Source organism: Ixodes scapularis, unplaced genomic scaffold, assembly GCF_016920785.2.
Source record: "Ixodes scapularis isolate PalLabHiFi unplaced genomic scaffold, ASM1692078v2 PGA_scaffold8__174_contigs__length_109621045, whole genome shotgun sequence".
Taxonomy (NCBI): Eukaryota; Metazoa; Arthropoda; class Arachnida; order Ixodida; family Ixodidae; genus Ixodes; species Ixodes scapularis.
In genome coordinates this window covers 88,464,302-88,608,480 of record NW_024609883.1, presented here as the reverse complement: position 1 = coordinate 88,608,480, position 144,179 = coordinate 88,464,302, and the positions used below count along the sequence as shown (strand labels likewise).

General features: G+C 44.8%; 3 protein-coding genes, 1 long non-coding RNA gene and 2 pseudogenes across 4 annotated transcripts; 3 read left to right on the top strand and 3 right to left on the bottom strand.

The window, feature by feature from the left end:
* Nucleotides 1-11,520: 11,520 nt before the first annotated feature.
* LOC8024615 (prolyl 4-hydroxylase subunit alpha-1-like) lies at nucleotides 11,521-27,358 on the bottom strand. Its single transcript, XM_029994167.4, has 6 exons — nucleotides 27,310-27,358; nucleotides 23,496-23,669; nucleotides 21,695-21,759; nucleotides 19,470-19,581; nucleotides 17,348-17,425; nucleotides 11,521-11,622 (listed from the first exon to the last, which is right to left on the bottom strand). Exons 2-6 carry the CDS (start codon nucleotides 23,658-23,660, stop codon nucleotides 11,521-11,523), a joined length of 522 nt encoding a protein of 173 aa, XP_029850027.2. The 5' UTR covers nucleotides 23,661-23,669; nucleotides 27,310-27,358.
* A 1,242-nt stretch (nucleotides 27,359-28,600) lies between these two features.
* LOC120846050 lies at nucleotides 28,601-39,470 on the bottom strand (annotated as a pseudogene).
* A 13,336-nt stretch (nucleotides 39,471-52,806) lies between these two features.
* LOC115331902 lies at nucleotides 52,807-83,266 on the bottom strand (annotated as a pseudogene).
* Nucleotides 83,267-118,338: 35,072 nt separating this feature from the next.
* On the top strand, nucleotides 118,339-120,340 carry LOC120836060 (prolyl 4-hydroxylase subunit alpha-2-like). Its single transcript, XM_042287050.1, has 3 exons — nucleotides 118,339-118,358; nucleotides 119,197-119,379; nucleotides 120,081-120,340. The coding sequence occupies exons 1-3, from the start codon at nucleotides 118,339-118,341 to the stop codon at nucleotides 120,265-120,267; spliced, it is 390 nt and encodes a 129-aa protein (XP_042142984.1). The 3' UTR covers nucleotides 120,268-120,340.
* An 892-nt stretch (nucleotides 120,341-121,232) lies between these two features.
* Nucleotides 121,233-131,769, top strand: LOC8036785 (prolyl 4-hydroxylase subunit alpha-2-like). The gene is made up of 5 exons (XM_040217656.1): nucleotides 121,233-121,657; nucleotides 122,299-122,459; nucleotides 123,715-123,748; nucleotides 124,955-125,100; nucleotides 131,701-131,769. Exons 1-5 carry the CDS (start codon nucleotides 121,444-121,446, stop codon nucleotides 131,767-131,769), a joined length of 624 nt encoding a protein of 207 aa, XP_040073590.1. The 5' UTR covers nucleotides 121,233-121,443.
* Nucleotides 131,770-140,137: 8,368 nt separating this feature from the next.
* Nucleotides 140,138-143,484, top strand: LOC120836061. The gene is made up of 3 exons (XR_005716960.1): nucleotides 140,138-140,216; nucleotides 142,731-142,790; nucleotides 143,415-143,484. It is a non-coding gene; the product is annotated as an uncharacterized LOC120836061 (long non-coding RNA).
* The last annotated feature ends 695 nt before the right edge of the window (nucleotides 143,485-144,179 follow it).

The following is a 144,179-nucleotide window of genomic DNA, read 5'->3' as shown; positions in this document are numbered from 1 at the left end:
GATGTGCCCCAGAGCAAGGAGCTCGCGCTTGTAGCCTTTCCTGCGGTACAACACAAGGTGAAACAGAGTATAGACCCTTTACAGGAGCTGTGCATGGGCGCCGCCATAACCGCCCTTCAGTTTCTGTTTTCGCTTATATTTTTCACTCTGCTCCATCATTACCCCAGGAGGACAGCTTACTGTCATTTTAGATACGACGGTGTCTTTTTCCCCAGCAGCTGCCTTTGTGGAGGCTCGCCAAAGCCCGCTTCAGTGGTTTGATATCTCGGTAAGACAATAGAAGGTCGGCAATGGCGTCCGTAATCTGGCGCGTGTGTAAAGCGTCTATAGGGCACGTAAAAAAAATCGGTATCTTTTTTTTTTTTTTTGCGGTAGGCAATGGGTTAATGAAATGTTTAATGGGCCATGTTGCAATTGCAGCTTTAAAGGGAGCCATCATTAAAGGCCAATTTAATTAAAAAAGTTCGCGAACAAACAACGAGCTTTGAGGGAAACTAACAAGGCGTTCGTTTTTGTTGTGTTTGCCCGTCCATTTTCGTTTCTTCCTCAAGCTTAATTATCTCTACCAACCCGCTCGTTCTGTCCTGAGATATTCATCGCTAAAATTTTGCCTTTCTTCACTCAATTAAAAAAACTGCGTGCAGAAAGCGCGAATGAGGTTGTGCTGATATTGATGCGTAGAAGAATGACGCAGGTTGTTTCTGTCCCCTCGTCACTAACTCGACAGCGTTTTTTCGGTGGACTCGCCGGCGCCACAGATCAAGACGACTAAGTTACTATTCTACGTATTATTTTCATAACGCTGTTTCTGAATCAAGCGCAGAAAGGCAAATTTTTACGATTAATTTTGCGAACCTCGTTGCCTTTTCGCGAATTGTCGAAATTGTATTTGCCTTTAATAATGACTCCTTTTAAAACTGCAATTGCACCATGGCAAATTAAGCCGTTAATAAACAAGTTAACTGACAGATCTTGGTTCATTATTAAACATTGCAACGATTATTATTCACCCATTCATTGTCCACCGAACCCTACAGATATAACGAAAGACGGCATCCACACATCTGCCACATTCTTTTTTTGTAAAATATGTAAAGTTCAGTAAAGAATAAAACAAAAACACCCTGAATGTCTGCGTGAACCAGATACGCCCCCTGTGGAACCATGGGTGTTTCCCTTCGAATACCCAGCTCAGGCGAGACTTACCTGGTTGTCAAAAAGCAGCTGTCGGTTAAATGTATTGTTGTGAGCGTGTAGGTTTCAGATGGTTTACCCTCAAGAGGATAATGCGCTGCATATTGTAACCATGTATGTGCTGCACATTGTAGCCATTATTTCAATGCCGTGCTGTAAACTATTACAACTTTTTCCTTGCCTGATCTACGTGTGCTCATGTTTTCTGCTCAAAATGATGTGAAATAATTTCTTGTTTTCTTTGAATCTTATAAAGCATTACTTGTTCAGCCCACATTGTCTCAGTTTTTGGACTTAAGTTAAATGTTAAAACGCGTGATAAAAATTGTCAGGGCTTATAAGCCACTTCTTACAAGTGAACGTCGGGTGATTCTCGGATGGTCGTGGCAGCCACGAAGAAACAGAAGATTCTCACCCCTTTGCGACCGTCGCTTGTGTGGTTCGTCGCATAAATGGACACAGGAATGAGTGACAAGTGAAGCGAGCTGATTAAGGTCAAGAAAAAGAAGACGGGCAGAAAAGAAGACAGAGAAGTTAACCTGGGGTATTAAAAACATACTAAAACAATCTCGAACTTTAGTATGTGCTGTTTCGTTCCGTTATAAGATAAGATACGAAAAAAAAAAAATACCGCTTCCGAGTTTTAGATATCCCTTTGAAATATCTAATGTTCGGCATTTGCGACCAAGGAAATGGGCATTTCATCTAAAATGCTCACCATCCGACAAACCGAAACCGCTTCTTTAACGTCGCAATTGTTTTTATGTAAAGGAAGGGTAATGTAGCTTGTACCGTCCAATACATTGAAGCATCATGTTGCTAACGATTGTGCCGCAGCGTAATTGATGCCGCGGTACGACCGCTGGCAGGTCGTAGCTGTATCAGAAATCCTACGTGCACTCCACCAAAATGGCACCAAAGATTCATATTTTCGCGCGTGCAGCCGCGCATGCGCACACCTTCCGGATAAACCCTTACAAAAATCTGTAGTTAAATTCTTTTGAATTTTTGTTGAAAATTTTCTGGAGTCCTATTGAATTTCTTTTTAAACTTTTTTGATGTTTTTTAGACTTTGTTTTGACAACTTATTTAACTCCTAGTTAAAATTGGCCACTTAAATTTTTTAGAATTCCTTCTTACATACATTCTTTTGAATTCCTTCTTACATAAATTTTGTTGAACTCCTTTTGACAAAACCGCAGATTAACGTTTAAAAAAAAACACTAAATGTTTTAATATATTTTTTAATTTCGTTAGGAAATGGTGTCTTCTTGATACATACACATCCCACAAATAAACAATGTAAACGAACACAAACACCATCAAGCACTCAACACCAGAAACACAGTCCTGTTGACAGCACCAGAGCCTTATATAGCCTACATATTGAAGGTAATCATTTGGCCGGTGACCACCTCAGCACCTACTAAGTTTTCAAGTCTCCGGTGTCCTTCTCGAAAGTCTGTCAAAGGAAGGACAGTGTTTCGAAGGCCGTGGACTCTATCTCTTACTAAAAAGCATTGGTACAACTAATAATAATTTCGTGTAGTCGCTAAAACAACATCCACAAAAACGGCTCACAGAACAAATGTTTATCGCTTCTCTGCATAGCACCACTCGGGACGAAGCCAGTCAAGGCGGTTGCTCCACTTTAAAATAGTTATTTTGCTCTTCTTTACTAGTTGAATAGGATCAATAATGCAACAATTGTCATTTACAAAGTGAGAACGGCAGGGCGTGTTTTTCGAACGCCTGCCCTCCAGCACGCGCCCCATGCCTTCCGTCGTGCTTTGACTGCGCAGTCGAGCTCGAGGGGCGCGAGACGTCGAAGAGTTGTCAAGGATAGAAGGCTCGCGCTCGAGGCAGGAGAACGGAAGCTCCTCCCTATGGTTCTCAACTTGTCAGAGACTATTGAGAAACTTAGTGACTTTTGACATTTAGTCAAGATGTATTTTGTTCAACAAAAAGTCAACAGAAAGTCTGTAGCTTTTCTTTTGACACTGGCTACGAAAGTCAACTGAATAATTTAAACACGAATTAAATAGAATGTCTGCAGTATTTCTGATAACACTTTCAACAGGAAGTCAACAGAAAAAAGATCCAACTTAGAGTTAATAGAAAGTCAATAGAAAATCATAAAAAAGTTTCAACAGAAAATCAACAAAGTTTTTGTTGACCATGTCAACAGGAAGTCAGTCGAAATAAAGTAATCAAAGTGAACAAGAAGTCAACACATTTTCAACAGAAAGTAAAAAGAAAAAAGAAAACATCCCTCAAAGCGGACTCCGCACACGTCCGCAGACCAAATAAAATAATAAAAAAATGTCTCTTTTTATAAAATATTATAAAGAAACAATTTCAAATGGTTTTCTTTTTATTTTTTAGAAATAACCTACAAAAAACGTTGTTATAACTTCTTTTTATTGTTTATAAATAAGTCTACAAAACAAGATCTATTGTTTTTCCTTTTGAATCTTTTTAGAAAATAATCTACAGAAAAACGTCTTTACAAGTTCTTTTTAATTTTTTTATAAATAAGTCTACAAAAAAAATCTATTGTTTTTCCTTTTGAATTTTTTTAGAAAATATTCTATAGAAAAACGTCTTTACAAGTTCTTTTTAATTTTTTTATAAACAAGTCTACAAAAAAAATTCAATATTTTTTCTTTTGAAAGTTTTTTGACAATAGTCAGAACAAAGTGCGTTTGTAAAGGAATTCAGTAGGATCGCGGAAAGTCAATAAGAAGTCTAAAAAAATTAAAAAGAATGTTGAGACCCGTTTTTGTAAGGGAAGCGCCGGACGCGACGCCTGTCGCGATCAATACCACGCGCTTCAGGCGAGCCCCTTCGGTCCCAACACTACCCAAGTATTCTAGTACACTGTAGCTTTACTGCGCCGTAGAGCCCCTCTACCCTAGGAAATGTGGCGCCATTCATTGTTGTGAAAATGCTCGTGCTGCGCGCCATTTCTGGGAAGAACATGGCATCTGAAATCTTGCTCAGCGCTGCTACACTCTAGCGCTGCGCTCTTCCGCCATGATCTTTCAAAGGGCTGCACGTTGCGCAGGCCTCGTGCATTGTTTTAAAACACAAAGGGGCTTTACTGCGCCGGCATTAGGCTAGAGTACGTGTTTAATGAGTAAAGCACCAATTGAATGCAAGTCGCAGCAAAACGCTGACACAGAAATCGTGTCCAATTTGTGCCCCGCTCCTAATCGAGGAAGGTGACGCAACGGATTCAGTGCAGAGGCTTTGTATGGGGTAAAAAACAAATTGGGTCGTATGTATATTTATACCGACGAACTTGGTCTACCTCAACGGGCGACGAGTCTCCCAGCTGTAGATGAGAAATTTAGCCAGTGCAGCACAACCACTAGCTTGGGGTTTTGAACGTCCACCACGCAATAGCGATACATGACCGCACGCCGGTACGATGCTTATCCACATCGAAACGGGCAGAGGCGGGGATTGAGCCCTGGGTTCTGCAGCGCGAGCTCTCGCTCCACGTGCTCCAAGCTGGTGTGCGCTAGCCCACTCGGCCACCGATACCCCCTTTGTGTGGGGTAAACACCGCGAGCTCTGTGGAAAACGAGCTGGAAAAAGCACCTCCTGTCGATCCCTTCACCAAAAGTAGCACTTTAAAAATTAGTGAATAAAGAGAAAAAATACTTTAATGAGCGCACCGCAGCAAACCAGTCACTTCGTGGTGGAAAGGCCTATACGTTGTGAAAAAAACGGCGATACGCCGACTGCGAAATGGCCACTTCCAACATCTTCAAGGTGCGTAAAAGAAACGTAAAAAAAAAAAAAACCAACTGTCTTTTGGCTAACATATGTCTTATAATATTGTCCCAAATGACAATTGATGAGGCGACGAATAACTGCAGGAAACTAAATGTTTAAAGCCGTGGTCACACTGTTTATACAACATACAAATTACAGAATTCGTACAGATTCGAGCGTGAGTCGCCGCGGGATGCGTGCTTCGAATGTCGCATGGCAATGAGTTAAAGGAGGAAACATGACATGCGGCATGCGAACCACGGATATTGCAGTGACTCGTGTTTACAGACTCTGTTTCTGTATGATGTATGAGAAGTATGACCCCGGCTTAACGGGGCGAACTTGTACTCCAAGCAAAATGGAAGAAGGATAGCGTCGCAGGCGTCGATGGTGGCGTATAAGAGCAGGACCGAGCGCTGGGGCGAGACTGACCCCGGCTCGCCATGCGGAGCTCGTTACCTGCACACCCGTGGGCCTCTGGAACAACCGGCGTAGAAGGTTGGACGCGTAGAACAATCGGACCTCGAACAAGCAACAGGGCTCTCAAATTTACCAGAACGCGATATTTACAGAAATAACAAAAAGGTGCGCCGGCTCTCAGGCATGCAATTTCGGCTCTTCGCCTGGGAGCCAAGAACGATAAGCACTCGGCCATGGGCGCGCTCGTTCAGAGACGCGCGTGGCATTATTGCCCCCGTTGAAAGCGCATCGCCTCGACAAAACACGAAACAAAACAAAAGAACGGTAAGCTAAAAAAGTGCTCTGGAACACGAAGAGTCCACAGTCCTATCGAGCGTAAAGTGGCATACATGTGTTAACGAGAAAATAGTCAAAGTACAGGCTAGCTGGTGGAAGTCAACCATTTCGTCGTTTACCCTGAGACTGGGGTTTTTTTTTTGAAGAGCAGAAGCAGAACCTGCCTGTTTTTTCTGTTACTTCTGCTCTTCAAAAAAAAAAACCCAGTCTCAGGGTAAACGACGAAATGGTTGGCATGTGTTGTAAGACGTGAACCACCTCGCGTAGTGCCCGGCGACGTGATGATGTTCCCATTTCGTCGGACGCCAGTTCGTAGTTGAGCTCCCCGAGGTGACGAAGTACCTTGTATGATCTGAAGTAGCGTTTCAAGTTTCTTGGTGAGGCCGTGGTGACAAGTGGGTGTCCACACCCACCCCCTGTCTCCGGGCTGGAAGTGAACGTCCCGACGACGAAGGTTGTAATGGCCAGGGTCGTCACGTTGCTGGTCTTGAATCCGGAGTTGATCGAGCTGGCGGACGTCTGCCCGTTGGGCGACCATCTGGGTGTCGTGGCACGCATCGTCAGCTGGCTCGTGGGGCAGCCTCGCATCAAGCATGGTTGTTATTTTTCGGCCATGCAACAGCCGGAAGGGCTTCACTCCGGTGGTCTCCTGAACCGCCGTGTCGGCAAACGTAACGTAGGGTAACACCTCGTTCCACGTCTTGTGCTCCACGCCGACGTACATGAAGTCCATGTCGGCAATGGTCTTGTTGAGTCGCTCCGTCAGCACGCTGGTCTGCGAGTGGTATGCCGTGTTGCGACGATGGCTGGTGGCTGAGAAGAAGAATTTCTCACGTCAGCTGCGCAATAAACAAGAACCCAAGATCTGTATATAAATCCTTATGAGCGCCGTTCCTAAGGACAATAAACCCGATGAAAAGCTTGGCGACTTCAACCGCCATTCTCGACTGTAGGGCTTTGGTGTCGGCGTATAGCTTAAGACGATTCGTGCCGACGATTATCCACAGGTTCCCTTCCGTCGATGGTGGGAAAGGTCCAAGCAAGTCCATCCCGATCTGCTGAAACGGGGAAGTTGGCGGCGTAATCGGTGGAAGAAGCCCCGAGTGCTTCGTGGGCGGTTTCTGGCGTCGTTGTCATTCGTGGTATCGTCGGGTACAGAGATGAACGGTCTTCGGAAGCTTGGGCAAGTAGTATTTTTTTACGAATTCTGGCAAGTGTCCTGCTGTACCTGAGGTGCCTCGCCGTAGGGTCGTCATTGCATTCTTGGATGATTTCTTCTAGAATGCTGGAAGGGGATAACCTACAGTCACGCTGTGTTGTCGCCAAAGTTTTCGTTTTCCCGAATGGGGAAAAGATACCTTAGGCAGGATTCGTAAAAAGCACGAGGGAACGTACTACCATGCAGATATTGTCTGAACGGCCATGCAGATATTGTCTGAACGGCTATACAGATATTGTCTGAACTTCATCGCCCAGACGACAGCAAGACAGTCTTTACCTGTCATTGAGTAGTTGCGTTCCGCCTTAGCCCCAGACTTGCGTATCCGATAACTCGCTTTCTGCCTTCCTGCCTTTGGACCAGTACGGCGCCAAGTCCGGTATTACTGGCGTCGGAGTGCATTTCTGTTTCTGCAAACTGTTCGAAATGCCCAAGGACAGGAGGGGTTTGAAGGAGTCGCTTCAGTTTGTCGAATGCCCGCGGTTTCTCTTCTGTCCATTCGAATTTTACTGCGTCCTTTGTGAGGTTTGTCAGGGATGAGAGAGCTTGGCAAAATCCCGGACAAAGCATCTACTAGGCACAAAGGCCCAGGAATCTTCTTACAGCCTTCTTTTCCCACGGCGGTGAAAATGTGGCTACGTCGCGAGTTTTCTCATGGTCCGGACGAACACCTCCGCTGCTCCCAACGTTCCCAAGAACTTCAATTCCTCGTAAGCAAATCGACGTTTTGTCGGCTTGAGGGTGAGTTCTGTGTTATTGATAGCTTCAAGCACGGCTCGGAGTCGTCTCAAGTGCTCGTCGAAGTTGCTGGCGAACACCACTAGATCGTCGAGGTAGACCAGGCAGCTCTGCCATTTCAGACCGGCGAGCACGATGTCCATTACACGCTGGAAGGTAGCTGGCACCGCGCATAGCCCGAAGGACATCACTTGAAACTTGTGCAGCCCATCCGGTGTGCCGAAGGCCGTCCTCTTGCCATCCCTTTCATTGACCTCGATCTGCCAGCATCCACTTTGTAGATCCAGCAACGAAAAATAGCAGGAGTGGCAAAGTCGGTCCAACGTGTCGTTGACGATAGGAGGCGGATAGACATCCTTCTCAATCGCAGCGTTCAATCGACGATAGTCCACGCAAAATCTGAGAGTACGCTGCTTTTCTTGAAGAGCAGTGTTTATATAGGTGCATTGACTGCTTGACGGCTGGATGATCACGTCATCGAGGATTTCTTTAACTTTTTCCTCAATAACCTTTCACAAATACTCTGCATGGTGAGGGGTGTATCGGGACCGCGTCGTCGTCGGTAACAATGCGGTTCTTCCCTACCTTCCCTTGTCGCAATATTGAGGAGGCCGCGAAGCACTCAGTGAATTAGCCGAGACGTTCAAGCAGTCGTCCTCGCTCTGGAGCAGGAAACTTCGGATCGATGATAACTTCCGTGGGCGGCATTCTCTGGGGCTGCGATGATGACGGGTCTTCGCACGATGCAGTGATCACGGCTGAGTCCTGGAGTTCCTCGATGTGGCCCAGAGCGGTACCCTTGGTAAGGTGTTGGGGCTGTTGTCGGAAGTTTGTAACCAAGACTGTGGCACGTCCGTCTAGAAGCGTTGTTACACCTTTTGCGACTTGGAATCCTCTTTCAAGAAGCAACTGGAGGCTTTCCTCGAGCAGAACTTCAACGCAGGAAGATTCACCGTACTTGGCGGGCATCGAAATATTCGACAGCGACGACAGGTTCACATAGTCGGCCAGTGTTCGGACAGCGGCTGCCTTTACCGTAGGTCCTTACGGGCATCAGGATAGGTTGTCGGAGTGTCAAACTGTTCTCTCCTAGGTCGATCACCGCACCATACTCGCACAAGAAGTCCATTCAAAGGGATACATCCCTCGCACTGTCCTGAAGAACGACGAACTTTACAGGACAGGATTCGCCGTGAATCGTGACGCGGGCGGTACACCTTCGAACGAATGAAATAAGGTGCCCTCCGGCAGTGCGTGTCTGCAGGCAATCCCACGGTGCTGTTACTTTCCGAAGGAGTCGAGAGATCTTTCCACTCAAAACGGAGTAGTCTGCTCCGGTGTCCACGAGGGCCGACGCGTCGCAGCCGTCGATAACAGCGTTGATGCTGTTGGGCACTTTCGCGGAAGCGTTGTTTCGACCAGTGGCGTCGCAAGAGTGGGAGCTCTCCGGCGTTCTTGGAGGCTATTTACGTCGTCGGCCCACGGCAAATCCACATACAGGGGTTGCCGCTCTTTGTTTTCCCGACGTGAGAGGGAGAACAGGCTCTCACAGTGGGATCTGCGTAGAGTCGACGACGAACGGAAACTGAGGCCGGGAGACGGTCCCTTAGATAGCGACCGGCGGAAATATTCGTCAATGTCCCGAGGTCGCACGGCTATAAAAATCGGAGACCAAGCTGGCGGTAGTAGCAGCAGTAATAGACACGCCCAGCTTCTCCACAGTGGAAGTATATTGGGTGACGGTCTGCCGCCCTCCGCACGTTGGTCTTTCGAGGCCTACCTTGCTTCTGGTGGGGCGGAGGAGCCTCTTGTTACCACCGAGTACTGTCAAGAAGACGGGAGTGGCGGGTTACGAACTACGACGGAGTAGCTTACGGCTGGTGGTTCCGGAGCGGCGTTGAGGGGAACCCACGGCTGAAGAGCTTGCTAAATCTCTTCCCTTACAACCTCAGCGATTGAGTGCGAAGCTGGGATTGCGGCAGCAGGTAAGAGTTTCTTGAACTCTCCCCGGACGACGTCGTGAATGATCTCGCGAATGTCCTGGCTCTTGCAGCTTGAAGGCGAGAGGGCAGCGACGCCGAGAAGTCGCTGGTAGTTGGAGGCCCGTGCTTGAAAAGCACGTTCGATGTTTGTGGCCTCAGTGTCGAATCCTTCGATAGTGGATAGTGGTTCGCACAATGCTTCTGAAGATGTTTTTCTTCATTCTCCGCATCAAGACCCGAAGCTTTTTTTCTTCTGAAGCGTTCGGGTCGGCGCGGTTCATCAAGCAGGAAACGTTTTCGACGAAACTTGTAACGCTCTCGTTCGGCCCTTGGGTTCTTGCTTGCAGAAGTTCGTCGGTTGGCTGTCGTCGCTGCTGGCTGGCGAAGGTGCGTCGAAGTTCGGCCTTGAAGTCTTCCCATGACGAAATCGACACTTCGTGTTTTTCGCACCAGGTGCGTGCCCTGCCTTCCAGAGCTAAGTAGACGTTCCGTGGGCTTTGCTCTACCACCTATCCGCTGAACCGGGCGACGCGCTCGCACTCGGTCAACTCTCCGACACATCTTCATAACGGTCGCCATGAAAAGTCGCCGGCGTCCATGGGAGGGGGGGGGGGGGGGGGCTGCACGTAGGCGATGGAAGTCGGTGGTGTTCCGTTTTGTTTCGCCGTAGTGCGTTACAAAGACTAATTCCGGGGGCAGGCCTTGGATATGGCGGCTAGTCAAGGTTTCAGGTTCGTCAGCGGGGATATGCTTTCCAGGACTCGAAAACGATCCAGCCCGACAGATGTTTTGAGGAGTGCGTTTCACGGGCATAGAACATGGTACCCTGCACCTCCACCAAAATATCATGAAGGACAATAGATGAGGCGACGAATAACTGAAGGAAACTAAATGTTTAATAAGGCGAACTCCTGCCACCCGCCCCCCCACCCCCCCCCCCCCCCCCCAAAAAAAAAAGAAAAAGTAGAAGAAGGATAGCGTCGCAGGCGTCGATGGCGGCGGAATAGCAGGACCTGGCGCAAAGGCGAGACTGAACCCGGCTCGCAATGCAGAGCTCGTTATGTACACGCGCGGCCTTCTGGAATATTCTGCGTAGAAGTTTCGACACGTAGAACATTCAAACCTCGAACAAGTAACAGGGCTCTCGAATTTACCAGAACGCGACATTTACAGAAATAGCAAAAAAGGTGCGTCGGCACTCAGGCATCGAAGCTCTGTCCTTCGCGTGGGAGTCAAGAACGATAGCCATTCGGCCATGGGCCCGCTTACTCGGGGACGCGCATGGCAATATACCCTTTCCAAAACCCTAACATGCAGCAATGGAGGTCACCATTGCTCTAGCATGAGACGTGTTATTAGATCCGGGCCCTCGCCAAACGCTGACGCAGCACTCGTTCTCAATACGGGCTAAGCCGAGCTCACGCCGAACACTGACGCAGCCTTGCCAAACGCATGCACAGGGTGCGTGTCCGAAGCAATGGTCGACTCGGATATATATTGCAGGAGCTATTACGTGGTGAGCACGTTCGTAAAGCGTCGATTAGTGTACCATGAATAGTCGGTGACGGGGTAATTAGAGTTCAGGGGAAGCTCCTTCCACATGTTTCCACTCCAGCAAAGTTAACGCTGAGGAGGGGGTAGCCCCCTCTCCAGCCTTCGATAAAATCTAGTGGAAAGAGGCGGGAGGAGCTTCCCTTTAATTCTTAATTTGCTACCGACTATAGCTCATACATTTATTTCACTGTACAGGGGATACGCTGTGCGCTACAGAACGATGTGTACATTGCAATACAAAACAATTAAAAAATGTGTTCATAAATTTGAAACTTGGGAATATTCTACGAGGATTCACGCGCCCAAGTTTCTGCGAAAAAAAGGAGGTTTACTTACGTAGATCATAAGCGTGGCCACTCTGTCTCCTGTTCCATACTGAAGGTAATAATCGGCCGACTGAAAAAGTGGCAAAGGTAAACATAATGTTCCTTTACCTTCATCCACGGTGAAGGTAAAGGTGTTGTATTTTGTGCTCTGCTTGAAGACGGCATAACTTTTTTTATCATAATGACGTCTTTAAAGACGACATTCACGTTTAAAGAGCAAGTGCAAATGCATCAGTCGTGCCTATAGAAACGTATAAGAAACCGTTATTTTACGTCGGAATCAGGAGCAGGGTGCAGGCAGTGCGTCTTCGGCTGGTGTGTTTAGCGTTCTATCTTGCACATACATCACATGTGGTCTTGAAGTAGCAACAAATGACGTCACAGAAGCCGGTCTGTCACGCTGACGAACGTCGAGATCCTGGCGGTTGACACTAGCTACTAGAAGTCAAGGCAAAAATATACGAGCGAACGCGAGTGTCGCTGTCGTCGCGGCGTCCCAAATCCTAGCTGCCGAAGTTACCATGGACTCTCAAAAACAGGTTTCTGTCACTGCACCACCTCATCTGTGGCACGGCTATTATCGCGGTCACCGACAGCATTATACTTCTGTGACGTCACCAACCGGAAATCGAGGGACCACTTTTTAGGACGTGGTAAACACACTAGTCGGAAATGCGCTCCAGGTATCAGGAGGCAGGTAAGCCCATTTATTTTAGACAAACGTATCAAGAACCTTTAACGAAGGACGTACACTAAAAAGGGACACACACACACACACACAACCTTCAGTTAAAAGGTGTTATGTGTCTGCCCTATTTCTAACGCCCAGGATGGGCTATTCACCATTTTTTGTTTGGTAACAAACTCAGTGGCGCTATTTATTGAATAGCCCCGCCACACTTCCGGTTCACGTACATTTCCTAATTTTTTACTCATTATTCTTCTATTATAAGAATGACTTTAGTCTTACAGTGCTATAAGTGGTCATTTCCGTACAATAGCACATATATTTGATTACACAAATACTGCGAAACCCACCGTCTAGTTCAGAGCTTGAAGTGGTAGGGCGCTATTTGCAAAGTGGCGCCACCACGTTCGAACTCTCGCGAGAAAGAGCGAGCACAAACTAGCAAATGCAGTGAAGCTTTTTAAATTAATTAACCGGCAACATTGTATTCGTATGTATGAATGCACGTGCGTGCAAAGAACATAAGTTAAAAGCCAAAAAACAAACATGATACGCAATCAATATAGATTGGCGTACAAGGTTGCGTAAGTTCTTTTTTTTTTTTTCATTAGGTTCTACTCACCTCAAACACGGTCAGCTTAAATCTGACTTTATATTTAGAACTAAAGTGATTACAAATAATGGTGTTGTTCTTTCATATTTGGTTTTCACTTAGAACTACCCGTTTCTCCGAGCTTCGAAGGGGGTGCAAAGTTGGGATGTCGATGTCACAAAAACCTGGTCACGGAAGTGACGTCACACAGATAACACCGGAGCGCCGCGAGCCGCCTGCCGACGAGAAAAGCGCAGTGCGCACGCCCGTCCATTCTTTTCTGCTGGCTGCTCGTTTGCTCACTTCAACACAACAAACTTTTGTCAATAAAGATAAAAAAAAAAAAAAGCAACGCGCTCCTGCAGCTGTGGTTTGACAATCTCCGCTCATAATAATCTTTATTTCGACTTCTTGAGCCCCGAGTGGGGAGGCAAAATGCAAACAAGCTTTAAGTGACTAAGCCTCACCGCTCTTGTACATAGCTCAGCAGTGCAGTTTCGCAGCAAACAATAAAGAGGGGAAAAAAGTAACGTAAACAGGCATATAAATGTTTTAGAGTAGCCGTGCTTAGGGAAACTTAACTTAATAATACAAATAATTGTGATATGACTGCAACAAATTACAGTCGGTACTTTTACATACAAGGATCTGAGACCTAAAAGACATAATTCATACACGATGATAGAAACCTGATACTGTGATTTGAAAAACGGAAACTCGTGAAGTAAAAAGAAATGCGAAATGACAACGTCTCAAATCATTATATTTCATAATATTCTTATACATGAATATATAAATTCACATTGGTATAGAATTAAGTCCACAATGAAAAAAAGAAGCGTCGGTGTCTTTTAGTTACAGTCGCTCGGCCGGGGCCGAGCACGCGAGCTCGCGCGCTCGGTATCACGGGCAGTTCTCGTGACTGTCCCGTGCGACTTGTCGAATCGTTAAAAACAATTGCACGCCATTCTGCATATACGCCTCAAAGACGGTGGCGCGGGGAGCTGCACATTTGCCTGTAGCAGACTCTGAGCCACAGGCACTCACCTCTTGTACGCCCGACATCGTCATGCGGCACGAGCCCATGGACATTTCTTCAGCCAAGTTTATGCAGCCTATTAAACCTATGCACCGACCAATCTTAATATGTGAGCACAAGCAATACGCCGTCTTCAGATCTTAAATAAAGTGTGTAACGCCTACTCCCCCGCAAAGCACTTGGGAGGGTCAATATTTGCAATTTCAATCAACCAATTAATCAATGAGTAAGATCTCCGTTTGAGAGGGGAACGAGAGGAAAAAATTGCATTTAGGAGCTTGATCATGTCCTTGCTTCCCCTTAATATTCGATGAAGGGTCAAAACAGTTACGTTTTCGAAGATATGCATAGAGGAATAAAGGTATAATTTAAACCAGAGGCCTGCTACAATGACAATACAAAGAGCCTTAGACCGAAGCAACAAATGACGTACATTATACTCGAAATGTTGACCAGTTAGCACATTAGCAAAAGTGGTACAAGGAACGATCGTACCCGGTCCCACAAAATACGAGCCAAGAGCAAAAAAAATTATACTCAAACGAGCTATGCATATATATATATATATATATATATATATATATATATATATATATAAACGAATATGTGCAGATGAATGAACCATACTTAATCCAATGAATCAAAGAGTCAAAGTTTTCAGGAACCCGCCGAAAAAAAATATATATTTATATTATTCACATATATTTTTCATTTGACCTTTTTTCTCCAAGACCTTTTGCCCGAGCATAATTTAAAAATTTTTGGGAGCGTGGATTACAGTTTAATGTCACCGTTATTGATCCGAACGCTGTGGTGACCGAGAATGACGCGTGCCATATCATGGGAGAGGGGACTCCAAAACAGAAAATCAAACTATATACGCTATCGGAGCTTTGTAAGGACCTTTTATATGAAATAAAGAGCCTATGGATGTAGACATTTCGTCTTCAATATATCAAGTTCTATTAAACACCAAGTTTCGTAAGATAATCATACGCGACATTACACAGAATTCATAGTTCCCTTTATTTTCAGTCCATAAAGCTTGCGAGTATTCGTTTTAATTGTTGTTCCCCACACCAAAATACAAGAATGAGAAATAGAGCAGAACAGGACATTCTGTAAAGTAACTTTACCGAGGCCAGAATTATGAAACTGCGTTTATGAAAAAACGCTAACAGAATTTGACAGCGTTATCGTTATGCGTTGTAAAGTCTCATTCCACAGCATTGTTCATTAAAGGGTACGCCAAGTACCTTCACATTTACCCCAATTTCAACATTTCACGACCCAAGAAAGAGTACCCGACTTTTTGCGCAGCACGGATTTTTTGTTCGGAAAATAGCGACCCTGGTTTTCGCGACATTTATTGCTAAGAAGTTTGTGATGACCAAATACCTAACCTCTCTCAAATTGATTTGCTCTTTCTATAATAAGGTCATTGTTAGTTCCTGAAAATATTAAGCTATAGTGTATCATATGCGTATATTATGTAGTGGGCGTTAATAACTAAACTAACTGGAACATTTATTTAAAAAAAAGAGGCTGAAAATAACGGGCCACAGAATACTTCCTTGCGTCACACCCTCCTTAATATGGCGCATGCTTGAGCGTTCCCCATCAATCTGGACGTATTCATGAGGATCTCGTAGGTAGCTTTCGATTTAATTTAAAGCAACAACCTGGACGCCAAGGTGGTTTTGTTTTGGTAGCAATATTTAATGATGGAGGCGACCGAATGTCTTCAAAAATCAGTAAAAATATCTAATACAGCAGTTTGTTTTCGATGTTGGTCATTATCGTTTTCCTTTGTTTTAGCAGCGCAAACTCCGTCCAGTTTGCGCTGCTATAACCGGAGTCCCAATTCATGAAGGGTAATAACTTCATGTTTGTCGTAAAATTACCATGATTTCGTATGTAAAATTTTTACAAGCTCTCTCGAGAACAGCGGTAAGACATACAGAGGCTCGCAGTTACCTAGATTATTCTTAACCCCGGACTTTAAGAGGACGAACACCGTAGCCAGCTGTACTATTTAGGGAACACTTCATTCTCAAGAGCCAACTTATTAATGTGTGTCAGACTGAAACTACAGAAAGAATGACCTCTTTTACCGGCTTGATCTGAATGCCGGACATGTCGTTACTTTTACTATTTCTAAAGCGTTCTAAGACCCATATTACTTGCGTGGTAGTTTGTAGGAAGCAGGGAAATACCGTCTAAAATAGCATGTACTTGTTTACACGCATCGGCACAGTGAGCGCCTTGAACTAAGTTGCCGCAATGGATATTAAACGTGTCAGATAACCCCGCGCCAGTTTTACACTCCCGAAGGAAAAATAAAACACGTGAGAAATAGGCGCGGGACGATAAGAAATAGGCAAGTAAAACAATTAATATAGTGACTGCAAAAAAAATGCAAGTGAGCATTGAACGTTTTTGGCAATCGAGAAGCCTGATGAAAGAGGACCGGGATAAGAAGCTCACCACGCCAACCAGTTTGGAAAGGGGTAGATGAGGGTGTTTGCTCACTTTTTGGGGGGTTCTTGGGAGTATCGGGCTTTGTGCGAGGGGCCCTTTCAGAGATATCGGTGAATTCAGAAATTAAAATTAAGCTTAGACAAAAAAAAAATAAGTATATATATTCTGGCACTGAGTTTGTTGAAACATTGTGCTTGGTGCCGCATACCAGACTGTTTTTTTTTCTTGTTTTTTTAGGCCTAAACATTTTCAGTTTCGTCATTCACCGAAATCCTTAAGCAGACTGCTGCGATTAAATCTTCTAAGTGCCTTGGGGGAAAGTAGACGCTTCACTTTAAGTCCGATAGCAAAAGTTGCTACACTCTAAGAAAAGGCCGCGCGTTTACTTAGCCGCAGAACACTAGAAGAGCCAATCTTTGTAATCTACGAAATCAGCTTCCCGAATGATGAGGCGGAACACCTGTTCAGACCTCAACATGTTGTGTGCGCTGCGGCATTACGCAATGCAAGCATGACGCTTTGCATTCTGTAATGCCACAGCGCAGACTTCATTTTGAGGTCGAAACGGATGTTCTTCCTCATCATGCGCTGAGCTGATTACCTAAATCGCAAAGATTGGCTCTTTGAGTGTTTTACGGGTAAGTAGACGCGCAGGTATTTTTTAGAGTGTACGACCCGAGCAAACCGATAAAGCAGCGCCAAGAGCGCATCCTCACGCCGTTTATCGCGTTTGCGCGTTTGGCATCACCGAGTAAACTAATCACTCACAGCGTATGCGCCGCGGCTCTGTGCTCCTTTTTCGTTTTCTTCTATGTGCGTGATTGGTTCTGCCGGTCATAGCCGACCTACAAAGACATCAAGCGCCGTGACGACGCAGCTTAGGCGACGTTTGATTGATTCCGCCGAATCGTGGTGCCGGTGCGATCTGACTTAAAATGAAATGAAGGATAGCAACTTAAGAGCCAGACGACGGAAAGGAGCTTGAGAATACTTACACTGTTGTAGGAGTGGAAGGAGTCTTGAAGGAAGTCGTGGTGCGGCAAGAACTGCCCTCCAGTTCCATAGTTGGCCAGCTGTCCATCGACACAAAGTATGTTCAGTTAGAAAACATCGGACAAAGTTATATCAGTTATTTTGGTAGAAAGGTTCGCTGATTGTGGCAGGCGTTACGGTGTGCACCCTCACCGACATGTACAAAGTTCAAGCTCAGCGTTTCTTAGAGATATCCGAAACTATAATCTTAAAATGCGCGCAAAATCAAGATCTCAGTGGAAATGAACTCTCGATAGCTTATTTCGATGCCCGTGGGTAAGCATCTTCGAGGGATGTGTGTACGAAGACTGCTGCGTTGGCGAGCATGCCCCTATTCGTAAAACGAGTAACGTTGTCGGGGTTACTTTTTCACGTGTTCCGCAGTTTTTAGTACAACAGAGTCAGTGACAGTTAACGCGACCAAAGGCAACCTTAAAACATATTTGCTCACAGCCGAACATTTATATTAGAAAAAAAAGTCAAATTGCCTAGGTAACTACTGTTGAGAAATCTACGTAAGACTGTTTCATTTTGATACTAATGTTCATCTATGTGTTCCGTAGCCTATACTCTGCAATGCCCCGTGGTCCTTGAAGGTACACGCAGTCGAACTTCACATTAAACGTAATCTCTTGTGTTCTCAGGGTATCTATCTTAACTCGTGAACGTTAACCCGAACCACTATTTTCTACGATAAGCATATGCATGCGTCACTCAATAAACACTGTGATTAATAGCCCGACAACAGCATAGGTTAGAGAACGCTCCGAAAATATGGACGGGACACCTTAAGGGTTCAGTAGTTAACGCCTTGCCTGACTATAATGTAGCAAATAAATTAATAACACCGAGGCTGCTATAGTCCAGTGCGATGCTTTTTTTTTTTTTTTGCTTTTAAATGTTGTTTTAATAATAGGCTAAATAACCGGTACGGTTGGAAGTACGAGTTTGTAGTCGTGATTATGGACGGTTCCAATTGTCACGACAGATTTTAGTCAAAAACATATATCTTTAGACGACAAGGCTTAGCACTCTGATGTCGGAGAGAAACTGATGCTAAAAGTTTCGTGCACAATCCTCCGTCACCGCTTTCTGTAGGCACATGAGCCATAGAGCGACGCAATCGGCAGTTACCCGACAACGAACGAAAGCACGAAAAACTACGGGGAACGCAATTTCGTCTGCTTCATTTTGCAGGGGTTGTGGCGACATCAGAACGCCCAGCTCCAATCGGCTCTGATTGGAAGTGTCGTGGGTAGACCTGAAAGCAAGCTGACTTGAGGTCTACTCACTATCCTTTAATCAGAGCTAGACCTTGTGACGTTACCACAATCCCAGCAAAATAAACAGACGAGCTTGCGCTTTGCTGAGTCACTGACACCTCAAGAAACGTGGGCGTTGCTTATGATGTTCACGCTCTTCGCTTCGTGATTGGTTCTTCGGCGTTCTTATGAAATAATGCTAGAATCCTGTCGGCTCTGAAGCGATAATGATATGCACGCAGGACTCGCCCTGCGCTGTGTTTTTGAACCGTCAGCGACTCTAGAGGACGTACGAATAGAGAAATGCTTACGCGTACCAAAATTTCAAGGTCAGGGAGGATTGGCAGCACCCGATTCCGTCAGGTGGTGAGAGCGGACACTTGAGAGAAATACAAACATCATGACGCTGCGCTTTTTGTTGTTGCTTGAACGGATCTATTGGCTCGTAACGCCGGCTGCGTTCTCACTCGTGGTTAATCTAACAATACACACGATGAGCGTCGAAGAAAAAAAACACTACTTGTAGAACAGAGGGAACATTGGCAAGATACTGCTAATGAATACGATAAAAAAAATTCATATAATCATAATTACCTTTTTTTATTTCAAACTTCTTGCGTATTTTCTATTTTCATTTTATAAATTTGTTTACTTTACTCTCTTTCACAATTTGCTGTTTCCCTTGGTCAGTTCAGCGTCAGTCAAAGCAAATCTTCGTGTGTGTTTTTTTGCGTGCTACAAATTCACCCCATTCCCAAATGCATCGCAATTCCTCAAACGCACATCCCTAGCAGCTCTCGCATAACGACTGAAGTTCTCTAACCTGGTACGCTTCCGCTTCTTCGTCGGTGTCCGAGGTACCCATGCCCAAGAGAGCCCGCAGATACGAATTCATTCTGACTGCGATAGGTGCCTCATCTTCGTTCAGCCAGGCACTGTAAAAAAGTATGTATGTGACAAATAAAAACGTTTTTTTAACACACGAAATGTTTACTGTGGCAATACTTCGTTTCCTTTCTTTTATTTTCAATGATAAAATTAGCTGGCTTATCAACGTGAAAATTAAGGCAAATGTGCGTGTCAAAGCGCCAACACGTAAAGCCTCACTCAATCTCCAGCTCCTACATCCTATAAAGACACACTGTTCGCTGCGGAAATGGCGACAGAATTGCCTACGTACACACGCCTCAAGCATCTTCGAAGCATGCATGTTCGCTTTACACATATGGATTCTTTGAATCTTTAGTCAGTATTCGTATGACATATAGGACGGGACCTTTGTATACGAGGAAGAAAGACGACTCTCCAGACTATCTTTTGTACGGTGTATTTGCAGCGTGACTCCAGCTTGGTAAATGACGGTTAATAACTAACGTGTGGCGAGCCTCGAGCTGTATATTATGCTTGGCTGCATTGACGTCAGATCATCAGCGGCAATTACAGTGACTTTGCTGACTGTTTTTTTTTTTTTTCTCGGTAAGAGCGAGTAAGAATGACCGCCAGCACTGAGCGCGGTGACGTGGCAAGCAAACCACGTATACGGCTTGGCAGCCAATGGAATGGCGGCATTTGTCGCTAAGACGAATGCCGTAGAGTGAATTTCGATGCAAGAAGCGGGAACACATTCTGACAGCTTAAGAACTACACCTTAAGAAAACCCTGTGGTTCTCAAGCAGTGAGATTACTATTTGGTTTGGCGATCACAAGTGCGCTGCAAAGCATAAACGCAGTATGCTACACAGACCATGGTGGACCTGTGTGTTGTGTGTGTTCGTATGTGTGTGTTTGTGTGTAATTGCATTAGCAAACTCTGAATCAGTGATAAACTAATCACTCTATTTAGGTTCTTCCATGGACCATCTATTTGATTAGCTGGTGTTTATTTCCGGTCACAACATTCCAGGAAGCAAAGCTTGGAGAGGTCAAATAATGTGTCACCTCGTTCATTTCATAAATATCTCAACGGTAGGATTTTTTATTTCCTTTTGGTAATGAGTATATACTACGCTTACAAAAAATTAGGAGCCACACTTTAGTCAGGTTATTTATGTTTCTTGAACCAATGGTCTTAAAGTTGATTAAAAAAACACTGTCATCAAACCCATCTGCTAATTTGATGTATATTGTAAAACGAAAAAGAAGAAACTTGACATATTTCGTAATACATTAATTAACAGTCCTTTTCTACCTAAAACCAATTAATAAAGTGTGAGCTAAACCCGACCTTAATGATACGAAGTTCATATGTTTTCTTTATTTAGAGAATCATGTTAGATCGATGTCTTTTTATTTCTAACCACACTTGGCAATGACGGACACGTCAAATAACGTACATTACTCGCTTAGTGTTTTAGTTTTTACATTACAGCATGCTCAATTAATTTCACACTACGCGACAATGTTCGCGCCAACAAGCAACCACCAGCTATCGTGTATTAACAAAAAAGCCGTTATAAAACAATGTACTTTGATAGCAAGCGTTGAGTCGCGTCAGCAAATTATAGGTGCCAACACTCGGTGCTGGTTTACAGCCCGTTTGGCTAAAAGAGAAAATAAATGCGCCCCTGTGGTATTTGAAAAGTAAGCGAGAGCTGTGGCGTACGACTGAACGTCGTAATTCAAATCAACATTCCGTTGGCTGCTCCGAATAAGTGGTTAGCTTGGAAGCACAGATAGGCATTACCACATCCGGCTGGAGGCGCAAAATCAGCATAACAAAAAATCGGTGAACTATAATATTCTACAAATTCCTTTGTGCCTTGATTGACTCGACAATTATAGGACAAAGACAAAGATGGTTTTATTATTACTTTTACTAGTTCAATATTCAGTATTCGACATTAAATGTTCAATATTTGTATATTTGAATATTCAATATTTAGTTCAATAATGTCATCATGCAATATAGCTCAACTCTCCGCATTACTTCAAGTAATTCTATAACTTGGCACAGAACAAAGATTGCCATTGTCTTCCTGAAACGAGTATGAAATAATCGCCGAAATATTAATCATTATGTTAAGAAAGCTTGGAACAATCTAATATTACGTTGAGCTGGTTCGTACTGGGGACGCCACCATTTCACCCCCGGTGTACGTTGTGGATCGTTCCAGCTGTTGTGGGAATGAGGAAAAGAAAAATAAGAGAACAAAGTAACATATATAAAAAACTGAAACATGATTGTTTGTGTGTACCTTGTAAGTTCTACAATAACTGTTTCATTTACTTAAGCACAAAATCGAAGTACGCTTTTGTTTAAAATTGTTTTATATTAAAATAAACGTATTTATGATACCTTTTTTATTTGCTACAGAACGCAGGGATCCTGGGTTGAATCTCTGCTTCTGTTCTTTTTAGTCTAGTTCGGCTTCGTGCCGGAGTGCGGTCGTGCATCACTACTGCGTGGTGCACCTTAAAGACCTTAGGTTAGTAGTCGTACTGTACTGGCACAATTTCTCACACAGATAAATTTAGCCAGTTCACTACGATTGCTTCTAGATTAAAAATCACATCTAGAAAAAAACGCCTCATCCGAAGAAAAGCATTCTTAAGTTTCCTTGCAAGTTTGTGTTTTTATTTTTTTCCTCACGTACTTGAACCCCTCCTAATGCCTAGCAGCTGTTTTGGGTGTACATGAAAACGCCAGACGCCCACTGGGGGTAACTAACTTCCTGCTTTATAAACAAACATACAAACAGTTTCCCATTTCATTTTTCTCCTTTCAATTCCAAATTTTCCTTTTGAACTAACTGCTTTCCCATATTTAAAAAAAAATGAACAAAGATTATTGCTTGACGACAAATAGTTTCTTTAGTCAGGGCAGAAAACAGTCTCACGCTTCACTCCCCCTCAGTGTCACCGTCACCAACTCATCCTATGAGTGCTGCTAGCACCGGAACTCTTCTACCCTCGCCGTAGACTCTCCCTCACATGGCGAAGGTACGGTGGGCTAGAATGGGACGTGTGGCGATCGCGCAGCCGAGAAAAGTTCTACAATTCGCAAGACTACATGGTGTACCGTAATATGTATGCGGAAAGCAGCGTCACATCACCCTCCAGGGCTAGAAGAGAAGGTGCCAATAAAAACGGGAGAATCGAGTGTTTCGTTCTAACCTGCGGCTAGCGCGATTGTCACACATTATTTTTCTTTGCCTCCCACAGTCAGGTTTTCCCAACGCTGACTGAAAAAAAAAAAAAAAACCACAAACAGAGCAAACCAACGTGGATGCTAATATCTGCTATAGAATTTAGCGATGTTACAAGACGGTACCTGGTGATCCTCAAGAATACTGTCGCACGTGGAAGATCAGAAAATTCTGGTTCCTCAACGCCAGCTTCCGATTCACAACATTTTGAACTTTTAACATTCATATCGTCTTTGGTTGGAAAGAAAGCGGTATGCCTTGTAGGTTTGCCGAGTAGACTTTACAGAACTTAGGACCATTAGACTAATCAGATCAGTAAAAAACTTGAAAAAAACAAAAACAAATGAGTTACTAGATGTATGCACAAGTAAGGTTAATCGGCAGTTTTTGATGACAATGTTACACGCTCTAGATGAGAAATTTCGCCGGTGCCGTACGACTGATAGCCTGGGATTCTTAAGGCGCTTTACGCTGTAATGATACGTGACCCCGCCACATTTCGATGCACATCCACATTGTAACAAAACGAATTGGGGATTGAACCTATAATTTATTGGTTCTATCAACCATCCGCTATATAAATGACTGCACAAAGAAGAGACACCAAACGTTAATTTCGCCGCTAACATATACAGAAGACTTTAGTACCTAGGAAGCAAAAAATGCTTTTTTTAAGAAGAAACATAAGGCAGGGTCTTTCTTACTCGTGGCTCAGCGAAGGCCATCAGTTCTTTTATGTCTTTGTCTTGAACAACGTCGTGCATAACGATGATGTAAGGCTTAAGATTCATTTCTTCGAGCTTGATTGGTTGTAGTGCAAAGAAGCCATCTTGTCCCTTGTAGTAGCGACACCTCAGCTGGCTTTCCATCTTCGGGCTCTGTTAATGTGATAGGCGACAATATTTGTATGAAGGGGGCGAGCATGCTATAAGACGTGCCAACTGAAAGACCCTGTTGATTGTAATGTTTGGAATGTAAGAAATGCAAAATATAGCTATATGCCGATGAATAATTTATATTTAGGGTTCCGGTGTTTTTGGAAAAAAACTTTGGTTGGGGCTATATAGCACATATCGATTAAAAGGTTAAAAGGCGCGAACTGAAACAGGACGAAAAAAGACGCACGTACGACGCGGACAAGCACCAACTTCCTACCGATCTAATGTAACACCAAGCATCGTCATCGTCAAACTGTCGATCATCATCACCTATAGGCACTCCAAAGCAACAAGAAAAGCATGTAACAAGATACCCTGAATGCGTGACTAAAGCGGTATATGTGATTCCTGTTGCGGCTAAGTTTACATCGGTCATACCGGCCTTAGTTTTAATGAAAGAGGGCGGGAAGCCAAGGTAGCCGTGTGCAATAATTCGGGTGAGTACCTTGCGGAGCACTACAAAGGACGTGGGTGTGAATCAACGTTAGAGCACATAAGATTTCTTAAGAGATGAAATGATAACATGGTAAAGAAAATAATCGAAGCTTTCTGTATCAAAAAAGCGGCTGACAAATGCGTTAGCATGCTATCCTTTTATCCGCTGAACAGAAATTTTTTGTTTCATGATGGCTGCGTGTGATGAGTGATAGGAATCTTTATCTTGTTGTTTGGGGGTGCCTACAGGTAATGGTGATCGACAGTTTGACGATGTTTGGTGTCGAATTAAATCAGTTGCAAGTTGATGCTTGTCCATGTTGTACGTGTGTCTTCTTTCATCCTGTTTCAGTTCGCGCCTTTTAAACGTTTAATCCTGTATGGGCTTGTTTTTCTTCGGATTCGAGGTGATTTCGAGGGATTTTTATACCCACCGATTTGGTGCTTTTCGGGGTTCATTTTAGTGCGGGATAAAAAAAAACTTTTTTTTTTTATGGCTCATAGTTAAGAGAAAGGACACAGGCGTGAGATTCCTATCTTTCGTGGAACATTCGTGATTGACCAGAATCTGTTCTAAACGTTCTAGTTCTGATAAGTAAAGGGAACGAGATAAGGGCTGGAGTTCCTGAAGGAAGATGCAGAGACGTCGGAAGTTCAGTCACAGGTGTATTCCGAGTTACCAAGAAATAAATCTGTGCCTATGATTTACTTTCTGTGAATAATGGCTCTTTCTTATTCAATGGCAGCTTCAATACGGGTTTTAACTTTTTTTTTTCTCGAAAACATGGAACCAAACTTAGAACCGATTATTCGGTAAATTTAGATCGATTAAATAATAAAATCTGTCTATTCTGGAGGCGTATGCGATATTTATAGTAACACGGAGCAGGAATTTCAATATACTTTGAAGAAGCCAAAAGACATATTCCAAAATCGAAACGATCATAGCACCGTAACGGCGCGCAAAGCACCTAGGAAACCCCTTGACCACAAATGTTTCGGTTTTGATTGTCCAACTTCACTTCATGACATCACGAACAGACTCAATACAGTGCTTGCATTCGCAAAAATGTAACTTTCGTTACACTTACAATACTGTATGCGTTGCCTACCGATGCGAATGGAATGCTGGGGCACGTTTGGGTCTGAGTTTTAGATTATTCAACGCAACCTTGTACAGAATTGTCTCAGGGGACATGGCTCAAGGCGCTTTGAGTGCCTGGCTGCGTCATGCATCCCTCTTATTTATTCTTGTTCCCGACGTGCCGAGGTTTGCGCACAGGTAAACACAGGACGAAGATGGCACATGAAAGAAGGATACTGGGCCGGTCATCATGTTCTATCGTCCTCGCAATCCCCTAGGCTTCTTAAGATATCCGTGAGAAGGGAGGGTCATGCTACACTCTAGAGTGGTGTCCGGGCCGCCAGACACTTATAGGGCTCCTCCCTTAGCTTCGCCAGGCCTTTCAGGCCGCCGTAGGTTCGCGTTTCAACCCGGGCCTCGCGAAGATGATTAGGTTCGATGGAAGCGAGCGCTGACTTTATTTTTATAAAGCGCTGAGGATGCGGTACTTCATCAACGGGGTGATCGATACCAAAACAATAACCACTGCACTCCATGACCAATCAGGTCTTATAATGCAACACTCAGTGTTACATGCAGGTATTTTCGGATGTAGTTTATTGATATGGGCGTCGCAAAGCTTAAACTTTAGCGGGACAGAATACCCATGCTTTAATTAGGGAATATGTTTTGTGTCACTGTTGTTTTTGGCATATAGTAAAATTGAATACGGGCCGATGTCTGACGGAAGTACAGGATAGGTCAGAAATAACTAAAACAGATTTTTTTACTGACATCATGTTTCCAAGTACTATTGTTGTCTTCATCATAATAACCGTAAAAAAATAGAAAACGCTCGTCTTCTGGTGGATTATTACTACTCGCACCCTTTATGTGGTCACTTAAGCTTGTTGCATCTGTATCTGAGATTCACATGTAAGAAGACGACCGAACGTACAGCCTGGTCTTCTTTCATCCTTAGCTACAATGCCATTTCTAAAGGTGAACGAATAGTTTTAAAAAATATGTGACTATAGAGGGCAGTCATTTTAAACATAACTTAGCATCCACTTTAACGGCGAACGTAATTTGCGACAGGTTGCAGGTGTGTTTGCAGGCCAGAGGTTTCTTAGTGTGGCTGGTTTAAATTGATCTATTGGAATTGCATGCGCTGTTGCTTCGATTTGCCTTTCGTGGCTGGGGCATTTTTCAAATAAAAACTATACTAATAAGGAAGTGCATTGGACTTTTAAGAGCGTGGGAAATTTGTTTGTATTGTGTAATGCGAGACAACCACGGCAGTTAATGTTTTATATTTCCGCTTCGCGATGGTGACTGGAACGGGTCTCCGACTGGCGCGAATACAGCGCGCTAAAAAAAATATCCCTCGATTTCCACCTGATGACGTCATGCTGTCGTCAGCCGCGGCCCTGGCGGTGTTGCTGCAGCGGTGTTGGATGCAGCCGACGTCTGTTCTGCTGCAGGTCGCTCTCCAGCTGGACAGTTCACGGAAGCTCTATCAGTCAGGGTTTGGGACGCCGCGATGGAAGGGACACTCGCATTCGGTCGTCCTTTTTGCCGAGTCTTCTAGTACCGACCGCCAGGGTCGCAGCGCCTGACGGAATGACCAACACCTCCTAGACAACAGAGCTTGCGCGTTACGTCACATGACGTCACGTCCGGGGGTCGGGCACGGGCGCTGATTGGAGGCGAGTGCCGCGTCAGCGCTCGCGTGGGGCTCGTTTCCTATCGTAGTCCCACGCGAACGCTGACGCGGCACTCGGATCCAATCAGCGCCCGTGCGGGATGCCCGAACGTGACGTCCTGGTACGTAACGCGCGGGCTTTAAAGCTGTCTGACACGGCTGCTTTTGACGTCAGTTGCTGACATTTTGGGGGCCATTTTTGATAAGACGATAAGGCGCTAAACAGGCTCGTTCCAGGCAGGGTAGCTTAACGACGATCATGAATTAGGTGCAAGGTGGAGGACAGCACGCGCATGCGCGGGAAATATTAAAATAAAGATACATTGCCTCTTGTATAGGTTTGTTTCAAAAGTAACCTAGTGGAAGAAGAACTTTACCCTCAGAAGTTCTCCGCGACACAGTCGCTTGTAGCTTTGGTCCTCCTGATCATCCGGCGTCACTTCCTGGGTGAGCTGTGCCTTGGACTCGGCGGACTGCTTTGCGCGATCTTGCTCGGGTACTTCGAGTGTCTGCGAAGGTTCTGCTCACGCCGGGAAACGCAGTAGAGAATAAATGAAACCGAAACTGCTTTAGAGCATGTCTAACCGCAAGTGTTGCGCAATGTCTTTCTTGATAAGGGCAGAAGCTGGGTGGGGGTGGGGGGCGGGGGAGGGGGAGGGGGGAGGAGATGAGTGGGCAGTCGAATAGCTAGCCACCGTTGTCTCCACTGCTCTCGTCGAACATTTTAGAATGCGGTACGGCGGAGTCCGGCGTTGGCGTTCGAACGCGCTCGACGAGGGCAGTGATGACAAAGGTTTGCTTGTACAATTTAATCATTCCAACTTAAGCTCAGCGTTCTGACGTCTCCACGCTCGCTCGTCTCCTGCTCCTCCTATTTTCTCTCTCTCTCTCTCTCTTTCGCTCTCTTTCATTTTTTTGCCCGCATTAGCTGTGTCCACACGTCGACCTGCCGCGGAACGCTTGATATGAGCAAAACAAATGAGCCAAGGATGCATTTGGGTGCCTGAAATAGCAGATAACATGCATTCTCTATCAAAGCGTACTCTAATGCTTTCTGAAGGAAACTTTGATTTAGCCTTAAGAAGCAAAGCTTGCCGAGGTTGAAGACAGTTGGCCTAGATGGCCGGTTGCCAAACACCCGCGGCTCGAGCTCCGTTAACCACACGACGCCACTGTCAGAAAAATTTAAGAAAATTTAAGCTGAAGAGTCAAGAGACGCTTCGAGAAGACGTCGCCAGCTGCAAAAGCTTAGAATATAACAAAAAAGAAAACGGTAAAAAAGGAGGACGTAGCGACGCTAGGAATCGCGTGCCTGGACGGCTGAGACGAGTAAGCGTCCGTTGCCTTCTTTATAAAACAAAGTTCCGAATAATGATGTTTCATCTATAGAACGCGATACATGTGTAAATATGTTTCTTGGTTATCGCGAACAAAACCTAGAAACGTAAGTAAGAATTCATAATATCTTCAGTGCCATCAAGTTTGGAAGAGCGACACCATTCGATATACTAATGAAGGCAATATCTTTCGGCATATGTGCTTGTTCTATTGAATTAGACTTGATTAACTTAACGCAAGAGATTTCGCTTTCTAAAAAAACGAGCTCCCTATAGCATTTGTTTTCCAAGTTTTTTTTTTAAAACCCATTGGTATGGAATGCTTCAATTTTTAATGCAAGCGAAACAGTAACGTGTTTTTGTAGAAGGGTTTAACTTGCAGAGGGTGTAATGGCAATACTAAATGTCAAAAACGAGTCAATAAAGAACTGGCTATCTCTTCGCCATTTTCTAACGACGTTTTAAAGGCATCGAGATTATACAGCCTTCCCGCGCCTCTTTTTACGTTAAAAGTACAAGGGTGACTCAAGGGCATATTGCGACGGTTTTGTGATTATAAAAAACCGCCACATTGTCACGTGACGTCATGATGTGACGCTACGGCATAATGTCGGTGACGTCAAGGTATCATGTAACGTCATCATATCACGTGACGGCATCATGTCACGTAACGGCATAATGTCAGTGACGTTAACAGGTCATGTGCCGTCATTATGTCACGTGAAATTATCGACTTATCGGACTCTTGAAACCGGGTGAATCATGAAGTCACGTGACGTAATAGTTACAGGGACTTCACAATGTCACATGACATTATGATGCCAGGGGTCCATCTCACGCCATACAGTACATAGCGACATGTCAGGGACGCGAAACCCCTCAGGCTGACCCCATAAACGCCTTGAAAGTAAAACCCGTTTTGTTCCTACAGTGGCGTCCAACTAATCTTGAACAACAAAGAAACATTCTCACCAGCTTCTCCCCTGGTACCCAGCAATTCATTGTACTGTGAGAGAGAGAATAAAAAGACAGAACACTAAAAACATCAGACCCAATCGGGTGTCAGCTCGACGATCGAAACTGTGTACACGTAGCAGAGCGCGTTGGATAGACTATATAGTTCACACAGAAAGAATAAAACACCGAAATGGACGAAGGACAGGCATTCCCGGTTCTTTCTGTGTGTTTGTCCTTCGTCCATTTCAGTGTTTTATTATTTTTGTTTGAACGGTGTAAACTCTTTTTAATGCCCTTCGAACTGTGACAGTTTAAAAGTTAAGTTGAAGCTCCTCATACCTCTTTCCACTTCAGCCGAGTGAACGCTGGTGAGGAGGCGAGCACCTCTCCAGCGTTTGCTCTGCTGAAGTGGAAAAAGGTGGGGGAAGTTTCCCTTGGGCTCTGAACCTGCCGCCGACTATAGCCGTGAGGCTAGGGATCTTGGCGATATCGGCGATATCCTTGGAGTTGAAAACAAAGGCTGATTCGCACATTTGCGTTTGGCGGTGTTCGAGTCTTTTGCGTTTCCTTGTAATCGATTAGCATACTGAAGGCTGATTCACACACACTTGCGACTGCTTTCGGCAGAGGACTGGTTAAAACATGTTGTGACTGCTTGCGACCGGTCGTAAGCGGTTACAATAGGCATAAGCAGCCGATCGCAAGCAGTCACAAGAGGCTTTAAAAATGGATATGGCGCAGTCCGTCGTAGTCAAAGGCAAGTGCGTGAACCAGCCTAGAGAGCCCTTATTACGCAAAGTGTCCAACCGCTTTATCGGGGTCGCATTTGCAATACGAGCTGCGAGGAAGGGACGAAAGCGTTCATCGTCTACAAACGCTTCCCCGTTTCCGGCCTGCTTTTCTCGTCGTCAAGCAAAAACGCAGCGCATGCGCACTTGCGACCGATTGTCCCCGTAAGTGATGACGTCACAACATGGCGCTCCTCTCCAAACAAACCGTTTTTATGACCGCTGTTATGAACCAATGCATGGGGGCTCGATGAGAGGTTAGAAATTGTCTGATAAAAAAGTAAATAATTTTTAGTAAGGATTGTGTCTTTTCAATATCCAACCATGGAAACTTTTTTCTATCGTGCCAGTAGAGAAGATAAACCATAAAGCAATGACAAAAGCCCGTATGTAAGTTTTACAACCGGTTTTGCCTTACCAGCAGACGACACGATGGCTCCGCGGCTTCAGTGTTTCTTTCTGAGAGAGTACGCGCCTGCATTGAATGAAGTTGGTAACGATCAACGAAACCTCTAGTCTCGGGGCCAACTTTATATCGGATTTCGAAAGCGAACAGTGCCCGTACACAGCTTTGATCGACGCTCGAGGTGCTCGAGCGCGTGAACGCCTAACCGTGGAGCTCGTTTCCGCAATATTCGAGAAGGGGAACACACTGAAGCCGAATCACGCATGACGACGACGTGCAGAGTATAAAGGTCCAACGGGAGGCCAGTACACGTTTCAGGTATTTCTGACAGCACAGTTCTTCAGTGCACGTTTGTGCAAGCAAACAAATTGTCCGTAAAATATATGGTATGTTGCCACGTGCATGACCGACAAGCAACTCTTTTTTATTTACCCCGCACTTCCACCAGAAAGTTCACGCATGGAAAATGCTGGAACAGCGTAAACTGAAAATAAGTTTTATCGGCGAATTTGTGCCAGAAACGAAAGAAGGAATGTGTCGAAACAGCAGCAGCGTACGTCGCGGGGTCGGCGTGACAGCCGGCTGAAACGAGTGTGAATGTGCCTTGTCGTCGGGAGAATCTGAGTGAGTCGGCATAGCTCGCACTCGACTCTTTATCTACTGGACTCGGCATCTCGTACATTCGAACTAGAATGTTTTAGACTAACTACGCAAAGACATTCTGCCCTTCTTGTGTTTCACGTTTGGAGTAAGAGTAAACACGAATCTTCTAGATGTGTGCATAGGAGTTCCTTCTCGATCACGCACGTGGCAATAAAACGTACCCGATGTTATTATTCAGCTCCTTCACTATTCGGTGTCTTACATAAAACTGAAGAATCAGTAGCATTTTTTCTCAGTGTGATGATTACAAGCAGGTACAAAACACACCCTCATATATTGCGAACCTGAAAAACGAAGTTTGGGGTCTCAAAGCGCTTATGTTAGCATCAAAACAATTTCTCTTTCATTACTACGCACGTCAACTGCAAAACCAAAAAGAGCCCGACGTTGTTTTTTATATCATGTTCTAAACATATGCTTTTTCTCGCTGTATTTCTAACAGATCGCCATGCATGTGATGATTTTTGTCACTGTATCGTATCGCACGTCAAAACAATCCGTTTTTATAAATCCGGTGAGTTTTTTTGTGTTTTTTTTACGCCAGCTATGTTCTAAATAATTACAAAACCCAAAACAAATCATTGTACAAACGATTTAAACTGTTGCACACGGCATACTCTAGTCATTCTGTGTGCGTTCGTCATGGGTTTGTCGTCTGTAGCAGGCATGTCGAGACGTATCGAGGTGCGGAAGATGTCGTCTCAAATATTTCAGAAACAGACGATTCTCGGCAAACTTCTATCGTGGTAAACGTAACATCTAGGCACCCGAAATCTATTAATTTTAGACGTTTAAATTTCACGTCCGATTTCTGACCGATCATTCTTTCGAAGCGAAATCCAGTTCCATGTACTCGTCCATATCAACGCACCTAGCAACGGTTTCTTTGCAGCGGTGACGTCACAATTACTGCTTCAATAGCCGCAGAAGGCGCCCGCCATTAAATTTCCAACGCTTCACATTGTTTGAGATGAACCCTCTCTTCGATCTAGGCTAAGTAAACCAGCTTCGAGGCACTGACGCCATCTATCAGACACACCTGGAACGCTTCTAACGCATGCGTCAATGGACCGAACGTTTTGCGGTATTTGAGAGCTCAAATTTACGCACCATATATGATATATTAAAAACAATCGCCGATAACATTTTCAGAACTATTTTTAGCCCACCGTGAAAGAATGACACGCAAAAAAAAAAAAAATGAAGCCATGTACACGGAAGTGCTGAAGAGAAACCCGATAGATGCCACTTCCTTCTCTCCCCGAACGTTTACGTCATCACTAGTGGATCCTCGCAGCCCCGCTAAACCTTGCGTCAGCATCGTCGACATTAGGGACTTTTTATAGATCGTTTCCGATGTCCCGCAACACTCTCTGCAATCCGCTACGAGATCCAAAATGCAGGCAAGGCTAGGGCAGCGAATGCACAGTAGAGTTGGGAGTCCATCTAACGGTGAAGTCATGCGCAGCCCTGGTATTTTAGGTTGTATCGTATTATCTTGGAATCTCTTAACAAAAAGAGCGTGGAACTGGGAACCTTTTTGACGACAGCTTCGTGATGTCTGTCCAGTTCTTGCTTGGGGATTGAAGGCGGTTCTTCGTCGGCCCCCTTGGCTACCGCCTGCTCGGCCCATTTCACTGCGAGGTCGTACATAGCCTGGCGCATAGCAGCCTGGCTGATGTTCAAGCAGTCCCGAGCTGTCGGTGTAGAAAGAGGGAAGGCGATAAGTAAGGCTCCTCAGTGATGGCGTCGGCTGGGGTTCAATGGCGCACCGAGAGAGAGAGGGATATAGAGAGAGAGGAGGATTAAATACTAAAGTGTATGCATAGCCTCCTCTTTACGGAGAAAGCCTGGCACGTCGCGAAAAAAAGTGGCCTCCGAAGGTAGGAGAGGAGGGCCGGGGAACAGGAGCGGAGGGAAGCTTGGGAAGCTTGTCTGCCAGCGCCACACAAGAGCGAGCGGACAAACGCAGAAACAGTCTTTTTTTTTTTCCTTCTTTCTTTTTACGGACTCGCGGAGAAGAGAAACTCGACGTCAACCCTTTCCCTTCGCCGTCCCTGCGCCGCAGCCGTTTCCCCCGGAGCACGAAAACGACGGTGACGAAAACACGAAAACAAACGTTGTTCGGGGAGCGGCCGCTCATGACCCAAGCGCTCGCGGACTACCTCTGCCCTTTCCGCTTTGCGCTACCATATTGGTCACCGCTTCGCGTGCTCTTCCTCTCCCTTTTTCCGCGGCCGCGCGCCCTATGGCTCCGCCGTCGATGTGCCAGGCTTTCTCCGTATAGAGGAGGCTATGGTGTATGTCATGGCCAAAGGCCAGACGGTAATGCAACATATGTGTAACAAGCACTGGCGCGATCCTTAAATACACTGCTAACAGTTCTGAAATTCTAGAGGCTTCAGCCATTGTTAATTTTTTTCACCTTATAAGCGGCGGTGAAGTAAGAGAAGAAACAAAAACTTCAATTCGACTTGATGTTTTAAAAAGAAAACATAATGGATAGTGTTAACATTTTTTTAAGGCAGATTTGGCACCTTTTATGATGTGTGTCAACTATTTGGAAATATTATGAAGACTAAGTCTCAAGTATAAATAGTGTTTCCAATCTGACTGGAAAGGCTCGAAAGGTTGTATCGATGAGCGACGGCGGCAACTAGAAAACCGGCAATCCGGTTGTCTGCTTGCCGCCGTCTCTCGTAGATGGTGACATTTCCCCAGAATTTTGTGTCATCATTTGTTTACTGGAAGACATAATACTGGAAAATCTAGCCCTTAGTGTCTCCGCGGTAAAAACATTCCTGTATCGTGACAAAACAATTCCAAATACGGCAATCCAAAAATGCGGGTGAGTAGAAATGCACAATAAATGCTTTACACATTTATGTGCAAAACAAACCAGAAGTTGAAATTTTCGTAGGTAAGAGTTCGGTCTATATATGACTAGTTTCGGCACTGGTACCTGCGCAAGGTGCGACACCGGCCAGTTGAGGAAGCCTTCTAGGCTAGGGTTGTGAACGCGCATCACACGGCCGGGATCGCAAGGCCGCACGGCGGTATGATGCTTATCTACATAGATACAATCGGGCAAGAACATGGATAAAAATCAGAAGGGGTAGATGGGGTCTGCAGCAGGGGAGTTTAATTTAAACATAGTAAGTACTCTTACTAAATGCAAACTAAACCCTAGAGTGAAATTCTAAAAAGTAAATTAATTAACAAACAAGGTGCCACAAAATATTTGTCTTATTTTTAAAACGTTATAGTAAACCATGTACGTTTTCTGTTGGGTTCAGATCAAAGTTTACATTGATTGAGCATTACCCAAGGATTGTCTTTGGCCTATTCGAAAAGCAGAGCAAATAGCTTATTTTCTGAAGGAAATTATTATTAAAACGACAGCTCGCTCAAACAGCTCCAGGCGCAGGATTTCAAAGCGTGCGCCTACGACTGTACCAAGTTCCAGAAAAGGGCTTTGTAGGGAACTATGCGTTAGTTCTACATGAACTCCCTTGCATACCACTGAGCGGAAGACGTCCAGGAATTGTTCGGTTGCGCGGAATTTCTATGTGAAGGTGCCCCTTGGTCAGTTCGTGTAGGTCCAGAGCATATGTGTCTTGAAGTGTAACAAGTGACGTCGCGAGCCCCTGGAAGTCCTCGTCCCATGGAAGCAGCCGTTGCTTGCGCATTTCTCGGATTTTAATCAAAGGATCTGGAAGTGATCGTGGAGACATGGGTATAGCTGTGCTGCCAAGCCTACAACGTTTATTTTACAATCGTGCAGCTACCACCATACAGTTTACCAGATCAAATTTACCAAATTAACTGCTCTCCTGAGCCAACAAAGATTACTACTACTATGACTTCTACTGTTGGTATATTTATTTGCATTTATAACGGAATAAAGGATATTACAAACCTGGGGGTACTTGGCACGGAACTCATCCTTATACTTTACTAGAGGCTGTCTGGGATGTTACACTTTACACACAAAAATGCGTTATCTAGTTTCCCTAATACTTCACGTAAGGTACAAGAGGCGAAAATATGGTTGTTAGGCAAAGAAGACGTGAATAAGCGAATGGTTCCAAAATTGAAGTAAGGGAAGTACGTATTCATCCTAGCTAGGTAGTTGTTTCCTGTAGAAACGTTTTCTGTAGACCAGTGGGTCCGTAAGACGGGTACGCGGACCCTTTGGGGTCCCCGAAGGCTTTGTGGGGGTCCGCGAAGCCCTGCCTTATGAGACAAGCCAGCAATCGATGTTGTATTTTCCAGATTCAGAAGAAACGTTTGAATTTTCGGGTGAGTTTTCTCGTGTGTATGTTATTGAGAAACGTCTACTTTACACAAACCCTTAGCTATATGAATTTATTAAATCAATATCATAATTAACCTATACCTTTCTTTTTCCCTCACCACGAACTCGCTGCTCCATCATATCCGCCGATCCACGAGGGTTCCGCGAAACATCAAGGGTTGAAGACCCCTGCTATAAACCTTTCCAAAAATCGCCTCCTTCGGGCTGCCATCTTTGTCTGCTGGGCTGTGCAACGCCTTCTGAGCGAGCGCTGTTGCTCTGCTGGGCGTTATATCGGACGCTGCGCATGCGTCCACATCTCAGTAACTCAGCATTTTTCGCTAGGGTGATAAGCGATGCAAAGATCTATAGCACGCGAAACTGCCTCGGAGATCAAAAGGTCTCTGTCATCTTTGTGCATGCAGGTTAAAACTTGATCGTATTTTGTATAGACGCTTTACAGCAGCTGTGCATGGGCGCCGCCATAACTGACCTTCAGTTTTTGTTCCCTCTTATTCCGTTCGCTTCACTTCATCATTACCACAGCAGGACAGGTTATTGCCCTTTTAGATGCTACTGTGTTGTTGTGCCCAGCATAGGCCCTTGTGAAGACCCGTCAACGCCCGCTTCAGTGGCTCGGCATCTCGGTAAGACAAGAGAAGGGCGGCTATGGCGGCTCAATCTGGCGCGTGTGTAAAGCGTCTATACGCCGATGCGAGAGGTAACTTAGATAACCCCAAAACCGTATTTGCTTTTCAGCCAGACATGCGTATGTTACATTTGGTACGTCTCTGGCTTTGCGCCAATTGCAGCACAGCGAGAAAGACTACTTTTGATTTAGTCTGCATATATTTGCGTAGAGAATTGATAAATACGAAGGCTTTATGGACTCAATATAGTGGACCTTTTAATAACACCTGTTGGTATGGACCTTTTAATAACACCTGTTGCGAAAATTTGAGTTTTCAGATGCAGTGCTATGGATTTACTCTTAGTAAAATTTAATGGCCTGTTACAGCGCCGTGATACTTTTAACCTATGCGAGCCCTTTAGGAGATATATTCACGCTTAAGCATAACTGTGTGTGCTGCTGTTGAGAACTTGCTTGGTGGTGTATATCTGTAGTCATTGACAATAGGAAAACTGCAGGGAGTAGCTTCGGTTGTTTTGTATTGTAGCGCGAGATTCCTAACTTTGACACCCCTTCGAAGTCTCGTGTACCTCAAGCCCACGCATCCAAAGCACGACGGAAGGCATAAAGCGCGTGCTGCAGAAAGCTCGCCGTTTGAAAGACACGTACTGCCTTTCTCATTCTGTCAATGGCTATAGTATGTAAATTTCTCATCATAATAGGTTTGTTTATAACTTGCGATATGCTACTTTGCTTGTGTTAGCCGTACTTCTACACTAATTAAAAATAAACTTTGTGTGGGGGGATCTCGCTGTCTGTGTATAGTTCAATGCGGTCTGCACCGTAACGAGCTGCAAGGTAAGCGACTGGTTAGAGTGTGTGGAACTTTCCTTTCTTCCACACTTGAGAGACTCAAGGCTCCCAAGGAGCAAGACAAGGAACAGAGTCAATGCACACGGGCAGCAAAGCAAGGCACGGAAAGACGTTAACCAAGGACCTCGGTCGTAACCAACATCTAGTCTTTTTCCTTTTCATCCGGTAGTCAGTGACAGCTTAAGAATCCGCTGGACGCTTCGCCTCCAGTACACGCTCCTTGCCTTCAGCCAGGATCACGGCTACGCGTGTAACAAGCTGCTATCAAAGGCAGAAAGTTCGCGCTCAAGGCGTAGCTTGTAAAACAAATTGGGGTGTGTGTACGTTTACACAGCCGAGGAGTTAGTCTGCCTCGACGGGCGATTTCTCTCCCAGCTGTAGATGAGACATTTAGCCAGTGTATTACAACCGCTAGCCTATGGTCTTGAACGAGCATCACGCAGTAGTGTTACACGAACGTACGCCAGTACGATGCTCATCCAGATCGAAACGGGCAGGGGTGGGGTCGAGGGGGAGCATAGGCTCCAAACCTGTCATGTGTTATATAATATGTTGTTTTTAACAAGTGACAAAACCTACCAAACTTTCGCATCCTTTTGATCTGAGCTTCGACGGTCTTCAGGCCAGCGGTCATCCTCTTGATCAACTGGAAGGCGTGCACTGGGTGCTTCAGGTAGTCGGAGAGGGCGGACGGTGACGTCAAGTCGTCGTACGGCTGTCTGTCCTGGACGAAACTGCAAAAAATAAAAAAAGCGAAATAGGAGCGCGTAAATACTTCGAAGTTCACCGTAAAACATGCCAAAGTAAAGCAAAAAAAAACATTTTAGAAGTATGTTTATGTTTTCATGAATGGCGGCCTAGCATCGGACGTTCAAGCTAACAAAAGAGCGTAAAAACGGGAAGAAAAGCGTAGCAAGAGTGAGAAAACAAAAACGTTCATCATTAGCTAGTCAAAAGTACGAACAAAAGAAGAACCAGTGTCGTAAACTTACTTAAAGGGGTGAATACAGTAATCCTAAGAACAAGGAGCAACTCAAACAGTATTCGCCTTAAGTAGCAGGTGGAAACAATGTATCGCCGAACGACTTACGATAACAGGTACGAGTGAAATGAAGTAATACTACAACAAAGATCGTCAGCTCTTCGGTATATTCCAAAACCGCCTTAAGTAGACAGCGTTTATAGATCATTTGTGAGGTGTGGCACCTAGAGGAGCATAGTAACGGACACAAACAAGGGAAGCATTTTGAGCATAAATAAAGCATTTATATATATCTCGAATTCTCTCTTCACCCCCTCACTCCAGCTACGTAGGACGGACGGACGGCCATCAGGAACACGCTAGGTACTGGCCCTCTCAGTTAAATGCACTAGACAAACGCAGGCATTATATGCAATACGTCGTACGGATGTAACATCTCCCTGTCCCCTTTTATCGCAATTCATAAAAAGTCAAATTTCCACTCCAATATCTTTTATGCCCTTCCCACTATCCTTCCCTCACCCGAACGACACAATCTGATCGCAGCAGGAAGGAGATAGTACCTACTTGAGTATGCTGTCTTGAACAACTCTGAGCCGTTCCACGTAGCTGAGGAGGTCGACTTTTACTTGTTTTTCCACGTGAATGAGACCGGAAAGCGTGGACACTGTCGTGTAAAAGTCGGTGTCTTTTTGGCCGCTCGAATGTGCAGCCAGACAGCAGAGCAGCACGGTCAAGCTCCAGAAGTGCCTGACGGTTGTTGGAAATAAGCAGTTGTGGTATTTGGTCAGTGTGCCGTCAGGGAACCGCTGGGTACCGTGATGGCACACACCCAACCTCTGGTCAAGGGTTGGCAGAAGTATAATCGCAAATAGCTTAAGAAATGCAGGGTGTGGCGCCCCGAGTCTCGGTCATCTTATTATTACTCAGTTCCAAATACCATTGTGGCATTCACCAATAAGGACATCGAAAAACAAATGACGACGCAAAATCCTTAACATATTAAGAAACACCCTGGTTTTCTTGAGCTACGAGTGAACATAGCAGAACAGCACGTTGGTAGTAACCGAGACACTTGAAAATTAGTCAAACGCTTTATCGTTCTAGCTATAGTCGGTAACAAGTCCAAGAAGGTAGGAGAAGCTCCTCCAACAAGCGTGATGCGCCCGTTTCAAATCCCTCCGCAGTCGAAAGAAGTGTTCACTGGAAACGTTACTTGTTCCGCTTTAATAGATTCCGATTTGTCTCCCATCTCATTTTTTTAAGAAAGCGACCTTTGTATTCATCGGAGGGGGAACCGAGCCCCTGAATGCAGCCTTTGTATCAATCGGAGGGGGAACCTAATCCTCGAAAGTCATATTTGTTTCCATCGGAGGGGGAAAACTCTAATATCCCTCTTGTGGCTTCCACAGGGCTAAGTCAAAGTCGAAAGATAAAGCAAATATGTACAAAAAGGCAAGACCCTACTCGCGCGTTGGCCGCGACGTCACGGAAACGAGGGGACGCTAGTGGATGCGGAGGTGGCTGAGGGATATATGACTCCCTTTCAGGGGTATTTGCCGCTACCTTCGTAATCTGTAACTTACCATCGCAGCTCCTTCCATCTTGAACCGGAGGTTGTGAGTACGTGTCAGATGTCGAATAGTTGAAACATTAGACTACAAGATAGCGGCCTTTTTCAAAAGTCGGGAGCCCGCTCGGGCCGTCACGATTCGCAAACGACAAACCTTTGATAGTACTTTCATTTACTCGTTTGTGTGCTTTTAAAAGGTTTTTAGAGTGAACTCCTTCGGCGAATCATCGAGCCAACGCACTCCAAGGAGTACTCCGAGAGTCGATATTGTGAGCTGAGTCACCTGATCTTTTGTCTCATCTGTGGGGAAGGCATTTTAGGTGACCGTAAAATAAGGGCATTAAATTTTATTAAGTATCTTGTTTAAGGCATCTAAGGGGAATAAAAAAGGTGAAAGAAATGCATGGGTGCATCAAAATTCAAGATACTATTTTGGACTAGCGACTAATATCCTACTCTTTTTTTAACTATACGATTCTAGTTTCAAAATTGCACAATTTTTTTTAGCTTTATTCTGGGCACGAAGAAACATATTAGTGGTTAATAGTTTCTACAGCGGGAGTTTAGTCTACCACAATAGGGCGACATTGGTACGTAATGTAGATGAGTAATTTAGCCAGTGCAGTGCAACTGCATGTTAGCCTGGGGTCTTTAACGTGCACCACGCAGTAGTGATACATCACCGCACGCCGGTCGTGTATCACTATTGCAATATATGCAAGCCATATAATCTACAAAAGTGTCTAGCGCTCACGAGCTCGCGAATCTTTCTCTTCTACATTTACTTATTTCAGTTGTTTGCAAGTATCTGACTGCGCACCTGCGGCCTACGGTGAATTCGAAACAATAGCTTTTTATTTCTTTAAATACAGGCGCCATAAGTCCACCTTTTTATGAGACTGCAAACGCTAAAGAATTCAGGCAATATGCTTCGTTTGCAAGAGCTGTCGAACGGAAAGACAGCACGAACGCTTGTTAGGAGGTTTGACTTTTTTTTTTTTATGTCCCTTCGCTTTTTCTTATTTTTTTTTTTATTTTTTTTTTGTTAACTGGCACTCTCTCTTTTGGGAGGCGATATTTTGGTTGTGGCAGAAGCAGTCCAAATGTTGATGTTAACTTGCTAGTCTTCTAGATTTCCTCTCTAGGCAGCGCAGGTTCCAGTGATTTATTTGTTCCTGGTACATGGGGAACGCTGATGCGCCAGTTAGGCCGGGACTGCGTACTTGCCTGTGGCCGCGGGTGCTAATGACTTTTCATATTGCGGGTAGCGCGGGGGGGGGGGGGGGGGGGGGTAAGACCACTTGTGTAACCGCCTTTCTTGAGGTCAGCTAAGGTGGTTTTATCTTCTGTTCCTTTTTCAGCCTCAGTCAAGCAAACAGTCCTTGACATCGCCAGGTATGTCCTGATTCCCGACGCCTTGGGACTAGTTGGATATGGTTTGGGTCAAACTAGAGGTATAGCGCCCAGTGTGCGTCGGTCTTCTGTATGCATAAAAAAGTTAGATCTACCTTTTGCCCTTTCCATTAGCACATCGAGAAAATATAAGGTGTTTTCTTTTTTGCGTTCCACAGCAAACTGAATGACCGGCAAGATGAAGTTGAGGAGCGTCAGATACTTGTCCATTTCATATCTTCTTTCAGAATACAGAAGTAGTCGTATACACTTCAAGAACACCTCGGGACCTACGGCGAACGACTGCAGAGTCGTTTGTTCAACGGGTTCCATGCAGAGGTTTGCCGTGGTGACGGAAACGGACACCATCATCACGGCACCACTTGTCGGTTTGAAAAATTCCCCCTTGAAGCTGAACTAGGTGCTACTGAGGCAAAACTCAAGGAGGCGGTAAAGTTCTTTTACGCTTAGGGTAGTCCTGTTCTTCAAACCGTTGTCTCTTTCGCGGGCGTTCCTTGAGGTGGCAACCGCCAGATGGACAGAAACACTTGCAAAAACCGAAATGTCGTCGAATGATATCATGCTCTCCTCGGCGCTCCCTTTTAAACTGCGAAACGTGCTCCGCGAAGTCGTTGGAGATGCGTACAGAGGTCGTCGTTTTCGCAACAAGAGGAAGACAGGGCGGTGAAGATAGTTATAAAGAGCTCGAAACGGTGAGGTCGTTAAGTCCTCAGCCATTCGCATGAATGTAGCTTGATACGTGCGAAAATATTCCTACCTCCATGATCATCTAACAATATATCTACCTAAATTAACAAAACATGTTACGCCGAATAAGCTTTCACCTGATTCCAGTACGGTAAATGTGCTAACTTCCATAATAGTCCGTGATTATATTTAAACAAAATACTTGTAATCTTTAGCCAACGAGAAAAAAGTGCTAAGTCAAATAAACACTGAAACAGCTAGGCGCCACACGTCGGTTAAACCTGCAGCCCAGAAGCCTTCTTGCTTATCTTAGTATAAAATGTTATTAAACAATTAGAAATAAATACGGTGCGGCTCATTTACTTACGTCATAGCGACTTCTTCAAATTATCGCACTCCCACGCGGAACTCCCAAACCGTCTCTTTAAACGGAACGTATGCGTCAGCTGCGCCGGCTTGCCTGGGTATACGCGAGCACAAACGAAAGTATTGTTTGGCGATTTCTCCGTCGAGGCCGAAGGTGGAGAAACAAAATGTGATATCTGCTACGTGGTTTCTGGGTACATTGACCTTTATTTACGTCACGCCCTTCTTATACGTCTTTTTTTTTTAAAGGTTTGCCTAGACATTAAACTTCTTCCACCTGCTCCATCGCGGTCACGTGACTTTTTGGCCGCGTCTGCAATGAGAAATATGAGGAGTTGAAAGCGTTGGCTGCCTCCAATCGTCTTCATCTTTTGCTCAGTATCTCTACCCGCTGTACATGGTGTAGGTGTGACAGCGCGTAACAACGAGTACTAAGAAAAGGAACAGAAAACACAGGACGAGCGCTAACTTCCACAAACAAGCCCTGCTCTCTTCTTTGTTACTGCCCGCTATCCTTCATGCCTTTAGACAAAGCACGCCTGCGGACATGCACCCAGCCTCTGTAGAGGAGGCGCCCGCCATCAAAGTGACCACGCTGCTCATGGTTCATGCTGCCCCCTCCCTCATGTTTGGGCTCTCTACTTTGTTGTTCCCTGCAGAATCCCAGGGTCGACTGAATCACCAGTGGAATTATACCCGCTTGACTCGCTGTTTGCACATGTAGAAAAAAAAAAGAATCTCCCGCATTTTTTTTTTAAACACCGGCAGCTGTGCGGTTCACAAACGCGACATGTCACAAAAACCAGAAAAAAGCAAAGCACTGGATTTTTCCATTGTTCGATAGATTTGAATAACATAAAAATCTTGCTTACGGGAGTTACAATGAGGCACACAGGAAGCTTATAAGCCGCAGCTGCTGCATTTGAAGCGTCAATGTGCAACTCTGGCTTGTTCGCTTAGGGCAGCTGTGCGCGGGGTACAAAGTTATTTAGCTTTTATTTAACTGTGAAAGCACTGAATATTGTTTGTTTGCACGTGTAAGATATAAAAAAAAATACTTTGCTTTGATGGGGCTTGCGCTCGTTACAATGTAACATGAGACCATGTCTGTCATGGTCATTGATGACTTGAATAAGAAACAAATGGTGTTTTTCATTAGTTTCGTACTTCGTGATTGGTTCTTCGACGTCTTTATCGGCTAACGGCCAAATATGATTGATGAGGGACGATAATGTGATGCATGCGGTGCTTGCCAATACCCGCGTTTCTTTAGCAGTCACTGACTATACTCCTCGCAAGTGGGCTCATTTTCGTGTTTTGCGCATGGAAAAGGAGGTGCGAAGGCGGGAGAGGAGGTTGATGACCATTCCGATTAAGCTCCGCCCTCGCACATGTCGGGAAGGAGGCTTGGGGTAAACAAACATCGGCGTTGGTATGGGCGGCCGTGCCGTAGCGGCGACAGTGAGTTTTTTGCTTATTGTCACGTTAAAACTTGACGAGTTCACAAGATCGAGCGGCTCTGTGCCCTTTACAATTCCTCTGTCATCTGCTCGAGGCATTTCGAAGTTTTAAAGATAAAGAAAGCAGCAAAAAGAAGGCGCTTGCGCAGCCTCGCGATTGAAAAACGCCGGTTGCGCCCGTCACTACGAGACCGCCGTCCGATTGTGCCAGTAAGTTGCCTTTTATCTTGTGCGTCCTTTACAAACACAAGGAATTTTGCCCTCAAAACGGTCCCTATAAATCTTGCGTCGCGGTCGATAGGCTATTACTTGAAAAGCATCTAAGAAGGTAGCGCGTTTTCGCAGTCCTCCGAACCCCACCTTGGAAGGTGATATTTAAGAGAAGATACTTCATTTCGACTCGAAACTACACGGAGGCTGTATAAATTATACTCCGTTTCATTTTAAACGCGATCGAATCTACACGGCGAGTTCTGAGCTTTGATCATAACTACCATGCATGTCCGTTCATGCAATGCAAGCGCTGGTCACATCCTCGAGTTTAATTTTCGCTTCTTTCGCGCTTATGTGAGACGCAGTATGGTCAAATGTATTTGGTATAGCAGTTGAAGTCCATGAATGTAATCATGGCACTAGAAATGCACAGCTCGAAACTTACCACAAAAACGTGATCTCTCTTTTTTTTTTTTTTTTCAGGAATAAAATTTGAATGGCTTTTACGTGTAATACTGTGAACCAACTCGGACAATGCAAATTTGTCGTGTTACATTATCCAGTACAAGTGAACTGCCAAAGAACTGCAGTCTTTCTGCGAAAAGTGTCGCGCAGTGTATCTTCAAACCAGACATATCGAGCGAAAAATTCGGAGATTGCGCACTGTCCCCTTGCTAATAAGCGCATCATTGAATTGACGTGGAATTAAACAATGACTAACATGTATATATGTTTGTTTTGATCACTCGGAAGACTAGGCCAAGCAAAATCTAGTGTACAAGTGACGAAATTCCTAACAGCATTCGTCATTCCTAGGTCCCAGATGGGCTCCAGAAACACACTTCAAGAAATGGTGCTCATTCAGCTATCAGGAAAATCAAGGCAGTTCCATTTTATTCCACATTTCTAGTACACTCATTAAAGATCCTTCCTTGTGTTAGCGTCAGCATTAGCGTGATGGGCATCATCCTTTTAGAGTATCCGCCATATTTTATTAATACGGAGACCACCGAGGCGGTCGGATGGGTATCCGGCTCGCACCCGAGTTTCGAGTTTGTATCAATTTACGTTATTTTAAGTTTTCCTAAATAAACCACCCTGTTTTCTATTGCATTTGTTTCATCAATGCCTAAGCATGCCAGCCACTGAGTGACTACTGGCATGTGGTAGTGACGGTGGCATGCAAGGCTTCAGCTTTGCCGCGGCAGATGAAATTCACCCTGACACCAAACTGTTCATGATGCGCCTTTCCATTGAATTATTTGGTGTGTTCCGATTTTCTAGAAAGGCCCATATTTATTTCGGTGTGCTTTGCGGCTAAAGTAGATTCGCCAATGATGTCTCATATATCCTGGGGGTTCCCATGTTAGCCGCTCTGCATGAGCTACTTAGAAACTGTCTGAACTGCTCTGAAGCATTTGTAAAGACCTTATCTGCCTTAGTCTGTCACGTCCATGCTAATGTTGAATGTAATAAGTCCACTGAAACAAGTTTTTCTAATGAACGAACACATTCAGTAGAAAGGTTGAATGACTATTTGTTTTCTCAAGATATACACTGTTTCATACATTATATATGATGCTGACAAAGCTACTTGCACCAGCAGACAACTTAGTCTATACTACGTTTAACGATAAGTTGGGGAACCGAGGAGGCTACGGCTCCCGCGACCAAGTAAGAACGTCGGAGCGAGACACGTGGCAGCACGTCACGGGAGAGTTTGCTGCGCTAAATGCGAGTCCCGGTCGGCGGAACCGGCTGACGTCGGCTGGCCACCGAGTCGTGCACTGCGAAATCAAACAACTTCCGGTGAACATCCACAGCCGAAACATTGCGGTACGCTAGAGTAGTGAGCTCTTCAGGAACACTTTTATGAAACAACCACATGCTCAATTTACCCACGCATCTGTGGCGGATGATAATGCTAGTGCGATGTTTTAAGCAGAAGGGGTCCTACTCTCGGCTGCGATCACTCGAACATCGTTCAGAAGTCACGTTCTCACCGAGAAAGCATTGATCCGTATTAAGTGTTGTTGAAAAGCAACATGTCTTCGTCTCTCTTCCGTGCCGTGAAGTGTTGTGGTCGGATGAGTCTGACGGAAACACTACGAAAAGAAAACGAAGCCTAGAACTACCTTTCGTCGTGGACGGCGCTGTTGCTGTGGCGGTAACAAAGTCACCGCGGCCTCGACGTTGTCACGCGCCTTGATCCAAAGCTCTTACTGGGTCGCGGTGGCCGCAGCCTCCACAGGTTTCTAAGTTATCGTGGAACGGAGTATAGTGTCTTACCTGTGCACGCTATAAACGAATAAGATGCCAGGTGTAGCCACTCTCGCAGCAGTAGTTTTTATATTATTCCTTGGTGTGCTTTGTATGGAACAGTATAGCAATGGCACACATTTTGAGTTCAGAAAAACGGTTTTCAGACCGTTACCAATTTTTGTTTTGCATTCTTGCCCGTTATGAAAATAAAAGCATCATGTCTGAACACCAACATCTGTCTCTAGATTATTTCTATCTAAAATGACAAAAAAAATAGTGTTAACATGAACGAATACAACCCCAAACAGGTTTAAGAACAAATATGAATCAAGAAACAATCATTTCCCTTCAATCTGCAAGCTTGAAAGCAAGTATGGGTGTGCAACAAGTACCCTCGGCTTTGCACTATCTCCTGTCGACACTTATTCTCGACGCCTAGGGACATCCTTGATTTAACGGCAGCTCAACACGCTCATGCTTATTGCTTCGGATGTGCCCTCGTAAAGAGTAAAACAAACTATAGGAATAACAGAGGCTAGTTGTGTGCTGGGGAGTCAAACCAGAAGTCCCAGGTCCCAAAGGCTTCTTCAAGGTCCACTAGAGCTAGTTCTGCCTTTTTATTTGCATGAACCAAGTATAAACTACCCACTTCACCAATTCTAAGGATTGACAAATAATTTTTTGAATATGTATTCTGCTTTTAGTTTTATCCACTCATGAAACTGATTGCAAATCTAAAATAACCAATCCGTCTTGCACCAATTCTCTTTATGCGACGAGATAGAGAGAGATTCGTTGGCTTTCCTTTCTGGCCGGAAAGCAAAAAAAAAAGACGTGTTTTAATGTGCACATTAAGTTAAAGTGGGACGGTTCCGAAAAAAAATTTCGATTTTTCAAACTTTATTAAGTAGTCAGATTACATTCAAGTCATAAAAGGATAAAGTCAGAAACACCTTTAGTTCACCTTCAGTCAGGCTATTCCTTTGGATCCAGGGTGATTTCACCTTCATAAGGTCATCAGTACCGATTAGCAGGTGAGGGAATCAATTCAGAACTCCGTACAGATAGTTGTACAAGCTTGACGAGGTCACAGTGCTCTCCTTCCATGTGCTTGCAGTGCGACCCCCTCGTGCATTTGGTCTCAGATGATGAAGCTAGGGCTGGAGCGAATGTCGTCTCCTGTAAAAGAATCGCCCCAGTAGTCAAACAATCCATTTACATCCTTGAGCAGCGTATTTGTCCTCTCATGTCATTAGCAACTGAAATTTAGTCGAAGCCTTTTTTTCGTTACGGAAAAAAAAATGCACTAATGAACATTTCTATTCCGTTTTTTTTTTTTTTTTGTACTGAATACCTGCTAACATCCAAGGGATGCAAATAGTACAAAGAAATTCACATCTTTGCTTTTTTAAAACTCCTTGAATTTAAACCCCCTCAAACACTATCATAATTTTAAAGCTGGTAGCCTCTGAGGACACCTTTTTGAATACTGAGATTACGCTCTTGCCCCTTCTGTGCATATACTCCCGAGTTTTTAGTTTTGGAAGTTAGAGCTTTGGTTTTCGTCATTGCTTGGTTGCTGATAGATGCTGGAGGAAGCTCCTACTGTTACTTTGAAGCGTTGAGTTTATAAATTGAACACTAACATGTATTGATGTTCGATACAGAAGCTAGATTTGTCACGTAAAGGACGTTGTCGCAAAACTATGGGCATGGGACGGGCTATAGTCGCCGAGCGGGTGACCGAGGAGCATTCGGGCTTTTGAAGAAGACAAGGTGTGTGGGTTTTGCTCTAGAGCGGGACGATCGGCAAGATGTGTGAGAATGTGGTGTCGAGAGAACTTCAACTGAGTTGACAATACGACGGTGATCTGAGCCACATTAACCGGGGGAGAAGAGAGTTACAAGCCAACGACACCCTACGACTTGGGAGTTAATTGACCAAGTTAGTTCACCCAAGCACCACAGTCGTCAACTCAACTAGCAAGAAAAAGGCGTCCAAACATCAGTACCGCAATACCAGCAGCGTGCCAAAAAATAGCATATTAAACGATAACGTTACAGTGGTCTGCAACTGGTAGCTGTTCAGTGCCTTGAGCAACTTGGATGAGATCACATGACACTTTCCTGCCACAGATGGCTTGCAAAATATAGATGCGGAAGTCATAAAAAAAAAATTAATAATTTGATTTTTTACTTCAGATATCAGCATTTGTATTTGGCTTCCACAACTTTTGAAAGCTGTCTCTGAATGCACAGAGTGGCTTCTTTCATAATCTTACCTCAATGGAGAATTTCTCAGGTGGTGCGGGGACGTGAAAGGCAGTCCCTCTGGAAGTCGCAAAGGCACCGAGGGCATTACAGAGGGCCGTCCGAGCAGAGGGCCCTCTCATTAGAACCCGGTAGCCGGTGGATTCTGCTAGAACGATGATGTAGGGGGAACTTAAGCTCTCGCAAATTAACGGATCTAAGAAAGCTATTAAACAAATACAAAAAACATGGTGCTCGCTCCCGTAGGGTTTGCCTCACTCGCACTTTGTGGTAAAACAGATCGGCGGCGAGTGACTGATCAAATAAATACATATTGGGGTGTGCGTATGCTTATACAGCCTAGATATTAGTCTTCCTTAACGGGCGACGAGACTCCGAGCTGTAGATGAGGAATTTAGCGAATGCACTATAAGTGGTAGTGTGAGGTCTTTAACGTGCACCACGCAGTAGTGATGCACGACCGCACGCCGGCACAATGCTCATCCTGATCAAAATGGACAGGGGTGGGGATTGAACCCAGGACCCCTGGGTTCTGCAGCGCGAGCTTTCGCTCCACGTCCTCCGAGCTGGTGGCCCACTCCCCCTACTGATGGAACACACGTCAGAATAACAGTGCGTCTTCGGTTTAACACCTTAAGACGGCGCTTGATCGCGCGCACTGAACACTGGCGTAGCCAGGAATTTTTTTTCCGGCGGGGGGAGGGGGTGGTGGTGGTGCATGATTTGGGGTGCGAGGACATACCTACAGCAGGCTACCACCAAACTCTGAGTCGTTACTACGAAGTTTATAATCTACATACAGATATCCTACCGCACTAACTGTTTTAACATGTGACATACAACTTGTCGCTGGGGGAAAAGAAGTGAAAAATCAACGACCCCGCAAGCGCCTCGGTCGTACCGCACCGATCGCCTGATCCACTGCTTTTCCGTAACATTTCCTGTTTTACATTGCAATACTTCATTAACGTGCAAGTGTTTGTGAATGATACGAAATGTACTTACAAAGACGCCGTAACTCACCACAGCGAGCGCCATGGCGCGGTTCTCTTGGTGCCAGTGCTACTGGAGATCGGCCTTCGAGAAATCGGCAGCCCGTTCTGCTCGCCGAAGAGGGCTGTCAAGCAACGTCACCACAACCCAGGTCGTGTCGAAAATGCACCCCGTAAACCCCGTGACCCCGATAAATCAGTGGGAAACTTGTTGTACTACAGATAAGATTCGATCAGACAGCGCGCAGCGCCAAAAAGTGCGTCGTCAGGGCGGCGCCCACCATCTTTGTGCATTTTCTATCACCGACTAAGCCAATCACGCGTGTCGAGTGCACGCCGCGATCATGGGCATTTTCGGGTGGCTGAATGCTTGGGCCGGCGATTGCAAACCCATGAACGCGAGGGGCGGCGTGACGGTGCTCTTTTGGCGCCGCTTGATATTGCGCCGTCGGATTGTAGCGTCATGCTGTGGTCGGACTTGAAGGGAAAGGAAGTACTATACGCTTTCTGCGCCGCGGGTATAAGGTTACATATTCAGCGTACATTGTTTTTCATGGCGGCTTAAACGGTCCAGTAGCTGCTGAGTGGTTTTCCTCTGCATGGGGGGAGGAACGAATTAAAACGGTGCAATCGCCAGAGTTCCTCAAACGTGCTGAGTATAGACCAGTGTCCGATCACCTTGTGTATATTACTCTATGTCCGAAATCCTAGCCCCCAGCGATAAAAATGGGAAATAATAATCTCAAACGCAGGCTCTTGTAAAGAGGGGGGGGGGGGGGGCTGCGCATAAAACAATATTTGTGCTTTTTACAACGCTCTTGGCGTCGGTGCGGTTCTTGGAGCTTCGTGACTGTGCATTTCTTACCTTCTTGCACTATACTTCGTTTCACTTTATGTCCGAGCGCGGACGATGTTATAAGCCGAAGGGCCAATCAAACAGTGAAAAAGCGCAATGTCATGGCGTGCTCCCTGCGCTTGATAGGACCAGCCGGCAGAGGAGCACGCAAAGAGGGACGGCGAATACCGTCTATTCCTATCAACTGCGGAAAGCACACTATGACGTTGTGCCTTTTTCGCTGTTTGATTGGTCCTTCGGCTCATAACATCGGCCGTGCTCGGGCCTAGGCTGAAACGAAGCATACGATATGGGCAAAGGTTTCTAAAAGAAACTGAGCCTTTCAAAAAACGCAGCCCCCCTTCTGTGTCATGACGTCAGCATAAACGAAAATGGCTGCGCCCATGGAACAGAGCAGACACTGGTCTATAGAGCTGGTACATAAGCTACGCTTTAGACCAGCGACGCTTCCGCCATCTTCGTGCTTAAATTCGTGGTTGTTAGTTACGTGAACCTTTATATAAAATCGCAGGAAACGCGTTTCTGTCCTCCAGAAATGTTAAAACTTGTGAGTAACCTTTTTCATGTTTCTTATAATATAAATCGTAAAGTTTTCTTCCTAGTCTCAGGTTTAAACGGCATGTTAAAACAGTTCGCGAAAGAGCAAAAGTGTATCGCCCGACCTTCCAAACACCATGTCTACAGCTGAAGAAGTAGCTTTTTTTTATTTCTGACGATCGACAGTTGCATCTGCTCCGCACTATAAGCACTAAGATGGCGGCGTCTGCTAGCAAATCGGGGAAAGAAGCCTCAATACTCTAAGCGTAGCACATGCAGTGGCTCGAGTACTGAGCATGAAGTGACACCACATGTTGTTGTCAGACCAGACCGATCTCGGATAAGACGTTCCTTAACATCTCAACTTACGGCTTACAAATGTGCACGAATCCGGCTCTTATTTGGGAGGGTCACATACGCTGATCCAGGTCTAATATCATCCGAGGTACAGCATGAATATAAAGACCCTGCCCTATAAATATTTGGGGTGTTTACAAATGCACACCCTCATGCTCGCGTGCCGCTTACTGTGTAATAAAGCAAACAAAGCACACCTCAAGGATCAGGCGCCCTTATATCTGACACTTCCAGAAACTCTGTATTTGAAATGGTTTGTAAGAAAATTGATTTGCAGTGTACTGGTCGTCAGTTCAGCGGTCGCGATGTGACCCTTTTCATCTTTTCTGAGAATTTGCAGATAAAATGTAGCTCGAAACAAGTGGAAAGAGAGAGCTCCACGTGTTCCGTTCGTTCCGTCGTAGCTCGTTCCACGTGTTTTATCGCACACCAGAATGCTTGGAGCGAAAGCTCGCACTGCAGAGCCCAGAGATACTGAAATCAACCCCCCCGACTGCCCGTTTGGAACTGGATGAGACCCGTACTGGAGTGCGGTCGTGTATTGTGTGTGATACACGATAAAAACCTTAGGGCCGGTTTTTCTAGAGAATGGCCGTATCTCTCTCGGCGCGGCTAAAATAGGCCAGTGTCGGCTCTGTTCCATGGGCACCGCCATGTTTATTTGTGCTGACACCATGACACCAGTGGGGGGCTCCGCATTTTCCAAGGTTTCTGTTATTTAGAAACCTTTGCACATGCTGGTTCTGCAAGAACGCCAGAAATGCATGGTCACAAAACTGCAACACCACCAATGCCAAGACTGCCGTAAAAAGCAAAAAGCTTGTTTTATGCACGGCCCCCCTCTTCACAAGAAATCTGCGTCTGTGATTATTATATTAAATTTTTATCGCCGGGCGCTAGAATTTCGAACGCTGGTCTATAGTCAAAATGAAAATGTGCTGTCACGTGACCGGCTCTGTGAGGAAAAGGTACCTAGCGCACCAGACGGGTTCCACTCATCAAACGTAAACCTTGACTGCCCTTTTAATTTCCCGCCTACTCATTTGTTTCCTCCTGTTGATTTTCGCCCGTTTTCTGTGTGCAAAATCGAAATTGAATATTCTTAGCGAGGATGCCCTTGCGCAGACATTTGCATCGAGCACTATAGGTTCATAGTTCACCAAACTTTTCCGTAACACGCAAAAGAGGTCTTATCTCATAGAAGCTATGCTATCCTGGCTGGCGGCAGCCGAAGAACGGCTCCATGCCGTTGCGTTCTCTGGACCGCAGATGAACACAAGTTTGCCCGCGAGGTAATCTGTACTTTTCGCCTGATTCAGTAGGAGCATCAGGTGCTTTCTGACTGAATCATCTAAGCACGGACTGCCTCGACAGTCACCTATCTATCTTCGCGAGAAAAGATGGAGAAGTATATAATGATCGACCGGAAAAAATTCCACTGACGTCCATGGTGCAACGATCGACCTCACCTGCTCCGACCGCTCCATTGAGCGCCATGTCATGAATCAGTTCTTCGGCCGCCGCCAGGATCGCGCTCCCGAAAAATAAGACACTGTTCGTACGTTCCGGGTTAGTTTGGTGACTACTGTACGTTTCGTTTGTTTTCCTCATGAAGCTGGTCACGCGACCTCAAATTTCCTCTTGGGGCTGTTTTAACCGCCACGAGATATGCTCGCCAGCAAGCCGGCCCTGTCTAGAAGTCTTACTGCAATGGATAAATTGCTTTACTTCGACGGTGGCTTCAGACGCACATCGGGCTTATAAAACCTTCGCTGCCTGAACATACACACAGCACAAGCGCATATAAAAACCACTTTGTAGTATACTTAATATCATATCAAGTTAATTTTATTGCAAGCAGCGATTCTCCGAATATCTCTGTGGCTGATAAAAAGTTTAAGTATAACGCCTACTGCTGAAGTAGGGCCACATTGTAGGGACAGGCGCGAGGCCTCGGAAGGTTCATCAGACGAGGGGTCCAATAGAGGCATTCCGGTCTGTGCAGCAGGGCAGCCGGAACACGTTGCTGTAAGACCGGAACCACTTGTTGGCGACTGCACGACAAAGGAATGGCAACTTTACAAAACGGTGAACACTCTCCGAGACAAGAGACTCGTGTTTGCACTCTCGTGCAACTCGTGGGAAGTTCACTATCGACGCTGACGACTTAAGAAATTCTGGACGTGGCCTACTGTAGTTAGTCTTCTTGTTTCGTAATTCGCTCTTTAGGTTTGTTATCGGCAGATGCCGCAATCCAATTGGCTGCTAAGCAATAACGATATGCTGGACTCATCGTCACGCGCTGCGTTTCTTGAATTGTTGCTGACAGTAAAATCCCATAAACGCTAGAGAACCAAGACAGACGAATGAAAACAAACCATCACAAATAACCATGATTCAGACTCAAGTGTATGAACGTGTCCCTGCCAAAGTTACTGTCATAATTTAGTGTCGTTAAACACAGGCGACCAGTCTGTAATCACTCTTTGTTGTGCAATCAACTAAGCTCAAGGTATTTATGGTTTGGTCAATACCTTTCCTGCGTGACGACACGCTTTTCATTTACTTGTTACTCGTCTAAAACATAAGCGCAGCCAGTGGCAATTACAGAGATTCCTGCAGTTCCTCAATAATGGCGGAGAGAGATTCACTTATAGACAGCGTTCACAAAAAAAAAAAAAGAAGCCCAAAGCGATTAAGCTTGTGGCGGATCGTTGAGACAGCCGCCAGAGAGGCGCCCAGACATGCACCGCCCTGGGTCGTCCACAAAGCAAACGGAACTCTTCTACCGGAGGAGTGAAACCAGACGCCGACACAATCTGTAGTCGGGGCGTATACGAGGTCTCCCAACGGCCAGCGGTCGTATTGGCTCCCCCTCTCCCGTAGAGCCCGCGACCCCGACGAGCGGAGTTCTCGTCTGAGGCTCGAAAGAAGACCACGTCCTTTGGTATACTTTCTTGCTCTTACGTATATTAAATTTATGCAGTCCAAATTTACGAACAGTCCTCCTTTCTCCGCGGAATCCCAGTCGAGATTTCCCTCACGACTACAAACTCTTACGTTTTGCACACCTGCAATCTCAGAGGCCACGGCGAGATCCTCCAATCCCGTGTGCAGTTGCTAAATGAGGCACGCGTCAGAGTAACGGTCCTCCAGCCATTTTGGTGCTGATAATCGCTAATGCAGGTTTTCTCAAGTTTTTTTTAAGAATCGCAGGAAACGTTTTTTCGTCCTCCACAAATGTAAAAAAAAAGTCTGCGAGAGTGCAAAGCAGATATCGGCTGAGCATCCGAACGGCGTAACTAATGCTCAATAAATCGCATAAACTTTGAAAAGGGTTCTATGAGGACCTTTTTCAAAAGTTGATCGAGCGACATTGATGGTCGCCATTGCTTGGGCACGAAGCGCCTGACTGTCTCCGAATCCTCGCCCAACGCTGACGCAGCCGTCGTCTCCAATACGCGCTCAGAGTTCGTGATCAAGCAATGGCCGACAGGCGACTGCGCGGACTTCTGAAAAGGGGCTATGGTGCCCGCGTTGAACTGAACAGCACGAAAACGGAGCAAAACGGAGCAAATGGCCTAATAGCTGCGTTCTATTAAAGTGAAAGACGTGTTTACAACTTCCTGTAACGTCGAATTAGAGCGCAGCTGTCGAAGAGGAGGAGGAGGGGAGGGTACGGAGGGGACGGTATGTTTCTTCTCCTCATGCGTACCCTCTCCTCCTCCAGTCCTCCTCGCTTTTCCTTGGCATCACGTGACGTCACGTGACCCTCGTGAGGTCACGTGTTCCTGGTGACGTCACGTGACCCTGGTGACATCACGTGAGCCTGCTGAGGTCACGTGACCTTAATGGCGTCACGTGACCCTGGTGACGTCACGTGACCCCCGCGCAATGCATTACAAGAAATGTCCCATAATGCGCCGCCCGAGGGTCCCGTGACCCTCCTGAAGTCACGTGACCCTTGCCACGTAACCCTCGCGCGGTGCATTATGGGACATTTCCCACAATGCACCGCGCGGTTACGCCGACGCCAACGGCGACGCCGACGGCGACGCCGCTCAAGCCGGAAACAAACGCCGAAAAGCTGCGCTCTAAAGGAAAAAAAATGGATAATTGAGTGCCGATACTCTAATAACCGTCGCGTATGTAGACTCTAATCGCGTGTTTAAAGCCGTGAATGGCACAAGAAAACCTTTCCCAAGCTATATTCAATAAACTTTGTGTCCGTATAGCGGCAACCTGTGTACTCCACAACATTATCAAGCACCATCCGAATGGAACAAGAGTCTTCCCGAAGCGGTTTTCGCCATACACGGCTCAAGGCAAAAAATCTACCCGGCACACGCCATTCGAACTAATCCAAGGGTACGGCCCAAGTTTACCCAGTCAGCTTTTGCTGTCCGACGTTGAGAAAAAGTTTAACAAGGCCACGAGGCTCTCCTATCTTGCCAGCAAGCTCACCAGATCAAGAAAATGCCCAGAAAAGAGCCATACGCTAGCAAAGTGTAGATACCACAGCAAATGCAAGACACCAGATGTCCAGAACGGTGATACAGCATTTTGCACTCTGGGTTCCAGATCCTCAACACTCGATCCCTTATTTGATGGTCTGTTCGAGGTGACCAAACATTTGGGTGAAAACAAAGTACGAATCAGACGCCCACAACAAGACCACATACGACAGAGGGAATGAGTCGTCAATGTTATATAATTGCCAGGGCATGTTACGCGAGATATCAGTATCCCCTAGCTAGGCGATTCTATCATTGGCCGGCAACTTCGACAGTATCCCCACTCGGAAGGTGATGGTGGGATCTCCGAATGTGAGACTGAAAACTCTGGAGAACAGAGGACTCACCCAACGCCGAAAGTGAGGCCGAGAACATCGAACACCACTATTTTAACTACGACCTTGAGGACTCTGGACCAAGCGCCAACATCAGTACTGAAGTACCAAGTAGAGGGCCAAAGCTCCCTGAAGGTATACAGCAGCACCCATCCAGGACACGCCTAGCTCCTCCACAGTTCAAAGACTTTATGATCAGAGGGCAGATCAAAATTATTTTGGGGCGTGTGAACCCGATCTCTGTCGGCAAAGCAGACGTATCGAGGAAGGCATGAGAGAAGAGATCCGAAACATCGCAACGAAATGTTCGAATCATGTAAATTAAACGATGCTATATTTATCCATTCAATCCGAAAGTAATGATTATACGTTTCACTCGAAGAATAGAAAAGAACGATAACTAACAAGAATGTAACGTTGTCAGCGTCGGTTTGAGTCCCCACGGTTTTTTTCGCGTGGGAATGCTTGATTAAACGTTTCTTTGACCATGTCTTACTACCCTAGTTGCCATGGCAAAATTAGCGAGGCTCGGTAGACCGCGAAGCTTCGTGTAAATAATGCGACAAGCTGCGATTCCTTCCACGTGAACGCCGCAGAATGGACGCTAAAGCCTGATTCATATGATGATATTCCGCTCGCTATTTTTAGTCCTGACGTCGCTCAAGCTGCAAAAGCGTGGACAGTAGCTGCGATGCTTGACGCCGATTTCTAAAATCGCAAGCAGGAAATCAGACATAACAAGTCGGTGATGAATGACCACTGGTAATAATTCTCAGCATATCCTCGTACCTACTGTTTATACCGAGATTACTTACTCCACACACCATTTAAACTTAAAAGACATATCTTGAGGCCTGCACTTACTTCTTATCGCTATGTTTGGTCTATACTGGCTGGCAACTGTCGCTTGAACGAGCAGACGGCAGTTCAAAAAAGCAGACGACAGTTCGAACGGTCAGACGGCTGTTTGAACGTTAAGACGCGCTGAACTATGTCCGAGGGTGCGCGTTCGGACAACTTGACAGCTTTCCCGCGTTCATCAAAACAAATAAATATGACGGCCACAGGTATCCGTGAATTTAACTCAAAAGTGCTTCTCGCACAAGCTATCGGGGGCCGAAGGCATATGCTTTTTTTCTTTTTCTTTTCACGGCACCTATTTAGGTTTTCGGACGAACCAATTAGGCAGAAAACATACAAAAAAATTATCTTCACACCTTTCCCGGCTCTTTCGGTACAGCCGCAGTCGCGGCGTTTTGAAGAGAAGACAGGTTTTAGTCTGGGCTTTTTCCAAAACAACACAGGAACGCCCTGCGTCACATGACAACTTCCGCCCACACCTCAAGACCGGAAGCGCGCCCGAAGCGCCACGACCGTAACTCGACGTAAAAGAGTTGAGTTGGTGTACAGAGCGACGTGTACAAACTCACTCCACTTGGATCCGTAAAGGACTGGGCAGCCGGCGTGCATCGTGAGCCTGTCTCCTTCCCCGCTCGCCTTCAGATTCCACCAGAACGCGGCATCACCCTGCAAAACGAAGTTTCCTGCTAGGACTGATCCTTTGGGGGCTGGAATTGGTTCCACACACACTACCCACACTATTATTTTTCTTTTAAGACGAACAATAATTTTACATTTAGCTTAGAAACAAAAAGAAGTACGAACTTTTTGTTTTGTTTTTTTGCTTTCAAAAAGCATTATGTTCGTTTGTGGCTTCTGGGAGAGTGGGAACCGCAAGGACAGGTCCTTCGAACGAACCTTCTCCAGCACGCGCTTCTTGCCTTCCGCCGTGCTTTGGCTGCGCGTGCGCACTCGAAGTGCACGAGACGCCGAAGCGTTGTCGAAGGTATTCTAAGCTTGCACAGAAGGCGTGAGCTTCGGTGTACTTTGCTGTTCTTGCCGACCGAAGCCGCAATCTTGTTGTCCGCTGAGTTTTAACAAGATGTAGGACACGTCCCGCTTTTCTTTAGGTTCAACTTCACTCTCGGTTAATGTGATTCTTCGCCAACAGATGGCGATGGGGGTGCCTTCCATACCTGTACATCGATGCAATAAATCGTGTGCAATGGCACTTCTATAGAGTGTGGAATTTCTCTATATCCCAAAATTGACATCCCTTGTATTTCACTTGTTCCTTTCTGCGCGAGCGTTCTGTGGAATGCCCCAGGCTGCACCAGTTCCCGTGCAAAGGGAGCAGCCGCCTACGCCATGGGCTCATGTGGTCGGAGAAAAATGCCAAAAATATCATTCTGAGCGAGTCACAATTTCGGCAAAATAACCGAAGTGATTTTTTAAAGCCATCGATGAGTATAGAGGAATTTGTCTCTTTGGTTATAAGACACGGTGAAAGAAAGAAGGCAGTTTAACCTTTTTTGGTGTCAGTCTAACTCCGACACTTGGAAAGACTGTGGCTCCGCCCTCTTCGACGTCAGTCATCTGTAACCAATAAGCACAGATGTTCGCACTAAGTTAAATACGTTAAAGAAATTGTGTTAGTTTTCGTGGGACATGCAGTGATTTCGTCAACGCGGCTGCTGATTCGCAATGGTCACTGAACAGTCATCCCCGGTTTCACTGGCAAAGACATCCAGTGCCTTGGAGATTCATAGCTATTCTTCGGGCTTCTGTTGCCGAATGGAGGTGATGTAATCGTCGCACCCCTATTGGCCAACCAGAGAACTAGAAACCCCATGGGATGGGTACAACGACAACGCGAATTATTTGCCAGGTAGCAACTTGCCCCTTAGTAGCGGCCCACACCTATCCAGGCTTCCCACTTTTCCTTCATCCTAAAATAAACGATGAATTATTCGTTCGTGTTTTTGATGCAGCACTCGGCTCATGTTCCTGAAAAGTGTGACATAATATGTCTAAGGCTCGTTTTTAATCAGTAAAGCACCGATTGAATAGGAGTAACAGCTCAACCCTGACACAGCACTCATGTCTCTAATTCGCACTCGATCGAAAAAGGTGACGTAAATAATTCAATTCACAGATTTCACATTCGGTAAACACCGAGCTCCGTGGAAAACAAGCGGGACAATGAGCCTCCTTACAGTTCATTCTCTTCGCCAAAAGAGAGCAATATACAACAAGTAGTGGGAAAGAAGACAAAAACATGCCTTAATGACCGCAACACTGCAACGAGCTGTGGCGTCGCAGAAAAGGGAGTGGCTTACACTTTATACGCCGCCGACGGCAATAGGCCGACTCTGAAATGACAGCTTCCACATCTCCATGGAAAGAGCAAAGTTGTATTGTCTCTATGTCTAGCCATCGTGAAGTTAGTCAGCCCCAATGGCCGTCTGGTGTCTCTGCTATAGATAAGATATTTAGCCAGTGCAGTACCACTCCTCTGCTAGCCTGGCGTCTTTAACGCGCACCAGGCAGTAGTGACACACGACCGCGCGTCGCTGCATTGCTCATCCAGATAGAAACGGGCTCGGGTGGGGACTGAACCCAGGATCCCCGGAGTTCTGCAGAGCGAGATTTTGCTCCACTTCTTCCAAGGTGCTGTGCGTCAAAAGGGAGATGCAGCGATTTTGTACTTAGAGCGAATACCGCAAAAAGCAAGTCCCTGACTTTAATGACGTATGAAACACGCGTTTGCTTTTCACCGCACACAAAATAAGTCGAAGAAAAAAAAAAAAGAAAACGGGCAGCATTCACTTCTTCAACTCGCACCCAAAAAAAAGCGGCCACGTGATCTGGAGATTTTATCCTTGAAATTCCACCGCAACAAAACAGACTCTTGGTCAGTGGCGATGCGTGCGAGTATACTTGGGTCCCACTAGTGTCATTAAGGTCGTGTGAAGTGAAGCGAAGCATTCCGAATGAAATTCGTTGGAACGCCCCTTTAACACGCTCGGCCACCGATACGTCCACAGAACGAACTGGAAGCTGCGAAAAACACAAGCAGCATGAACGTGCCTTATTTTAGGGCTTTTCCTTCGTGCTTAAAATATACCAATGTATCAATTTTACTTATGATCGAATAGTTCGTGCTCTCCAGAACGATGTACACATTGCAATGAAACTATAAGCACGTTTCATCCGCAATTGAAAACTACAGAATATTCTACGTGAAATACCGCTACTACGCGTTTGGGATAAAAAATAAAGAAAAGAGTCTCACTTACGTAAATCATAAGCGTGGCCAGTCTGTCGCCTGCTTTATAATAATAGTAATAGTCGGACGTCTGAAAAAAAAGTAACAACGAATGTTTTTATGGTGAAGGTGAAGGCAGATTGTGCGGTATTTTGTGCTCTGCCATTGTAAGGCGAAATATTGCAATTTTATTCCATCTTTGAAGACAACATTCGTCTTAAAATGGCCAGTGCCTTTGCACGAGTCATGGCTGGAAGCGTATAAGCAACCAATAATAGACGCGGAGTCAGGGGCAGGGTGCCTGCAAGGCGTCTTCGAAGGGTATGTTTAGCGCCTCATCCCGAACACACATCGAAAGTGGTCTTGAAGTGGCCACAAGCCCAGGGAATCAGACCTTTCGCGTGGTCGGATGTCGCAATCCCGGCGGAGGACGCTAGAAGCACCGGCCAAAAAGGGTACGAGCAAAAGCTTGTGTCGTTGTTGTCACGGAGTTCCGATCCGTGACTGTATTGAAGCTTTCGATGAGTGCCAAACAGAGCAGGCGTCTGCGACGTACATGTACAACTACTTGACACCGGATCGCGATCGGCGAAAGCATGACACTTCTCCGAGTTCACTAGGCGGAAATTGAGGAACTACTCTTAATGACGCGGTAAACACACCTGGGCCTCTAAGCTGGACATTCGGCGAAAAGGACGGCAAGATCTCTGACGGCCGCGATTGGCCAGCGCCACGGTCAAGCGCAGCGCTGGCCAATCGCGGCGGTCAGGAATCTCGCCGACATTTTCGCCAAACGTCCAGCTTAGGGCCCCTGCAGGGATGTGTTCCACGCATCAGGCGAGAAAATTTGTTACGTGCATATATTAGAGCCCAAAACGAAGGACGTACTATCGGGGAAAAATGAAATGCGAACAGAGGAGCGCGTGGCTCGCGGTACAGGCTGCGCCGCCTGGAAGTGAACCGAGGGGCGAGGGTGCGTGGCCTACTTCGATGTGTTCACGCCTTTTGATTGGCGCTCCCCCAGCTTCGGCAGTGCGCCTCTCGGTGCGCTGAAAGCTGTCACCGCTATCTTTGCCTGCTCGGCGAGTGCGGCGAGCTTCTTTGCACCGCACGCGCTGAGCCAGCAAAGATAGCGGTGATAGCTCTTAGCGCACTAAGAGGCGCACTGCTGAAGCTTGCGGAACGCAGAGGGAGGGGCGTGAACACGTCGCAGTAGGCCACGCACCCTCGCTCCTAGGCTCACTTCCAGGCGGCGCACCATGTACTGCGAGCCACGCGCTCCTCTGTTCGCATTTCATTTTTCCCCGATAGTACACACACTAAGAACGAATAGAAGAATACACAAACACATTCTCAGTTAAGAGGTGTCGTGTGCAACCGACGATGCAATGGGATAAAGGCGATCAAGCGAAACTCAAAGTGCTTAGTCATGGCGCTCATCGCCTTTGCTCGTTTGCTCCTGCGTACTATACACATCACGCACAGAAAAATGCGCTCCACGATCCTGGCTTTTTTTTTTTTCTTTTTTTGTTTGTGCGTGATTGGTTCTAGTTGGTTGATATTAAACCCCCGAAAAAAAAGAGCGAGTGCCATGACCATGAAAATTTGACCATGCTCGATTGGCAGTGCCGGATTGTAGCGTGCTCTGTGGGCGCAGTCAAAGTGAAGCGAAGTGTAGAAACACGACAGAGAGTAGCTTTAGACAACTTACATTCTCTTTCAATGAGTATTGCTGGTAGTCGTTGTGCGGCAAGTACTGCCCTCCAATGCCATAGTTGGCCAGCTGCCATTGACACAAGGTGGGTCGGGTTAGAAAACAAAAAGCATAATCTTTAAAGCTTCAAAAGCTTATAGTGGTAAAAGGGTTCTCCGGTTGTGGCAAGTATAAGAGGGTGCGTTTTGAGTTCCTTTATATATTTTAATTTATTCCACTCTGGAAGTTTCTTGCCGACATTTAAAATCATAATATTGAGTGTGTAACACCTGCCGCAAGAGCGACCTTGAAAAGAAGCGAGTTCTTGATAGCTTAGTACTCCGCTCCACGGCTATGTCTGTTCAAGGACTGTGCGCACGAGCGCGAGAGTTTCGCATCGACAAACATCTCGCTACTCGCCAAAGAAACACGTGAACTAGTATTTTTTATCACATGTAACGCAGTTCGTAGTACACGTATCACAGATCATTCAGTCCATGACAGAAGACGCGATCAAAGTCAAACTGAAAATCTCTTTGCACGCAACTTAACATTTATTTTTAAAAAAAGAGAGCGAACTTATTTTAGTATCTGCATGTGAGAACGTGTCACGTTGACTATTTCTGCCCTGATGTTGATTTTAATGGTTCGTAGCCTTGCCAGGGTCAACGGCGGACGGCGGTGCAGACGACCGACTTGAGTGGCGGGGGCGCGTTCGGCGCACGTATTGATAGATTGCGCTACCTCCTTATCGAGATGCTCGCGACGACCGTGGTCTGTTATGATGTTCTTGCAATGCACCTTTGCTTTAAAAATAAACAAAAATGAAAGAAAACACATTTCCAGGCCTCCCGGCGCCAGCGGCGCTCTTGCTACAGACGGATTTCGTCTGCGCATCGTCTGCTTTATTTCGCTGGTCGGCTCTTCCGACGCTGTTTCCGACGCCATCTATCAATAACTACGCCAAACGCGGCCAACCACTCGACTCGGTCGTCTGCGTCATGGTACGTCGTTGACGCTGGCAAGTATTTTTGCCTTTTTTTTTTTACAGAAACAAAGCTTCGCTTTGTAATTTTGCATAATAAAAGAGACTTGTGAAGTGCACCTTTGACGAAATGTTTAGGTTGCTACGTGCGGGAGCCGATTTTTACGGCCCGTTTTAGATCGAGCCTCGGTACTTGGAACAGCCTACACTTTCCTCGGTCATACTGCGTGGTCAACGAAGCTGCTGTAGAAAATAAATTATTCACGACCCCGGCTACTGCACGGAGGGAGCTTCATGACTGGGAATCTACAAGTGGCACACTACTGTGCGGGTGACAAAGTTTAGCATGCCTATTGGTGTGAAGTAATAGCTGCAATGTCGAGCACTATTTTTTATAGTGTCCCTTTTTAATTGTTCTCAGCCACCTATTTCTGGCCACAGGAGCAGTGCAATAACCCCTTTTCAAACGTGCACGCTATCTGGTAGCTTCAGCGCCAGTTATCCGAATCCGCCATTGTTAGGGCACGGACTCTGAGCATGTATTGGACACGAGGGCTACGTCAGCGTTCGGCGACGACTTTGCTCCAACCACGCACTTCGTGCCAAAGCAATGGCGGCCACCAGTGTTGCTTGATGAAGCTTCAAAGAGGGGTCTATTGGCCCCAGCGCCCAACTGAAGCACTTGTCACCGGAGATTCCATACTTCGTTTCACAACTTTTCTAGGCAATGCAGTGGAAGGTACGTCCCGCGTCCCCTCTCCCATTTTGAGTGTACGCAGGCTTTCCTTCTCCCCCATTTCCGGGGAGAGGAGGAGAGCCTTCGTACACTCAAAATGGGAGAGGGGACGCGAGACGTACCTTCCACTGCATTGCCAAGAAAAGTTGTCGCGGAGTATAGAAGAAAGGCCAAGAGAGACACACATACCAAAATCGTAACGTCACAGTGCATTCGCAGAGCTCGATTTCCTGCTGTAGTGGTGCAACACGCACGAAAACGAACGTTTTGACGTTGCGTTTTTGTTACCGCTTGTCTGACTTTATAGGTTTGTAACGTTGGCTGCGTTTTGACTCATGCTGAAACAAACTATAGGCATTGACATCTCAAGAAACATAAAGCGTGGCTTATTGCGTTCAAGTTTCTTGATTTGTTTTTCATTTGTTTAGAGTGATGCCGCAATCTTGTTGGCGGAGGAGTGAAAATGAGATGCTCCGGACAAGACACGCCCCGCGTTTCCTAAACTGTCGGTTACTATACGGAGCGTAAGTTCGTCAGCTTCTTGCAGAGAAGTTGCGATGATGTCAGAAAGCTGAGCTCTTATTCGCTGATCGAAAAAATTGTGGGTAGATCCCCAGGCATCTAGCATTGAGGTTTCCGCACTATCCTTTCATTCAAGGCCAATCAGAGCTCTGCGTGGCTCTGACGTCACTGCAACTCCTGCGCAAGAAGCAGACAAATTTCTATCCTCATACAGATGACGAGTGTAGAGTATAAAACAGTGCTAATACACAAACCACCCCCCCCCCCCACCAAAAAAAAGTATTGTTTTTTTTTGTTTTTTTTTTTTAAATTGGGAACAGAAAATATGAATCGCCGAACCATCAATCTCCGCCCAAGTGCAGCACCAGTGGTCCGAGACAGACGGCTAAAGTCCATGGCTAGCAGTTATTTTATGCAAACGTTATATATCATTTTCAGAAAATTGAAATGGAAAAGTGGGGTCCATTTTTGAACTTTTTAGGTTTCTGGCGCCGTTATAGAGCTCCATGTATTCGAGAATTTTTGTCGGGCGCCATTTTCTCATGGAAATTTTAAGAAAATCACTTTTTTTAATTTTTGAACAAGATAACGGTAACTCCTGAAACTTCGGCACCTGGTTCGGACCTGTAGTGCTACCTAAGAAAGGAGAACGAGCGTTGGGCGACGCGAACTTTATTATTGCCGTGAATAACAAACATATTAATTATTTTTGGAACAGCCTCTACTCGGTGTTAGTTAAGTCCAGACGCAACCGACGCTACGAGGCAATGTAACCAATCAAGCAGCTTCAAAAGCGCAAGTCGCTAGGCCTTTTATTTATTTATGATTGGTTTGGGGGGGGGGGGGAATTAAAGAACACGTACAGTAAAAAAAAAAGGACATGATGGTGCGTTTTTGACACTGTCTGATTGGCCCGATCAGCTCGTAGCGTCGGCTGCGTCAATACTGAAGGTGAAACAAACTGAAGACTACAGGGAGGACTGGCTACAAAATAAACAAATAGAGACAATGGCATTCCTTTTCAAATGACCACCTTCACCTCTCGATATACTCTCGCCTTCCTGTCTGTGTTCTCTCTTACGTTTATCTATTTTGTAATATGTTGTACATTTACCATTTAAGGTTGTTTCACTGAGCGCCAGTTCGCCATCACAAGCCAAAGAAAGTTTTTATTATTTTTTTTACGCAGTAAACACGTGCTATTTTCAAACGTAATGGACCGCCTAAGGTGCACTCCAAGCCGTCTCGCGTAAAGAGCGATATTCTCTAACCTGATATGCTTCCGCTTCGTAATGCGAGTCCGAGGTGCCCATTCCCACGAGAGCCCGAAGATACCAATTCATTCTGTTTGCGATCGGTGCCTGACTCTCCTGCAGCTACGCCCTGTTAGAAAGGATGTCGCAAAAAGAAAACGTTTTGAAGCACGCAGAATGTTTAACGTTGCAATAGGTGCAGCCTTAACTTTCTAAATTGCACTCTTATCTGCTTGAAACACCCTACAGTTTTCAGTGTCCGGCTCCACTGACAGCTTAAATAACCGCAGGGAGTGGCGATGCCCCAACCATATTATACGAGTGATACCTCCACATGCAATCAGATTGCAGCATTTTCCGATAATTCGCCGAGGAACCGATCACGATCCAAGAAAAGGGAAATATGATAAGCAAGGCCCATCATATCTTTAAGCTGTCTGTGACAATAGGAGGTAATGTGCACAAAAACGTGTGAATGCAGTACACCCCCCAAAAGCCGGCGATTTTAGGTCGCTTGTCTTTTTGTATTAGAAAACTCCATATTAACGATGGAAATATTCGCACTGTGTAACTTCTCGTGCATCTCATCTATATCATTACCTAATTTTTATTTCAGGTCTGAATTTCTTACAATGCGAAACTTGGAGAGGTTACAGATTCTTCGTGTGTAATTACTATGTTCACGACTATTCAGAGGTCACGCTTTAGTGAAGGCGCCCTCAGTGCTTGAGCAATCAGCTCTGAAGTTGTATATTTAAAAAAAAATTGGAAAGAATCGGTTAGCATATCGTTCTGCTGGTTTGGCATAAATTGTGACAAAAGCTAGACACGTCAGAAATACCACTTTTTCAACTGTCATAAGGCATCTGAAAACAGTCAGTACGATCCTAGATCTTAGCGGAAGTCGACCTAAATTAGATGAAGTTAACATGTATCCTGTATTTTGATGCATCATGTTAAATCGATGTCTGGTAATTTCAAATGTGTTTGGCAATCAGAAATTTGTCACATAAGACGCTCATTGCTTACTGAGTTTCCCTAACTTTTTATTAGAACTTGTTCAAATTATTCCATATTTTGCTGCAGAGTTAACGTAAAAAAGCAACTGCGAGATTTCTTATTTTCTTTTTTTTTATTCTTTGAAGAAGGAAGTAGTGACAACAACGAATTGAGTGCCACCACTTAGTGCTGATCAACATCCTGTGTAAATAGGAGGCAACAAAAAAAAGAACAAAAAAAAAACGGAAAAGCCACCATTTAGCGCTTGAAATAAAAACTACAGCGTACGACTGAACGTGGTCTGAATCCTGATTCAGATCAGCCGACTGTTGGCTGACCCGAATAAGGAAACAACTCGGAAATTCAGCACAGGATTACCGAGTCAGATTGGAGACACAAATGCAGCACACCAAAAGCTGAGTTGGTTTCCAATAAAGAAATTATAAACCTTTATATTTTGGAATCAAGCTTCTTACCAAAATATTTTAAAATAACGGTGGAATAAAATATATGGGAAATTTAATTTTGATTTGATCGGCTAGACATTTAAACGCAAAAAGTATTTCTTATTTTTATATTACTTTTATTATTACAGTTATTTTTATGATTGTTATTTTATGTCCCAAAGTCATTCAAAGAGCTTCAGGAAGACTTAGATATTTTCTATGGTAGAGTATAACTGAGTTTCCTTTTTAATTGTCCAACTTTCTGGCGTACACGAATTCATCCAATGTTAAAAAGAATCCTGAAAAGTGTCGCATATAATTCAGATTTATCAGGTGACAACCTCTTTGTTTGGATTCAGTTGCACTATTTTCATTCACTTTTTCTCCAAACTGTTATTTGGAGACTCTTCTTGGGTTGTGAGTTCAAAGTCCCCACGATCACATCTCCTGAACTTACATCTGTTCCGCGTTTCCAAACTCCGCGTGTTAGAGCACGCTATGGCAAAAATATATGATCCTTTTATGTGCCAAGTACTTTTAACGACATCCCAGACATATTGCTTTCTCTTGACTCAATCAAGAAACTGAAAATTTTTTGTGAAGCATGCTTTCTGACGCATTGAGACAGTAGTCATCTAGTTGTCTATTTTTCCTCTCATTCTAACACTTTGCATACCTAAGTTTTCCTTGCGGTTGATTTTCTCCTCCAAATTCACAGGTACCCTCTTTTAAGAGTAACCACTGAAATACCGAAACGGGCAAAGTTTTTTGTTTCATAAACCCCCAAAACCGATGCGTCTTCTGCTTATTTTCTCATCAGTTTGCATCTTCGTGTGTTGTGCTGTTTTTTTGTGTTTTTTTTCAGTTTTGCATTAATAGTGATAACTTCCGTGGATGAAAAACAACTTGTGAGTGTTTGTGTGTGTTTTTTTTACATCTCTAAAGTTAAAGTGATAACTCCCGCGCATAAAATCTTGTGCTTTCTTTTATGTACATGCAAAACTGCAAACGTCAACACATGTGAAGTAATTTGTCTAGCACGTGAGACTCCGCAAACATCAAACTCAATCCATTTTTTTTGTGTGCAGAACTAACCTGTCAGACGTTTTTTTTTGTTTTGTGTGTAGGAGAGACTGCAAAAGTTGACCTGTATCCTTTTTTCTTAAGGTTTGTGAATATTTGTTCGTTGAAATTTCTGTTTATGGAAAGATTTTGTTTGTGTACTTGAGACTGCGAGGCTTGACCTCTTTTAGTTTTGATGCTGGGTCTTTTTTCGTGTACGTCAGACTGCAAAGCCCGACCTTTACAAGTTCTTTTATATGTGAATTTCTTTTTTGTGCCAATTTTTGCTGATAAAATTCTTTTCTTTTTTTTTTTGGTGAACGAGAGACTTTTTAAGTTTCGACTTGTTTTATTTTTAATGATGGGTCTGGTCCCACAAGCCCCTGCTGGGTTTGATCGGACCTGATAAGACAGTTGGAGATATAGGCATTTGTGAATAAGTATATTGTGATTGTTATTGTTATTATTATTATTATTATTATTATTATTATTATTATTATTAATATTATTATTATTGTTGTTATTATTATTATAAGTAGTAGTCGTAGTAGCAGTATGTTATCAAAATTAGGATCAAGCCAATATTACTGTGAGCTGGTTCGCTCTGGGGTCGGCAGCCTGCTACTCGCGGTTATGGATCGTTGCAGCTGCAACAGAAAGAGGAAAACAAAATTAGGAGAACAATGTAACGCATCACTACTAAAAAGAAGCAAGCTAGCTGGTAGTGATTCATGGTAATAAAACCCAAGACTCAGGAATACAGAAGGGCTTGACGTATTCGTCCCCTTCTGTGTTCCTGAGTCTCGGTTTTTATTACCATGAAAGTAACGCATGCAAGAACCATGGGACGAGATGTTTGCCGGGATCACTAAATAGTTCTACAGTGCATTTTCACTCACATAACGCAAATACCTAAGATACATTTTTACTTACACTTTTTTTCGCAAACAAAGGTAGTTGTAAGACTTCCTTTTTTCTTTTCTACAACCTCCCGGATTATTTTTGAGCCGACTACAAGCCAAACCCATTGCAAAAAATGCCACACAGCACTACCAGGTAGCATGCCCGAGAAACGCCAAACGTGGCGCAATCCTGGAAATTCTAGGGGCATATAGCTGGGACCTCACACGGTTCTGCTCCAAGGTCTGAGTTGATGCCGGAGTACTTTTCTTTGCCATTTCCCTGGCTTTTTGTCTGGCTCGCTACATAATTGCCAAGATGCAAGACTTGAGTCCAGGATGTCACGTATGAACTGAAGAACCAGCAGTGAAGCCTAGGTTTGGGATCTGAAGAAGACACGACCCGATCGACGTGATGGTAACGGTTTTATCAGAATGAAAACCAAGCCAGATTCTCCCCGCGCGTGACCCCGGTGCCCACTTTTTCGTCGTCCCGTGTCCATTCTCCAATAGCCTCAACCTGGCACTTGTTTGGCCATTAAGAAACAAAGAACAACAAGAAGTGAAGCAGAACGCTGACACTGAATTGTCTGGAAATTTCGCCTAAAAAAATACCAGATGACAGCCAAGCTACTAGGAGTGAAACCTAGCTTTGGCACTTGTGAGGCGGATCAGGGCCAAGATTAACCCGCATTGAACCATGGTTAAAAGCGCTACAAAAAGACGTACACAAGATAGAAGACAAACACGGGCGCTACTCACAACTGTATTGAGAAAGGAAGATAGAAGTACATATATATATATATATATATATATATATATATCTGATACACTTATCGTTACCCAGGCTACTCATGCGCGAGGTACAAGAGCATAAACCCGTTTACCATTTATTTATCGAAAAAACGAATCTTTGCATTATAAGATGCTATTGACGTGTCGCTGACGCACTGGGGTCCCCTCTTCTTGATAAAATATGCCTCTTGCAGTTCGCGTGCCCTTTGAATTCTGCTTCTACCGAGAATCTTCGTATCACCGAAGTGTGGCTCGCATTTGCAGGCCCTACAGTGCGCGGGCAAATGTGCCCCGTCATTTGTCTTTAAATTTTGCGCGTGCTCTCTTAAACGGTCATTCGTGCATCTGCCCGTTTGTCCGACCTAAGATTTTCCACGCGTTACGGGGATTTCATACACGACCCCTGTGACGCATTCTATTTACGGACTGGCGTGCTTCGTGCCACATTCTCCGCCCGTGTTTGTCTTCTATCTTGTGTACGTCTTTTTTAGCGCTTTTAACCATGGTACAATACAGTCAACACCAACTAGCCCAACAACAAGTTCTTTTACAAGACTAACCCATATACAAAAAGTTTGAAGTTCGTCTTTACCTCGTTCTTTTTTTTTTGTTTTGGGGCTTTTTAAGGCCCTAAATTTCTATACAAAAACTAAATATCGGCCCAAAAGACCGTGCTACGTGAATATTTATAGGCGAGAAATTTTTTTGTGTATTTAAGGAAAAGAGCGGTTCCACGCTTCACTTCTCAGTGTCAACATAACTGTGGAATAATTTTAGCCTTCCCCCCAAGGCTGCATCGCGATCCCGATTTATTCTCAGCCTTCAACCCTCGCCGTAGACTCTTTCCAACGTGGTGAATATATGATGGGCTAGAAGGTAAGGTGTAACAATCGTGCGGGCTAGAACTGTCCCTCGATTCAAGGCAGCCTACGGTGCGGAGTATAGTCGGTATGCGGAAAGCAGTGCCGCTCTGCACTCCAAGGATGGAAGAAATGATGATGACAACAAGAGAATTAGAAATTTTGTTACATTCAACAGTTCGCACGATTGTCACACCTCTCCACACCTGCCATAGTCAAACTCGGCCCTTGTCGACTCTGGAAGAAAACAAAAAACGAGACATTAACGTGTCAGCCCACAGCCGCTTTGGAATCTTGCGATGTCACAAGGCTCACCCGATGTGCCTGAAGACATATCAAGGAAACTAACGCACGTAGAAATAAAGGAACTTCATATTGCCTAACTCCAGCTTCCAAAATCGCAGCCTCTTAAACTGTAACCTGTTGAACTGTGAACATCCTTCTCGTTTTTAACTGCAAAAAATGTTATGCGCAATCTAGAATTGTCGAATAGAGTTTACAGCAATGTGCCAACCAGTGGAGCACGCGACAAATCAATAAAATCACCCGAAAACAAATAAAAGTAGCCGTCACATGGTCAGACAGCGTGATTTTTCTTGGGCAGAGTTTATTTTACGACATTGCTACATAATGTAGATTAGAAGCTTTGCCAGCGCAGTACAACTGCAAACCTGGAACGCGAATCACACTGTAGTCATACACAACCTCACCCCAGTACGATGCGCAACCATAGCGTAACGGGCAGGAGTGGGGATTTAACCCAAGATCCCTAGATTCTCCGAGCCATCCGGAATACGAATTACAGCGCCACATGTTGTGACTGAGCTGAAACTAAAAAACGACAATTTCGCCAGTAAAACATATAGAAGTCTTTTGTGACTAGAGGACAAACTTTTTTTTTAATATTAGATGGTTTTTTTCTTACCCGTGGTTCAGCGAAGGACATCAGGTCTTTGAGGTCTCTGTCTTGAACAACATCATGCATCACGATGATGTAAGGCTTCAGGTTAGCTTCTTCGAGCTTGATTGGCTGTAGTGTGAAGAAGCCATCTTGTCCCTTGTAAAGGCGACACCTCAGCTGACTGTCCATCTTCGGAGTCTGTGTGTGAGACAGACGAGATTTCTTTTTGTAAAAAGTGAGATAGCATGGTACGTGACATGTTAACTGGTAGCCCCTGTTTGATGTCATGTTTCGAATGTGAGACATGTAAAACATAGTCGTACACCAATTAAGAATTTATAACCGATTATTTGGTCTAGTTTATTTGATTGATTAATAAGATTAAGTGTATATTGCGAAAGTAAATAACTTGTATATACTACTACATAAATAACTAAAGGCCCCCGCTAGTTCGGATTCAGAACTTCTTTAATCATCATGACGCATCGTTCGTTAACATTTTCAAACTTTTATCGTTTAAGGGGAGCATTCAACGATTGTTTATTGTGTTCTTGCAGCCTTGTTTTCTGAATATGGTCTTCGTTAACTCGCGTGAAACCCCCGTCGCTGTTGGTAGGCACAATTAAGAAATAAGAAGTACTCTTCGCCAGGTCTTCAGCGCCAACCGCCGGGATCGCAGCGTCCGGCAGCCTGACACGCCGGCTTGTGTGACGTCATTTGTTGCCCCTTCCTTACCAATTTTGACGCACGAGCAGTATAGGACGCTAGACGCACCAACCGAGAACGCGTTACAGGCACAATAGCTGAACGGCGAGCATGAATTATGTGCAAGGAGGAGAACAGCGCGCACATGGCAGGAATCGTTCAAATAAATATACATTGCCTCTTTTCGAAGGTTCGCTACAGAAGTGGCATAGTGGAAGAAAATAAACTTTACCCTGAGCAGTTCTCCGCGGCATAGTCGCTTGTAGTCGGCCTCCATGTGCATTGCAGTATGCTTTGTGAGATTTCGTACAGGGACTTTGAATTTCTGCATATGTTCTGTTCAGACCGAGAGGTTCAGTACAGAAGAAATGAAACAGAGTTCAACAATAATGCAAGGGGAGTATTGTGCAATTGACCCGTTTCAGAAGTGCGCGCCCTACATTAGCTGTCCCGCGTCCGCCATATATATTGGGGCACGTACTTAGAGCGTACATTGGACACGAGTCAGCGTTTAGCGTTCGGTGCGTATCCGGGTTCAACTTTATTAAACGCAGGAGGTCCGTTAGCGTTGAGCGTAATTTTGGATCCAATATTGTACTTCGCTATACTTCGCGCGGGAAGCGACGCTCAAAATATGGCGGCCGCCAGTGTTGCTTGGTGGACTTTTGCAAAGGGTGTATCGCTTTGACCGCTGGCTACCTCCGCACTTAGACCTCCCGGAGCTAATGTGAACAAGAAAAATCAGGGAAGGATACGATGGGGCTCCGGGAATAACAGAGGACGTGCATTCTTCATTTAATGATTTCCACACTTTATCTGTCATACGGAGATGGCCGCTGTTGACGAGGTTTTGTAGCGGAGCAAGTGTGTGTTTCGTGTGTGTTGTGCACGATAAATTTAGCGGATGAATTTTTCCACTAAATTTAGCGAGGAATAGCCGTGTCCTTATTTTATTGCGTCAAAGTGTCACGTGACATTGTGTCGTATGACACCATAGTCTACCAGTTAAATTTAGCGGAGAACGTATTTCTCTCAATTTAGCGGAGAATAAACCCTGCCGTTCTGTTTTGAGGCCACAGTGTCCCGTGACATTGTGTCGTATGACACCACATCCTTCCCGATAAATTTAGCGGATAACTCATTTTCCTAAACTTAGCGAAAGTTATTTCGCTAGATTCAGCAGGTAACTAACTTTCTTTGCTATATTAAGCATGGGAAATTTATCCGCATAGTTTAGTGGGAGTTTAATGCCACGTGACGTCATGGTACCCCGTGATGTCACGACATCTTACGGCATCACGTGACGTCACAGCGTCCCATGAACACTGTCCGCAAAATTTAAGCTCGGCAGTGTAATTGTGTGCAGCAGTGGGAAACGTATCGGCTCTTTCCGCTGTTCATATGCGGGACACGACAAGGAACCGGGAAATACTTCTACATACTTTCATCCTTGCTGTGCAGTGCCACTTCATGATATATGGAGTTTACGAGAGAGGCACTACAGCAAATATTTCAGGTAGTCTTTAGAAATCCAGCTCACATTTTAACGATTCTTTCAACTTCCTATCAAGTCAAGTCGTATCGACAGGTTCGATAAATTTTCTCGAGATTTCCTTTGAACCAAAGTTTATGAAGTACAGACACTAGAAATGATGTAAAGCTGGCTGCCCTTTCCTCTATTCACTCTTCGATCTCGTTTGGAGACCGAACGCCGGCATCCGGCGTTCGCCGTTCGCTTTGGAACGCGTTCAAAGAGCGAGTAAAAGACAAAGGCAGTTCGCAATGCGTCTACGCGATAATCATTCCAAGTAGAGCTCGGTGTTCCGATGGCCTCCGCACGCCTCTCATCTTCACCTCACCCTCAATTTCTACCCGTATAGAATCTCTATAGACTAGACTCGATATAATAAAATTATTGAGTGCGGAGAAGCTAGGTCACACTTAGTTGGTACTTTGTTGCAAATGTTTTTATGATCAGTGTCAAATAAATATTGCCGCTGGCGATGCTTTCTAGAGATTATAGTTATAAATACGGTACCATTCACCATTAGAAACCATATTCCAGTAACATGTTGTAGAAAGCAAATCAACTTTATTTTAATAGTTTTATTTGTTGAGGTTGCTCTAGTTCAAATGTCTGCATTTTAAATGATGAGTATATATAATGCTGAGAAGATGTTAACGTCAATGTATTAGTATTTAGGAGTGCTTCGGGATGTGTGCCCTTGTGATAACCGCGTATGAGCACGCGCCCTGTGCCGTGTGCATGTTCCCATGGATATAATATGGCAGACCTAAAGCTAATGTTCTAGATTTTTATATTTTTCCTTTTAGAGACAGACCAATTGTCTGTATGAAGGAAAATAAAATATTCGTTATAACGACTTCGTGTTTGCTATACAAGCAACAAAAGAGATATAGACGGTGGTTAAAGATATATATGTATATGCGTTTTTCTTATGATATTACATCCTATATACACTATTCTTCATAGGAATTTGGTGGCTAAGTATTTTTTGTAAAGATGCAACACACCAATAGTGAAACCTGTCCATTTTAAGCCACACGATGTGCACTCAATTCCAAAGTGTTTGAAGGTGAATCCGACTATTAAACATCGGAACAAGAACGGCCATTTTCGATTAATTTTGTCATCACGAACAAAACCTGAAGCGCAAAGCTGCTGTAGCACTGCCACTACATCGTACAAAAATTAGACTGCTCACACTGGCTGAACTGCGTTCCTTCCTTCTACGACGGACCGGCCGCATAGGTCATACAAAACACGGTCTGCGGAAAAGTCCGAGGCACGCACATATGCGAAGTAAACCTGATTCGAAAATGCTTGAGGCACGTCCGCGTATCATCATATCATCAAGTTGGCAGCCAACACCGCATCTTTTGTACGATGTACAAGCTGCGTGACTGTGGTTTAAGGAAAAAATCATAACGTGTTTACACTTCCTTTCGACTTACGTCCAGACACAGCAGGCGATACGAGCCGATCGGACCAATCGAACAGCGTCAAAAGCGCACAATCATGGTGTTCATCAAGTTACTGATCGTGCTTCGTCAGCGCTAAACCAATCATAAACTGAAAAGGCCCAATAAGTGGTGCTTTTGATGCTTGATTGATCCCATAAGCGTATATCATCGGCTGCGTCTGCAGTTCAGCCGAAACGAAGTTAGTTCTGATAAGTTACCAATAGTGAACGACATTCGATATATTAATGGGGGGCAGAGTGCTTTATGTGTATCGTATTTTTCGCTCTATAAGTCCCAATCTTGATAAGTCGCATCCCCCGTAAACGACTGTTTACAGAAAAAAAGTTGGTATAAGGGTGCGACCGCATGGACTAACATATTTGGTTCGCCTTGCAAAATTCGAATTCCAAACGTACCTGCCTGAAATTAGGCACGCAAACGTAATTTCACAAGAAGTTTTTTTTTTTTTTTTTTTTTTTTAAGCACAGTTATGAGGCTGTGAAATATTAAAAATAAACGAAATCAGAAGCTGTGTATTTCCTATGGCCAATACCAGCCTGTTTGTCGTCTGCACATTGGTTCATAAGCTCACTCCCGGGTGGCTTGTTGAAAGCAAAAACGCTAAAAAAACTTCTAGTAGAGGCTCACGATGAGCAAGACAGTCCCGATAATTAATACTTTTAACGAAATACAGGAACAATGAACACCTGGAAGCAAACTCACAAACCAGCGAGCAGACGACGAAGCTACAGCATAGGAAATGCACAGCAACCGTTTCTGCTTTTGTTTTAGAATTTTAGCACCCCTGACTTCAACTCCTAAAAAAAAGTGTTCCGCGGAACTATGTTAACCAACCCAACTTTTTATAAGTGCGTTTTGGAATTCAAATTTTTCAAGGCGAGCAAAATGTGTTAGTTGGTTCTTACTGTCACAACCTGTACAAAAAAAAAAATGAGAAAACCTGAAATTTAAATCGTTACAACCAATTACCGTTGTATTTGGACTAGAAAATGATAATTTCTACTCTAAAATCTATAGAAACTGATCGTTATAAGCGGTACATCGTTTTATGTGGTATTGTCATAAGTAGGTTGCACTGTATATGTCTGTAAGATCAACGCGGCGAAACTGGACGGAAAGCCTGCATATCTGCATTATGATCGCAATATATATGCACAAGCGATAGCAAGTTTCGATATTCTCGTGAGCGAATCGAACGATAAATATAAACCCCGTTGCAAATTTCCGCAGTTAAGCTCCATACGCATAGAAAAACAAATTCATATGTGTCGCATCCTTGCATAGAATGCACCGACAGAAATTCTTGAAATACCCGCGACATCGAAAATTACGGTATTGGTTTCTTTTCTATTTAGCTAAAACCTACTTGACTTCGGATCCAGACGGTACCGCCTTCCGAATAAAATAAACATTTTATTTAATTTGCTTGTTTTAAAAAGGTATGTAATAAAGCCTTTTAACGGATTTGCAAACGTACGAACAATTAAGCGTTTTTGGAGGTGGAATAATTCTTAGAGTATGTGATAGTAATTCTAAATGTCCGAAACAACTGCAAACCGGTTGTCAACCCAAAATTCTTCATATATGATTTGCCCAATAAACTCATAAAAACTTATATAATAGTTATATAAGGCAGGTATAAACAAGTTCTCTTATGATCCTTATGTTCTGATGTGTTCAGTTGACACATTCGTCTATATTTATTTTTTGTCACTGGTGAAAACCCTTCCTGTTCCTGTAAGGACCCTCAAATTAATCTGAAGCAACAACATCAAGCAGCAATCTCACCTACGTCTCCCACGGCGTTTACCATTTCGTTGTACTGTGAGAGAGAGGAAACAATAGGACGATATGGTGAGAAGAGTAAACTGGAAGGACGTAATTGCAATGATTTTAACTTTGTTCAAAGCTCTTCAAAGAGATCAGTACAACGCCCCCCATACCTGAGGCCAGTGACCTTGATGATATACACTGAGGACGGCAATATAGACCATTGCGAAATAGATACCACGGCCACTGCATGTTCGGTGGTGGGAATAGAAAAAAGTAATTTCCTAGACTAAAAGAAAAAAAAAAGAAACGAAAGCCGGTAATATTTTTGGAGATCGTCACAGATACGGAAGTTTGAGCAATTGATTGCGTGGAAAGGGCCAACGGCCCTTGCGTTAAAGAGAGACCCTTTCGGTGCGATGACACGCTCCAACGGACACGAAGTTGCCAATCCAGGGGGGGTCATGAATTAGGAACGCAATATGGCACTGAAACAATTTGGTTGTTGGACCTTAGGTCATGGTTGCTAGACTGTCGGCAAGCTTGAGAAGAATATATACCAAACTCCCCTAGAATAGATGGCTCTGAAAAGGGCCTTATTCTGCTTAAAATCACTGTATCCATTGTCTACCCTGCCTGCTGAACCTACACAAACAGATACCAATATACAGATGGCCGAACCTCGCAAGGCGATTGTGTCATCGGTCTCAGTTATACGACAACCGCCATTTCGCTCCATACAAAATCTTCGAGGCTTCGTAAGGGTTGTTCTGAACCAGTCGCGCCAAGGTCCTCAGGGTGCATCAGCGTACTGAAAGTTTTCCTCGACGCCGTCTGCCGCTTTTCGGCAACTTTCGTCCGGCTACTGTCTCTTTGCCACAATAGGGCGGGAGAGGGGACCACCGACGATGACGTCGCGCGAAGGCCTCGCCTTCTGTAGTCGGTTACAAGTCAAGAAGGTAGGAGAAGCTCCTCCCACAAGCGTGATGCGCCGGTTTCAAATCTCTCCGCAGTCGAAAGAAGAGTTCACTGAAAACGCTCCTTGTTCCGCTTCAATGGATAGATATTGGCTACAGAGTGATGCCACCTTGTCTCCGATCCCACTTTTTAAGAAAGCGACCTTTTTATTCATTGCAGGGGGAACCGAGCCCCCGAAAGCAGCCTTTGTTTTCATCGGAGGGGGAAGCTAATCCTCGAAAGTCGTCTTTGTTTCCATCGGAGGGGGAAAACTCTAATCTCCTTCTTGTAGCTTCCACAATGCTGAGTCAAAGCCGAAAGATAAAGCAAATATGTGCAGAAAGGCAAGACCCCCCCTCGCTCGTTGGCCGCAACGTCACGGAAACGGTGGGACGCTATTGGATGCGGAGGTGGCGGAGGGATATATGTCTCCCTTCTAGGGCATTAGCCCTACCTCCTTGACATGTAACCTACTATAGGTGATATCTGGGAATCTCCGACGTGAAGACCGTGGATCTGAGAACCTTTTTCATGACGACATCGTGATGGGTGTCCAGTTCTTGTTTGGGGATGGTGGGGGGTTCTTCATCGGCGGCCTTGGCTATCGCCTGCTCGGCCCATTCCACGGCGCGGTAGTAGAAGCTATGGTGCATAGCTACTTGGCTCATGTTCACGCAGTCCCGAGCTATCGGTGCAAAAAGGAAGAAAGTGGAACAGTTTAGTGAGACTCCAACACAATTGCTTCTCATGCGGTTCAGCGGTACGTTTTTCTTCATTGCAATATATGAGTAACATTTCACCTACGTACTGATTAGTATTGACTCAAGCATAAATATTTTCCACACTTTGCTTTTATACGAAACAAATTACAAAGTAAAATTTTCGTAGGAAAGAAGTCGGTCTCTACTTGAGTGGTTTCTGCACTGGTCACTGAGGAAATCGTGATATTTAGCCACTGCAGCACGACCGCTAAGCTAGAGTGCTGAACGCACGTATTGCGGTCGGAATCTCAATTCCGCACGCGGTATAATGCCCGTTGACATAGAAACGGACCACGAGAGAGGTTAAATTTAAGAAGCACGCATGGGTTGTGCAGAGCGGGTATTCAAGTACAGCAAATAGCTTAACATAAAGGGATACTGAACCGGCATTTTGAGCTCACAAAACAAGGCAGGACGGATAGGCGGGACGCTGCAAAACCCAAGAAAATCATTCCCATAGTAATATCTCTAAAGGATCGCCGTATTTTTAGAAAAAGAAGTGCTCGATTGAACACGGCCAACGAGGCCGACGAGACAAGTCACGTCACGATTCTCATTCCCTATCCTCGTCGCTACGTCCCGTCGAGCTGGTGAACCGAAGCGAGGAGGAGAGAAGCGAGGCCACTTCCCTTCATTCTCATATTTGCCAAGGAAACAATGTCGTCATAGCCCTCACTTGATCGCGCCCTTGTTTTCCGAAAATACGACCATCCGTTTGAGATATCGATATATGAGTTGTGTTTAAAGTTTGTAACGTCCCGTTCAACGCTTCTGCGGCCTTATTTTGCGAAATCCAAATTTCGGTTCGGTATCCCTTTCAGGCGGTGTAGGACCCAGAGTTAACTATAAGTGCAATAATAATCAGACAAACGACTGAAGTATTGCAAATGGGCATCACGTGTTTGGAACGCTAGAGTAAAAAACGTACTTGTTTCTATAGCATTACATTTAAAGTTTATAATGACCTGAACATAGTCTAACTTTTAAGCCTGATTCACATGGTGCGATAACACTAGCGATTTCGCATCTGCGACGTTGAGAGCCGCAGCTTCTACCGCGCTCTTTTTTGTTGCACGAGCGACGTCGCAACTGCGAAATCCCAAGGTGAATCGCAATATGTTAATCAGGCTTGAGATTTCTCGAATGGTCTATTGGAAAATGGGAGGAAATCGCGTATTCATAGAATAAATTTTATAAAAAGATTTAGAATAGCGAGGGACGCAAAGCTTTGGGTAACTCGAGCAGCTTGGGGCTTCGCACTGCGCAACCGCAGTTTTTCAACTCATGTGCAGTGATCCGGCACAAGCTACTTGGGTGACCCACAGCTACTCTAAAACTCTGCAATATCGGAGCAGCAGCTCAAGCTAAGAACCCTAAGCGCATGCTTTCTAAGAGCGCTCCTAAATTCCTATAGAGCTCTAGAAAACGATCTGATCACATCCCATGCGTTAGTTGTTGATCACCTTCCACAACTATCAGCCTGTCATACCAGTAAGTGGAAGACGTCCAGGAATTGTTCGGTTGCGCGGAATCTCTGCGTGGATGTGCCCCTTGGTCAGTTCATGTAAGTCCAGAGCGTACGTGTCCTGAAGTATCACGAGTGATGTCGCAAGCCCTTGAAAGTCCTCGTCCCACGGAAGCTGCCGCTTCTGGCGCATTGCTGCGATGTTTACCAGAGGATCTGTAAGTGTTCGTGAAGAAAAGTATATGACTGTACCGGGCCAAACCTACATCGATTACTCCATAATCGTGTGGCCACGCCAGTTTCCTGCAATTAAATAATTGCATATAAGACTAATAAACTGAATTAAAAAAAAGAGCTGTGGCCTGGTACTGATCCAAATTCTACACATGGTGTTGCTTTTAATGTACTACCTCCCTTAGCGAAAACTAAGACATTTCAAATATACCACGAAATATACCACATAAATGTTTTTCAAAGATTGGCCACTGTGCGACCCGTGTCGGCCATGCCCTACGCTCGCACCGCCCTCTCTTTGTAGTCGTTCCAAGCCCGCTTGAGTGCCTAGTTTCCTTTCCTTCCGCTCTCCCGTGGTGGCAGTCCCGTCGCGCATGTCCGCTTCCCGCCGGGTGGCGGCCCCGTCGAGCGTGTCTAGTTTTCTCCGGCCCCTCGGGGCGGGTCTGTGTCGTATGCTAAACTGCTTCGCTGGTACGCCACATCCACAGAGTGGAATGGCTCATGATTTTTTTTAAGCGCTACGCTGAGCAATTGACTGCATTTTACTTAAGATCTTTCAAGTTTGGTTACTCACCGGTGAAGAGCCTAACGACGGGAACAAAGCTCGAGTAACACCAATGCACAAAACATTGAGATAATTTTTTAGTGTCAAATTAACGGCCTGTACCAACGAGTCGTAGTTGTTGCAAGTTACTGGAGCACGTGGTGACCGGCTACATTAAAAGTTTGTTAATTGAGAAGGGTGTCTAATCGCCTAAGCATGTTGAATTCAGGAAGGGTGTCTCTTCCGTCACGCAACTTGTAAAGACAGTTCATGACTTTTCCGCGATACTCAATGATTCGATGATCGATGACACTGCGCACTTTGATGCAATTTTCTTAGATATTTGTAAGGCCTTTGAGAACGTGCCGCTCGGCAAACTGCTTTACAAGCTGATTGTTTAGGTTCGCCTTCTTATATTATCATGTGGATTGCAGCATATTTAAGAAATATAACTCAGTTTGTTGATGTTAATGGATATGTATCCGAGGTTCTAGCTGTCACGTCTGGTGTAACTGAAGGGATTGTGTTAGGGCCTCTGCTTTTCCTGATATACTTTATGATCTCGGTGAAATAGGGCCGCACTCGGCTTGGATAGAAGTATTAAGGCAAAAGCCTTATATGTCTCACTGTTCAGTCGGCCTTCAAAGTCGTTGAACGAAAACACGTCGAGGACACGAAAAGTACGAAAGCTCACCGGCGACACAGAAGGTACAAAACGCACGGTTTGCTGATGGATCACGATATGGCTCTACTTGCGCCTAAATCGGCGGATGTGCACGCGCGGCGCAAACCCGGCGGGAGAGAGGACACTTTCGCTCGTGCGCAGCGGCGAATAGCGGTCGTGCGACGTGCCGTGAACTTAACTGCGCCAAAAGTGCGTCGTCAGAGAGCGCGCTGTCTGCGGAGGTTCGCTATGACCACGATCGGTGCTTGGGCTTTCTTTTTCAAGTCGTCTTAGGGATAACATAAGGGACCCTGTGAATATTTCGTGGACGACTGTATTATATTTATTGATATTAACTCTGCTGACGATCATGTCACTCCAGGAATTTACCCTCCAAATTGGGAAATGGTGCGAAAATTCGGACGTGAACTGGAATATCGAGAAACCTGTGCTTTTGAGAATTACAAGAAAAAAAGGGTATTAACTCGGTTGAGTACCGCTTACTTAGCTGCGCTATTTCAGAAACAACTAGTTTTAAATATTTAGGCGTCACCATTACTAAGTCCTTAACATTTTCAACACATATCTCGAATATTTGCACCGCAGCATTCTCAAAACTGTGTTTTCTAAGGCGTAAACTCAAACACGTCCCTAGAAACATCAAAGTTATTGATATAACGCATTCATTAGGTCAAAACGTGAGTATGCATCAGCCATTTGGGACCCATATATTAAAATATGCATTCAACAGATTGAGATTGTTCAAAGACAATCGGTCAGATCCGAGTTTGGTAAATAGAAGAGAATAGAATTTTCCACAAAATTTATAAAATAAAATAGCGTATGCAAGAAACACCTAAAAAAGTGACGATAGTAATCCCTGGCGAAAGGGAGCAAGGAGGGCAAAGGACAAGCGCAAACCTCCAAACACGATTAGATGACTGGTGCGCGACCAAAAGAAAAATCTACCTGATCCTGGTAACGAACCAGGGACCTCTCCTAATCCAGTGAGTGCTCGACCGACCTAACTAACCAGAAGTTAGACGTCAGTAAAGCAAACGGTTTTTATGAGTTACCACCAGTCTAATACCAACAATGGTGAACGGCCTTCATTTTAAGGTTATGATGATAATGTCCAGCTTGTCTAGCTCGGTTGCACCTTTGCATTTTTTTTTGCATTATCATCATAAGAAAATGACTCGTATGTTATTTCTTCATACCATATTAAAACGGGAAGTAACATAGAGCACTCATTGACTTTCTTCGCTTAGCACAAGGACACGACACACCAAAGAACACTCTTTGCAACCCATATTCGCCAAAATAAAAATGCTGTAGAGCGTAGTTTTTTTCTCGTATCGCGTCTGAATAGAATTCACTTCCGGAGGCTATTTTTAAAACATCTAATGTCAAACAGGCTATAGAAGATTATTCACTGAATTAACTTAATTTTTCTGAAGCATTGGCCTTGCATATATATGCATTTACTGTTGTTATTGTCTAAGATTGTTTTGTTTTGTTATCTTGTATTTTCTGCTATTGTGTATTTACATCATGTGTTTATATTTCATGTGTTTATATTTTGCTGCTCCTGCTTGGGCCAGAAATTTGGCCTGTGGTATTGTGAAAAAAATATATAAATAACGCCCCGAGGGTGACCCAAACCAGTGCTGGCGTCAAATCAGCTGTCCTTTCCGTCCAATACCATCTGTTCGTTTGGTCATCATTGAAGCTGTGTCCCTCTAGACCGGAGGTGTACCCCGGCTTCACCTCTGGCGGTGTCATGCCTCCTCTAGAAGCTTCCTACTTCCATGCGTGGAAACCAGTCAATGGGGTGGAAAGGAGCGGAGGCACCTGGAGGCACACCTCGAGAAGAAATGCCTGGGGGTTGCTAGCCCTAACCAAAAACGTTTCACGGGGCAGCACAACCGCAGGGCAATTGTCCCCGCAATCGTTAACGTATCATTAAATATATAGTATATTTCTTTATGTCCCGGGAAGCCTAAAGAACCCGGTGGTGGCAAATTGTGTTCATTGTGATTGCTTCGGCCACATTCCCGTAGGCAAATGCCGCAATCCTCTGTCTTTCTTAAGATGTCGGTTAGCTATAAGAACGGGACGCGACCTACCAAACTCTCGTGTTCTTCTGATCTGAGCTTCGACGTTCCCCAGGCCAGCGGTCATCCTCTTAATCAACTGAAAGGCGTGCACCGGGTGCTTGAGGTAGTCAGAGATTCCGGATGGTGATGTCAAGTCGTCGTAGGGCTGCCTGTCCTGAACGAAACTAACGAATATAAAAAAAAAAGTCAGAGCTCACGCGTTAATATTTCGAAGTTGAACGCCAAATAAGCGTAATTCCAAGAACAAAACAAATTATAGAGACTTTTACGCCTTTATCAACAGCGTCGCAGCCCTCGGATTCTCGTGTAAAAGCGCGATTAAAACGCAAAACCATGTAGCAGAAGAATAAAAAAAATTGACTATAGATCCCTTTCGAAAGTCAGGTGCTGAATATTGAAAGGGCGGAACCGCTCCACCATGGCGGAACAACTGACATTCTGGACAATGCAAGTCACTCCTTCAGAAAGCGAACGTCGAAGCGCAGTCAATGGTACGAACCAAAAAAAAACCATCAAAACATCATCGAAACTGCAACATCACTGCGCTCATCACTTTTTTCCGTTGGTGTCTTTTTGCCTCCTCCTAATCCAACCAAACGCATAAAGTGTGCCATGACGTTGCGGTTTCAGTCCGCCATTGTGTAGGAATTGCAAAGCTGCCAACAGAGGGCAGTCTTTCTAAAGGAGTCTATTAGAAGGTAAATACAGAAAAAAAATGACATAAAAGTATCTACAAGGGTAAGCCTACAAAAATATCTGAAAAACCGAGCCCCACTCAAACAAGTCACCGCTTGGCTTTCGCTTAGGAGCAAAGGAATCCCTGTATACAAAGAGTTTGGCCATTCATTGGGAAAATGAGGAGACGCCATTGGCCGAAAACATTCTGGGCGTGTTCTGGCGCGTCTTCGCAAATTCGAATGTGGCCAACCAGAAGCCGAAAACAATGCCCTGGCAGTGGTTGCGAGGAACAAACCTAATAGTGCGTCGGGGCAACTCTCAGTGACTTTACATAGGGTGCACGTGATGTTTCAATCACGGTCATCGAAACTCATGGTGGAAAAGAGCGACTAGCGAACGATCCACATAATCCATATGCCAGGCGCCGAGGGCCGGGAATCTGCCGTCAAAGCGGTCACACTCTGTCCGAGCAAAACAGAGTTTAAAAGGCCGCATTCGTTTTTTACATCTTTCTGCATGGTCATGATCGACGCATCACATGCATCCTAGTTTCAAACATGAATGGCTACTACATTTAGCTCTTACGTGCTTATTAAAACCACATATCTATGTTCAAAGCTGTTTCTCGCTACTAACGGGGGGGGGGGGGGGGTTCTTTAGGCCTCTGCTTGGCCAAGAAAGAACGTCAAACCCTCTTTTTCCGCCTGGTGCACCACCCTGGCTCTGCAGAAACAAACAACACAAGTAAGTGTTTATTCCTGTATTCTTTTGTCCACCCCCCCCCCCCTTTTCCCTCGCCACTGGTTCGTACTTTATGCACTGTTGAAATGAATGGCGGCGCAGACTATAGTTTCAAAACCCCACAAATACGAGTTTTTTTTTTTTTCGGTTGGGTATTATGTTTAGATGTCATATATAGGGTGGTCCAAGCCACCAGATTCGATCTAAAATAGACCATAAAAATCGACGCCTGCAGGTAGCTATCTAAACTTTTCGTCAAAAGTGTATTTCATAGGTCGGTTTTTTCTTGTAAAATTACAAAGCGTAAGATCCCTTTTAGTGAAAAATAGGTCCAAGAAACTTCCAGAGTCTGCGGCGGGCGGCGACCCAGATGACAGGGTCCAGTAGCGGGGTGTGTTTGGTGTTCGTATTGATAGATGGCGTCGGGAGCAGCGTCTGAAGGTGTAGCCGACCAGCGAAAGATAGCAGACGACACGCGGACGAAATCCGTTGGCAGCAAAAGCGCCGCCGTTATGCAGACGCGTTTTTCTTTTACTTTAAGTTTTGCTTTTATTGTTCGCATTTATTTTTTAACCGAAGGTACATATCAAAACGATTGTATTCCTTTTTTATAAACCACGGTGTTCGCGAGCCATCGCGATAAGGAGGTAGTTCCACCTATCAATACGAACGCCGAACACACCCCGCTACTGGACCCCTGTCGTCTGCGTTGCTGCCCGCCGTAGACCCTGGCAAGTTTCTGGGCCTTATTTTTTACAGAAAGAGAGCTACGCTTTGTAATTTTACAAGAAAAAAACGACCTGTGAATTCCACCTTTGACGAAAAGTTTAGATTGCTACGTGCAGGCATCGATTTTTACGGTCCATTTTAGATCAAGCTTGGTGACTTGAACCACCCTATATTTTTTGGTTATCAGATGTTTAGTTCATTATTATTTCTGTATAATGCAAGCTATATATTTTATTCGGCGTTTTGCAAAAAAAGGCTGGGCGTGATAATTTTACGCGCATATGTTTCGCCAGTCTGCGAACTGTGCTCCACGTGCGGACAGTGTACCGGGTGCACACTATCTCAGTAAAAAGAAATTGTTTGTTCAGTTACAATTTGCATTCGCGGGTTATTCACCGGGAGCAGAATATGGTCCGGAAAATACAAACGGTACACGGTTTCCCACCCTGTTCTCCCTCCCCATCCCCCAGTTGTCCCCTCCTGATCGTGCGGCTTGATTGCGGGTGGAACCTACTTGAGTATGCTGTCTTCAAGAACCCCTAGGCGTTCCACGTAGCTGAGGAGGTCGACCTTTACTTGGTATTCGATGTCGATGAGATCGGAGAGCCCGGACACAGTCGAGTAGAAGTCTGTGTTCCTCTGGCCGCTCGAAGGCCTCGCCACCAGACACCCCAGCAGCACGACCACTTCCCAGAAGTGTCTGCATGTTTGTTAAGAATAGGCAGTTGTGGCATTGTGTAGTCACCGAGAGGATTAGGAATGGGAGGCGTGGCTTCCTATGTTGACACTTCTTGTTTAGTAGCTCCAATTTTCGGCTTTTGTTTTCTGTATCGGCTAATGTCTCGGTTCGATTGGCTGCGGAATGCTAGTAAGTCTCGTAAACTGTCCAGTACTATAGTCTTAAGAGCGATATTGAGTTGTCGTCTTGATTACTTTAATGAAAGACGACGGAAGAGCCGCGTATCAGCTAAATATTAAATAATGAGCGACGTAAAAAACAAATAGTTTTCACTTAACAGTTCAAAGGATATGGGCCTGAGCGCAGGCTGCATGGACTCAAGCTCAGTGGCATACAGAAAGAGCCACAGCTGAATTTTCGACCGCAGATATACAGGCTGTTTAATTTATATTAAGAACATATTTCTTTAATAATGGTGGGTCAGGGCTAGGCGAGGTTTTTCTTTACATTGTGTTTATCAGGTTCGGCGGACATTACATGATGGGATACACTTCATGCTAAGCTGACTATTTAACTCAAAGTATCTTTATTAACTTTTTAATTATTGGTTTTAGGGATTTTGTTGTAATTGCAGTATTGGCGCAAATACTAAAAAAGGCCAGACCGATTTTTACAGCGAAGCTGTTTATGGCTAGGGCAGAGCCGTGTATACAGAGAGTTTGGTCAATTGGAGGCGCGTGCAGGGCTAGGGCGTGCACCAGACGCAGAAAGTGGGCTTGGCATGCTCTCATGGCCAACCAGAAGCTTGAAAAAATCCCGTAGCGACGGTAGCGAGAAACTGTTTAGTATATGGTTTTAATTAGCGCGTAAGAGTAACGTGTAGAGCACTTCGTGGTTGAAAAGAGGGTGCACGTGATGTTTCGGCCGTGATTATGCAGAAAGATGTAAAAAACGAATGAGCCGCTCAACTCTGTTTTGCTCGGACAGAGTGTGACCACTCGGACGGCAGATTCTCGCCCTCGGCTCTTGGCGTACAGATTATGTTGATCGTTCCGCTAGTCGCACTCTTCCACCATGATTTTGGATGACCGTGATTGAAACATCACGTGTACCATATTTTCAGTCACCGAGAGTTACTCCGATGCACTTATCATGCCTGTTTCTCGCGACTACCGCCAGGGTATTATTTCCGGCTTCTGATTTGTTACATTCGAATTTCTGAAGACACCGTGGAACACGCCCAACCAGCTTTCGGCTAGCGGCGCATCCTCATTTGTCTCCTATACCTCCCAACGAATGGCCCAACTGTCTACATATACGGCTCTTGACTAGGGTTCCATGAATGTTTTGTGAGCACTGGCTAAAAACTCTAAGCTCAGACCGCTGCACGTGCCGCAAGCGCACGCCTTTCTCGTATAGATGATTTGAAGCAAATAACCCAAATAAGGCTTTGACGAACGCGCGTGCAAAATGCCATTTGTATTAGGATTTTGCTTTAGAACAGTTAGTGCTACAGAAACCGGCACGTGCAGCGCGTGGAACACCATTCATTTCGTTTTCTTTGATGCTTGTGTTATTTAGCAATAGGTTTATTCAGTAGATTATTTATCAATAGACATCATTTTCAAGATCAGTATAGACTCTCAGGTAGCTAAAAAAGGTTTCTGAAAGATTTGCCGCTCTGCGACCCGCGTCGGCCATGTCTACGCTCGCACCGCCATCTCTTTGCCGCCCTTCCAAGCGCTTGCGTGCCTAGTTTCCCTTCTTTCCGCTCTCCCGGGTTGGCGGTCCCGTCGCGCTCGCGTGTCTACTTTCCGCCGGGTGGCGGCCCCGTTGCGCGCGTCTAGCTTCCTCCGGCTACACGGGACGGCTCTCTGTCGTGTGCTAAACAACTTCGCTGGTCATCCACCTTCCCAAAGTGAAATGGCTCATGCTTTTTTATTACAAATGGGTAATGTTTCTTTGTAATATTAATCGCACAATTTTCGCGTTTTTTGGCTGGATTTACAAATAGAGCTGAAAGAAAGTGTTGCAAGCCTTGCCCACAATGACTCTTGTAAGCGTAATGTAGTTGTTTCAGTCGCGTCGTCACTTGTGCCGTTGGCGCACCCCGCAAGAACAAGCTGCCGATAAAGTGGCGACATGTTTGAAACGACTACGTCACTCTTTGGAGATTCATTTTGGGAAAAGCTCGCGCTGTTCTTTTAGAGTGTAATTTTTAAACCGAGATAGAAACCGCTAAAATTTATCGATGGATATCTAAGAAATCATAGGCACGCCAAATATCTTCAGTAGTGACAAAACCTTATTGCTGAAAAAAAGGGAAAACACTAAAACAACAAAATCTGCTGAACTGTTCTACATATGCCTAGCCCAGGTGTTCAAAATATTCGAATTTGCGCCTGCGCCCTTCGTAAGTTTCAAAAGCTAACTTCTTTCTTTCTTTTTTTCTTCTTTTTGTATAATGCGTCGCAGGTTAACCCTAAAGCAGTCCAGGTAAGGGGTTCTGTTTAGCTGTCAGACGGCCAGACAACAAAGACGTCTTTTAACGCGGTTTGACCCAATTTCTTTCATGTCCCCTCGCCTTCCTTTCATTGTGTATTTTTTGCATGTAAGAATAGGTAGACCACGCTTCCCGGATAACAGGGCAGCTGTGCTGGATTCGGCACGTGCCGTGCCAAACGACACTTCGTAAACTACAGATGTCCTGCTTTGAAAAAACGGAAACCAGCTTCTTATTTCACTTATTTATTCGAAGCATTCCCAAAGCCCTTCCAAAGGAGGGCATTACATAAAAAGAGGGACTTCAATAATACAAAAATATTAAATAACCAGATGCAAAATAATGCATGCAGCAGAAACTATACGTAACAAGCTAAAATGACGAAGATGATTATAAGTAAAATACATATGAGTGACAGGAGGAATATCTAGATGGCATTATCACTGAACACCAGTTTATCAAATTCTGTTGAATCATATTCTGTGGATATTCTACTTCGTTTCATCTTAAGTCTAAACGCAGCCAATGGTACACGGTAATGGGACCAATCAAGCACCGTCAAAACCGCAAGTCATTCGGTCTTTATTGTTTGTGTTGGGTTCATCGATGATAGAATATTTACAGAGACATGACCAACACCATGATGGGTGCGCTTCTGATGCTCTCTGGTTAGTCGCATCCGCTCCTAGCGTCGGCTGCGTCAGGACTTCAAATAAAACGAGGTATAACGCTGGCAGTTTATTGAAATCTGTGTTTATTCGTGGTATGCAGGATTAAGAATGAAGTGAAGAGTGGCATGGGATGGGCGTTCAAGTTTTAGCTCCGGACTTATTGCGAACCCTCCCCGCGTGGGCCTCAAACATATCCTCATGTACCGTAAACTCTCGAATGAACGCACCCGTGTTGGGCACACAAGATGAAAAAAATAGCCGATCTTTCGTTAGGGATATTAAGGTATCTTTTAAACGATCGTAGCAGTGTCACTTCCGGCCGACGTGGTGGAGGTGGTCTAGTTGCGCAAGCTTCGACAACCCTTTGGCGTCTCGTGCACCTCGAGCGCGCACGCGCAGTCAAAGCATGGTGGAAGGCATGTAGCGCATGCTAGAGGGCGGCCGTTCGAAAGACAAGCACAATCGCTCTCATTTTGTCAGCGACTAGGGAAAGTTGGACCGTGCGCTATACGCCAGGAGGAAAGACAATATGTAGTGGTTCGATTTACGTCCAACGTGCACACTTGTTTTGCCAAGAACGTGCCATCTCCCTCCTGGCTAAATGTAGTTTGGAGCGTTGCAGGTTCATTGTTAGACGATGCTTGCGCCACTAATTGCCATATGAATATTTTCTGACGAATGAGCAAGCATTTCTTTAAACGGCTTTGAATTCGAACTCTGGACATTCGACACTCTGTGTTACTATGAACTTTAGCATCGTACTGGATTCATGAGAGGCAATAAACCCGGGAGTTCTTGTGGGTCGTATAGGATCAGTTTTGGAATCATTAACCTCATCTCGCAGGTCCACCCTTTTTGTCGTCCAGAATGTGTGGTGCGTCCTTGGCTTTTTGAAACAAGACTTTTCGAAGTGCGTCTCCGTCTAGCATATGTTACAACCTGCATTATTCGGACTGGCATAAAGAGCATGCCGAATACTGTTCTTTTCACCGGAAATGCGTCTGTGCGTACGACTTATATTTGTTGCCATTTGTTTCTTCCTGCTGGCCACCTCTCTTCAATAGCGTAAACCCCGATCTCTGTGGTTCCAAAACTTAGTTGACATTGCACAGCATTATCTCTCCGCGGCCGTGTCATGTCTCTTACTTTTAATAGGTATTTGCGAACAGACGTTTCTGCAGATTCTCGTGGGTATAAAAAATGGTATCTACTTAAGGGTTACCTCAAGAAGTAGCATGGTCGTATTTTATGCGAAGTGCTGCGATTTGTTCGGTGCTCTCTTTGTACACCTGTCCACGCCGATGGTGCCAAACCGAGTTTGACGGAAGTAAGGATCGTAGCCACCTTCGTGACAAACATTCCGCAGTTTAATCCAGTGACTGGCTTTTTTGAGCCTGCCGGCTAGATGTAAAATTGTGTACACTTGCGGGTATCTTCGCTCTAAAGTTCGTCTGCTCAACTCATGGCGCCAGCAGGTCGAAGTGTATTTGCGGCACCATCAGATCGTCAAAACTGACGCTTGACTGTTACTGCTCGTGCGACTCTGTAAGACGGTGCTGCACAGAGTGCAAGTGGTGTATAGGCTTTTTTATATTTATTTAGGTGAAATGTTGTTTAATCTATCATGAAATCACCATGGCTAAAATCTCGCGAAATGGTTGAGGGATGCCCTACTTTTTACATTTGAAGAGGTGTGCAAAATGTCATGCGAAAATGAGGATTTCTTTTGTGTTTCGGAGTACCTGATGTAACGATCCTTTCTCAAAATTGCCTCAGAGTATTAGTTTAAAGCGTAGCAAATTATGTTACGCCGAATAAACGATTACCTAAATATAGCACGTACGGTAAGTAGGTAACCTGTTCTACAATTGTAATTATTTGAGATACCACATTCGATTATCATGATGAATGCAAATCATTATTACCTTGCAAATTATTCGTTTAATGTTTTCTTTAGTTTACTTCGCTATACAATATTTACAAAATAAAAACATAAATAGGGCATGAATTGTTGGCGTTCCAAATGTTTACAAACTACAAGATAATATAAAGGTATCGGTTAAATTGCTGAAATATGGTATGCCGAATAAGCTTTCACCTGACTATAGCACAGTGAATGCGCTAACTTCAATAGTCAGTGAGCATTAAGTCAAATAGCCAATCAAATTTGGCTCGGTACGTGGGTTAACGTTGCAGACCCCAAAACGTTTTATATCTAATAACTAAAGGTGCAATAAAAATAATTAAAAATTAATACGATGCGGGTAATTTACTCACGTCATGATGACTGTCAAGATTGCACACCTCCACAGAGGCGTCCTAGTAATGCAAAAACACTTTCCTTCAAACGGAAAGTCTACGTGAGCTACACTATCAAACGTAGGTGAATGCAGGCAACATCCAAGCATTGTTTGGCAAATGCTCCATTGTCGGCGAAATTAAAAAGAAAAAGAAAAAAAAAAGTTGACTGGGCATCTGCCTATATGATATATTGTTCTGTATTTGCATCACGACTAGGGAAGGGGGGGTGACCACCTTCCTGCTAACGATGTGGAGGACACGCGGGGCAGAGGAAATTTACGAACACGCACACCGCAAACCAAGGCTCTATTAAAGCATTTAATATTCTGTGTTGTTCATACACTTGCAAATTGTATTTCAGCAATTCAGCTAAAATGGTTTTCACTCCCAGTTATATATTTTTTATACTATTAAATGTATCTAAGTTGAAAGCATAAAAGTCAACTACAGCAGAGCTTAATGCATCAAATATAATTAAGAAACAGTAAATCTTTTTCAGGTTGTTTCATTTCAACGCTTTTGTCAAAAACGTTCTACACACATTTTGAACATCGTGTTCTTTTTCGACCGTTGTAAGTTGCAGGCATCATGCCTTGTGTAACTGTCTTAAAAAATTGCAGCAACTTTTTGCATTGATACAAGGATATGAAAATAATTACACAATAACTTATGTTTAAACTTTTGGCGAGAAATTTTTTTTTACAATATTTTGCCACCATGGGGAGAGGCCCAACGGCGCGTGCGCGTCGGTTCTCCTGCAAGAACGACGGTCGCTTCCCGCAACGCTTGAATACAAAATGCCGTACCATTGCGATTCACACGATTACCAGAGACCTCCCCGCTTCCCTGTGCCCCGTTGTTTGGCAGCAACGTAATCTGCAGAGTAAATTTTACGACATTGTGAAATGCTGGACAATCTGAAGATGTGGGAATTTCCCGCGGGACATGAGCCCTCATTGCCGGACAGTCCCGCAAGTCGCGGGACGTGTGGTCACCCTAATCACGACCCACTGCCACGCTCTCCTATAGCGTGGCTAATTTCCAAAGTGTTCGCAACTGCTCGATCGGGGTCACGTTGATCGCCTGCAGACGTCTTCAGCTTTGGTAAAGTTTCTCCACCCAGTATCCTTCTCGCAACTCCCCAAAGCGCTCATGTGCACATTCAACCGATCTACGCGGGAGGCGTCCGCCATTAAACTGCAAACCTTCAACACCGGATTGAGTAACTCCCTTTCTTAAAATTAAGTTCTCTGCTCTTCTGTTTCCTGCAGCACTTGCCGGGTCAACTAAATTATGGGTGGAACTATGCGTCCAGCAACTGGGGGAGAGGGGAAGACGAGAGCACGCGGGGGCGTCAGAACACCGAGCTCTGACCGGAACCGTTAGTTGTTACACCATAACCACCTCTGTACTTACAAAACCTGGCAGTGCCACAACGGATTCATAGGGTACCCGGTCGCAGATTTGGAGCGCGAGGATCTGGTAGCACAGAGCATTATAGCGGCTAAGCGGCGACGACAATAACAATGTCGCTCGCGAAACGAGCCCCGTTAGCAGTTCGCGCCGCGCGGGCACTCAGGACTCGAGGCCGGCTAGCTCGAGAGGGATCATCGATACCAGCCGGCTCCTTGGATCAACGGCAGAGCTCCGGATCAGCTACTACTCCTTCCAGGCGTGTAAATAAACCAAGGGGCCAATTTGGCCACTTCAGCATCAAAGAGCCATTTCTCGGAAAACCTTGACGTCAGCGCGCAGCTTTTGCAGCGGCGAAGACCCGAAACACACTTGTCCGCTCGGGAGAAGTGTGTTTCGGCGTCTAGCCGCAGCGGGGCGCCAGTCACGTGGCTCTCCTCTCATCCGTTTTCTGCCTCTCCACCCCTGCCATTTCGGCGGCCGTTTCCGGTGGCGATCTGCCAGGCTTTGACAGTATATAGGGGGCTATGGTTAGACGCAAAAGCTAGCTGCCTAGGTCTCAACACGCCAAACGCCAGAGTCCGGCGTTCAGATATCGAACGTGTTCGAAGAGACAAGGGCAGTTAGCTTAGCGTCGACCCACTAATCATTCAAACCAGAGCTCGCCATCTTGGAATCCCCTCCTCTGTTCCCACCGTCTCGAGCCACACAGGGTGTTGGAACATAAGTAGTAGAGGCTTCGCCTCCTTCGTGCGGTCGGTGCTTTTTGGCTTGTTTGGCTTCACGCGCCCCGAAGTGTAATCGAAGGTAGAAATCTAGTACTGGAAGCGGAGGATCTACTGCTGAACCTATGTTGCAACAAAGTATATACCTATTTGGTTCGCAGTCTACGGACGTGCTAAAATAATATTGTAACTTCTGTGAACATAAGAATGTTGCGAATCAAGATTTTTGTCGTAACACGTGGCGTCTGTGCCTCCGGTGAACGCGACTTGTCCGGAAAGTGAACAATGGATTAAAAAGAAAGAAAAGCAGTAGCTTCGCGTGTGTTAAACATTTTTCGAAAACAACCTTACTGAGTTACAAGGGGCACGAAAATCTAGGATATATGCAGCAGTTTCTCCATGCCAGGCTTCAATGTGCCCTTTTGTCTACGTCGCTCGCTGGGTTTGAGTTCTGGGATACAGAAGGACTTCGGTTTCTTTCGACTCTGCCAGCATTGTCCATTGTTTTTGTTCATGCCCAGGTCTAACTAATGAAAATAAAAACAAATTAAAAACCAACATTGCTTGCCCTGGTGGCGCCTTCGCTCGACATAATATTACGTAACTTTAGTGAAATATCCTATTTGTTTGTGATATTTCTTGGTGCAATAAATGCATATATTGAAATAAAATTATAAAAGAACGTATAAAAATCATACAAGAGTATCTAAAATGATTAGAAGTTTCTTTGAACTTCTTATTTAAACCTAAATCGTTCTCATATGTTCTTAAAAGGCTCTTATATGTCCTTATCTGATCTTATTCGATCACATGCGTGTATTGGGCCAATAAATTTCATATACAATCGAAAAGTGTTCACCAGAGAGGGCCATTTCTACCAAGTATAATCTCTTGAAGGATAAAACTCGAAGAACGTGGTATATTATGCCCGCGTTTCTTGCTTACGGATTTGTTCTTTGTCGTTCTTATCTACTAATTCCGCATTCTGTTTGGCTGTGAAGTGATAAGTTGATCCTGGAGACTTGTCAACTCCTGCGTTTCTAAAGATGCCAAGGATTTCTGTTGGTTTCGTTGCCGTGACGGCCGTGTAGGAATGTCGAAATACGTCCTTGCACGGTCCTAGCGAAAGGTGGCTTCTTTATTCCATTGTAGGGTGAGGCGACGCGCAGTGCACGCGTGTAGAAGTGCGCTAAAATTTACAGCGTCCAGAACCATTTTTATGGGCACGGTCTGTTAATAACCGCATCACCGGGAACAAGATCATTGTACAGTATTTGTGTATGCCTGTGAGGGATTGTGATGCCCCCATGCCTTCCTCTCGGCGAAAGTGTGAACAAAATGTACAAATCTAAAGTTTAGTATTTTCAACACGATCACCATTTATTGTCATTCTGAACACAATTTTATTGCAGAAGCGGAATCTCCTGAGTTCCATTTGGCGGTAGAAGATACACTGAAGAAAAAAGGGAAGGGGTGGGGGGGGGGGGAGGGGGGGGGAGGGGGGGAGGAAGTGCATTAACTGCTGACGTATGCTCTAAGCAATCTGGAGCATCTAGACTTCCGCGAAATAATTGGGAGAGCAAAGCGGTGCTATCTACGAAGGGAGCGTCGGGTGACGTGGCGAAAATGCTTTTAGACCTAACAAAAGTATTCGCTGTGGCAGTCAGCATAAAGTCTCACAATGCTCAGTTTCATAGCGCAGACGGTTTTCATTTTCTAGACCTAAACATCTAAAGTGGCACAAGCGGACCTTCCGCTGTAATACGAGGCGTAAATGAATAAATAAATCTTTATTTAGCAAGCATCAGGTGCAGATGTTAGGGCATCCGCCCGTTGAAGGGCATCCTTAGTCCGGGATACCCTGGCTGCGGCTGGCTATCCGGGCCCTAGTCACCAGGCCTTGCTGGATCCCAGAGTCCGGGCTGGTCAGACAATTTACCCACTGCTCGTAGGATGGGGTGAGTTTGAAAATAAGGTCCGGGCTTTGTTGGCATTCCCACACCTGACGGTAAAGGTTGCCGGGAGAAGGACAAAAATTACAGGTGGCGGGGTATTGAGCGGGATAGATGGCGTTAAGAAGGGTGCTGTGGGGATATGTGTTGGTCTGCAGTCTTCGGAGGGTGGTGGCTTCATCCCTTGATAGTCTTGGGTGCGGTGCCGGGTATTTTCTTCGGTCGTGGCGGTAGTGGGCTAGTATGTCGGCATACTTGATGAGCAGGTCTGTCGGGGGGGCAACAAGTGAGGTTGTTCCGTCTTGGGTAATGGCCCGGTGTTTATGCGCGCGGGCAGCGCCATGTGCCGTCTTATTACCTTCGAGGTATTCATGTCCGGGTACCCAGACGAGGTGTATTTCGGAGGAAGGGGGGGGTGTTTAGGATGCGAAGCGCTGTTTTGGAGATGCGTCCCCGTAGGTAATTGCGGCAGGCTGCTTGTAAGTCTGTGAGCACTGCGGTTATATCGTCGCCTGTCGTTGCGGCTAGGGCAATGGCGATTTCCCTTGCGGCTTCTGTAGAGGTTGTGGGGACTGTGAGGGCGGTCATTTCTTGCCCTGCTCCATTGGTTACACATACATCATGGGCTGGCTGATGCGGATACGGGGACGCGTCGGTGTATCTTGCAGTTGGGCTATCGACGCGTATTTGGTGCCGATGGTTCGTGCTCTAGCGATACGCCGAGCCTTATTGTAAAGCGGATGCATGTTTTTCGGGATCTGGGCTACACGAATGGTTTTTCTATAGGTGCAAAGGTACTCGTTCTTTGTGTTATTGCAAGGGGGTGTCGCGTAGCTTAACTTTCTCAGCGTGGCTCGTCCGGTAGGTGTTAATTTAAGGTGTTCTAACTGGGCGATGTGATGTGCCTCTTGTATCTCTTCCCAGGTGTTGTGAATTCCTGGTCGCAACAAATTCTTCGTTGAAGTCTTGGGAGGTAGTCCTAAGGCGGGCTTGTATGATTGGCGCAGGGCAATATTAAGTTAGGACGTTTCGGGTGTTTGAGTGCCAAATATGGCGTGCCATAGGTATGGCTTGTACAATGCGTAAGGTGTCAGATTCTTACATGCCAAAGAAGTGTATTAGGTGCATGACTTGGGAGAGAGTGTCCGTTGAAGCGGTGCGATGGTGTGGAGACCCGATCCTGTTTTGGGGATTGTGAGGCCAAGGATACAGAGGTGGGGAACGTTGGGGACAGGTTTTCCTGCTATGGTGATCTCCGGATCCGGGATGCTTCGTTTACGCTGCTGCGCCGTCTTCGTGAAGTGAGTAAGGAAGGCGAATTTTTCCGGAGCACAGTCAAGGCCCCTGGCGATGAGATACCGATGTGTTTCTTCCATCGCGCTTTGCATGGAGTCCTGTTCCTCGCCCATAGATCCCGTAGGGGTCCGTAGGGTGAGGTCATCCGCGTAGATTGCGTGCCTTAGATACGGAATATTTTGCAAGAGTGGGGGAAGGTCTTTCATGGCGATGTTGAATAGAATCGGTGATATCACAGAGCCTTGAGGGGCGCCTTTGGAGATGGTCTTAAATGTGTTGGAGCGGAGACGTCTGATGCTGAGAGTTGCAGTACAACCGCTGAGGAACACCGTGCTATAGTCGTAGATTCGTGTTCCGCAATCGAAAGAGGTTAGTCCTTGAAGGATGGCTTGGTGAGAGATTTTGTCAAAAGCAACTTTGATGTTCAGGGCGATGATGCAGCGCTTGTGTGTGCTGGTGCGCCGATCGATTGTTTCTTTTAGTTGCAAGAGGACATCTTGGGTGGAGAGATGGAATCGGAAACCGCTCATGGTTGTCGGGAAATGGCCGTTGGCGTTGTCTTCGATATATGGAGAGATGTGTTTTTGCACCATGTGTTCCAGGAGCTTTCCCACACAGGACGTGAGGGAGATGGGTCGGAGGTTACCTGGAGCAAGCGGGTTTCCGGGTTTTGGTATTAGGGCGATGTCAGCAAGCTTCCACTGGGGGAAATGGGGGGGGGGGGGGGGGGCAGCGTGCCAGCAGTCCAATGTTCGTTAATATAATTTAGGAGGTTCTCCGACGCAGTGACGTTGAGGTTCGGGATCAACTTATTGGGAATCTTGTCTTTGCCTGGCGTGGTGTTTCTGTGGTGAACCGCTGCTTTCATCTCCACAAGCGTGAGGGCGTCCATTTCGGGATTGGGAGCACTCATTTACGGTTCGGGGGGAGGTAAACACAGAAATAAAACAGCGCAAACGAACACAAGGACAAGCAGAAGAAGGGACACAGACACAGCGCTGTGTCTGTGTCCCTTCTTCTACTTGTCCTTGTGTTCGTTTGCGCTGTTTTATTTCTGTGTTTACAATGCATCACCGACTAGCCCACCTTGAAACATTACTGCAGTTCGGGGGGAGGTTCGGTCTTGTCACTCGTATCATGCCACGGTTTCTTGAGCGTCTCGAAAAGCTCGTTTTTTATGCCTTGGTAATTATGAATAAGCCGTCTGAGCTGATGGGCTACCACCAATCTGGATTCTTTGTTGCCCATAAGAGACCGAAGGAGGTGCCACGTTCGCCGCGTGCCGACGGTACCTTGAAGCTTCGTGCAGAACTGCGACCAGTTCTGTTGGCCGAGGTGTTTGGCTTATGTTTCCGCTTCTTCTGTTATCTGGGCTATACGAGCCGTAAAATCGGCGTCTACACATCAAAGGTTCAAACTTTCACCGAATGTGAAATGAGTAGGTTAGTTTTACCGTGTGAAATGTCAAGGCGCAGTTCTCTTTGAGTAAGCATTTAGAGCAAAAAAAACTTGCGGGCGTTTAAGCCATTGTTGGCCCATCGTTAGCTCAATATTGCACTGATTGGATTCGAATATTGCACCCAATATTGGGGCGCAACCAGCCCTAACGTTGGACCAATGAAATTTCCTATATTGGGGCAATCACAATCCGGGGTTTCTGCCATCATTATTTCAATATTAAAAGGCCGAAGCTTAAAAGGATTACGCTTCGGCCATCCCTAACTCTATAACATCTCGTTGTAGTCCTCTTTGTGATAGCGGCGGAGACAAAGCGTCTCGACGACAGGGGTGCAATTGGCTGACAGTGCGACGGAATCATTAAACGTTACTCTTTTTAAGAAAAAGACCGTGCGTCTACTTTCCCGCACAACATTCGGAGAGCCAATCACCGAAACTTACGGAGGCAACTCAGCGAATGACGATGCCGAGACATATGTTTAGACCAAAAAACGCAGTCTTAGTTGTGACATTAAGCAATGCAAAACGTCGCGCTTGCATTGCTTAATGTCACAACTAAGGCAGCGTTTTTTGGTCTAAACATATGTTTCGGCCTCGCCATTCGCTGAGCTGCTTCCATAAGTTTCGGTGATTGGCTCTCCGAGTGTTGTGCGAGAGTGTAGACGCACGAGATTTTTTTCAGAGTGTACATTTTCGTACGATGACGTTGCTGCATCTGTCTGCCAAGCCGTAAGTGCCCTTGTCAGAAAATAGGACGGCCTTTCTCTACTGAAAAACTGCGTGTAATGTTCCAGTTCGAGTCGCCCGAGGACGGGAATCTAGAAGAGATCTTTCATCAATTTTTCCAAGACGCGTTCATCTCCGTTGCTGTTGCTTCGTCGTGGGCCGGACAAGCAAAGCGCTGACAGCCGTCCATGTTTTTCTTCTCGTCTTACGGAATGTTACACGTGTTCTTCGCCGTTGTTGCTAGATAAGAAGAGTGTCGGGAATACGGCAATGCGTTAGGACAGAATATCTCCAAAGATGGTTTAAGAAATCAGAGAGAAATAAGTTGTATTTCTCGCGTAATATTTTACTAGACTCTTGTTTTTGCAGAAATGCATGGTTGAAATGGAGGGGGGGGGGAGGGATCGTCGTAAAAGTCGTCACAATTTCTTGCTTATTTATTTAAGAAAATAATTACTGTAAAAAATGAACGTTTAGATATTACGCGTTACGAGCGCCACGTATCATAATTTTGTAATATATTAAAGTATTTTTTACGGCTTGAGGTTTGGAATACTGTGAGAAACACCTTTCGATTTAAGCAAAAGCATGATAATCCAGTTAGGTAAACGATTTCGTTGTGAAGAAACAAAAGGGCCCGACATGAAGGTTTATTGCGCAGGGCGACGCCGCGTTTTGGTGGAACCTGAAAACAAATGGTGCGAGAGTCAAGCTCACGCTGCGGGCCGGCTGTCCCGTCCTCTACGGAAACAAGTGGAGTGAGTTCCATGGGAGTTAACAGACAATGGAAAGCAACCTCGCTATCAAGAAACGACGTGTATGAAAGCAAACTTCACATATTTAAGCTGCGGGGCTTCTACGTAGCACAATTTTCGTCTCCAATAACTTGCTTGCAGGCCATCACAATTGACTTTAAGATAGCCGAGGAGTCAAGCATTGTAAGCACCAAAGACCTTGATGACGATGCCTCACTCGAAAGATTTATTCTTTTGTCACCCCCCGAATAAATTTAATTTGGTTAAAGAGTGCTGATTCGTAAGGTACAACCCGGCCGCTCAACTCAGAAGCTTAACAATTTGGGCGACTGCTGCCGTTTGCTTGGTAGCTGTGGCGAAAAGACTTTACTTCAAAGAAATATTTGTATATCAATGACCCAAGGCAGGCTCAAGTGTAGGTGGTGCGCACCAAGCCGCTGCAGACTTTGGAACAAATAGAAGGTGCCCCACGTAAAACGAGAGTGATTTTACTGTGTGTAAAAAAGCAACTAAAATTATTTGTGCACTGAATATCTTACCACGTCTTCCGTCAAGAAGACTTTGAACTTTCATTACATACTTCGAGTGCATCCTAACGCTACTAAATTCTGTTTGACTGCAACTTGTGCGACGGACGAAAACGCGAGTAGGAGGATAAGACAGAATCCATTAAATTATCTTTTACTGCCTAGCTAGGGAGAATAAAAAAACATTAGCAATCTTGGTGCCCTGTTGCAACAGAATAAGACTAAGCAGTATATCCTATACGATAAATATAGTAGGTGACACAAAGTCACAAAGGAATAAAATGTGGCGAATATGCCAAACTTCGTGAAATGTATCCTAAACGGCCGTTCTAGGAAACGAGAAAATTAATTTCAGCGAGGAAAACTTCCATCACGTAAACCTCGTTAAAGACGGGTAGCGTGAAAGGAAAATAATTGCATTACTTTCTGAAATATATTTATATTACATTACGTTTCTTTTAAGCTAGTAATTGTAATTTAAATTAACTGCATTTAGAGCAAAGTAGCTGAAATTGTGGATTGATTACATTTCAAAAGTAGTATAGCCAACTATGTCGTAATGTCAAACTAATAATGAAGAGTAATTTATACGTTTTTCGTTGTGTATTTTTGAAGAAAAAAAATGCCATAACGCGTACATGGCTGTAATAAGGTAGTACACGCTTATACGCAAAACAAAATTAATTCCAAAGGCGTTACTTAGCCTTCTACAAGTCAAACGGGTGGACGAACATCGTTTTGCCCTTGGCTGTACCATCGATCGCTAAGAATTAATTCCTTCCATCTGTCGTACAGTCGCCAACAAGTGATTCGGGAGCTACGGCGACATGTTCCGGCTGCCCTGCTCCACAGACCGGAACGCTTCCATGGCACCCCTGGTCTGACCCATCTTCCAGGACTTCAACCCTATAACTACAACGTGGCCCTCCGTCAGCAGTCAGCATCCACCCTTGCCTTTCTGTGCACCAAAAAGATAGCAGAGGTTTAGTTGTTCGCAATAAAATTATGTCCACTCATTACAATATCGTCGGAGCTTAAGTTAGCAATACAACTCTCACTATTTAACGCCTTCACTGGGGTCTTCCATGACCAAAAAAATATTGGCACAATTGGGACTTCTTTTGTACCGGTTAAATATTTTTGGCACCACAATTATTTCGTCCAACTTCCCTTGTACTGCCATCTATGCATTGGTTACCCAAACAAAAATTAGTTTTTGATGTTTGGGGATAGATGGCACTTTTTCTGCCGTGCGAAGACGAGTTCCCAGAGACCGACTGGATGGCGGCACATCTGTTCGCGACTCTATAGCGACCTATAAGGGATGCCACCATCGGGCAAATATGGCGGTCTAAAACAGGTTGTACCGCGCCATGTGCCGGCTCCACGCACAACGCAGGACATCAAGAAGCAAGCATTGGACTCCAAGCGGTTTGCTCTGAATTTTAGTCTTCACGTTTCGAACCTGCGGCGATGTGGTGGCGTTAGCGAGTTCCAGATGCTTGACGTTCTTCGAGGAAGCGATGAAAGTACAGTCTACTGTCTTTCCGCGGTGCTGATGAACATTGATAAACGCGGAATGTCTGGTTCACGTGGTTACGTAGGTTGCGTTCAGAGCAACCTCGGTAACAAGCTGATTCCACAGTTACGACAGAGTCACTGGGACCACTGTTCCATTGAGCAAACCACCGACAACATTTAACCACGAAAGCCACAAGAGACGAGCAGAAATTGCGAAAGGACCTGTTCCTGCCAGTTCACTGTTTTCACGCTAGGTGCCATCCGTTTTTCTAAAGTTGTGAATAGACGCTCCCCCCCCCCCCTCCCGCCTCCCCAAGCTAGGGTCCAAATTGACGTGCGTTTAAAGGCAACGCTCCCCAGCTAAGCCAGGGTCACACAAGACAGTCTGCAAACAGATTCGAACGCAAGTCACCACGAGATCCGTGCATCGAATGCCGCATGGCAACGAATTCAGGGAGAAACGTGCCAAACGGCATTTGAACCACGGATGTTTGCAGAGCGTCTTTTGTATTATATATGTGTTTCAGGCTTAAAAGGGTTATGAAACCATTTCGGGTTGGAATGTTGATGACTTTACAGAGGCGTACTGGTATTAGTCTGGTTTAAAAATACTCGCACGGACCGCCACTGAATCAGAAGCTTTTTGGTCGCGGTGAAATTGCGAGGATAAAAGGAGACTATTTATTTCAGTATTACCTTCGCCAAGCTTGATGACATAATTTTGGGATCGAATCCAACCGCTTGACGACAACCCAGCGCGGCTCATGGATTCGACACGAGAACTGGGTGAGCACCCTACTTTGGCTCGTAACAATCAATGCCTCGGCGGACACTCGCGTAGTGGCTGGTGTCCACAGCTGCGGTGATGAAAATAGCCGAACTCTAACAATGCCTGGAGCTCAGCACGCGTTTTCTACTTTGCCGACCCCAGCGTGTGGGTATGACTACCGTTGGCGGCATAGGATAGGCACCAGGCCATGTGGCCGCTTGTTCTGCTCCGATTTGAGGGGATGAACGATGCTGATATTTCTCGAATTTATTTTCCAAATGCCATTGCTTGGAAATAAGATATAAGACAATTTATTCGGTTATTATGTTATTGGGTGATTCTGAGTATCATTTAGCAAAGGTACAACAATCTGTTTATTCTCCTTTAATCCTTATATAAAAAATATCGACAAATTCGGCCATAGATCAGAAAAAAATAGAAATCTTTGGGCCAATGCGTTTTGCATGTGTGACCTTTGAACGGCCGATAGAAAGGGCGCCATAGATTTTTTCTTTCCGTAACTGCAGTCATTAAATTGCAAGCGCATCCCGTAGTTTGAGTTGGTCACTTTCACAAATCTAGGATATATATCTGACAGTTACGCTTGTGGCTTCACCTCTCAATAAGCGCACCAAGCACTCTGTTGAATAACGGGCTGAAGTTGAGCTAGTTGGTACATAATGCAAAAGAAAACGGTCAGCTATTTCTCCCTCTCTGTGTTTTGTCCCTATCCTTCTAGCTGACTGATTCCTTTTGCGCTCTGTTGAAAGGAGACGACGGTGTGACAGTCTGCTTTCAGCCGATCGATTCGTTTAGGTGGCGTGATATCTCTCAAAGCTCGTTACTTCATATTCGAAAAGCTAGCTCGAATTTAATCTGAGGCGGAAGCAAGAACATAATATGCCACGCTCTAAGCTTTCGATTCAAGCGGGTATATACGGCGGATACAATGATCGTTCTCCAAAGCCTCTAACACGTGTGTGTTGGCAAAGGTGTTTGCAAGCGATGCAATTGTGTATATGGCGGACTTGTCAAGTTGCAATGAACCTTTTTTAAGAAGGGCTCTGCACATGCGAAGCTCTAACTTCGGTTGGCGTCCGGAAGAATGGTTGTACTACCCCTCCTGACTCTTCCGCGACTCGGATCAGCTACAAAGAAGGCAGGAAAGGTATTGCAAGGCGCGAAAGTCCGCCGGGTAGCTGGTTAGGTTTTCTTTCAAGGAAAGGTATCACAGCTCCCATTCCCTTCATTAATCGGTGTTAGAGTTTTAGAGACTTGGTGGAGTCTTTTTGTGGAAGGTCCATTACGAACCGTATTAACGTATTGTTAGTGCATCTGCGCATTACAAATACCACCCCGAATCAATACATGGTTGTTCATCTTGATGCATTCGCGGGTTCCGTTGACCGCCATTTACTCGTTGATCATGACTTTAGATCGCTCTTAACATTTAAAGTAACAGCAAGTTCCGAAACTTTGATATTCGGATCGAACCGCTAGCGCTACATTTGAACGGAGAGTGAGTATTCGGTGACACGCAGTTTATTGTCGCGGCGAAAGGAAAAAACGGTTATTTTTCTTCCAAACACCCGGCAGCAAGGCGACGCTCGAACTCTCTGAAAGGACACGTAAAAGCTTGCACTTCCGCAGCTGCAGCTCAGGGTCCTCCGCGTGTCCATTGTAACATCCCATCGCAAAGGGTGTTCTGAAGATATTGAACTATACACCAACCCAATGTTTTTCTTGTTTACTTTCTAGACAGCTGGCGTGAGTCAGACGCCCGGGTTCATATAAGCTTTTGTTCCGGAGCTAAGATTATTATTTGTTCTACTTCATAAAAAATATGCCCCATGATTTTTTTTTATTTCATCAGAAGACGCCGAGCAAAATAAGCAGATATACTGACAGTTCCTGAAACCTCACAAACTGCAGGGAGCAGAAAAGTTAATATAGTGCCCTTGACTAAAATAAATAACAAAACAACAAGACATAAGGTCTGCTCTGTGACGTCACTTCCGCTAGGTTTGTAACGCCATTGACGCCATCGCACTACGCCAACAGAACTCGTGCCCGAGTTTTTGCCGTGTATTAAATTCGCTACTATATGGAGGATTTGTCGTTCTTCTAAATTACTATAGTCACAGCTTATGAAGCGCAGTGCGTGGCGAGTTCCAAGCATCTCATTGTTACTTCGCATCCAATCAGACTGTGAGATTAACTGACAAGAAGGTCAACGAACCAATAAGAAGCAAGGATAGTAAGGAGCGCACCAATCACAGGGAAACATTTAAAACGCGCAAGAAACGCGCTATGACGACCAAACGCGCACTGTCATCGCTTGAGATCGAAAAGGGGGGAGGGGAAGGTGCGGGGGAGGGTAGCAAACCCACGTGGGCGTGTTTGGGGCTGGAAGGAACAAACGACGTGAGCAAGGAGCAGACGAATTCGCACGCCTCGTAACCGGAGGACGATATCACGTTACGCTGAAATCAGCGAAAATTCACACGCCGGTGCAACTCCCATCTTGGCCCTTCTGCTTCAGTCAGTACCGCAAGGCGATTTTGTGGCCTGCCCCAACAAACTACCTTTTCGGAATCCCCTGCCTTTACCCTCTCCTCTATGCTATTTAGTATCGCGAAATTCGTAATCGGCATTGCAAAATCAGCTAGTAAAAACGCTGCGAAAACCAACATTCAATTATACTCGGCTTTGATTAGTACCGTGACGTTAGGGAAAGGCAGGCTTGACCTTCGAACGGGCAGTCAAAAAATCGACTAGGCCGAGCATTTGTTTTGTGCTGCTGCGCCACATGTTTCATTGCTGCCAGTATAGACTTTCACTTGAAGAACATGGTGAAAACCAACATTGTAGATTCAATAACTTCGCGACGAAAAATTATTTTTGTACAATATTTGAGTTCGTGCGTTTAGCGAATTTTCATGCAAATCGAAAGGACGATGCCATGCGATTCATAAAACGTTTGGTGTTGGTTAAGGACGGGCATTACCACTAAGGGTCTCCGCCTGTTGCCGAAATAAATCGTCTTGGAGAACATTTTTGGAATTTTATTATTCTTGGTTTATTTTGGTAAGGGGTGATGCGCCCATTCCTAATTCTATAGCATCTCGCTGTCACATTCGCTTTGTGACAGCGGTGGTTACGGAATGTCTTGACGCCAGGTTTCCGTCAAAACATTCAGAATCCGCTGATGGTGGGGACGGAATCATAAAACGTTCATAATTTTGTAGGATGACTTAGCACTTGGCTATATTATGGAACGTCTGTCCGCCAAGGTGTAATGTTTTCTGTCGAAAACATCACCACTTGTCTCGAATGGAAAATTGCGGAATGTTTCCAGGTCGAGTCGCCAAAGGACGGAAATTCAGTAAAAGCTTTCGTGAATTGTTCCAAGGTGCGTCTACCTTCGTTGCTGCTGCTTTGTCGTTCGTCGTCGCAGGAAGGCGCTGACCTCCATTTATGTTTTTCTCCGTCTCTGCTTCGTGTACAGGCTGTTACACGTGTCCTTCGCCGTTGTTGCTAGTTGAGAAGAGCGTCGGAAATTCGGCATCGCGTTAGGAAAAAATAATTTTCAAAGATGATTTAGCGAATCAGAGCGAAAGATATGATTATATTGGTCATGTAACTTTTACTGAGCTCTTTCTTTTTTTCTTCTGAACTGCATGATTGGAACTTAGGCTTTAAATGGGTGTGGTCACAATTTCTTTCCTTTTTGTTTTACGAAAAATATCATATATACAAGAAAAAACAGATATCACGCTTTACGAGCTCTACGTTATCATAACTTTGCAATAGATCAAAGTAATTTTTACTGCACGAGGTGTTTGAAATACTGTGAGAAACACCTACGGTCGGCTTCAGCAAAAGCAGGATAACTTAATTGGGTAAACAATGACTCGCGCCTAACGCGAAAAGTAAAAAAAAAAAATGGTGCGGTTGCAAGGTTTAACAGATTTGGCACGCCTTGCCAAGTTCGAATTCCAAACGTATATACCTGAAATTGGGCATGCTAGCGCAATTGCGCCAGAAGTTTTATGTATATTTTTTTTTTTGTCAAGCTGAATTCAAAGGTAGTGAAATATTAAAAATAAAGCACAATCGAAGGCCGTGTATTTCCTATGTCCCGTACCATCCTGTTTGTCATCTGCACACTGGTTTATCAGCTCGCATGAGATGAGCAAGATAATCGCGATAATTAAAAACTTTATTCAAATATAATCACAATGACCACATGGGAGCAAGCTCCCAAGCCAATGTGCTGACGACTAACAAGCGGAAAAGGACATAGAAAATGCACGGCCGCTGGTTTTGCTCTATTTTTAACATCTTACCACCTCTGACTTGAGCTCTGAAAAACATGGACATAAAATTTCTTGCGAAACTACGTTCGCGTGCTCAATTTCAGCAATGTACGTTTCGAATTCGAGTTTCGCAAGGCGCGCCATATGTGCCAGTCCTTACTGTTGTGCCCTCTATGCTCAGTCATGTTGTACATGACTCCGAATTATTATAAGGTTTCCGCAATCATTGTTTTTTTGCTTTTTTTCTTTCTCTAATCTCAACAAAAGATTGCGAACCTTGTCGGCCTACTCCATATTAGTTTCCTGTGGAATTATCCGGTTTTATTTTGTTTGTTTTTGTTTTAGTCTGTCTTGCGGACAAGACGCAAACTGTTCATGCATTTTTTTATATAATAGAATATAACCATTTTTATGCATATTAGAAGAATATATTTTGAAGTGTGTCTTTTTGTTCCACCACTACGATTCCCAATTCTCGTTTTCGGGAAAAAAAACGGAGAAGAATAAAGTAGAGCTCTGCGCGGATAGCAATTTGATCATATTGGCATCCAGTCCGCATCAGCAGAGTTTCTTTCCGCATCAGAACCGCATCTTCAAAGTTTTCAAGCTATTGCATCCGCATCCGATACCCATCCGTAAAGTTCAGAACGGTATACGACCCGCAATTTGCGCATTCATTTTACGTAATTATATCAAGCATGAATAAAAAAAAAAAAGCTCGTAGCCTAAATGTCGTTTGCTTATCTGTGTACAAATAGCTCTTCCAGTTAGAATACGGTGAGCGTGATTTTATTGTATTCTGTTTTATCGAACTTGTATCGTAAGCGATAATCTTTCTATGGAGATACTTCGCATCGCTGGAAAGATGATCCCGATTTTGGGATCGTCCTGGGAGTCTGTGGCGTTCTTCCCGAAAGATCCGCACAAAAGGAAGCAATACTTTTTTTTTTCGCTTCCTAATGCTCATTTGCTGCAGAGGAATATTTTTAAACATGAAAATTAACGAGGGAGATATTCATAACATTGCGTCATTTCATTTAGGGCAAACGATAAAAAAGTGGGAGGGGAAAGGTGGCCACTCACCGCAGCAAAGAACTCAAATGCCGTGTAAGGCGCGAGTACACACAAAACTAGAAAAACATCACAATATTCAGTAATAGAACCCAGCCATCTTAAACACGAACCCGCAACTGCATGCTTCAAACCACACATTTACCATATGCTTGCCTTTTTTTTTAGAAGTAGCGGCACACGGTGCACGATTCACTTGCCGAGGTCGCTGTGTAGAAATATTATATCGTCATCGGTGAATGAAGTCAGACTGGTTCGCCGCTCTTTATATACAAGTCCCGGTAATTAGAAGTCTCTTTCTGCTGCTGCATCTGATGCTGGGATGACGTGCACGAACGGAGCTACAAGTCTGAGGTACGGAAACTCGTAAATCACGCTTGTGGTTGAAGGCTACTTTTTATGCTTTCTTGTGGTTTGTATGTTTTGGGTTTTCTTTGCCCAAACAATGTTTTCCTCCCTTTCTCCGGCAATCAAGAACACGTTTTCCCGGGACGATTGAAGCCCCTGCATTCCGAATTTCGTTCGGGACAGCATTTTTCGCGAGACAGAATGCTCTAAAGCGATCTTTGGTTCGGGTCTTCCTGGACGTAAGGAACAACTTTCTCCCCGATTCTCGCCATTCTTTCTAAAAGAGCAATTGGCTCCACCAAAACATTCGATGATGCACCCCACCTTACATTCTGGGGTCGCACACGTTTGTGGGCTGCCTCGGCAAAAACGTACATCCGAACCTGCGGATATCCGCTTCCGATCGCAATCCGCCAAATCTGATTCTGTTTCATTTCATTTATTTCATTTATTTTTCCCTCAGGGCCCGAGGGCATGACAGAGGGGAGTGGGTTACATAATATAAAGTAAATCTAAGATATGCACATGAAACAGAACAAGAAAAATAACAATAGGTTAGTCAAATTCTGGAATATAAATATTGGCAATACAGTTTTTAAACGCCACACCATCGGAAATCGATACCGCAGAGGCTGGAAGGTGGTTCCAGTCAAGAGTGGTGCGAGGTATGAACGAACTATGAAAAGATGTAGTTTTACACGAGGGTACGTCCATTTTATGTTGATGATCGAGACGTGACGAGATGTAAGGTGCAGGCGTTAGTAACCTTTCACGTAGGAAAGGGTTATGATGGTATGGCTTGTGATACAGGCACAAGCGAAAAAATTTTCTGCGCAAAGCAAGCGTTGGCAGTTTTAGGCCCAATTTCATTGATGTTACGCTAGCGATGCGGTGATAATTAGTGAGGATGTAGCGAGCAGAACGGTTTTGGACCGCTTCAACTGCAAGGGTTAGTACGTCAGTACGGGGTCCCAGATGGAGGAGGCATAATCCAGTTTTGAGCGAGCGAGTGTTTTGTAGAGAAGTAATTTTAGCGACACAGGAACTGTTGAAAAATTCCGTTTTAGGAATCCGAGCATGCGGTTAGCATTATTTGTTATGTATTGAATATGAGAATCCCAAGAGAGAGTGGATGAGATATGAACGCCTAAATATTTATAACATGAAACGTGCTCTAAAGACACATTGTTAAAAAAGTAGCGAGGAGTGTCATTTTGGACACGGGAAATTCTCATTACTTTGCATTTGTTAACGTTAAGCTGCATATTCCACATGTTACACCATTCTAACACACTGTTAATGTCTGACTGAAGAGAAATGACATCTAAATTATTAGTTACTTCACGGTATATTACACAGTCGTCGGCGAATAAGCTGATTGAGGACGAGACACTGGCGGGTAGGTCATTTATAAATATAAGAAAAAGCAGAGGTCCCAACACAGAACCTTGGGGAACCCCGGATGTTACAGAAGATAAAGACGATGAAGTGTCATTTACAAAAACAAATTGGGACCGGTTAGTTAAAAAGGCATGAATCCAGGAAAGTACGTTAGCGTCGATATTAAGTTTGCTTAATTTGTGAAGTAGAAGCCTATGTGAAACCTTATCAAAGGCTTTCGAAAAGTCCAGGAAAATACAGTCGGCCTTCGAACTATGATCAAGAATGCGATGAAGATCATGTGTGAAAGTTAGTAACTGTGTTTCACATGAAAAGGACTTACGAAACCCGTGTTGCGCGGAAGAAAAGAAGTTGTTCGATTCTAAAAAATTTACAAGATGTGAGAAGATTATATGTTCTAAAATTTTGCATGAAATACTTGTTAGAGATATCGGACGATAATTGAGAGGAATATACTTATCACCAGTCTTATGCACAGGCACAACCTTTCCCACCTTCCAGTCGCCGGGTAGAACACCAACACTAAGAGATTGCTCGAAGAGTTTAAATAGTATAATGGACGAATATTCCTTGGTGTTTTTTAGGAACTTCGAGTTTATATCATCAATTCCTGCAGAACAAGACATTTTTAGATTATCGACTAGGTGAATAATGCCGGCAACGTCGAATATAATCGGAAGCATGGGTGAAAAATCATTTTGCAAAAGCAGTGGCACAGTCGATGAATGGTCATGGGAAAATGAGGCGACAAATGTAGAATTTAAAATAGACGCACAGTCACTAAGCGACACTGGTTCACCAACGTCGCTAAAAAAAGATACCGAGGGTTTTTCATTGCAATTGACCACATTCCAGAACTGCCTAAGGTTATTAGTATGCATGGATGGCAGAGTTACACAAAAGAAATGAGCCTTCGCGTTCTGAACTGCCATTTTGTAGATATTAGAAGCATTGTAATAATCGGACCATTTAATGTCATTATTTGAAAACTTAGCGGTTCTAAACTTCCTCTTTTTCTTGTCAGAAAGCCTTTTTAGCGCAACGTTAAACCAAGGCGCTTTTTTAAGATACGGAGAGATTCCGTAACGGTATGAACTTGTTAGTGAGACGCACTACTTCCGATTTAAATAATTGCCAGTTTTCGTCAACAGAACGCTCAGAAAAGCGCAATAGGAAAGAATCAAGAAACACACAAAGTTCATTATTGATGGCCGCGTAGTCACCTTTACCATAGTCACGTATTCGCTTGAGACTCGTAGGCGAGCTTCCAGCAGGAACATTAAGGAAGAAATGTATTATAGAATGATCACTGAGACCCTCCATGTTGCTGATGGAAGAAATTAAAGTAGGTGATATTGTTAGTACTAGATCCAAGATGTTGGATGCGGTTGGAGTGCTTCTGGTAGGAAGAGAAACTAGCTGGGTAAAACTGAAATCATTGCAAAGATTTATGAACTCGGCTGCGTCAGTCGAAAACGGGTGACAATGGGTATGTAAATCATTCCACACAATGTTCGGATAATTGAAGTCGCCAAGAAGGACGATAGGAACGGAAGGAAAGCGGACCAGTATGGAGTTGATTGCATCATGAAGGTTGTTCACAAAAGAATTATTACAGGAAGGTGCTCGGTAACATACACCTAACACAAGTTTTTGAAGATTCAAACACAAGCAAATGAACAAGATTTCTAAATCGCTAGTCAAGCGTAAACAAAACGATTCAATGTGAGCGGCAACTGCGATTAATACACCTCCTCCTGTTCTATCACCCCTCTCAACGATAAATGTTGAAGCGCTTTTCGCAGCAAAATATTTCAGAATTCTTTACCCTGGAGGAAAGCCAAGTCTCAGTAAAAATCACGATGCCAGCGCAGCAGGAATCAATGACAGAGCACAGATTTTCTCGGTGACGTATGACACTTCTTATATTAGTAAAAACTACGGACACCTGTTTTGCACCGTGGCGTGAACCATCCCCCTTCACGACCTGCTATGATGATGTAGATGCCCGCGAATTGTTAGAAGAGACTGGCGCTGTATCTTCTGCCGCACGCGCCTTAGCGCCATTACTCAGCTCGAAGATAGTATCATTTGAAGAGTTATACATGTAGCACTGCCTGTTAATAAATAGTTTATTATACCGCAACTGAAATATGCATTTTTTTGTTTTCCCAAATTCGATTAGTTTAGTAGTGTTGACGATTGGGCTAGTTGGTCATTCATATTAGCGGAAAACAAACAGCGCAAGGACAAGGACAGAGTAGAAGGCGGTAGACACACACAGCGCTGTGTGTGTCTACCGCCTTCTACTCTGTCCTTGTCCTTGCGCTGTTTGTTTTCCGCTAATCGATTAGTTTCCTTCTGGCAAGACGCGTTGCTGGTGAAAAGTCTTCACTCAGGTACGTGGCGCTTCCTTTTAGTTTGAACCGTGAGAAAAATATTTTATCCTTGTCTTTAAATGAAGAAAACTTTACTATTACTGGCCGACATTTATTAGCGACGAAGGGCCCAATTCGGTGCGCGCGTTCAATGCAGTCGGGAGGAGCCTGAGTATCAAGGATATGTGAGACAATGTCAAGCACTTTTTTTTCACTTTCAGCCCAAGTTTCTGATTGAACGTCTGGAATTCCGTAGATAACTAAATTATTTCGGCGCGACCGATCTTCCAGATCATCAAGCCGATTGGCGAAGTTAGTGCTTTCAGCAAGACACTGCGTCGCGCGAATTTCATTGTTGGCAAGCTCAAGTGCGGATACTTTTGTTTCAACAAGAGAAAGTCTAGTTCCAATAGCGTTAATTTTTGCTTCAATGACGTGCTGGTTTTCTTTTATCTCTTTTACAGTATTAATTAAACTTTTCTGCCCTTGCTCCGCCCTCAAAGAACGGTCATTCAAATCTGGCATCATCTTAAACATTTCTGCGAACTGCTTGGCTTGGGATTCTGTCATAGGGCCGGGGTTAGTCTCTACATCGCCAGAAAGAATTAGTAGCAGTTTTAAAACGCCAATACACCCTACAAGCAGTTCAGAACAAACACTGGGGCATGGAAACGAAAAATAAAAGACATTGTTGGTTTTCTTAGCATGTAATGACGGAATGGAACCAACCTGCACAACGATGTAGACAGGGTTAGACGACGTCATTCTCCGACTGTTTCCATGCCCACTGACGGAACTGTAGGTGCTTCCCGGTCTTGTAGGAAAACCGTCCATGAATGATGATGTCGATGCGGCGGCTTGCGCGATCGGCACGAGGACTAGCTGCGGCCACTCGGCGGAAACATTGAAAGTGCCGCCGCCAGAGCGTGTCAGGTTGAAAAACGCCCCTTGCGTTATCGCCGATGGTGCGGTGAAGGCTCGAGGGTATGACGATGGTCCTGTCCACGAGATAGTCAGGGAAGCCAGGATCTGCACAACGATGTAGACAGGGTTAGACGACGTCATTCTCCGACTGTTTCCATGCCCACTGACGGAACTGTAGGTGCTTCCCGGTCTTGTAGGAAAACCGTCCATGAATGATGATGTCGATGCGGCGGCTTGCGCGAACGGCACGAGGACTAGCTGCGGCCACTCGGCGGAAACATTGAAAGTGCCGCCGCCAGAGCGTGTCAGGTTGAAAAACGCCCCTTGCGTTATCGCCGATGGTGCGGTGAAGGCTCGAGGGTATGACGATGGTCCTGTCCACGAGATAGTCAGGGAAGCCAGGATCTGCACAACGATGTAGACAGGGTTAGACGACGTCATTCTCCGACTGTTTCCATGCCCACTGACGGAACTGTAGGTGCTTCCCGGTCTTGTAGGAAAACCGTCCATGAATGATGATGTCGATGCGGCGGCTTGCGCGAACGGCACGAGGACTAGCTGCGGCCACTCGGCGGAAACATTGAAAGTGCCGCCGCCAGAGCGTGTCAGGTTGAAAAACGCCCCTTGCGTTATCGCCGATGGTGAGGTGAAGGCTCGAGGGTATGACGATGGTCCTGTCCACGAGATACTCAGGGAAGCCAGGATCTGCACAACGATGTAGACAGGGTTAGACGACGTCATTCTCCGACTGTTTCCATGCCCACTCCGACATCCGCATCTGCCAGTTGGCTGCGAATATCAGCAGATAATCCGCGGGAAATCCGCGGGTAATCCGCGGGTAATCCGCGTATATATGCGGGGCTCTAGAATAAACGCTATGCATTTTCTATTAAGCGCCGTTCACACTCTTGCGACCGACTTCGACAGAGGGCGACCAGACCGGTGTTTAAGCCTTTTGTGACTTCTTAGGACCGGATGCGCGGCAGCGGAGCTTGTCCTAAGAGATCGCAAGAGGCTTAAAAACCGGTCTGGTCTCTCTCGGTCGTACTCGGTTGCAAGAGTGTGAACGGGCCTTTATCGTGACAAAAGGTTTGGACAGCTTAATCTTCCAAACACGCGCTTAGGCGCCAACGAAATGCCTGTACTCCCTCGGGAAACATGGACACGCCACGACAATTCAAACTTTTTTTTTTATTCTCCTTTTTTGTTTTAAGAGAGACGGAGCGACGCAACGCTGAGGAATCTACAGCCCCGAACACATGAACGACGAGGACGGTGGCCACGCGGCGCTTTTCATTGCAACCACATTGTAACATTTTACGCCTTGGAAGAATAAACTGCGTCGTCTGGAAATGCAGTACGAAGCGAAAGCAGACGAATCTAAAGGAGCGAGCGAAGCTTCGCCTGACGGCGCTGACAGCTGTTCTCCCCGGCGTACTCCTGGTGACGTGGCTGACGTCACGAATTGTGAGGCGCGGGCCTCGAGTTTCCAAAAGGTTTTGATCTGCGGGCAGACAACTTGGGCCACTGGAGTTTCACTCGTGTACAACCGCGTATGCCGGCGCAGCACTTCGTTTGACGGGAACGGGGTGCACATTCTTTGGATGCTTCGGCCTCTGAGGACAGGTGCAATGACGTGAGTAATTTTTCTTTTCAATCGCTTTGTTTTTCTTTGCAATTACTTCGCGAACGCATTAGTTAGCGTTTTGAGACTAATAACTGTAAGTATCTCTGGGTAGGGACATTGACCCGCACGCCTAGGCACATTCATGAAGTTGTTTATTAGGCCTAAGATTGAATTAACTGGCCTAGTATAGTAAAAAAATGTTTTTTTATATTATGTGCCGAGCATCGAAGTTATTTCAGGGGTACTACTATATTCAAAAAAATATTTATTTGGCCTCACATTTATTTTAGATATTAGGTATATAGCTTTAAGAAATATGGGGGCGGGGGAGTCACATCAATTCATATCGAGTCATATTTCTTTGATAGTTATTCGAAATAAACTATTTTTTTCCTGCTTCAGATTTTGCATTTAAATTTAAAAATAAAAAGCGAATTTCTGGCTCTTCAATGTTCACCTTCGTATCTAGACACAGCAGTTTGATATTTTGTTTAAGTCATCTTGTCAAATTACATAACCCAGAGGGTCCGTAATTGGACGATAAAGGACGCTGTTGCCTGCTAAATGACATGTCTAAGATTGAATGTTTCATTTAAAATCCTTAATGTGCGCGAGAAAGAGTACTCGATCCATTACCGAGCACAGCGGGACACGTAACGTGTCCCGCTGTGCAAGAGGAAATACATTTGCCTAAGACGTCGGGTTGCGATTTGTTCGTCCAAATGGTTTTAATTAATTTAAAAACCTCTATGAATGAGCTTTAGTTCATACAGTTTGTAAGTTTGTAAGTATTCGTCACTAGTTTTAAGTTTATAAGTTTTTACTTTTTTTTTTGGATAGGTTAAACACTTTATGATTTAAACCGTAATACGCAAAGCGCTTAATCCCATTTGGAAAGGTTTTAAAAATGGCATGCACATGTATATGAACGAGTGAATGGAACTATATCCTGATGAAGGTGTTTTTTTCCTGTTACACCTTTGCTGTAGTGCCCTCAAATACTGCATGGTAATCTTTAGATAAAGTATAAATAAAAATGAAGAAACAGTTACTGACTCGAACAGCTGATGCGTCTCATATAGAAAGGTCCACGTAGCAGGGAATTTCGTTTTATCAAAGTTTGTAAGCCATAGTCCATCTGTTAAAAATACGAGAAAAAAAAAGAAAGCTAGAACTGTACGACTTTAAGCATTAATGTCTTTTCGAGCAGTCTACAAACAGGATTATGCAAAAGAGCAGAGATAACACGCAAGAATGAAACAGAAATCAAAGCCCGGGTAAAGCATCTTATTCGGTTGTAAAGGGTACCACTCAAGAACACGCAAAAAAAAAATGCTGAAAGGGAAAGAGTATATTGAGTAAAACACGTGGGCTTTATTTAACCGTCTGTCACTTTTGCAGATGGCGTACCCTTGCTTTGCTTCCTATGTAGTTAAAGATTTTGCAATCCTGGCTCACGAGTGATACTATAAAAAAAGAAAAGTATATCCTTCAAGTTTCACCAGAGGCCGCAAGTGTGGGGTCCGCGAACCTAAAAACAGCATCGTCGTGCCTTTCTGACATTTCCACAAATGTACGTGTAGGAAAGGGAGTCACTGAACTCGAACTGCTCGAAGCGTTTTATATTGCGTCGCTTGCGTTGCGGCTTAAAAAAAATTTTTTTTTTTTCGCGATAAATTATTAAAGCAAGCTGCCACTGAGTAGGTGTAGGTAGCACAAAACAAGGCTCAAAGGAGGTGGAACTTGTAAATTCGAGGCGAAGTTCTAGAATTTTCGGGCATTGCTCAACACTCTAAAGGCGCTTCTTTCGATACCAATGCTCTGATGCATGTTTTATCGCAAGCGATGCCCCATACAACGCGACCAATGAAATCTGAAGATACTGTCAAAAATAGCGACTTCCCTCGCACCCAACCGCTGTCATCCTGAGCATTTTGAAACAACATACTTTCAGAATGGCACTGACAAGCTGTGCTAAAAACCGAAGTTAATTCCGCGGGAATAGTTAGCTTCTGAGGGCGTCCACAGAGTGCAAGAGCACGCCGGCCGCGTTACGTAACACAAATGAACCAAAGGCGCAGTAGTGGATAGCGAGGGCTAGGGAGTATTTGGGCCGCCGGCGGGACGCCGCAAGGCGGCGTGCACGACTGGCTCAAGGCTCTGGCCAAAGGTGGGTTAATAGTTCGCAATGAGCCGGGTCCATATCACACGAGCGAGTGACGTTTTAGAGAACAGCAACGTTTCAGCGAATCGACGTTTTAGCGAATAACGGGGCGCGTGTTAACACCCCTCCCTACCCCCAACCCCGCGTTGGCCTCGCGGTGGCAGTCTGGAGCAGCTTATTCTGGTTAGAATAAGCTGCTCCAGACATTCTAACCTCTAATTTGAGGTTAGAATGTTCTACGCGTCGAACCTTCTACGCCGACCATTCCAGAAGCCCACGCGTGTAGATAAGGGGCTTCGCGTAACGAGCCAAGTCAGTTTCACTTCAGCGTTCGACTCTGCTCTTTCGCCGACTTCGACGCCCGCGACGCTCTGCTGTTATCTTTTGTTTCCTTTTTTTTTATTTTTGGGCACAAGTTCGCCCCCATTAAACGTCTAGTTTCTTCAGTTATCATCGCCTCATCAGTTGTCATTTGTGACGATATATATATTAGTGCCACGTAACCTACACTGTACAAGACTCTATATAGTCTTTTCAATAAATTTAAACGATCGCTTGTGAAATATTGTATTTCGTGCAAAATAGGACTTCAAATACGGGGAGGGCATCACGTGACTTTCTTGATATCCAAACACGAATAGTTTAAGCTATATACTTGCACCCAAGTCGGGTGCACGTGAACTTGTCACATGCGAGTCGGGTGGTTGGTTGCATAGATTGTGTCCGTGTAGCATTGCGCTTGCCTCCGTGCGGTAGGGTTTATGTGAGCGAAGAGAAGGCGAGGTTGCCGAGGCCGAGGCAGCGAGTCCCTGACGGCCCCAAGGAGCAGACGACAGACCACGCAATTCTCTCGTTCCGGCCCGTCCTGCGACCGGAAGGGTTTACCAAACAAAACTCGAGGATCGGGCACGGTGCGCGATGTGTCAGCTGTGAGGGACGGAGGACTGCACTCGCACCAACTGGTTGGTTTAACGAGAGCAGTGCGTAGGCAAGACGGGCGAGACGTGCGAGATCCTGATGGGCAGACGATGGACCACGACGAGAGGACGAGCCGAGCAGCTGAGCAGCTGAGCAGTTTGAGTAAACGAAAGTGTGTGGCGTTTCCAAAACCAAGATGCGACTTTGCAGTGTCAACGGCCGCAGAAGCCTTCCGCGACGGGTTTCGTTCACCGGCACGACGCTGTCGGATAACGTCCTGAAACATTCGCAGTAACGTGAACTTATAAGCGGTTCTCGTAGATTTCCGACAGCCACCTAGCTGCTGAAACGACGAACTTTGGCCCTTTGCAGCAACAGTGAGTGGACTTTATCCAAGTAGAGTTTTGCTCGCTTCAAATCTGATGACTTCGACAGTCGCGCCTGGTGTGCCACCGGATCGCGCTCTTACCGCTGCTCCAGTGGCTTCATCAGCCTGCAGCGTTGGCTCTGCTCGGAACTAAGGTAAAGCCAAGCAAATATTCAGATCTTAGGATTTTATGGAGCCAAATCAACAAAGGTGAGTTGGCAGGCCCCAGCAAAAAACCCCAGGTTCATCTTAAATTGGGTTGATCCAACGTTGCTCAAGATACATATTAATAAAACACCCTAATCAAACTCAGCTGTATGGTTGAATGTTGGTTTCTATGCATACCAAGAGCACCCCCAAGCGTGCGGTGAACTCAATTGTGTGAACGCCACAAAACATATTCCCACGGGCGTGCACAAAAAAAAAAAAAAAGAAAGGGACGTTGTCAAAATTTGCAAGTATATTTAAATTTCTTTCGATGCAATACAAATTTCTCAAGCTGAATGAAGTTACGCACATCGTTAGAACGCTTCTATTCACTTGCGCGGTGGCAACGGAGTGTAAAAAACAACACAATTTCTTGAATTTATTGTTACACGATTAAATAAAAAGCAGTAGAAGCAACCAGCTGCCGCGATCATGAACATAACCACGGTGTAACCATGGTGCCACTCAGTTCGTAGAAGCAACTGTGTACCATTCAATGGTCACGTATGGTTCATGTCTTAAAGGTAAATCGGCGAGGAGGATGAGAAAGAGGCGAGTAGCACGGGAGGATGGCTTGGGAAAGCAACGTGGCTGACGTCATGCCCTCCGCGTGACTTTGAAGGTGAATGTCGCTGCAAATTTTTGTTTACATTGCTAAAGGATATACTACGATTTCTTCTAAATTACGATACGCACGCTGCTCACGGTTTTTTCTATTGCAATTGACATTGATGATGGAATCATACAAAAGGGGCAGTGATATGTTTTCTTATGTGATCAAGATTGCACTTCTTTGCTTGGGATAATTATAACGTAACCATCGCCCTTATTGAACCGGCAGGATCGGCTTGAGATCACTCCTGATGCTGTGGTGCCTGGCAACGTGTTCGAGAGGCCAGAGCGAGGCGGACTTCTACACAACGGTGTCCAGGCTCTCCGACCTCATCGACATCGAGAAACACGTAAAGGCAGACCTCGTCAGATATGTAGAACGCCTAAAAGTTGTTCAAGACAACATAATCAAGTAGGTTCCTCTGTCTCTCTGTGAGAATCAGGCCGCATCCTACGAAAGGATAGTGCAAGGATAGATGGAGGCAGAAGAAGAGTTGAAGAAAGTGAACGCCATATGGTGCGCAGCGAAACTGTTAAAAAAAATTAGTGACATTTTTTGTAAAGTGAGATAAAAGGGTACTAAACCATAGTATCGCGGTATAAAAATATAATATGTGTTTTTTTTTTTAAATATATTTTCCCGAAAGCCAATTACTGAAAACCTACTGTGAATAAACAATATTGTCTATTTTCTTCTCTTCTTTCCCCGAATATATTAGTTTGCGCTATGCCTTACTATTTTATTTCTATCTGCTAGTCGAGCGGGCACTTGCTTGATCACTACTGTTTTTCATAATGTTTTCTTAGTTTACTCATATTGATACTTGAATGGCACGTCGTGATGCTTGTTGATATCAACTAAATAAGAGTTCAATTTTTTTTATTTTTTGTTATGGCAACTTTTGTCACGCACTCACAAACGTGTTCTCGAACTCTCGAATTCGTACTTGTTGTTATCACGTTGGAAGATCGATCCTACAATGCCTTCCAAGAGTAGGCAGACATCCTTGTAAACAAACATCGCAATCTTAGATTTTGATTTTTGCATATCAGGGCTCGCATTTTCAACGGTTCACGCTATAAGCTACCTCTTTTCATTTTCATCTTCACCAGTTTCGTCCAGGACAGGCAGCCCTACGACGACTTGAAGTCACCGTCCGCCGTCTTTGACTACCTCAAGCACCCGGTGCATGCCTTCCACTTGATCAAGAGGATGACCGCTGGTCTTGGGGCCATAGAAGCACAGATCAACAAAACGCGAAAGTGTGGTGGGTCTCGTGTTTTTCTTTTTCAGCAATAATACGAGCATATGACACATGAATAAGTCAAGAGATCAGTTACGGCCCACGTTTTTTCTTGGTGGCTTGCTGTGGTCAAGGAGGTCAAATTGACACTGAATAGATTGCTGTGCAGACCGTTCCACAGTCGCTGATATCCTAAGAAACGCCGGGCGTGTCTTAGAAATAGTGTGCGTGGCCTAAAAGGGCGTGACATAAAACCGCATCCTGAATGTCTGCAGTGCCACGATGAGATGCTCGTCACTGGGCACGACCGATGTTTCTAAAGCTGTCGGTGATTCTAGTGGATTATACGCTGTCTGTGAGGTCACTCATCACAAAGCAGATCCTTCTTAACTGGCTTAGCCTAGCGCCTGGCAAGTAAAAAAGAAAAAACACATTTTATAGTTTTAACGAAACACTAGCTCAACGGCAGCGCACTCCGACTTGGCGCTCAGTGAATACGTTCAAACAAGCTTGTATAGGTAAATGTATGCCTGCGGAATCACCTGATATTGAATTTCAAACGGTTTCAAAATAGCGAAATTGCATTTTGAATCAAGAATTTAGTAACCAAACGCTGTATGATGTCACTGAGCCGAGTTCATGTGAAGATTTTTTTAGCAGTCTGCAACGCAAAAGTCTGCAGATGATTGAAAAACGAGACGTTAATACAGCGTAGTAAAATGCCCAGAATAGAAACGGAAACGCTCAACAACTAGAGTTTTGGGATTATTTAAATGATTCCTTACGCAATCTCATCGCATTACGCCAAGCATAATCAATAATGAAATCTCATGCAGGAGTAATCTAAATGACTTGTTATCTTCGACGTCCTTTAGCATAATCTAAAGGGACTCGTGGCCTAGGCAACTACAGCAATTAAATTTTTATTACTTTGATCTCAATGCTGCAACTCTTGGGGTTTTGCATGTCTGTTAGAACTAACGAAAAATAATTGCAAGTTGTACTATCTGAAACTGCGAGGGGAATTTTTATCACTACCTTGCGTGCACGGGCTAAATATCTAAAACATCTACCAGGCTATCGAGACTATTTCCAGGCCAGATGCTGGTCTTAAATAATATAATGCAATTTAGTCACCCCATAAATATATTTAGTTAATATCCGGCAAGTAGTTACACGTTCAAACCAAATTGTGATAATATGGTTGGAAGTTTGGCAGTACATTAGTACACATGTCTCTGCGAACAATCACAGATCCCCTGATGAACATAAGAGAAATGCGCAAGCAACAGCTGCTTCCACGGAACGAGGACTTCAAGGGGCTTGCGGCATCGCTTGTGAGACTCCAAGACACGTACTCTCTTGACTTACATGAACTTACTAAAGGAAACATGCATACAGAGATTCCGCGCAACCGAACAATTGCTGGGCGTCTTCCACTGAGCGGTACGTAATGCCAATCTTTCAGCATTCACAAAATAAAAGTGTATATAATCTTACCAAGTCATTATCTCAAACTCTATATACACGTTTTGATGCACACTTCGGAAACATTTCTATATCTGATAGCGCGAATTCCCGTCATAACGCAAAGTTAGTTCTAAAGATATGCGATCTTTGAAAATTCTCAAAAATATCATGTAAGCGTTTCAGACGATGAGCAGGTAATACAAATTGTTTTCGATCAAATAAAAGTATTGCAAGCACGTGCGTTGCTTTGCAGCGTCACAAAACAATAAAACATAATTTTTTGCATATTAATACGATTCAGATTGGTCACTGTTTTATTTGCAGCGGACATGGTTTTGCCACAATATTCAGCCAGATTATTAACTATCCTTCAATTAAAGGCTCATGCAGCAGAACCAATAAATTTTTTTTGGTCGAAACCACGCGCCTGCTAGTTTCAAAAGGAGTACGGACGAGTTTTAACTTACTCTTACTATATTTATAGAGTGCGTAAAACATTTTTTCCTTTTAGCCCTGCAGTACATAGGCTATGTTACTCTTCTATTTCCATTGAAGCATGAGGAAATCACTCGTATTTGTGTCTAAATTGATAGCTTTATCTGTTTATGGTTTTACAGCTCTGGACTGCTTGAACATCAGCCAGGTGGCTCTGAACGAGAGTTTCTACGACCGCGCAGTGGAATGGGCCGAGCAGGCGATAACTAAGGCGGCCAACGAAGAACCGCCCACAGTCCCCAAAGAAGAACTGGATGCCCATCTAGAGGCGGCCATCAAACAGGTTCTAAGATCCATCTTTTCGCCATTAAGGGTTGATTCACACACTTGCGAAGCCTTACGTATGAAGAGGCTAAAAACCGGCTTTTACGCTTCTTGCGACTGCCTACGACCGTCTGCGCAGCGGTCGTAAGCAGTCACAAGCAAATTAAAACCTGTTTGTAGCCTAGCTGGTCATAAGCAGTCGCAACTGTGTGAATAAGGCACACTTTCGACTTCTTACGACTAGAGAGGCTACAAACCAGTTTTTCTGTTTTTTTTCGCTGCTTGTGCCAACTTACGACCGTCTGCGCAGCGGTCGTAAGCAGTCGAAAGCGACTTAAAACCGGTTTGTGGTCTCCCTGGAAATAAGCAGTCGCAAGTGTGTGAATAAGGCTCGTTCACACACTTTCGTAAAACTGCGAAACCCTGGCTCAAACGAATTGCAGTTCCAGGGCCTCCTCCTAAATGGCGCCACTATGCAAGTGTGTTTTTTTGTCATAAGATATCGCAAAAGGTCTTAACACACCAGTATGCAAGCAGTCGCAAGTGTGTGAAGCAGCCTTTGAAGATCCCGAGATAAAAGCACTGGTCGATTAAAGTGTAGCGCGAGCAAAGGACCATAAAAAAGACTGCGAAGGATTACTCGCACCGGATTCCAATTCGAGTGAACCCGGTCTTTTTAAGATCCACTAACAAAATAATTTTGGATGTCAGTATTATTACTTTGATGAACGCTGGAAAGTTTTTTGAACCATTAAGAAATTTGCCTTCTACCCGCTGTCATTTTGTCTACTGAGTTTTGGAACGCGTTCTGCATATGGGCAGTACAGCTCTCTTTTACAAAATATGAAACGCCACTCATGCGTCCACACCGCAGTAATAACTCAGCAGTTTCGCCTGGAGATAAGCGCTGGAGAGTCTTATAACCAGTACACCTACCTCCACAGCTATACTTGGTTTCCACTTAAGTCCAGACGCAGCCGACGGTACGAGCTAATCAAAAAGCGTAAAAAACGCGTCAGTAGACCTCCTGCGTACATTATTGATCCAACGATGGTAGAACATGTACATAACCATGAAATGCTACATGATGGTGCGCTTTGACGCTCTCTGACAGATCACGTCAGTGCGTAGCGTCGGCTGCGTCTGTACTTAATATGATACGAAGTATAGAGAGCGTCGATCCAGTAGTATGAAACTGAGTTCACATCGCCGCACTCACGTCCGTTTCAACTCATTCTTTTTACTGTCTTGTTTTTCTACCTCTCTCTTTTCAGCACGATGAAGTACTGAGTACCAAGGGAGCAACAGGTGAGACAGTAGTCTGCAGTTATTTTTTTGCGCGTGTGCCCCAGTTCATCTCCGCTCTCTGTGAAAAAGCCGTGCCTCATGTTTGAGTTTCTCTCTACACTTTTTTTAAAGTTTTTAATCATTTAGAACCTCTGGGGTGTTGACGCATGCACACGGTAGCTGATATCTCGCAGAAGAGAGATACAGTTTATCTTCTAAACGATTCTCCTAGGCCAATGGACAAAGATGGCAGCGCACAAAAAGCGATCATTGGAATGGTCTGTACAGACCCTTCCACTAATAGCTTTCTGCGTGCTGCCGCCTTTGTCAACCGGGCTGTGGAACGGCTTGTGACCATGTGCATTAGTTGTCTTCTGCGTAATATCAGATACCGTGCGTACGTCAACAACGCTGTGATTCGAGATTTTTGGCTGGGTGATACGTGAAGGAACACTATATATTTTGTATCAATAAGGGTGGTGATAGGTGTCCATATACTTTGTCGTTAATAAAAATTAATCCTACAAAAGAAGCATGGTATTACCTTCATTCAATAAGCGCTCAAGTGGCTTCGCTTCTGTCAAATTGAGAGTAAAGTTCCTAGATAAAAGCTTCCTACAAATAGCGACATTTCTTCAAGCGTCGACTGCGTGACGGTGCATGTTTTGGAAAGCGGATGGCGACATATAGCAGAAGACTGAACTGATTGACGCCATTTTGTTTCAGCGGAATGTGCTTTATTTGTATTGGTAGTCATTACTTGTAAAATAATTGTCAATAGACTAACAGCAGTAGCTATTTTTCCCTATTGCGCTTCTTTTTTGTTCGCAATGACCAGAGTAAACTGTAATTTCTGGTTTGTATATTTCATTTATTTGCATATTCTGCTTTACACTTTTCCACTTGACAATTAGGTGTACATAAGAATACTATTGTATTATGTTACCTAATCATAATCTCCATGACTCCTTAATTGGTGTTACTAGTAAGATGGCAAAAAAAAAATCACGCTAATCATTAAATAGCCAATGCTAGCGAGCTATGCTATTACAGGAGTCCAATTTTAGCCTTCACATTTTTCTCTTTTTTTTTACACTTCAATTGCGCCGCTGCATGTCAAAGTGGAGAAGTAAGTACGGAGAAATATTCCCTTTAAAATACTGGCAGTTCATTCCTATCCCGAAGAAAAATTCATGTATTTGGTTCAACTTTTGATTGCGTGTGCAGGATACCTATGGCAGACATACGGAGTGCCCGTGGAAAATCGTACGCATCGTTCCACGGAGTTCAAGACAGAACTCTTCAAGGAGCAGCTGCCGCATGATCAGGAGATGCAGAACTATAAGCGACTTTGTCGCGGAGAAGTGTTGAGGGTAAGGGTCCTCTTCCTCTACAAGATTATTTGCGGGAAACTTAATGGAAATACTGCTGTGTATTTGTATAGAGGGTGTTTTTTTTTAACACTAATGCTGTTTGTGCCGGTCAGTTATACGGCCAGGAGGGGGACATAATATAGGGGGCTTATCGTCCTGATATGTCGAAAAATTAACAAAATTTGTTTATCACCTTTTCAATTTGGAAAAATAAACACATGGTTCCCTTAGTGGCTTGCTGGGCGTCATTGTAAACCACTAAATCATTAGTTTATAGAAAGTCTTTCAGCGTGTGGGAACAGCAGTAGTGCGATAAATTTGCCACTCATGTAGCATGCGCAAAGGAAGGGGCGAAAAAACGTGGAGAGTCTATCGAGAAATCCGCGCGGGCGCTTTACCGCACCCTTGGCCTTGCTCCTGTTGCCCGAGTGGAACTTTAGCTTTCCACCGTGCGTCCCGTGTGCTCGAAGACTTTCTAATATTGATTAATTTTGTGGCTTTCGATGACGCCCAGCAACTTTCTAATCAGAACCATATGGTTATTTTCAACAGTTAAAGCGTTACTTAACGTGTTTTAGTTAATTACTCCAATGATTACTACAATTAGTCCCCCCCCCCCCAATACTATGTCCCCATTGAAATAAAACTCGCCTGCACAAACCACAATAATGTGCCTTTCGCGGCTCTTTTTAAAGAAACCTACTAGGCTAAAAAAGAAACACCCTGTATAGACTCATGCCGTGCGCGTGCGCTGGCTGTCTTCTAGCTAGCACCGTGTTCCAGTTCACGGATGAGTGAGGGGTTTAGCCTCACTAGCTGCGATTAGCTACGGAGTACACAGTAAAAATACTTGGACTGGCTACTTTCCCTCTGAGCACTCGGGGAAAAGTTGCAAGAATTTATACCATGATCACCCAAAGCGCACACTGTTCTTAACTAAACTATCTGGAGAACAGATAGTTTAGTTCTTAACTAAACTATCAGATTTTCTCCAGATAGTTTAGAGAATTTTAGCTGAGTTTTGTGATTGGCGGTGTCCTTCAAAAAGATGTGCTTTTTTTTTTTTTTTTGGAGTGTCGTCTTTTTTGTACAAGGTTTATTTGTGCCAACCAAAGATTGAATGCCACGCCCAAAAAGCACGCACCTCACCCAGAGATTTCACGTGTCACGAATTGCGTTGACGTTTAGTGTTGAAACACGCTTCACATTTCTGTTCAAAGTCGTCAGCATCCATACTTATTGTGTCGTTAAAAAAATCCGTTCACCTTGAAAGACGAGATTCTTGGTAAGAATAAAAAGATTACCGCGAAAAAAGAGGTCAGCGAACTAGGCGGTAATTAAGAAACCAAAGAAAAGTAAAGAGGAATGAAAGCACAGACATGATGGAGACAGTCTCTTCGACAAGGAGACATTCCTAAAAGCAGTGAGTGAGATAAAAGTATTCAGAGAGAGAAGCAAAATTACCTTTAGAGACTCTAGGACAACTATCACGCCAGGTTAGTAGCAAAGAACAATTGCTGCTGAGTCCACGAAATCTTGAAATCAATTGCTTTAGTCACGCGTATGGCAGAATCAAACGCATTCGAACTGCTGGTTTAAATCGTTGCCGTGTTTGTCTCTTTTGTTATTTATAATAGTCGTATGGAGCAGTCAGTGAAGTTTAAATCATTGGTAGTTGATGTCCTGAAAACATGTGGGGAGTCTGTTTTAGGCACAAGATTTATGCAACGAAACCCCAGTATGGCGCTACATTTTTGGGACTCAACTTAGTGAAGGGTCTGGAGATTACGATTCCTGCACTCCATTCACTGCTAAGTTAACACAGAGACGAAAGCTACGTGCTCATTAGACCAGTCGACAGCGTCAGTCCTGCAACAACGTGATCGCGATCTCTGAGCATGCCCGCGCAAAGAAATCAGAGTTATTCAGTAGAGCAAGGGTACTTACTAGATTTGTACGGTCATAACGCAGTTTCCACACTCCCGTCAGCTTGGCGGCAAACCGAGAATAGAAAGCGCTGAAAAGTCCCGCAAATGTGGCGTGCGTAGCGTTGCAACTATCGATGCATTCTCCAGTGCGTTGTTACTTCATTATTGGGAAACTGCTGGCAGGTCGATTCTTTTTAGGTCATTGTCAATATCGTCTGAAAAAGCCAGTTATCCTAGGATTGTTCAGATGTTGTTTTAAGAACATTCTACGATCAACGTCGTATTACTGATAATCTGTTCTGAAAATCTCAAGCGACACGTCTAAGAGCTAGAGTGCACGTGCTGGTTATTATATACTTATTTACTTATAACAGTTGTCGCCTCGAAACAAAGAAAAGAAAAATGATCATACCCGAAGGGTGCCATTAAACGGAAGTTCCTAGTTCGGATGTCCGGCACAGTCATAATCCTGTCACTGCTTACAAGAAAAAAAAAGGAGAAAAAATATCATGTTTCATTAACAGACGCCAAAGATGGACAGCAAGCTTAGGTGTCGCTACTACAAAGGACATGGTGGCTCCTTTACACTACACCCAATAAAGCTCGAAGAAGTCAACCTTAAGCCTTACATCGTCGTGATGCACGACGTCGTTCAAGAGAGAGACATCGATGACCTAATGGCCTTTGCTGAGCCGCGGGTGAGTAAGACTTCGACTGCACTCTAAAAAAAGCCCGTGAGTCTGCTTTCCCGCACGACACTCGGAGAGCCAATCACCGCAACTTACGGAGTCAGCTCAGCGAATGACAATGCCGAAACATATGTTTAGACCAACAAACGCAGTCTGAGTTGTGACATTAAGCAACGCAAGCATGACGTTTTGCATTGCTTAATGTCACAACTCAGACTGCGTTTTTACATTTACAATTACATGTATAAGTATATTCAATTAGATTACTTAATCACTTAAAAAAAGAAGTAATTTACAGTTACTTGAAAAGTTGTCAGTTACTTTCTGATTACTTCAGATCTTCAAAACGACACATTTTTCTTCGAGTTCCAAAACGGTTCTTTCGTAGTGTCCACTATTGCATTATAATAACCAAACAAATTATCTTTTTAATCAACCAATTTTGGCAAACCACCTTCCTGCCGGAGGCTTGATTTAAGATTCTTTGGTAGAAATTTTGTAGCAACAAAAAAGGCGCTATTAGACAGGGCGCAGGCGAAAATAACGGTCACAAATTAGTCTAGCCTCTTGAAAAGTAATCGCAATTCTTGTGAGATTACTTAGTAAATATTTGTTCAAATAAATACAAAAGTACTCCAAAAAGTTCTGATTTATACTATAAGTCGCCGTGAAAACGACACGAATCAGCTTTTGCAGGCCCCGCACTTCGCTTGACAACTGATTTACAGCAAGGTAAAACAAACAAAAAAAATCATAATCGGTTTAAAAAAAATTAATCAGATTTATTTTATTTATTTTATATTGATTTGATTTCAATAAGCTTTTTATTTACGTCACATATATTTTAATTATATCAGGCTTATTTAACTTTGATTAGTTTTATTGAAATAACTCTAGCTCCAAATAGTGATTCTTTGCGAGTAGATGTCTTTTAAACGTGTCAGAATGATTGATCAGTCCGTTCAGTGGCTGAAAACAACGTGGAAGGATGACTATAAATATAACAGTAGAATAAACAACTTCTTATTGAGGCAAACCCAGCAAGACAAGATGAAAATCTGCTTTACGTTTTGGCTAATGAGAAAGGCTGCATTTGCATTTTATTTCGCGTTCTTTTTTGCGTGCGATATGACATTACTTTTCATTCTTGTTTTCACGTTTATTTTTATGTCACGTTCTGGTTTGGTTTCATTACGTGACCGACAGACAAAGAGGAAGGTAGCAGGGAACTTTAAACCTCTGATTTGCTCAGAAGTGTATATCACTATTTGCTTGTGTTCAGCTAATGTAAATCTTCCTTGCTCCATATTTTTTTTAAATTTAATTTAAATACAAATGTGCATTAAATGCGTCATATTATGCACGAACGGTTTTTATAAAGACATGCCTTAAGGTCATCTTCAGGAAATTTTTATTTTATTTAAATCATCATAGCAAAGCCGGTGTGGTTTTGAATTAAATTATAGTCACGATCCAAGTTACGATTTAAATCATCTTGATTCGTATTCTACACCCTGGGTCACCGCCTCTTTACCTAAGTATTTCGCGCAATACGACTTGATCTGATACATAGGTCAAACGGAATTCACCACAAAGTGCAACTCACTAAACGGCATACAGTAGAATGATTTCACATATGAAGAAAAAAAGAACCACGGCATGCAATGGGGTTGCCGAATGCAATGCCTGTAGTCTGAAAAATTACTGACAATTCCATTTACCATTCGCGTGCCGTGTTGGTCTCCTAAGTAAACTCGGTAAAACAAGTCTCAAAAATATATGATCATAAAAAAAAACTCTTAGGGGCTCCTCGGCTGGTCTATATTTTGCACCCTAAAAACTTTCTTAAGCACTCGCTAAAAGTGTTCCTTATGGAAAAAAAACATAAGGGTTTTTTTAAGCTCCTATTTTGATGGGAAGGAGTTCGTCATCTCCCAGTGGCCTCTCTAGTGCGCCAGGGGGCGATAGTGCTTGAGGCGAAACCGTCTTCACGAGCTTTAAGAGTTTTCGGGGCGTCAAAATATCCTTCAAAAACAAAATGTTTTTGTTTTTAGAGTGTAAATTATGCAGTGCGCTTTAAGACTCGTTTCAGACGGAACGATTTTCCCATAAATTTCGAGGTTGCTGGCGAGTTTTTGTCTGTAATTCCCTAGATCATCGCGCCGCAACACGAATTGCTGGAATCCAGTCCGACTCGAAACGGCCGAGCAACACCAACAACTCGGGGACTTTTGAAGCGGGAGGAGCCAATCAGAAAATTAGTATTTTCACGTGATGGCACTTGTGGTGGTGATAATAATAGCCAGACAGGGGTGTTTGACTCAGTTATGTTTTTAAATTTAACGTTTCCACGACTAAATGGTTTCAGGGAGATGAAATAGTGTTGTTGACGCTATCAAATAATATAAAAAACAGGTTATTAACGTGTAACATTGAGTCCATACCTGAAAAAAATTGTAAGCAGTGATAGAGCGCAGGCGAGCTGGTAATGAACCGACACCTTGTAGACTTTGAGATGGGGAAGAATAAAGAAATGAACGAAGACAAAAAAATCATGACAGGGGGAAAGGAAGGGACGAACACAACGAAGTAAATGTAAGGGCGCAAACGTGCTTTATTTTTCTTGGAGCTTATGTTATGTACCAAGAAGTCTAAAGTTGAGACTTCGTTTTGTTTGTCCCTTCCTTTCCCCCGCCTCGATATTTTTTTTTTAAGAATGAACGTTCACCAGACAGCCTGCACTATAGCCCTTATTTCTGGAACTTTGTGTGTATGTAGTGCAATAATGAAACATCTTAAGGGCGACGATAATAAAACACAACGATTCGTGTTTTAGAAGTTTCTGCGATACCCAAACACTGTAGGCGAAAAAAATTACCAAGTTTAGGGCATCATTGTCCGTAGGTACATGTTTGGATATTTATTCGAAACTCGTCTTGAACAACAATAATCATATCTTCAGACGACACTCACCTAGGCTATATATAGATCATTCTTAAAAAGTTTAACATCTCTACCATAAATAGCTTCGGCTATAGCGCGCTTTAAATATGGCACAAATGACAATTGTCAGAAACCCGTCGTCCTTCCTCGCTCCTTCGGGAATCTATTTTTCTAAAACCAAGCATGCCAGATGATTGAAATGAAGGGCATCGTCTTTCGCAGGGAATGCGTCACCCCATGTAAAATTGCGAAAAAAAATTACGAAAGTACCTCACTGCTTGAATCCAAATGAAACCGCCCGCCGGTCTTTCGAAGTTCGACGAGCTTCGAATTTTTACCCTAAATGTTCGAAGTTCGTCGAACTTCAGACTTTTCAGGAATCGAAAGTTCGACAATTTTCGAATTCTTTAAATAATAAGTTCGAGAGTTCGAAAATTATCGAATTTCTTAGCGTAGGAAGTTCAAAAGTCGAAAAGCTTCGAACTTTTTAGTGCAAGAAGGTCGAAAGTTCGAAATCATCTAATTGTTTAGTCTATCAAGGTCGAAAGTTCGACAAGCATCGAATTTTGCAGCGTAATAAGTTCTAAAATTCGAAAAGCGTCCAACTTCTTAGTTTATTAAGTTCGAAAATTCGACTTCCGTCGAATTTCTTAATATGGAAAGTTCGAAAATTCGAAATCTTTCGAACCTTTCGAACCGCTTGATTCGGTCATCGAAACTTCAATTCGAAAAAAGTTCGCGGCATCCCTAACTGAAACTAGACTTACTGGTCTAATTACAAACTTGCTCAGCGGCATCAAAAACTACTAGATCAGTAAATACTAGAAAGACTTGGAGGTTGTGGGAACCACGGTGGAGCGCCAAAGTTGAGGAGGCGCGTGAAAACAGAAATGTGTACCCGTTAGTTGCGTTACCGGCGCGAGGGAATATCTTGAGAATTAGAAAGGCGAGGTGAAAAAAATGATTTCATGGTTTATTTCGGTATTACCTTGTACAGTTGTTTTGTTTCCTTTATTCCGTTTTTTTTTTTTTCATTACAGCTGGAAACGTCTCTAACGTACGATGTGCCCGGAGTGGAATCGCCCGCAGTGCGTACCAGCTCAAAGTAAAAGTGGATAATTCTTACCTGTCGCCTAATAACAATGCTTAATATTATATTTATTATTACACATACCATATTTTCCGGACTGTAGTCCACGCCCTGTGCATAGTGGGAACTTAGTGCCTAACTTGAGCGTAAATATCATCACACACGGCATACCTTGACAAACGCCTACTGTGTTAGCAGAAAAAGTAGCTTGTATCGTACATGAATCAAGATTAGCATACTCTGGGATTCATAAACTCCTTTCCGTTTTATCACAGTGACCGATCTAGAAGAAAGCAAATCCTTGAATAGTCCGCACCTGTAAACAGTCCGCATAGGGTAAACTTTCGTCTTTTAGGCGTGTGCAGTCCGCAGACTATGCAGTCCGGAAAACACTGTAATATGTATTTCGGTTGCCGCCACACAAGCCTCTCACTGGATTTTGATGAGCCTCCATATTTATGCTAGTGACTTGGGAGTTTTTAGTAAACCATTGCCATGTTCCGCACTTTACCGGAGCCTTTCAAGCATGCTTTTAAGCGCGCCCCGTGGTAACTTTTTAAGGCTCCGATAGTTCGGTACGCGGAACACGAAAACGGTTCACTATAAGTCCCTATTGGACGCTTAAGAAATGCAGGACGTAGCGAGAGCCGACCAGTATTATTGCCGAACTTAAGACCAATAAGAATGCCGCATTTGCAAATAAGAAAAAAAATAAAAGATCACAAAGAAGTGTAATAGTCTTAAGCCACCCCTCCTGACCTCATTCAGTCAGTTACCATGCGTCGAGAAACTGAGTGAGGTTCCAACTAATGTAACTTGCGCATTTAACGTTTTCAAAACATTTTTTTTGTTGTTTTTTTTTTGTTTATGACATCAGTGCTTGGATGGACGACAAGGATGCACCTGTCGCAACCAAATTGAACAAGTTTCTGCGGTCTCTTTTGGGTCTGGGAACATCTGACAACGATGGCGAAGCGGAAAAGTACCAGGTCGGAATTTCTGCATTTCTTCATTTTTCCACAATGACTATACATGAATGCACCGCCGAGGACAAAACGACCTGCAACGATCAATTCGGCCTTTCTCTGCGTCCGCAATCCTTTCGAGTCTCAAATATCTTTAGATTTGCCACAAGGTTTAAAGAATAGAACCTCTAGTCACTGACGTGCCAAGGAAAGCAGGGTGTGAATTCATACCTTCACGCTCTTTGCTTCCTCATAGGTCCTTCGGCTTCGTTATTCCTAAATGTCACAACCTCATTGGCTGCCAATCAATAATGATGATATCTAGGACTGGATATGCCCCGCCCTCAATCTATGAAGTTGTCAATGACCGTCAGTGTTGGGAGTAGGGTGTTCGAAAGCGATGTCCTGCGGTTCTCACCTTCTCAGTATAGACAGGGTGTCCCATTACAAATGTACCGCTTTTTTTTGTTTCACAGTTAAAATTATTGACTTATTGCCGAACGCTCATTCTTCGCCTAATTGTAGCACTAGTTGTGCAAAACAGATGCCAATGTATCAAAACTAAAGCTATTGTATTCAAAAGTTTTTGGCGATTTTGTTAAATTTTCAATGGGATAATGCGTGCTTTCCACGCAGCTCTCGTATACACGGAGCTCAATAGCGCAAAACGGTAGAAAACTGACCCAATGTTTTCATTGAACATCTAAAAAAATCACATATAACTAGGGCTGGGCAATCGATCGATTAACCTGCCGATTAATCGAGTAATACTTTATTCGTGATTAATTTTTCTTTTAACCGGTTAGTCGGTAAACGTTAGACGAGGAGGAGGAGGAGGAAACTTTATTATTCTTCCGGGATCAGGTATTCGGGGGTGGTGGAGGCCCAGAGGGCCGCCGCGACCGCCAGGGCCCGGGAGGTGGTCAGGACTTGGGCTGACTCCTCCGGGTCGCGCAACATCTGCTGCCAGAGGTGAGGAGAGGGAAGAGGGGGGTGTGGGTCTGCGGGGCATTCGCAAAGGGAATGGTAATGGGTGTCGAATGCCCCGCAGGCAGGACAGGCGTGGGTGGTAAAGAGGTGTGGGTGAGTGTGTATTAGTTGTGTTCGGCGGGGGAAAGTGTGTGTTTGTAAGAGGCCCAGCGTGTGTGCTGCTCTTGGGAGAGGTGGGGGTGCGGAGGTGGGTATTGGCGGCGGAGGAGGCGGTAGTGTAGGGTAATATCCCTGTATTGCAGGAGGGAGGTAGGCTTGCCTGCAGGGGCATCGCGTGTAGGCGCAGTTGAAACGGCGGCTCGGTCGGTAAGTTCGCGAGCACGATCGTGCACCATCTCATAGCCCACACAGGCCTACGCCTGTGTGGGCTGGTGTCCACAGCAGGGTCACGGTGTCGGATGGAGGGTTGTTGGTGAGAATTTGGAAGGCCATAGGGGAGATATTGCCGCGAATAAAATTGCGGATGGCCTGCTGAGAATCACATAGGACGAATTGGGGGGTGGGGCTCTGGGCGAGCGCAAGGGCAATAGCCGCTTCCTCCGCCGTGGTTGTGTTTGTAGTTAGGATGGTGGCCGCCGTGACGTTTGGTGGTGGATGTTGGCCGGGAACACTTACAGTGTGCAGGTTTGTGAGGGTAGGGTGTGGCATCAGTGTATAGTGTGCATGGTGATGGTGGGTATAGTTTGGCGTGGATGTTGGCTCGTGCTAGTCGCCGGGCTTTATGGAAAGTTGGGTGCATGTGGCGAGGGATTGGGTGAACTCGAATGCGGTTACGTATGTGCGGTGGAATGGGGAGTGGGGGGATTGGGATAGTGGGGGGGAGTATGTTTATAGTGTTAAGAATGTAGTGCCCTGTGGGTGAGGATGCGAGGCGGGTGAGTTGGGACATGTGGTGGGCGTCTAGGTGTTCGCGTATTGTGTTGTGTATGCCGAGGTCGAGCAGGCGGTGCGTTGGGGCGTGAGGGGGGAGTAGGAGAGCATGTTTATATGTCTTCTTGAGGAGCGCATCAAGGGAGTCGAGTTGGGTGGGTGTAAGGTTAAGGTAGGGTAGCTGGTATAGGATACGGTTGAGTAGGAAACTGTAAACGAGTCGGAGGCGGTCTTGTTCCTTGATGCCGTGGTGTTTAGTGGCAATCCTTCTAATGAGGTGTGAGGTTTGGGTAACACATTTCTTTACGTATTGGAGCGTGGGTGCGGGTGATCTGTTGTGTGTGAAGGTGAGGCCTAAAAGTCGAACTTGTTGTGTGTGTGGTATTGGGTCAGAGTGTATAAAAAGTTGGATGGGGGGGTTTTGGAGGGGTTTGTGACGAGGCGGCGTAAAGGTGAGGAGAGCGGATTTGTGTGGGGAGCATTAAAGCTCCAAAGGTTCGATGTGATGTAGGACTTGGTTGAGGCCGTGTTGAAGTGTTGCTTCAATGTGTTGGTCGGAGCCAGAGTGGACCCAAAGGGCAATGTCATCTGCGTACAGTGTGCTGCGTAGTGTGGGGATAGTGAGGAGAGTACGGGCAAGTGGGATTAGGGTGAGGTTAAAGAGCATGGGCGAGAGGACCGCTCCTTGTGGCGTTCCGCGGTCTGGCATGTGGAAAGAATCAGACTGGACATGGCCCAAACGGGTAGTAGCGGTACGTTTTGCGAGAAAGTTATAGGTATAGTGGTAGAAGTGTAGGCCTAGGTTTTGGGATGAGATTGCCTGAAGGATGCTATGGTGTGAGATATTGTCAAAGGCTTTTTGGAGGTCTAGTGAGAGTATAGAGGTGTGATCTCGTTGCGGGGGGTGTTGGTGGAAATCATGATGATACTGTATAAGGGCGTCTTGCGTGGATAAGTTGGGTTGAAAGCCGATCATATTAGTTGGGTAGGTTTGTGTGTATTCAAGGTGCGCATTGACGCGATTCTGCAGGACGTGTTCAAGAAGTTTGCCGAGACAGGATGTGAGTGAGATGGGGTGAAGGTTGTGTATGGAGGGTGTTTTTCCAGGTTTGGGGATAAGAGTGATGTCAGAGTGTTTCCAGGTGGAGGGAAGGGTGTGGTGAAGCCAATGTTGGTTGAAGAGCTGTACAAGGTGTTCTAGGACCTCCTCATTGAGGTGACGTAAAAGGGTGTTTGTGATGTTGTCATGTCCTGGTGTGGTGTTGCGTTTGAGGGCTTGCACCGCCGCTTGTAGTTCTGCAAAGGTGATGGGGGCGTCGAGCTGTGGGTTGGGGTTGCCAGTGTATTGTGGAGGACCAACAGGGTGTGATGGTGGAGTTGGGATGTATATGGAGCAGAGGGTGTCGCATAGGGCGGTGGGTGAGAGCTGAGTTTCCGCTATAATTTGTGTGGTTTGGTGGCGAGATTGCGTCTTAGTAGTGCGCGGGTCGAGTAGGGCACGGAGGATGTGCCAAACCTTCTTAGTGGAGGGTTCACCTCGCATTTCGTCGCAAATATTGTTCCAGTTGTTCCTGGCTAATGTGAGTGCGTGCGTCTCGATCTTAGTGCGGAGAGTTTGTAGTGTGAGGCGAAGGTTGCGTCGGTGTTTATGTTTCCGCCAGCGCTGCTCTAGGCTGGTGTAGGCCTCCCAGAGGTTACGGAGGTGGGAATCTACATATTCCGCTGGGGGAGGAGGGTCGATAGTTTTGGTTGCAATCTGTTTAGCTGAGAGAAGGTGGGTCGTCTATTGTTCTAGGTCGGAATCACAGGTGGTGGTGGGTGGGAGTGGGCATTCGGTACGGAATAGATCCCAATCTGTGTGTGTTGGTGGTGGAAGTAGGGGGCTTGTGGAGATGCCTTTGAGGGTAAGACACGTGCTGATGATGTAGTGATCGCTGCCAAGTGTGTATGGTGTTGTGGATGTGTGAAGAGTGAGTCGTCCGGTGTTAAAGGTGAGGTCGGGAGTGGTATCGCGCTGGGCACTGTTGCCAGTGCGTGTGGGAGAGGAAGGGTCGGTGTGAAGGGTGAGGTTCAGGGAATGGGTGAGTTCAGAGAGTAGCCGACCTTTGCGAGTGGTATAAGAGTAGCCCCACTCTATGTTAGGGGCGTTGAAGTCACCTACAATTAGGAGAGGGTCACGTTTAGTGAAAGCGAGTGCCTGCTGGAAGATGTATTTGAAGGATATGTGTTTGGATTTAGGGGGGGCTATAGATATTAAGAACATGCAGGCGTGTGACCGGGGATTTGGGAAGGTGGAGTGTGGTGAGTATATGCGGGATCGGTGAGGCGAAAGTCACGTGCTGGGTGGCAATATTGCGATGTACAAGGGTGGCTATCTGGGGGAAATCCGATGGGGAGTGAGATGCATAGTCTTTGAGCTTGGGTGAGTGGTATGTTTCCTGTAGTGCTATGAGGATGGGGGGGTTGGGTATGGATGCAATGTGTGCTTGGAGGTTGGCTCTTTTAGTTCGAAAACCGCGGCAGTTCCATTGCCAGATGTATTGTGGGTTAGAGGTCCGGGTCATTTTTGTGGGTTATAGGTAGGGGTGTGGTAGCTGGGGCGGCAAGGTGCATCCATTGTAGGACTTCTTGATGTAGGAAATGTACCGATTCCTGGATTGCATTGATTTGAGCAGAGGTGTGTTGGCGGTGGTTATCGAAAGCCGTTTCTATTTCGGCGCGTAGGGTGGCTATTTCTGCGTTGCCTGAGAATGTGGGGAGAGGGTCAGTAATGGGGGGCAGTGCCCGTTTCTTATTCGGGGGGGGGGGGGGGGGGGGAGGTGGTTAGCTGATCAGGTGACGGGGCTGGAGGGTTGTGGGAGGTTTGGAGTTGCTGTTTAAGGATACGGTTTTCCGCTTGTAGACGCTCATTGTCTGCGCGAAGGAGGGTGATAGAGTTACGCAATTGCTGCATTTCCTGGCGCATTTGGCGCATTTCGTTTTGCCATGTGGAGGGCGGGGCTGGGGGTGGGTGAATTGGGGGATTTGGGAGCAGAGCTGCGCGCACCTGGCCCTGAGCGGCTTGGCTGTAGGTGAGTCCGGGTGTGGTGAAGGTCGTGGTGTTGCGGTCAGGTCCGGTCTCGGGGGTAAAGGGGGTATGTTGGGTAGGGTTTTTGGTAGGGTGCGGCGAGGCTGGAAGCGTTTAGGGCATCCCGCTGCACCTGTGAGGTGATCTTGTCCACAGAGGATGCAGCGAGGCTGGCATGGGTGATTTGGTGTGGGGCCCGGTGTACCACAAATTGTACAGTGGGGCTTCAGTGAGGGTTTGGGGCAGACGTCTCACCTGTGGCCAGCTGACCAACAGGCCATGCATGCTTCGGTTTTTCTCTGGTAGGGGTAGCAACGAAGAATAACCGCACGGTACCGCACCCAGAAGGGTACATGCGGCCCCAAAAAGAGGACTTGCACGATGCCCGTGTCTTTGATGCGACGGGCGTCGAGGACTGTTATGGTGGGGTTATGATGCGTGAGGTTTCCATGATTAGTGGTTCGGAGTCTTCAGCTGGGATCTGGAATATTGCTCCTAGCGTGGTGGTGCTGGGTGGGGGTATGTGGCTTTGGACGGGGTAGTGGGTAGCGTTCCAAGGGATTGCATTGAGGTCCATGTATTGTTGGGCTTTGCGTTCATCGGGGGTACTTACTACGATGAAGTTTGAACGGATGTTTATGCGTACTTGGTCTTGAGAAAAGTCTGTTATCTTGGCTTGGTGGAAGATGCAGTCGGCTAGCTGGGCTGCATTAGTTGTGCTGAGGTCCAAACCGCCCTGAGGACGAATGACAACCTAGAAGTCATCAGGGGGGAGCGGGTCTTCTGGCGGGGTGGTAGGTTTCTTGCGATGTTGTCGGCGTTTTTGTTGGGACTTGGTGGGTTCAGCAGCGGGTGTGGTGGTGGCTGGAGTAGCGGTTGTTGCTGCGATGCGGGAGCGAATTGTCTTCCATCCAGGTTCACGTAGGATGTCGGGATCGCTTTCGTCCCCTTCAAACATGTATTCGACACGCTTTGGCGTGATTAGAATGGTGGTGTTAGTCGGAGAAGTTGGGAGCTGCTGCGGCAACGAGTTGGTGGTAGGCGGCGGCGGAGAGTTTGAAGTTCCCGCGTCGGCAGCTGGTTGGGAGGCGCTCATGTCGGTGCGTCGAGTGGAGCGAACCGCACGTACGCAGGTGGTTGCTGCCTCTGTCGCTAAGGGCTGACGTCGAGCCGGCGGCCGCCTCGCCAAGCGAAGGCGACGTTAGGCTTAGCGAGGAGCGCCGGCGTGGCTGGTCATAATTCGGTGGTGATTCACGTACCCGGTATCGATGGGCGAAGATGTTGGCACCGATGTGGTGCCAACAGCTTCGGTGCCAACATCACGGTGACGTTAGGAACACTTTGGTATCAATTCGACTGGTGTGGTTGCGATGATACAAAGCTATAACCAGGTGGAAGCGGAGCCCATGCGGAGCACGTCCAGCCGGTGCGCGAATCCTTTTTTTTTCTCAACGTTAGACGAACTAAGAAGAAAGGAAAAAGTTACTCGCTTTCACCACGCAGTCGTGGAAAAAGCACACCAGTATGAAGGGAAAACTCGAGGGCACAGTTTAGCCTAAAATAAACTGTAGGGGCAAGATTTATAACCCCTGACAGGGTGCAGAAGGTAAAACGTGTCCAGGCCTCTCGAACGGCGTCCCGGTATTTGTATAGTGCAACAGAGACCATTGTAAACACTCTTTCGCTCTTTCTGGAGAATATAAGCGAACCTCTTCGCCCCCGGCAAATGAAGTAATCATTTTGAGTGTGGATGTCAGTCGACTGTGCCTAAGTACACATCGAGGTTGATTCATAATCACGGTTGTATATTTCGCTGTTTATCACATATTCCGGAAAGGCAAAAAAAATCATACTTATTTTGATTTCTAAAAAAATAATATGCATGGAAATGAACGCATGCGATTAATCGAATAATTAATTTATTCGATTAAAGGTTGTCAATAAATCGGCTTAAAAGTTTTAGTCGACGCCCAGCCCTAAGTTAAAAGTTATAGCTTTTGATTAAGATAACGCCTAGTTCTGATACTTTGGCTTCTTGTTCGGACCACTAGTTACATTTGTGTGTAAACTGCTTTTTCGGTAAAAAAAAAAAAAAAAAAACACCCGGTGAATTTTATTTTTATTTTGGGAGATACCCTCTAGTTGGCACCGAAGCATACAAATAGTTGATCCGTTTTGCTTTCACCTGCGACAAGCAATCTCCTCATGGCATTCATATTTGTGACACTCGTCGCTTGTGGCACTCGTCACAAGCGCACAATGACGCTTGTGGAGGTCTTTAAGAAGCGTGAATTGTAAAATGTATGGAGGAACCAGAGGTGCAGGTGTGTGCACGTGGCACCACCGGGAAACATTTTACTAAAATGGTTCGTCGACGGACCATTTCGGTAAAACTGGTTCCCGGTGGTGGCATGTGAAATGGTCCGTAGACGGACCATTTCGACGCACTGAGTTTTCCGTTGTTCCTAATTTGCGACTGCATGGTGTCGATTGCAGCTGGCTAACTACGGGACTGGAGGGCATTTCCTGACGCACCCTGATTACCTTGGCGATTTGTTCGACAACGCCACCGATGTGAGTATTTCGATTCCCCTTACTGTCACGTTGCTGCCTAGGCTGACTAAGGCAAATCATTTATTACAACATAGGCAGGAGAAAAATAAAAGATAGTATATTACACTGACCAACAATTAAAAAGGCGCGTGACGTAGCGTAATATTTTCGCGCGTTTTGCTTTGTTATTCTATCTTCGGCAAATCACACGGATACTTTTTTTTTATTTTTATCGTTTTAATTTTTTATCTTTCAGCGTGGAGTTTTGATACGGGTGCCTTCAAAAGACTCTCCTACCTATATTTTTTTTTTTTTTTTTTTTTTACCAATATGTTTTGTTTTTGCTTTCGGAAGGGTCGTCTTCAAAAGCGCTTCCTGTCTGCAGGCGATGTATTGTCGGCTCAGATATCACAATAGCTCTGTGATACTGTGATATCTGAAAAGATATCACAGTATCACAGTACAAACTAGTTCTTTTGAAACTACGCCTTCTAACGTCAGGGCTGAAAATAGAGCACATTTGCGTCTTTAAAAAACAGACACTTCGCAGGCTCCCAAGAAAAAAAAAACTTTATTGGCTTTGACGCAAAACGCCAACCTATAGATCTACAGGTGACGGCTACAGGTGACGGGTTTGAATCACTGCAGAGGTTCCCGCAATATGACGGAGAAGTTTGCGAATAAGCGTCGCGCAGGTCGAAAGTTGTCCAGGTTGTCGAAATTAATCTTCACTCCTCCGCTGGGGCGTACGAAATGTCCGTCGTTCGTTTGGCACGTAACACACGTAAATTTCATTTGGCGAGATAATCCATCGAGTTGAAAAGCTTACCTATTAGAATAGACTTAATCCCAAGGAGTTCGCCTTGGTGGCCACGCACATTTGAGGATTTCTCGCGTCGGCTGGGAAAAAGGTGCATCCACGAAGGCGTGGTTTTTATATGCAGTGATGTTTTTCCTTCTGTGGAAGTTGTTGCGATGTTGGCGTGAAAGGAGTGTCCTTGCGGGGGTTCGCCAGTTGTACATGTATAATACAACATCTCCCTTAAAACAAATAGTGATTTTTTCACCGCAAAGTTGAACTACGTGCCGCCAAACGCTCAATCTCTGCCAAAATATAGCTATATCTTAAAAAAGAAAAGAAAAACTCTTGTCGGAAAATATGTTTAGGGGTTCTTCGGCTTTTCCATGTTTTGAACCATAAAAAGGTATTCTAAGCACCCTCAAACATGGTCTTTCACTAAAAAACATATACGAGGCTTCTTAAGCTATTTTTTTCCTGTGAAAAAGATTTTTTGACGTCCAGCTGCCTTTCTATTACGCCAGGCGGCGATAGCGCTTGAGGCGAAATCGTTCTTCATGAGCTGAGCGAGTTCTTGGGGCGTCGAAGAACCTCTCAAGTACGGATTATTTTCAAAGTGTAGAGGTCCAAACCATGCATGCCAAAGTTTCCCAACTAACAGCAAGCTCAATCAAAAGATATAGGTGATTTTTTCGAAATGCCGTTGGGAAAATGGGTTTTGTTTTCGTACGTTTTCGGTAACTGGCGCTATTCAGCTCCATGTATTTGAGAAGTCCGTCCGCCATTATTTTCCCAATGAAAATTTCAAAAATCGTTTAAAACGTTTTTTTTAAGATTAGGATTCACTCTGAAACCTTGGGGTCTGTTTTGACTCGCTACAGCTACATTTGGGGCGGAGAACGAGCGCTATGTGATGCGTAGTTTAGGTTTGCAGTAAAAAAAAATATTTTTAATATATTTTTTTTTATTGGGGAGGGGGAATCATTTATATTTACGGTTCGGATTTCCGCTTTCTATTTTAGTTAAAATTATATCACCGCGGGCACCAGGCTAAAGTGTTCCCAAATAGCTGGGTCCTTAAAGAGAGCTCAGACATATCTACTCTGTCCTTTGCTCTTGATGTCCGCAAGCGATTTGTGCTCGAATTAATTTTGCAGCGAATTCTCATTTTGTTCTCAACCAAAGTACACGCGGATACCTTTTCTCGAACACTTTTTTTCTTCTTTTTCTTCTTAAGGGCTTTGTGTCATTATTTCTTTCATTTCAAATTAATTTTATTGTCTCAGGAAAAGGAGTCAGCAGAAAAAGCTACATCGTAAAGCTTGACAAGTGTCTGCCCCCTATACAACAGTTTTTTTTGTGACCATGAATATTATTCATAGCCAAAAAAAGAAAATCAGGAAAAAAATGCACCTCTATAAAAGTTCACGGCATACCGTTCACTATATATGTATCCGCAATAGAGGTTCACAGTGACCAGGGCTTTTTGTGTTTTTTTTTTTCCTAAAAAAGTATTCTTAATGGGGAGCTGACCTCTCCTTATATTCAGAAAGATATGTTTTCCCTTTCGGTCCAAAATTGACGGGCAACGAAAACAAGAACGATTATTTAGAACTACCTTGCCTGTTCACTTTCTATTAGTGAAAGCATGAAATAGCAGAAAAACTCTCTCAGCGAGAACTGCTTTCTATGAAATTAAAATGTCCTGCACGGTTTGTGTGTTTTTAATTTTTCAGCCGAGTGAATTTGAGCTTCATAAAAAAGTAGGAGATCGAGTGGCCACGCTCATGATCTACGTAAGTGAACCTGTACACTTTTTTCGCATGCTTGGCAGCAATACTCATTGAAGAATATTCTCAGTTTTTGAACTCAGGACTGCTATTTGTTAGAAGATCTTTTTCAATGCCCTTTATACCTTATTGAGGAGTACACACCTACGCTCAGTGCACTCAGTTCAGTATAGTTCAGTTCGTTTGCTCAGTAATGTTTGACGGCCCGTTTAATGTCGCAGGCCCATGGGCATCCTAAGCAAGTTCTTCTCGTAAGGCTAACAACCTAAGCAACAACAAAAACACTGACAGACAATATGGACAGATATGCTGACTTCTGAATGAAAATATCAGGACCATCAGTGGCAGGACACAGATGAAGCCGCGAAGGAGACAATTCTCCTTTCTTGTTGTCACTTTGCGAATATGCGGACGACTGGCACAATTTCATTGATTGGTATGGCGCGTTTCAATCTCATTCACTGATCTATTTCCGAAGTAACTTGGTAAACACGGGGGGGGGGGGGGGGGGGGGGTATCGGTGGTGTAAGGCGTGATTGAGTAGCAGAAACGTTAAATTAATCCATATATCTGCAAACCTCAAACCCATTTTAAGTGGGTTGGGAAATTTTCGTGCTTGTTCTTTTGCAGATGAGTGACGTCGAAGAGGGCGGGGCCACAGTCTTTCCATACCTCGGAGTAAAGCTGACCCCCAAAAAAGTTAGTCGATCTTCGTTACTCTCTTCATTTCCTCACCACCACAAAACCAATTTCTCGAGAAATACATTTATGCCTCCATTCCTGCAGAGGACGGGTAGGGATAAAGAAAAGGGAAAATAAAGTTGTGAAAGCACGCAGAGAGAAACTGGGATCAAAGGATTCTGCACAAAATAAAAAAAAAAAAAAATTCGATAATAACAACACAAAAATTATTTGTATTTAGGCACTGAGCCTTAACAAAGCTCGAGTGTTCCAGCGAAGATTAAATTTCTGATTTATGATAATTTTTCGGCCTCTCCACCTGGACGTGCCCAATACTCTTTTTTCAAATGTTCATCAAACAACATTGGCTATCGTAACTAGGGCACGAAACGTGTGATTTGATCCAACTCCTCGCCGAGCGATAGGCACGTTCGATTTACCTGCATGCTTTGCACTGGCGCAGAAACGTGTAGGGCGGTGTGCTTCCGATCGTATCTTAATACACATTCCGGAAGTATACTGCCCTACAGTTTTCTGCATGGGTGCAGGAGGTGCAGGTAAATTGAAGGAGCCTGCAGACGTAACCCTCGAATCCAGTACCTGCCCAAGAAATGGACCACTCGGATAATTGTGGGTGGGGCAACAACTACGAGATGGCCCGCACGTTTTAAAAAGAAAGGGTCTATATTGGTCGCATAGCGATCGACTTTAATT

Bases quoted from the DNA above. Each gene is read 5' to 3' on its own strand.
- LOC8024615 (XM_029994167.4), bottom strand. From the start codon at position 23,660: ATGGAAAGCCAGCTGAGGTGTCGCTACTACAAGGGACAAGATGGCTTC. The intron at 19,582-21,694 runs GTAATATTAGAT...ACTTTTTTACAG, and splicing joins CCAGTACGAACCAGCTCAAC to TGCCTGGCTGAACGAAGATG. The intron at 17,426-19,469 runs GTTAGAGAACTT...GTCGATGGACAG, and splicing joins AAGAAGCGGAAGCGTACCAG to CTGGCCAACTATGGAACTGG.
- LOC120836060 (XM_042287050.1), top strand. From the start codon at position 118,339: ATGGAGCCAAATCAACAAAG. The intron at 118,359-119,196 runs GTGAGTTGGCAG...TTGAACCGGCAG, and splicing joins ATGGAGCCAAATCAACAAAG to GATCGGCTTGAGATCACTCC. The intron at 119,380-120,080 runs GTAGGTTCCTCT...CATCTTCACCAG, and splicing joins GTTCAAGACAACATAATCAA to TTTCGTCCAGGACAGGCAGC.
- LOC8036785 (XM_040217656.1), top strand. From the start codon at position 121,444: ATGTCTCTGCGAACAATCACAGATCCCCTGATGAACATAAGAGAAATG. The intron at 122,460-123,714 runs GTTCTAAGATCC...CTCTCTTTTCAG, and splicing joins TAGAGGCGGCCATCAAACAG to CACGATGAAGTACTGAGTAC. The intron at 123,749-124,954 runs GTGAGACAGTAG...TTGCGTGTGCAG, and splicing joins GAGTACCAAGGGAGCAACAG to GATACCTATGGCAGACATAC.